The sequence below is a fragment of the Temnothorax longispinosus genome, chromosome 11 (assembly GCF_030848805.1).
Source record: "Temnothorax longispinosus isolate EJ_2023e chromosome 11, Tlon_JGU_v1, whole genome shotgun sequence".
Lineage (NCBI taxonomy): Eukaryota > Metazoa > Arthropoda > Insecta > Hymenoptera > Formicidae > Temnothorax > Temnothorax longispinosus.
The window spans coordinates 6215236-6345648 of record NC_092368.1 but is presented as its reverse complement, the minus strand read 5'-3'; the positions used below and the strand labels follow the sequence as shown (position 1 = coordinate 6345648).

Below are 130413 nucleotides of genomic sequence, written 5' to 3'. Positions count from 1 at the left end.
ATAGATATATAAATATAAATAAAATTTATATAATTTTATCTATATATATAAGTACCGTCGTCTGTATGTATGTATGAAAGAGATGGAGAGATGGAAAGAATTTAAGAGACATATCTTTTTTCTTTGTCTATCTCTCTCTCTCTCTTTCTCTCTCTCTCTCTCTCTCTCTCTCTTTCTTATAATGTTCTCTTTTTGTCTTTTCCTTGCGATTTGTCTTTGATCGATTGCATAAAAAACTGTATCTTTTCTGTATGCTAACTCTTGATACACAAAATATAATCTATTTAATTTATTTAAAAATTTTTAAATATATATTTTATTAACATTTTAATCATTATATTATTTATACAATTTTATAATTTTTTAATTTATAAAATTTCTCTGTATATTACATTTTTTGTAAAACATTTTTTACTTCCTTCTATTAGATGTCCTTGATTGCTTAATTCATCAATCTTAATTTTTACACTTTCCTTTTTGGTTGCTCTAGAAAATGCCACATAAAGTTGACCATGAGCAAATACAGGATGTGGTAAATAAATCCCAATTTTTTCTAAACTTTGTCCTTGTGATTTATTGATTGTCATAGCAAATGACACTCGAATAGGAAACTGTCTTTGTTTAAACTTAAATGGCAGTTCCAAATTACTTGTAATTAAATCTATCCTTGGAATAAAGACAATCTGTCTTCGGGCAGGACCAGTTAGAACCTCTGCATAAATTAGATTATTTTTCAAATTAGTAACAATAAATCTTGTGCCATTACAGAGTCCTTTTTTAGTATTTAAATTTCTTAATAGGATTATTGTAGCACTGACTTTTATTTTAAGTCGATGAACTGGCATTCCAGAAGGTGTCAGAGAGTTTAAAAACTCAGTTGGAAAATTCAATTGCTCTTGTGGATCATCACTTACAATAGAGTCAATTGAGAGATACTCTTTTTCTTTTCCTTCCATTAGACAAAGAATTTTGTCATTAATTTTGAATGTATCCTCATTCTTAGGACAAAGAATCGTTCGATCTGGATTTTCTTTAATCTGTTCCATGGTGATTCTATCACCAAAAATTTCAGTAATAAAAGATTTTTTTGATATAAAATTTTGGGGAATTTCAATTGTATCGAGATGTAGTCCATCCGTATTTGATAATTTACCATCTCCGAGTTGCATTAGCCAATTTGCAAATTCTTTTTCTTCCCCAGTTCTCATATTTTGCTTTAGTTTAACCTGAGTTACATTCCTCCATATAGAACTGTATTTTACAATTGACTCAATTATGGCTGCTTTCTGTGCATGTGGCACTACGGGAAGATTTTGTCTAAAATCTCCTGCAAATAAAATTACTTTTCCTCCAAATGGTCGAGGATTCTTCATTAAATCTCTTAAAAGTTTATCAACTGCTGTTAAAGCATGTCCAACAGTCATGCTCACCTCATCCCATATGATTAGTTTGGCAATGATCAGTTCTCGTGCAGCTTGAGAATTTCCTCTGATATTGGATTTAACACTATCATCAATTGGAGTTGAAAGCTTGAATAGGGAGTGATAAGTTCTTCCTCCTTTCAGAAGTGTTGCTGCAATTCCAGTCGAGGCACATGGAAGAACTATCTCGTTTCTTCTTCGAATAACACTTAGAAATGTGTTAAATGAATAGGTTTTACCACTTCCTGCAAACCCGTCAATAAAAAATAACCGATGAAGTTCATTTTGATTTTCAATTGCTCGCATGACAATATCGTATACGTGCTTTTGCTCAGCATTTAATGTCGATAATAAATAATCACCACGTATTCTTTCTTCATCCACATTATACTCTGTTATGTAAATATTTACTGGAGTTGGATTTGGTAATTGAAAATTCTCACAGTTACTTCCATTATTTATTAAAATTTCTTGTATATGATTTAAAGCCATATTTTCAGGATTAACAACATTCTTATGTACAAAGTCCTCAATCAAGAAATCTTTGTATTTATTCCAAATAGCTAATACATCTATTTGAGTTCCAAATATGCAAATGTAGGAAAATAATTCTTTAAGTTGTACAGGCATTTTGGATTCTATTGCCTCCTCTAGCGTTTTTCCCCAAAGATCATCAGTTTCCACCAAATTTTTTGCAATTGCTACATCCTTAAATGTCTCATAAACAACTCCATTAACAGTTTTCAAATCTTTAAAACATTTAGCTCCAGTCACATGTAATAGAAGAAGACGTAGATAAAATCTCTCAATATCTTTTATGCTTACTGTATAGAGTCTTGAAATTATCTTGTCACCACCTTTTTTGCGTGTCTTCCACTTAGTTTCTTTTTTATCGTAGATAATGATAAGGAATATCTGTGTAAAGAAACTGCACTGCATTTTCATCAGATTGATTTAATTTTAACCATGCAGTCAGCGTAGTATTTCGATTAAGCTCTCTTTGAGCAGCTTGCTCTTCATTTCCCGCTCGAAAATAAACCATTTGGCGATTAGGCAAATGAACTGCCAGTCTTATGACTGTGTGAGACTTCACGAACAGATCATATCCGTTCAGTCTCCACATTGCTTCTGGAGCACTGACATATCTTGCATTCAGGAATGAGTTAACTTCATCTATTCTAATGAATCTTGTGCCATCTCGTGCTTGTACTTCAATTGCAGCACAGTCAAATTTTTTATGAATATATTTGTATAAATATTTTACACTCTTCACTGATGAACATATTTCCAAATTTATATGTCGATTATATTTCATTATTAAATATGGTGAATATGGGACCACCCATCGATTGTCAATTTTTTTGCCTCTGACGATGTATTTTTTCTCAAAATTTCTACGTTGATACATAGGATATCCATTCACATTAGCATTAGTTTCTTCAAGAAATTCTTTTGGAAAACCTTTTAAACATTTTCCATCTTCCCCAGTGCAAGGATATCTCATTGAGGGATCTCCACATGGACCGTGAATCATATGTTTCAAAACTTTTTCATTAAGTTCTGGATATCTTTCTTCGTTAGGGATTTCAGCCCATACCATCATGTCAATGACTTCTTGAAGTCGTGGCTTATCTTCATCACTTAACATTGCAAGTAAATGCAAATGTGGAAGCCCTCTTTTTTGAAACTCAATCACGCCTGCATAAGCTATAATATTTCCAAAAATTTTATTTTGGATTAAATCCTTTAAAACTTCTTTAACATCCAAGTTAAATGTTTTAGCAACTAAATCAGGTCGAAACTCTATTAGACATCCATCAAGGTTATTCTTAATTTCTGGACATTGAGGATTGCAAGTCATGGTAAGAAAAATGTCTGGTTTACCAAACTTTCTGACCAAAGACATAGCATCTTGGTATCTTTCTTGCATGTTCCTTGGACTGCCCATAAATGAAGATGGTAATATTACAGGTATACCAACTGTAATTCCTTCATTTTGTGCTCGATTATCAAGATGATCCATTAATCCGGAATAAAGTTCAGCTCTTAATTGAGGTTGATTCAATTTAATATAATTAAGTCTATTGGCTTCAGTTTTCATATATGCATCAAGTATAAATTGACATCTCAATTTTCCTGCCCTTTTAAATTGGCTAAATTCGACTCTTGGTGCCAGCAGATGAGCATAATAATCCATTTGACTTATCTTAAATCCTGGATATTTAGGATTATTTGATTTAAGTTCTGAATGCCATCCATCGTTACCATATGGATATAACAATGGATAACACATTGGATCACATCTTTTGTCCAAAATTGATATTTGTTGTACATCGTTCGAATTTTTATTATAAATCCTAATGTCTCTTTCAAATGGAGGTTCACCGTCTACATTCTGAAAGACCACAGCTATTTCATTAGCTTGTGGAGCATTGTATCTTCTTTGATCATGTTGAGGATCTTTTCTAAATGACAACATTAAATTTATTGTTTTATTGCCTATTGGATTCAGATCTTTTTCAACTTGACGCATCATCTTAAAAGTTTTTGCAAATTCATTACATTGAACCATAAAACATGACAAATCTTTCATTATTTCTGGATCACATTCTTGATTAGCTTTGTTATTCATTCTATGATTTACAGCTTCTTCTGTATCTAAAAAGTAAAGTTGTGCAAATCGCGGAGCTTGCCCATCCGCTGGGCGCATTGCCGTCGAGGTCAAATGATGATATTGCCCACGAATTTTTAAACAATAAGGAGCATTGTTCACAACATCCAATGGATTTCTATTTCCCGGGGCACCCATGGAAGCCATAGCTAAAGCGCTGTTATATGAACGAATATTACTAAGGAAATTTTTTGATACATAATTATTTCCCATGTATAATTCTCTAATAAAATCAGGACAATTTATTGGTTTTAATTTAAGCTTGCCCTTTTGGCAACAATATGTAAATTTTCCATCTTTAGATTTTTCACATGCAAAGTTTAACGATTTGCAAAATTGACATTCTACATTCATGTGGCCAAGTGTATAAACTGGCACATTTATTTCATGTCCCTTGGAAATTAGCGCAATGTGATGATTTAATTGTCTAGCTTGGTGCCTTCCCTGAGCATGTCTCTGGACATCAGCTTTGAGTCGTTGAGTCCTTGCGTCATCATTTTCATTGACCCTCTGCTGAGCATGTCTCTGAGCATCAGCTTCGAGTCGTTGAGTCTTTGCGTCATCATTTTCATTGATTCTCTGCTGAGCATGTTTCTGAGCATCAGCTTCGAGTCGTTGAGTCCTTGCGTCATCATTTTCATTGACCCTCTGTTGAGCATGTCTCTGAGCATCAGCTTCGAGTCGTTGAGTCCTTGCGTCATCATTTTCATTGACCCTCTGCTGAGCATGTCTCTGAGCATCAGCTTCGAGTCGTTGAGTTCTTGCGTCATCATTTTCATTGACCCTCTGCTGAGCATGTTTCTGAGCATCAGCTTCGAGTCGTTGAGTCCTTGCGTCGTTATTTTCATTCCCCCTATGCTGAGAATTTCTTTGAGCATTAGCTTCGAGTCGTTGAGACCTTTCCTCCGAACTTTCAATTTTGCGCATTTGTCGTAAGCGCTTACTTTCGCGACTCACTTTAGTCAAATTCCCGTATTTTCTCTTTTGAGGCATAATTATTTACGTCGTACCGTATACATAGTATTTATACGAAATGTTATATAATACGTAAATAAATAACAATACAATTATTTTTCAAATATAATAGTTTTCAAATATATAATAATTATTTTTTATATATAGATTAGATATTTAAAAAAAAAATTATTTTATTTTAAAACAATAATATTGCTCAAAGAGCAATCAGAATAAATACATCAGAATAAATAATTATCTATAGATATAATCTATATATCTAAGTACCGTTTGTTAGTCTGTCTGACCGCGAACTACTTATTTACATTAATAGATCGATTTTCTTAATAGATCTTTTCTTTCTCTCGCTTATTCTGTTTTATTAATTTTTTATATAGGCGCACAGCAGCCTTTTTTACAGGCGCACAGCAGCCCTTTTTTATAGGCGCACAGCAGCTCTGTATCGGCGGATAGTAGCCATTTTTTTACAGGCGCACAGCAGCTCTGTATCGGCGAATAGTAGCCGTTTTTTTACAGGCGCACAGCAGCTCTTTGTCGGCGCACAGCAGCCGTTTTTTAAAGGCGCACAGCACCCTTTTTTATACAGGCGCACAGCTGCTCTGTATCAGCGCACAACAGCCTTTTTATATAATGTATTTTTTATATAATATATCTCTCAAATATCTAAAAAATATTTTTTTATATATAAGAAAAATGTAATAAGAATTTATTTATTAATGTAAAAATATCTATTACAAATATTTAAACACATTTATTACATTTAATAAATATTTAAATACATTTATTCCATCACCATGGTAACTTTTTATCCCCAATATTCATATTATACGCGTACTACATCTTCAATTGTTTTTGGAGCTGTCCTGCATATTTCTTCTAATATAATAGTAAATAGTGTATACGATATCGTTTAAAATGCCTACAGAGGTCGAAAGAAACAGCGAAAATGCATGCACTTCACAGGAGCATAATGTAAGTAAATTTGAATTTTATAGAAAGAGAATGAGAGAGAGAAAGAAAGAGAGAAATGACAGAATAAAAAATAGAGAATGATATTAAAAAAGAGAGAAAATGAGAGAGAGAGAGAGAGAGAGAGAGAGAGAGAGAGAGAGAGAGAAAGAGAGAGAAAGTTAAGAGAAAAAAGAAAAATAAGAGAGTTGTGTGTATATGTATGTGTGTGAGTGACAGAGAAAATAAGATTAAGAGATAGAAGGAAAAAAATAGATTTGTGTGTATATATGTGTATGTATGTGAATAAGAGAGAGAGAGAGAGAGAGAGAGAGAGAAATTGTGGTTATTATTATATACAGATATATATCTATCTATATATATATATATCTATATATCTTTTTTTAGAATAGCGGTATCATTACGGCGGAAGAATTAAAAAATCTATTTTCAAAAAGGAAATTGCAGAAGCCTGCAAAGATCAATAAAGAGAGAAACAGCGAAAATGCATGCACTTCACAGGAGCATAATGTAAGTAAATTTGAATTTTATAGAAAGAGAATGAAAGAAAAAGAAAGAGAAAAATAATATAATGTAAGATAGAGAATGATATTTAAAAAAAGAGAAAGAGAAAGTAAGAGAGAGAGAGAGAGAGAAAATGAGGTTAAGAAAGAGATAAAGAGAAAGCATAATGTAAGTAAATTTGAATTTTATAGAAAGAAAATGAGAGAAAAAGAGAAAGAGAAATAACAGAATGAAAGATAGAGATTGATATTAAAAGATAATCACGGTAAAATATGGTAAAATAAAATAAATAAATGGTCAAATATGGCGAAATAAAATCAAATACAGTAAATAACGTTGAAATAAAGTCAAATCTGCACATACACACATACATACATACAGACATGCGATTTTAATGCAATATTTCGACATTTTAGAACACTCTGAATATATTAACTTCCGCAAATTTGGAGATATCGATCTATTTCCAATTTTATTATATTTTTCAGTTTTTTCTACCCCTATTTCATATATAATTCTTTTAAATTCGGTTGATTAGACTTAGCTTTATATGCGATCAAAATTGGATCTTTGATGTATGTGCAGCAGGCTGTGGTGACTGCTGACAATTTGCAACCTGCAGTGGTGGCTGCTGACAATCTACAGCCTGCAGTGATGGCTGCTGAGATTCCACCAATATCACCAGAAATTGAAAATGATACATTGCATCGTAAGTATAAAATAATAAATAATACTAAATAAAAATAAATAGTAGTACCATAAGTAAATATATAATTTTATATTTTTTTACAGCAATAAATAAACCTCCTCGATGGGCCAGAGGAGGAAGAGGCCGAGGACGTGGACGCGGACAGGAACGTGGCCGTGGATACAAACGTGGCCGTGGATATAAACGTGGCCACGGAAATAAAACAATTATAATTAATAATTATTAATTATAAAAATAATATATAAACATATAATAATTTGTTATGTTATAATATTATAAATATTACACGTATTAATATTATGTTATTTATTATTAATGTTATAAATTCTACTATTAGAATTATAAATTCTACTGTTATAAATTCTACTATAAATTCTACTATTTTGTATTTAATAAATTATATTTATTTCATTCTGAACAATTCTATTCTTATTTAATTAGAAATATTTGATGAAAGAAAAAGAGAAAGAAACAGAGAGAGAGAGAGAGAGAGAGAAAGAGAGAGGGAGCAAATAAAATTAAGAGAGAGAGAGAGAGAGAGAGAAAATTGAAGTTATAAAATTTAAAAAAATTTTAGAACCAGTTTCCAAAAAGATCGGTAACGGTCGGTAACTGGTTTCCAGAAAATCGGTAACAAAAAACTATACACTTTATGGCACTCCCCGGGAAATTCTACCCCTACTTCATATATTTTCGTAACCGGTTTCCAAAAAAATTGGTAACGAAAAATAATACATTTTATAGCATTCCCCAGAAAATTCTACCTCTACTTCATATACAATTGTTTAAGATTCAGTCAATTAATTTCCGAAAAATTGGAAAATTTTCTGATACCGATTTCCCCAAAGATCGATAACGAAAAATTATACACTTTATAGCAATCCCCGGGAAATTTTATCCCTACTTCATATAATTCTTTAAGATTCGGTCAATTAATTTCCGAAAAATTGGAAAAATTTTATAACCGGCTTCCAAAAAGATCGGTAACGAAAAATTATACACTTTATAGCACTCCCCGAAAAATTCTACTCCTTTTTCATATATAATTTTTTTTAATTCGGTCAATTTAATTCTTTAAGATTTGGTCAATTAATTTCCGAAAAATTGAAAAAATTTTGTAACCGGCTTCCAAAAAGATCAGTAACGAAAAATTATACACTTTATAGCACTCCCCGGAAAATTCTACCCCTTTTTCATATATAATTCTTTTAAATTCGGTCAATTATTTCCCGAAAAATTTGAAAAAATTTCAGAACCGGTTTCCAGAAAATCGGTAGCAAAGAATTGGCCGCGACATTTTCATCTCCGGGAAATTCTACCCCTGTTTCATATACTTTTAGTAAAAATTCGGTCCACTAACGAATGAGTAGTTCGCGTACATACAGACAGACAGACAGACAGACGTGACTTATATATATAGATATATACCTAAAAAAAACCAAGTGGTAGTATCATTAATTTTAAATTAAAAAATAAACGAAATCTATGCTAATCTAGGTGGCAGTAGCTTTAACTTTTTTTAACAAAATTATTATATTACAAAATTGTTACTTTATTCAATCCAAGTGATATCTACCTCAAAAAAACTTAAATAACAAGTGGTATCTATTTAAAAAAATATGTGAAATCTTTTAATGCTGCGCCAATTACAAAGAGAGAATATATAGGTATATAATATATATACATATATACCTTAACAAAATTATTATTATATCACAAAATTGCGTTACCAAACTCAATCCAAGTGATACGTACCAACCTAAGTGATAGTAGTCTTATTTCTCCTTAACAAAATTATATCACAAAATTGCGTTACCTAACTCAACCTAAGTGATATGTTATTTCAAAAAAATATATGAAATTTTTAAATTACGCCAACTACAAAGAGAATATATATATTGCTTTGAAAAATAATTGTAGTGCAACTACTCTTAAAATATAAAACAAAATTGTGTTATTTAACTTAACCCAAATGGTATGTATCTTTGTATTCCTAAGGGTCTTTCTATCAACCCAAGTGGTAGTAGTTTCAATTCTCCTTGATAAAATTATAATATTACAAAGAATCATTTTAATCACAAAAAATTAAAGAGGTAACATTATAGAATAAAAATATTTAATTAAAATAAAATAAATAAATTTTTCTTGTAAAAAACTTGGCGCTGCTTTTTTAAAGTCAATCCAGACAAATTTGCATAGCGCATAAACATAAGCGTAAGAAATTGATTGGTTCATATATATGTGCAAAAGGAAATAGACCAATCCATCTCTTTATGCATATGCTTATGCACCTATGCAAGTTTGTCTGGATACACCTTATACAACACAAGCTATATATACTAAAGAATTAATTAATTTGATCTGAAAGAGAGATTCCTTTCTCTGCATTATATCTCCAGCATTTAAAATGGGACAAAAAGTCGCTAAATCGGAAATAGATAATTAAAGCTAGAGTGCTAGAGTAATGCGACAATTAACCATGCCAAAAAAGAGAAACGACTACGGAGGAAAGTTGTTGTTTTCTTTTTTTTCGCCCACCCCCGTGATATCGCCTCGGCATACTGTAGCCACGCACAGTATGTCGGTGTGCAATTACACGCGTCACTCGTGCACGCACGTAACATATGTCACGTTGCGCCAAGAGTCGCAACGGGGGTGAATCGGACACAGTCAGATTTTCCGCCCTTTCTAAAAACGCGCAGACCGCGCCGAACGAAAGGGAGATTGCGAAGTCACGAAAAGGTTTAGAGTACTTTTTTTTTAGTAATTTTGATACCATGAAAATAGCTTATTATACTTTAAAGAAAATTTAAAAACCTTTATTTCAATATTGACATTTTAAATCTTCTACATACAAATGTCATATTTTATTTCATAACTTTCATCTCTCGACAATTAAGCATGAATTAAAAATCTCGCCGAGAGTTCTTTTGGAAAATAATAATACCTAAATAAATACATACGTAGCTTCTTGAATACAAAAAATGAAAGACATCTCACTCTTCTATTTAATTCGAAAAGACAATAACAAGAATTTTGCTTCAACAAAATTTTAAACTCTTAGAATTGCAAGTGTCACAGAAATACTTGAGGAAACTTCAACCGAATGTTAAAAAGCCGTGATGAAAGAACATTTTCTCGTATGTATCAACGGTGTGTTGCACCCGGGGAGACAATTTAGCGCACGCCCATCGATCACGCAAAGTTCGACAAGCGCGGCGCAGTTTGCGCTTGCAAACACTCGTCTAATGTCGATCCGATGACTTTTCGATAGTTCTCGACGGCGCGACGCGCTGCAAGGTGTCGACGGCATGCAAATTTTTTTCCGCGTCACGTCACATGCGTTCTTTCGCATAAAAAATGCTGATCGATCGCCAACCGCGCAATCTGTAGCGAAAATAGTCTCGTGTCATTTTTCGGCGCAGCTGCGAACGATACTCGTAAAATAGCTTCATACATTGAGTTGCGATTTAAATAATGTGATAAATCTCTAAAACAATTAGAATGAATAATAATTTTTACGAAATAATGGAAGATAATAATATATCTGATAATAATAATCTAAAATAAATAAAATAATTAATTATTTTTACGAATTTATTGCGTCTGTAAATAATAATTTAATAAGAAGCTTCTTGATATTTTATTTCAGCAATTCGTCATGTTATTCAAATCCATCAAGAATTTTTTTGATGTACAAAAAAGATGCCCAGAGATACGTAATACTCGCCATTGATGTAATAATGAAGTAATAATGAAGTTATATACAGTATATACCTCAAAGGGTTTAGTTTCTACCCGAGATCTGCAACTCGCGAACACGTACACGATGGAAATATCTTTCCTCTTTTTTCCATATATTATTCTTTAATATACCGAAGCTATATTTAACATCGCGTGCACGTAAGTACGGACGGATAAGAATTTTCGTCTTTACTTTAACTCTTTATTTGTCATAAGTTTCCGCCGAGAAATCAGAATTAACTGGTGTCGCTCCCCTCGATTAACTTACTAATTTGATTAGCTCCGTTACGAATGCACGTCACGTTATTCACGTATATTATCGGAACAAAGAGGGTTCATTGAAAAAAAAAGCACGTGCCCATACAGCATAAAATATTCCATGAATGTTCTATAAATATTCTTTAGAATATTCATGAATGATCTATAAATGTGCAAAGAACGTGTAATGTCCCGCTTTGAATGTCCTTAGAAATTTCTGCAAATATTCTCGAATAATCTACAAATGTTTTATAAATTTTTCCGCATAATCCATAATTTTTTTATATATGCAAAATATATTTATAGAACATTAATAGATTATTTTAGGAACATTAAAAATGGGATATCGCATATTCTGTATACATTTAATATTCACCCGACATAAAAAAAATTATTTATTTCGAAATTTTATTACTTTTTTTTAACTAAATTTGTTTCTTAAGATGCAGTCTATGATTATAAATATTTTCTCGTATTTGAAAAACACACTTACCTTGGTGGGATTCGAACTCGGAACCTCTGGATCGTGAGCCAACTGCCTTACGTGGTAGACTACTTCTTAATTTGATGTAAGCGTCATATATAGTCTACATATGTCATAACCAGCGCAAATATATAATTTTTCAAAAATCATTTTAAGAAACAAATTCAGTTTAAAAAGAGTAATAAAATTTAAATTAGATATATGATATAATATTTCTCAATGTCGGGTGAATGTCAGAAACCAGTGCCGGCTCATTATGAAATTTTTTTATAAAATTATATATTTTTAATTATTTTTTTTAAAAGAAAATTGTAAATCTAATAATAATGATAAAGAATAAGGATTGGCTATTAAGCTTTGGCCCAATATTGGGCGGCACTTGCTTGCCAAGCCTCGGCTACCCAAATTCGGGTAATAGTTGGGCCAGGCTTGGGCATTAAACGTCGGCAAGCCAACACTCGTGCCAGTCTTGGCCCGTTTCTCGAGTATCGGCGTTTCCTACCTGGGGACTCTCTCGCGGTCTCGTTACGCTTCCCTTTCGTTAGCTCGCAAGGGTCTCGGATTTCTAAAAAGTTTTTATTAATGCTTTCCAAAATATTTATATAATGTTCCAAAATATTCTTTAAATATTCCTATAATAATTAGAATGTTTTCAATATTTTTCCTAAAATGTTTATAGATTATTTTAAAAATATTCTACTAATATGTAAAAAATATTCTATTAATATTCTGAATATTTCATGTTCATTGCAATGTTCACAGATTATTATTGAAATATTCATAACAATTCTAGAAAAGTTTTTCAGAATATTCATAGCACATGCTATAAATGTTTAAGAATATTAACAAAATGTTCCGTAAATATTCCAAATATTCTATATTTGTCAAAATATTTATAGAACATTCTATGCATTTTTTAAATGTACTATATTTATTAGACATTTGTAGAATATTCTATGCATATTCCGAATGGACAAAATTTCATGGAATATTTATAGAACTTTGTGACGTTGCACGATGTGCACGTCACGGTCTTCGCCACTCAAACCTTTTGCGCGCGTACTAGTTTGTAGTTTTCAGGAAGAAGAGACCGGGAGACCCGTTTTGGGCAGCGTGGCGCCATCCGCCGGTGCGGCGAAGCGCCCCGATCTAGGGGGCCGCAAGTCGAAGCCGCGGAAATGATCCCGGCACTGTGGGGCCAAGAGCGAGCGAGCGTGGACATCCGGCGAGGACGAATAGCGAGCGAGAGCGGATGTCCGGCGAGGACTTGCGAGCGAGAGCGGCGGTCCGGCGAGGACCCAGGGCGGATTGTTAGCGAGGGCGGCGGCCCTACACGCCCTGGCGAGGCGAAAGGACTGAGGATTGGCGAGACGTGGGCGGCCAGCAATCCCGACGAGGTAACAGGTGGCAGCAAGGGCGGAGGGTCGCGTACCGAGTAATTGTGAGAGAGGAGCGTATGATCCGATGGTGGTCTACGCGTCCTTGCCGTGAATCCTTCGGGATTGTTGTCGTGAATCCTTCGGGATTGTTGTCGTGGATCCTTCGGGATTGGTAAAAGTCGGGTCTGACATACCCCGCCCGTCGCTGCCCGTAGAAACGTGGGACTTCTTTCCTTCACGACTCAACCGTAGTATAAGTACGGGCGATCGGAGGGACAATTACTTGTCGCGGATTACGGTAGCTCTTTTGCGCGTCCGATTATCGATAGATCGGCCAGGCCCCACAGTCACCCCGTTAACTTGCGTGTTAGATTTGGCGGTAATTATAGCGGCATACCGCGGCCCCCGCGTGTTAATTGTACGCCCGGCCACGCCCGCGGGAGGCTTCCCGATCACGTGCCGAGGACGTGAGACCCGCGTGGTGCTTAGATGTGCGGTGCTGTTTGCGTTTCTATTTGGTAAATACAATTTCTAGCTGGCGAATAATATCTTACTTTGCGGATCATATTTCTATTTTGCGGATATCCTATTTAGAGTTTTGCGTTTCTATTAATGTTTCTATTTTGCGGATTATATTGCTATTTTGCGAATAATAGTTTCTCCTTTGCGGATCATAGTTCTGTGCGGATCATATTTCTATTTTGCGGCTATCCTATTTAGAGTTTTGCGTTTCTATTAATGTTTCTATTTTGCGGATTATATTGCTATTTTGCGAATAATAGTTTCTACGTTGCGGATCATAGTTCTTTGCGGATCATATTTCTTTGCGGCTATCCGATCTAACGTTTTGAGTTTTTATTTTGCGAATCCGATTCCTCTTTTGCTAATCCTAATTCTATGTTGCGAATAATAATTTTACTTTGCGGATAATATTTCCATTTTGCGGCGATCCTATTTAGAGTTTTGCGTTCCAAATTGGCGGATAATGTTTCGACTTTACGAATAATAGATTATTGAGAGTTTGCGTGTCTATTTCGCGGATAATAATTCTAGGTCATATTCCGTTTTCGGGTAATATTTCTATCTTTCGGACCCTATCTAGAGATCGGCGTTTCTCGATCGCGGGGAATAGTTAGCGCGATGCGTGTATTTGTTGAAGACCCCTTGAAGAGTCGTCGCGTGTATCTTTCGTGAAAAGTAATGGGAATCTATCCCGTCATGTTGTGCAAATACAATTTCTGATATCTATTTTCCGCAGATTCTTTTTTTGTTTCGCCTAACCTCTGTCAACGTCTCCTCGAGTTACCCGGTCATTGAACTACGACCCTCTGCCGTTGATGGAGCAGCCGCCGCGAGCGGTCAGAGCTGTGTTATTCGGTTTGGAGCCTTACGAGGATAGAGAGAATCGTTAGCGTAGATTATCTAGGATCATTCGGAGTCACTTCGCGCGTTTCGAGTTATTTGGAGCAAAAGGTGGTATGGCCTTCTCCACACCTGGCGCCCAACACATTTCGCGTTCGTATCCGGCTCTGACACCCGCTCTACATCATTGTGACGCTGGGCTGTGTACCGTGGTGTATAACCGCCACGCGGTAGTATAAAATAGCGTCGCAACTTCTACAGAATATTCTGAATGACCCGTGGAATATTAAAATATTTATAGATTGTTTATAGCACATTTCTTGCATATTCCATGCTGTATGGGTGGTGTCAGGAGTCCTCCGTTCCGCCACCGTGACGCGTATCGCGAGATTGCTAAGTAAGTTCCACCTTTCAGACAGTGAAAGATTTTTAATTAGCGCCCAATCCCTATTTATTTCTCATCAGAGTGATAGCATTCTCATTTAGCACCTCTACGATTTATTTCCCATATTAGAACCACAAGTCTAGACTTTAATTCAATTATTACACATTCGCGTAATTGTGAAGAGAAGTTCTATACAATCTTTGAAAAGTTATATAACTTGCGGTTCATACGTGTACATTGTCGAACATCGCACGGATCTTGGCTTGAACCGGCTGTTCAAGGTTTTCCCTTTTTCGTACGCCCACGAGAACTACGGCGATTAATTTTTGATGATTCGCTTCTACGTAAGCATGGTCGTTACGTCGAGTCACCTGACCTGACTTTGTTGTACCTGAAGGTCGCAGTACAATTAACGATACGTGAGTAATAATTGATCCTACAGAAGAATGGCATATGTGGCATAATAAATCGTAACAGATAAACCTCCCATTAGAGATAATTAATTATAATAAGTAGCAAGTATCGATGAAATGTAAGCGGATCGTGTAAATGTCTGCACTGAAATTATGTTGAAAACGAGATGTGTAATTAAAAGTTTTTTATAAAGATACAATACCAGATTGTTTCGTTCTTATTTATCTAAATTTAAACAAAATAATAGAAAATTAATCTCGTTATATACAATACAATGTAAGGAGATTGATGGATCAACAATTAAATACGAGCAAAAAAGGTGTTATATTAATTTATAATTTATTCTCAACTATATTATAAAGGTTTGAAGTTGCGATGTTTAAATAAGATGTTGGAAAGTTTGTAAAGTATACTTATATGTTAAGTATATGTTAAGTATACTTTACAAATTTTCTAACACTTTATTTAAATCACAACATCGAACCTTTCTAACATGGTTTATTATTTGAAATAGATTATATTTATCCTTTTGGCATGTATTTTGTTTTATGCGAAGTAAAATATTTAATATAATATAATAAATAATTTAAAAAGCTTCGTTCTTTCTATTGCACTCAAAAAGTTTCCTTTTATAACATTCTCTATGACTTTTGCTTAAGTTAAATGTATAGCAAAATGCATCGTTATCCAATTATTTATAACACTTAGCGTATATCGACAAGCACGCCGTTTCGAATAACATCGTCCGAATTTACGAAATGTTTGGACAGTCGAGTACCGGAACCACCAGGTTTCCGGCGATTACCGAAGTTAATGACGGGAGCTGCGTGCCTTTTTTTTTACCCAATCCTAATTTTCGATTAGCCGCGGCACGATCGGTTCCAGCCACGCGCACGTGCACGCTTCGCACGGCTTGACAGTGATTGCGTGACACGCTCGACTACATTGTACACGACACCCGCGTCGTGGCTGTCCAGTAATGGCAGATCTATAAGGGATCGTGATACAATTTCTTTTTTAAAAAATTTCGTAGAGAGAAATTAATTCGCCTTTTTGTCTCCGCTGATATTTAAAGTTAAAAAATCGATGGAAAAGAATAACAGCATCTAGAACGTTGCATCTGCTTGCAGTTACGAAACAATCGTGCGAAGCAACGCAATGTACGGGCTTAGAGGGGGTGTATACTATTCATATTATATTTTAATAAAGCATATGCGTACAAAGTATGTACCTGTGAAGCCAACAATGAAACGCACCCATTCGCGACGACATATACAGCCGCGTTGAAAGAAATAACGTGTGAAATAATATCGCGTGCGGAATCGATATGTATTTATTACATATATCAATAACATTCACGCGCACGGCTCTGCTCCCGGATACGTGTATTAAATAAAAACTCCAACAATTTGCGCGTATAACGGACACGGGAAGGTGTGAAATGATATCGCGTGCGAGACCGGTACATGTTTTATGTAACAGTTTATTAACGGTATCCGTGCGCTATACCGCATCCAGATATCGAAGACCGGACGAGAGTTCTGCCTCTTTTTCTCTTCTCCTCGCGTATTAACGTTTGCCTTCTCTTGACATATGCGTCGGCCTCGACGTAATGACGGGCATTGCGACACGATAATTGCACGCGCGACCACCGGAAAAGCGGGTTTACAGGTGCGAGTACTCACGGGTGACCGGCGGTAAGCGACGTGCCACGTGTCGCCCGTTAATCGCACCGCCGGCGCCGACGAGAACGCGCTGATTCCGACGAGGGAGTCCAAGGGAGCTCGATGACGATTAAATCAGCGATGTTCGCGCGGACCAGTTATTTCGTCACGTTTCTTCCTTTCTTTCTTTCTGTTTTCCTTTCACGCGTGTTTTCCTTCTTCGAAGCGAGAAGTCCGTGTATAAAAGCACCCTTATAGTCATGACCATAGCGCTTGTTTTTAACTCGACTTTAAGCATGCTGCATGCATGATACTCGCGCATTTATACATCAAAGAAATAAAATAAAATCGGTAAATGTAATACTTAAGGAGGTTCGATGGCTACAACAAAATGCAGAGAGTTTCATAAAATTTTAATATGTTGTTCTGGAATGCAAAATAGAATTATGTGAATTTATTAGGAATTTTTCACCGTCCCGTTTTGAAAAAAATCTACTCCAAAAATTTAAAAAGTACAATTTTTGGATTAGATTTTTTTCAAAACGGGACGGTGAAAAATTCCCCAAAAATTCACATAATTCTATTTTGCATTCCAGAACAACATATTAAAATTTCATGAAACTGGCTGCATTTGTAACATAGGTTTTTATGGGAAATGACATATCGCATATACCTTCAGAATGAAATAAGTGCAAGAAAAAATGCAAATGATAAAGAAAAAGAAATTTGCACATGTAACTTAATAATTTACAAATAAATGAGCGAAAGAAAGGGGAAGGTTACCGCACATTTCGTAGAAAAATTAATTATTAAAGCATAAATTGCTTGATTTTTCGTCTGCATAGACTGTCATGGTCGTGAACGACGTGAACAGCAGCACGCATTATACACGCGGCGACCAATCAGAGCAATCCCCTTCATTCCCACTACTTCAAACGCTAGTGCGCTGTTTCCAGAACCCCCGCGTCCCTCCGATGAAGCCATCGAACCTCCTTAACAATAATCTGCAGAAAATTGTATAGCCATTATAGGCTGCGGTCCACTTGATGCTACAAATGCTTCGAAGCATTCTTCTTCTTCTTTCTTTCAATGAAGAAAGAAGGAGAAGAAGAACGCTTCAAAGCATTTGTAGCGTCAAGTGGACCGCAGCCATAGTGTAGTGAAGATAAAAGCAATTACAAATTTTGAGATTTTTATCTTAGAAGAGATGGGTATCTCGATAAGTGCTGGTCTACACCTTGCTTTAAAGAATATTTAAGCTCTAAGCCGTAAGAAATTGACCAATCACAATCGAGTATTCTCTTCACATTCCATTGTGATTGGTCAATTTCTTACGGCTTAAAGCTTAAATATCCTTTAAAACAAGGTTGTAGACCAGCACTAACAGAGCTAATAATGCTAATAAATGTTATAAATATATAATAAATGTTTTAAAATTGTATGTTTAAGAATAATACCGTTCGCGAAAGAACTTGGGTAACGTAGAACGAAATTTTAAAAAGTATCGAATTTTGTACAAAATAACAAACAACACAAATAAATAAAGAAAATAATGTATAATTGAGAACAAACAATATGCTCCATTTTGATGAGTTTCCAATGTTATGCAAATCGCGAATTTACTGACTTTCTGAGCTGAATTTGCAAAGACAAAGATCTTTGGTTTAATGCCAGTCAATCACGAATAGAATTTGACAAATAGAAAAAAGGCGGTATTATTATACATATCCATGACTTGAATAGTATGTCGCAATGCAAAAGAACACATCGCATTATATTGTTGTATTAGGTATAGTGCGTATTGTTAGCGAGAAATACTATTTTCTTATGTATTATCTTACATGTATTATCAATAACATTATTATCAAAGTAATTACTTACTTGTATTAGATCCCTGCAAGTTCTGCAACAAACTCTCTCCGTTTCCTCTCTATTCACTGCGATCTGTTAAATCTTCAGCCGAATTTGGCGATCGTCGCGAATGATACATAGATATTCTAAAGCCCAAATTTAGATTAGTATATCGTATACTTATCCAGTTTTTTAGTTTGTTTCATATGTGACATTTCGTAAGGTTAGCAGTAAGATATCTCGAAAAATTCGCGTCAAACTTCATTAACGTGTTCTTCAGAAAATACAAAGTATCTCTTATTTTATATAATATATTTAATTCTATTTTAATATTTAAAAAATGATTTTTTAAATACTTTTAATTTTTAAAAATCCCTTACCGAAGTAGTTTTTAGAATACTTGAAAGTTTCCAGCGATCTCTCTCTCTATCTCTTAGGATCAATCGCCTTAGAACTCTCTATTATCTAAATCAGAGTTTGCACCGGCACGTGGTCAGAGACTGATCGCGCCATGATAACAGCAGATATCCCCCAGAATTCGCGTAACAATTCACAAGACGCGGAATAAAGCCGCGCACAATACAGCCGCGAGATGTACCCCTCCGAATTCCATGTCGATTGTTGCCGACTGTCCCGATCAGAGAATCGTGGAAAACCTCTCGATCTCTCTTCGCGATGATCGCTTCTTGTCGGCAAGTAAAACGCGTTGAACTCGCGTACGCACGTGCGATTTGTATAAATTTTTGCCCGTCGCGATCTGGCCGCGGCTCGCGGCGGTGGCGCAGAGAAGGGTGTCAGCCAGCGTGAATTATCATCCCCCGGGGGCTCGCGCGGCTGGGCGGACGAGCTGTCCGTCGACGCGAGAACACGTGCGCGAGACGTCGACCGGCGACGACGATTGGTCGACAGGCGGAGTCCCAGATCTCGCGATCCTCGTAGGGGTTGAACGAGCACAACCCTTCGACTAAGCAGCGAGAAATATCCTCTCTTCCACCCTGTTGTGAACGGCGTTGAGTGAGTCGAAGCGCGAAAGTCAATTCGCTCGCGCGGCTCTTACCGCCTCTCCCTCCGGCTGATCGCGAAGAACCACCGGCGGCGTTATCGAGCGAACCGCGAGAGGGGTGTGAGGGTGTGAGGGTGTGAGGGGAAAGCGAGAGAGGGGGGGGGGATTGTGTGGAAAGGAAATTTATTTTATACTTGGTCGAACCCGTTTCAGCATTCAATAATAACACGTAATGAAAAAGAGGGGAAAAAAGCAAAAATGAGTGAGAATGTAAGGAAGACTAAAGCATGTGTAAACTTAATATTGATAAATTAATGAACAATTGTGTTGTACAATATTATATAAACGAATTAAAGATTTGAAGATTTTCTGTTAATAAAATATTGAATTGTAGATCCAAGATTTAAAAAATTTTGTGAATTAAGGGGGTCATCCCGTGTGACGGCTTCAAAAAAACGATTTTTTTTTTTTTGCATAAATCTAATCTAAAGCATGCATAGAATATACTGGCAAAGTAATTTTCCGAAATTTGAAAACTATATGTGTCAATTTTTAGTGTGTAAATATAGCGTCGATGGCGAGTTACATCACTGGAATGGCACCCATGTAAAAAAAAGCAGACAAACGGTGCCCACGATTCCGGCAGACTGGTTTATCTGAAATCAAAAAATCAAATTGCATTTTAATCTATAGGTGAATGGCTATCGTGGGAACTAGAATTTTTAAAAAATATTGAACCGTTTTCTGTCCTCATAAAAAAATAGTCGCAAAAAATCATGCTATTTTGAGTTATAATTTTTAAAAGCATGCGAAAAATTGAATTTTTAATATTTTCAAAAAATCCTAGTTCCCACGATAACCATTCACCTATAGATTAAAATGCAATTTGATTTTTTGATTTCAGATAAACCAGTCTGCCGGAATCGTGGGCACCGTTTTTTTTTACATGGGTGCCATTCCAGTGATGTAACTCGCCATCGACGCTATATTTTTAAATAAAAAAATTTACACATATAGTTTAAGATGTAATAAATATATAGTAAAAATTTGAAAACTCTGTATTTTTTCATTTCGCCGCAAAAAAATGCAAAAAAACCTTAAAAAAAACGGTCGTTACACGGGATGACCCCCTTAAACTCTAGAAATAAAATTTAGAACAGTAAATTTTATTTTTATAGAATTTTTAAGTATAACAAATAAATCTATTTTTGTGAATTATAAAAATATTTAAAATTGAACATTAAAAAATAAAATTAAATTTTCGTTAAGAAAGCATCACCTTCGAATGACAATCCTGAAGCATTCTGCATATTTTTAAATAGATTTTCATTTCAAACATTATTCGAATCTTACCTTATGATCACGCTGCGTAGTTTCTAGATCACTTTACATAGATACACTGTTGGAAAATTTGTGTTAAATATAACATAAATCACGTGTCCAAAACGGTCCACTCAAATTTTTGTGTTAATTTAACATAATATGGATGTGTTAAGTGGTAACACTGCATGATATTATGTTAAAATATTTCAACAGAAAGGAAATGTAATTCTGATCGTAATTTGAAGTTAATTATGTGTACAATTAACATAACTTTTATGTTGAAGTTGAGATTGTAAGATAAAATCAACACTCTATTTTTGTAAATTTGTATTCCTACTTTTTTTGTAGAGTAAAATCAACATTCTTTTTCTGTAAATTTTAACACATTTAATAAATACGTTCAAATTGTGTTACTTTAACATATTTTTTAAGTTATTTTAATTATTTTACACTTTGAATTTGTAAAATTCAATTAACATAGCAGGCATATGTTAAATCTACACACGTATGTGTTGATTATTTTACACAAAAATTTTAACAAGGACTTTTTTTAACACACAGGACCTCTGTTCAACAGTGTAGACTTTGGCAATGATTGATCTTTAAATAAAGATCTGACAGGCCTTGTTGGAATACATTCCTGTTACCGTACTCTGGGAGTGACTGTGACATCTGGTAGTTTCTCACGGCGTTGCGACGTTACGGTTACGCAAGACAAGCGCAATGGCATACAGTATTATGAATATTTCATTTATTATTTCCCTGGAAATCAATGATCGCCATCTCGAGAATATACGTGTATACGATCAGGCCACCGTTTTATCCATTAGATATTTTATGCACGACGTATGGAACTCGCGAGGTTGATCAGCACAGAAGTAAGCTTGAAGAAAAAAAAGTTTGTTCGTTAAAAAATATTTTTAAAGATTAACAAGAGAGACAGGAATTTATTTTGAAATATATAACATATATAAATTAAAATTTGATATCTTGACAAACTTGAAATTTATTTCTTCTAGAAAAAAACATTCCTAAAATCTATATAATTTTTTAAAAATTTTAATGCGAGAAATTTAATGATTGACAGGATTGCGCCTTAATTTTTTTATAAGCCATTCATCATCTCCAGACGCCTCCTAAAAACGTAAAATAAATAAAGAAACGAAGGAAAGGCATCATGATCACTTTGACGGAAATTAAAGGTCGAGTTAACGGCGACAGTCTCGAGGGTACCGAGCCACCGAGCTCTCCCGTTAATTTCAACATATCGAAGTTATCCTTGGAGGGTGGAGAAAGGCAGCTCTGCGTTTGATCCGCAAGATCCTCGAGTGCCTCCTCGACGCGATAGCGGGAGCAGAAAATCGCGCTGAAGTGGTAACGGTCGGGCTAATTTGTTAAACAAGGAAACCTTTTATCCCTCCTACCGCGCTTCGCTGAAAAAGACGCTCGACGCCTGCAGGGACGCCGTCTCCTACAATAGGACTATCACCGCTGTTTTATCGTGACAATTCGTTGACTCATTGTATTTACTACGAACAGAATACTTTAAAAATATTTTCGAGATAGCAAACCAACAATATTTAGACACTTTACAATGTATTTCCAAAGAATTATATTAGAAGAGAAGGAAAATTTTTGAACTTGCTTGTCGATTCTAAGATCTACAGATCTTCGTTAATTAATCATATGTTTTTACGATATATTTTCATGCTTTTACAAGTAATATATATTTGCTATGATACATCTCAATATATGTATTTTTTTAAATATATAAAATTCTTCTCTATTGTTTATTCCCTTACAATACGATTTAAAGTTCGCTTCCTTAACTTCGCTAGATTTAGCACGACTGAGTGCTTTCCACTTTCTCAATTCCACGCTGAAAGCGGCCCTGCACCGTTACTTCGGTTGTCTTGTCACCAGAAAAAGAACGAAAGAAACCGAAGTGTGAACCGTCGCGGCGTCGACCGCCATGACAATGTGTCACCTGCGGTTTCTCACGGTTCGTCCACGCATATCTCGCCATTCTCGCGGATTCCTTTCGATCCACCCTATCTCTCACTCGAATCTTTTCATACTTTCGCCCCCTCGCCCGGGAGTCGATAAGTGTGATGTCGGCTAGCAGCACTCGATGAAACGCTCGACAGTTTTCTCGCAGATAAGTTTAGCTTCATTCACTTCCTAGAGACTAATTACTCAAAGAAATTGCCGAATTGATTTCTTCTTATTTTCCTGGTTGAACTCAGTTCCACAGATGTATGCTTGAAATATAGTAAATATAGAGTAAATGTATTAATAAATGCTCAGTCCTCGACGAATGTGACAATTATTTCTGCAATCTAGTCTATTATTTTGACAATCACAATTATTAAATAATATAAGATACCGTTGGAATATATCACCAAACACTTCGTAATACATTTTATGCTTTGATAGAAGAAAATTATGAAAAAATGTAATATCTCAATTTTTTTCTATCAATATCTGTAACACTATGCAGTTGTAAAAGTGAATTGTACATTCTCTCTCTCATTCCTTGTTTTATCATTTATAAAAATATTAAATGGCATGCTTTCTTGAATATTTCATACCAAAGTGACAAAAGTATAGGAAAAAAAAGTGGTTCCGGCCGGGATCGAACTGGCGACCTTCTGCGTGTAAACCAGACGTGATAACCGCTACACCACGGAACCTGACGGCAATACCTTTCTTAAATAAAACTATTCATTATGTCATGTACAAAATATTAATATACTGTCACGTTCTGACTGTTATTGTTCGTCCGTTTTTTGGTCAATGCATTTAAGCAATTTACCAGAGATTTGGACAAGTCATGTGAAGGATATTATTATTATATATTTATTATTCGGGACCGAAAAGATATATCTGAGTTTATACGTTTTGGTAACGAGTATCAGTTTTATCTATTTGATTATAATTGGGATAATCAACGTCGAAATCGACAGGAATAGGTTTAAATGGAGGTGCGTTTTCTAGTTGTTGCAATTGTTGGAGGAAGGGGAGAGGATCTTGATTAGAAATGACTGCTTGTTTGATCTGGAATCTGATACGTTTAATTCGAACGCGCCTACCTCCTTTCTTCGTCATTCAGCCGCGTTCACGAAAATGAATTTTAACCCTAGAAAGGTAATGTGGGGTAATACGTTGCCCTACGCGAAATTCAAATTACGCCCCTGACTTAGCAAGGTTAGTTTTCATACTGAGACCCTAACCATAATTTAGTTTAGCCATCCGACAGTCGACCTCCGTCATTAAGCGAGTGCGTTAGATCCGTGCAGCAGCTGTGACCAAAGAAGAAAATCGTTTGGGGTAACGTATAGTACCCCTACTTAACCGTTTACGTTCGACTTTTATCACTGTAAAATATATTTCAGATTTTTTGTGAAAATCGGTAACAAAAAATTATACATTTTATAGCACTCCCTGGAAAATTTTACCCCTGTTTCATATATAATTCTTTAAGATTTGGTCAATTATTTCATTTTTGCTGTTCTTGCACAGCAACTGATTAAAACTTTGTAAAGTTTTTGTGGAGTTAATTTTACTGTTTCCATATACTTTTATAACTTTTGACTACCTTTCAAATAAATAATAATCGACAGAATCTGTTTTACTTTCCATTTTTTGCGATTTTTCCCATCCGACACAGTTTTTCGTCATTTCCTCTACTTCAGACGTTCAAAGAAATATGTTTTTTTTTTTAAGAAACGAAAAAGTCGCTTACATGCCCTTGAAGGTTGTCTATTCGTCTTTCAAAATCCGTTGGACTTTTTAAAATCGGTGAATTTTATGAAAAACTACAACATTTTTTATTAAAAAAGTCATTTCAGCCGAATTTTTGGTTCTTTGTTTTGTTTTTCGAGTTTTTTTTACTGTTTTTTTTTACTACCGCAAATTGATGACTACTATCGTCTTCCCTATTAAAGAACAAACAAAATTATCTATTAAAAAGTTATCTACCCAGATAGCACAGCTGATCTTTATGAATTCAAAAAGATCTGAATCTGATCTTTATGAATTCATAAAGATCAACTGTGCTATCTGGGTAACAACAAATAAAAACATTATACACGCGGTACAAGTTTGGGGTAATTTATTACCCCGCTTGGCCTTTCACGTATGAGAAAATTTATATTACCTCTGTTGCGTATAGCGCTTCATATTAATTAATCGTGCTCTTTGACAAATAAAAGTTGTTTACATAGCGTCCTTTCGGCGGTCTCAGCCGCGACGGAAACAATTATCTTCGCGATTCGCGGCCCTCCTTTGATCCCTGCGATCTGTTTTTCTCGACGTTTTCGACGCAGATGCGCGGTTTATTTGATCTGCAGATGGCCGGCAACAACAAATTTCGATTCCGGGATATATAAGGAAGCGTCGACTCGCCCGGGAGTCAGTTTTGCATTAGTCGATCGAAGAGCACGGTTATAGCGAAGCACGATAGCTCAATTCATATACCGAACATTATACGAAACGTTGTCGCGACCCGAGTCGGCTCCGAGGCGTCATCGCGATCCGAGCATAACCTCGAGACGTTATCGTGATCCCGAGTCGACATCGAGGCATTGTCGCGACGTGTGCGTGTGTCTTACGCGTCATTATATACAGCAATCGGCTCGACCTGGGGCACATCCTCAAGACGTTGTCGTGACCAAGTACGCGAACATACTATATCCGAATAATAAACGCGAGCGCATTACTGTGCATCTTACCAGTAAACGGACTTTGTAAAAATAATACGAATACAATAAACAGACATTCGAAACCACAGTGTGAATATGAAATAGTGTTGACGCTGATTACAATCCAACCTCTCTAGAGTTAAGCTCGCCACACTCTTCGGCAGCGCTCTAAAACCAATCCGCCACACCCTCTGCTCGCCACACTCTTTGTCAGCGCTCAGATCGTCAGCGTAGAGGTCAAATTCACTTTCGGGAATTTATCGAGATTATTGTCTTTTCTGGAAACCAACCCCGTAATCGCCACGCTTTCGGCAGCGAAAGTACCGGATCGCCACACTCTTCAGCGCTCCAGCACAGATTGCCACGCTTTGTCAGCGGAAACTGCGAATCGGAATGCCAGAAGTGACAGTGATTATTACGACTCCCAAGAATCAACCCCGTAATCGCCACGGTTTCGGCAGCGAAAGTACCGGATCGCCACACTCTTCGTCAGCGCCCCAGCACAGATCGCCACGCTTTGTCAGCGACAACCGCGAGTCGAATCTTAGAAGTGATCGATTATATTGATTAAGAATACGAGATGAGATTCCAGATTTTCAAACTTGTTCCTTTTCAAACTTATCCCAGTGAACACAATGCAACATGTAACGTACAGGTTAATTGTAATTTCCTACTCAACAATATAAATGCAATGTAACACGTGTGTTATATTGCATTTATATTGTTGAGTAGGAAATTACAACTAACCTGTACGTTACATGTTGCATTGTGTTCACTGGGATCTTACCTTTATTCTAAAAGTTTCAGTACAACTTGTGCGTGAAGCGCGGTCTTATAAGGTATGAGAGTACAGAGGGACTATAAGTCCCAAGATCGAGCGCGAATGCTCGGATTTAGAAGTACAGTCGAATATAGGATTTAGGAATGGCTGAGCAATTGAAGTGCTAGAGCCGAAGGAATGGCTAAGCAATTGGAATGCTAGAGCCGAAGAAATATGTGTAAGGAATCGAGGCCCCGCGAAAAACGATTGTATTAAAACCGTATTAAAAGCTTATATGAATTTATTAAGAATCTTATTAGAATCGAATATGCAAATCAATTATAATTTAAATATGTCATATTTAAATCAAATTAAAATACCCCATCTTATTTAATCTATATATGGATTAAACTGGACCTTGCTTTGTTAAAATATGCAAAATCAGCCGCACAGACCTAAGGAAATGCAGAGTTAATATGGTTTTAATTTGCCAAATGTGGATTAAATATGGTAATAAATTCAAAATTAATTTGTTAAATATAAATCAAATAAGTCAAATATAATCATATAAGTCAAATATAATCATATAAGTCAAATCTGTCAAATTTGTCATATATAAATGTTATTTGATCTTATTAGAATTTTATATAATTTTGTTTTAAATTTAAATTTATACCAATTTAAATTTAAACAAGATTATATAAAATTTTATTTTTTAAGCGTGCTTTATTATAAGAGTGGACTTTACGATATAACTGATACAAAAATTGTGTCGTTCCGAGACAGCATCGCGCGAGAATAACGCGAGACAGTGTCGTGTCTTCTTGATACCGTTATCTTATAACACTCTTTGTCAAATTTTAATTACGAGAAACAGATCACATCGAATGTTATCTATCGGATACTTTGAGATGCAATATTCTGATCTGATCATATATAATCTTATATGACTATATTATTTTTTTTTTAATTTGAATCAAATATTTTACATGTTTAAGTTCGACAAATAAAGAAACAAATTTTACCGCAAATATTATTTAAACATTATTTAAACAAAAATACGTTTTAATAAGAATCAAATTAAAACCAAATTTGGGTTAAAGCCGCAATTGAATCGAGTAAAAGTCGCATACAGAACACATTAACTTTTTATTAAAGTCTTATATATAAATATTCTGCATCATGTATGGTTCTTTATCATATATAATCCACATAAGTTATCTTATTAAATACAAATTAAAACCATATTTGATTCGAAGTGTTATATGATCCACATAAGTGATCTAATTAAATTTTAATTAAAGCCCTATTTTATTGTGGATCATATTTAATCTACATAACTGATTTTAATAAGTGCAAATTAAAACTGTATTTAAACAAATATAATTTTAATATAAAATCTGGATTTAATTTGAATTTTACCCAAATTAAATATGATTTAATATGATTTTAGTTAGATTCATATCGCTCGGAACTATCTGCCTCTTCGCGCCCTTCGTGGCGTTTTTCCGCCCTATTTATACCCGAAAAAGACCGGAATCTCTCGCGCGAGATTTCCGTCTTTTTCCTACGCGTCTTAAGGGGGGGGGGGTATTCTAGAAGCTTCTATAACATTCTAGAAGCGTAGTTTTGGGCCCTATCTGGCCCGCAGCCCTCCGAGGTTAGCGTGCGTCGTCTAAGCGTTCGAATTTCCAACGTGTCGTCCGAAATTTAGTATAAAATTTCCGTACGTAACAATACATTAAAGATAAATAATAAAATAATGAGTTAATAATTTATAGCATTATTTATGTGGTACTTAGAGAAAAGCAAAAATCCGTACATATTAATAAATAATTAACTACATAATAATTGAAAATTAAAATGTAAAATCTACTTTAGCATAATCCGAATTTAATTAATTTTAACAATCAATGATATTAATTAGTATACGTTTAAAATAATTAATTAAGAATTATTAACAGCTGAAACATGTGTTTAAGAGTAAATTGAGAGACAGTCAATAATTAACAGGCCGTTTTATTTATAGACATATTAAGCGTATTATTTATCTAAATTATCATATCTATAAACATACTTTAAAATATCGGCCTGTACTGTACGTACAAAAAAAAGTTAAAACATGTTACATATAAAGTTCATAATTATGCTATAAATACATGATAATCTCTCGTTTCCTGAATTATGCGTAAATCGAACTTTGCCTTAAACTGCACCTCTCGTATAATACGTAATCACGTAAAAATTGCATAAAGATAATAATCGCGAGAGAACAGTGAGATCAGTTCACTGACCTATTTGAAGCAAACCGGGCCGACGTCGAAGCCGAAAGCTTGCTGCGGCGATCCGTAATCGACCGGGTAAAAATCGACCAGCGGGAGCTGCTGCAGCTTCCTGGTGCGAATTAAGAACACGGTCTCCTCCTTGCCACTCCGGCTCTTGCACCCGTCCGCGATGACATGAGGCATAATACCGTTAAACGAGAATTCATCCTCGTTGTCGCCGAGTAATCGCACCGAGAGATTGTAATCCCGATCTTCACCGTCATACCAGGCGACGCTGTTCATGCACGTGTACGTAAAGTTCTGGTAAGCTTCTTGACTGAGCAGACGCAGGAAGTTCATCTGCACTACTCCGATCGTCTCGTAACTTATCTGGAAAACATAATTGATTCTATAAGGTTTGATTCGATAAGATTTATACCTCTAGACTTCGTAATTTTATTCATTTATTTATTTGTTTAGCAAACAGTCTTTTGATAATGTTGCAAGAAAAGTATCAGACCTGATATTTTTAATTAGCATTAATATAATGATGATAATAACGTTAATTACAAGAATAATTAAGCGTACTAAAATGAAAATTTCATTAATCTTACTCTAAATCCTCCACGTAAATGTGAGTACCAGTCGGTTTTATTGTCTTCTTTCCTCCACGGTATGTTCGGCATGAGACTACTGTGGATATCCGGAAAGACGCAAGTCTCGCCCATGTTCGTGATGTTGCAGAACACGCTGATAGCGTCGTCAGACATGCCCAGGTTTGGATCGATCCAATACCAACCTGTTTGACAAAGCGTAATAAAATCTTCTAACTCTCAGTGGAGACATACTCAGTTTTTTTATTATATTCTACCGTAAAAAATGTCATCAATAAAAGAACCGAGCTTTACACAAAGTGATAGAATAAAGCCTTAGAAAAAGTTTTAAGCAAAATTATCAAAATATAAATATCAAAAATTTATCAAAATGTATGATATCTATTAAAAGTATTTAATATCAACAATGAGAACTTTCTTTCAAGAAGAGAGTTATTAATATTTTTTTGTTTGCAAAATATTAAAGTTTACTTATAAAAATTTAATGCAACATTGATTGAAAACTGTAGCAGAAGAGTAGTAACTTTACCATCCTTCAAATCGGGGTGTCCGTAAAACAGATCTCTGCACGTTCTCGCCGGAATTTCTCTGGTACCAATTGGCTTACGCATTAAATGCAATTGTTGTTGTATGTTTAAAAAAGACTTGTTTATATCTAAGAGCTTCTTGTCAAATATCTCATCTTCCTCGCTAAATACATCAAGAAAATTAATCTCTCTACAATTCTAAAATTCAAATCCACTAAACAAAAGCTTACAATTTAATCAAATACTTAAAACAGAGTAAAGAATGTTATAAAAGCGATATTACTTTTGATTTAATATTTGCGAATTTTCTTTCTAGATCGAATCATAGAAAGATTCTTACATATTTTCGGAAGCGTCGCGTTTTCTTTTGGCCGATTGATCACGAAATATCGTCGGCGGTATTATCCCCTCGAAATCGAATTGTCCCGTTGATAGACCAGGCGGTCCTGGTGGTCCTGGCGGACCCGGCGGACCTGCGTCACCTCGCATCCCGTCATTCCCAGCATAACCTTTCGGCCCGGATGGTCCTGGTGGTCCAGGTAAACCGACAAATCCTAGTTCTCCTCTGGGTCCATCGTGACCTGCGCGTCCAGGATTTCCTTTGGGCCCTTCCATCCCAGGCAATCCGCGATCACCTTTTTCTCCCCGCTTTCCGTAGTCGCCTTTGATTCCAACGAGTCCCGGTTCGCCTCGATGTCCTTTAATACCTCTGCGACCTTTCTCACCTTTCTGGCCTTTCGGACCGATCGGCCCGATAATCCCAGGAGCGCCAGTGGCTCCCGGCATGCCTAAGAGACCGTTTTCCCCGGCAGCGCCCGGCAAACCTCTTTCTCCTGGAAAACCAGGCAAACCAGGAGGACCTTGAGGTCCGATAGGCCCTTCAAGACCCGGCTCTCCAGGAAGACCAATGTCTCCTTTCTCTCCTGGCAAACCTGTATTACCTTGCTGACCCGCCGGCCCTTCTGGACCCTAGAAATTAACAATATTTATATAATAAAATTTTTTAATGTTTTATATATTTGAGAATTCTCTAATGGTGCGTCTCCACCTGCGAGTAAGAACTCTGAGAGAAAAAAGAAAGAGAGAGAGAGAGAGAGATACTCTCGAGAGTCTCTCTCTCTTTCTCTCTTTTTGCTCTCGAGAGTTCTTACTCGCAAGTGGACACGCACCATTATATATATTTAACAGTACATTTTAAAATAACTAATTACTTATTTAATTCATTATTATCATTTTTAAGAGTGGATAGCATTCTCTTTTAATAAATAAATTGAAATTTTCATACCGGTTTCCCGGGAGGACCCGGTAATCCTTCCTTGCCAGGTAACCCAGCTTCGCCTGGTACGCCAGGATCGCCTGCGCGTCCATCCTCGCCGTCCTTTCCAGTCTCGCCTTTCGCGCCTATAAGACCAGGTTCTCCGGATGGACCAGGAAGACCAGGTAATCCAACGTCACCTTTTGGTCCCTCGGGACCGGTTAATCCTCGTAGTCCAGGAAGTCCAAGAAATCCTATCTTGCCTTCTTCCCCTTTCGTTCCAGGTGGACCTCTTTCTCCCTTAAGTACATTAGTAGATAAATAACAACGTGTGACACTGTAACAAAATTTCGAGAATATGTATATCTTACCTGTTTGCCCTCCACTCCTGGTTTTCCGGGAGGTCCTGGCGTTCCACTGTCTCCTTTTTCGCCTTGACGGCCCTCTGGACCCGGCAGGCCTTCTGCACCCTTAAGGCCCTTTGACCCTCTCGGACCTCGTTCTCCGGGAGTTCCCGGTAGCCCTACAGGACCAATCGCTCCAGGATCTCCGACTTCGCCTTTTGGCCCTGGTTGACCCGGTAAACCATTCGGTCCTACAGGCCCAGCTGGCCCAGTTGCTCCGACCGGACCAACCTCGCCTTTTGACCCTCGCGGTCCAATCTCTCCTGGTAGTCCTTTCTCTCCAGGAAGACCTACCGCACCAGGTTCACCACGTGGTCCTTGTACTCCTTGTGGGCCCGGAAGGCCCTGTATATTATGATATCAAGATTAAAATAATTATATATTGCTTAAACTTATCTTATTTATATCAATCAATCAAATATACATACTATATTCCCCTGAGATCCTTTAAATCCTTTTTCGCCGGGTGGACCTACATTTCCTTTATCGCCGTCTTCGCCCGGGGAACCAACTGGTCCAGGTGACCCAGGTAAACCTCGTTGTCCTGGTAAACCATCACGACCTATAGGTCCAGCTGATCCAGGATCGCCCTGTTAAATAAAAATATTAAATAAAAAATATTTTAATCATATATTGTTTAATTGCATTGTTATTGAACATTATACTTTTTATTCTTGTGATCATAAGTATATATCGCACGTCTAAAAAAATATTAAAGACATCAAAGAACTTTAAACAGAATTTAAATTATATAATTCTCTCTGCTTATAGTTACTTTTTCGCCTTTGAGTCCGGTAGAACCCTTGTATCCTTTGTGTCCTTGCTTCCCTTCTGGGCCTGGTGGTCCATCTTTACCGGGATCACCTTGAGCACCCTTATCGCCAGGCGGTCCCTGAGCTCCGACAGGTCCCATCTCACCTTTCAAGCCAGGCAATCCCTAGAATTTACAATTGAAATTAAACATTCAACTTTTTATAATTATAATAAATTAAATTTAAATATTAAAAATTATTAAGTTTACATCTTATAAGCCTTATTCTGAATATAACTAACCGGCAGACCGCTCAGACCTCTTTCACCTGGAAATCCTGGTAATCCGCCAGGACCCGGCAATCCTTTGATTCCCATCAGGCCGACTAGACCCGGCGGTCCTTCTTTCCCTTGTTCACCCGGTAGACCAATCTCACCCGGAGCTCCCGGATTGCCAGGTGCTCCAAGTTCGCCTGGTTGACCAGGTTCTCCAGGTGGTCCTGGAGGACCAATAACACCGGGAATTCCCGGAGGTCCTGTAGGTCCCGATTCGCCAGCTGGACCACGCTCGCCGGGCGGACCTGGTATACCGTCCTTTCCATCGAGACCTGGTGGACCCGATGGTCCCACGAATCCACGTGAACCTTCAACACCGGGAAGACCAACATCGCCTGATGATCCAGGGGGTCCTGGCTGACCAGTGTCGCCTTTTGGTCCTGGTAATCCTTCCGCTCCTCTTCTACCACGAGTTCCTCTAAAGCCCTATATGATATTTGTAGTAAATTATTTAACTGACTAAAATTGTCGTTTGATATATTTATTTTACATTATTTAATATTTTACATTACTTAATTAATAAAATAATTTTATACGCATTTATTTGCGTGTGAGAAGTCTATAATTGTGAAACGTTATATACAATAAAAATTTACCCGTGGGCCTGTTGTACCACGTTCTCCTTGTAATCCGCTGTTTCCCTAAAAGAAAAAAAAGAAAAAACAAACGATATTTTTTACAAGACGTTAAAATCATTATTTAAAACTTTGCATAAGATTTATCAACATTACTCTTTCTCCTTTATCGCCGCTTGGCCCTTGAATTCCTAGTTGCCCTTTGTCCCCCTTTTCTCCAGAATTTCCGGGATAGCCAGCATATCCCGGTATGCCTATCTTTCCTTTTTCTCCGGGCGAGCCTGCGGACCCAGTTTCACCACGAGGTCCCTCGAAACCTTTCGGCCCTTCCAAACCTTCGAGGCCAGGAATTCCCTGCGGGCCTGTCGCTCCGGGCTCTCCCTTCATTCCTGCGTCGCCTTTTTCACCCTCCAAACCTCTCTCCCCTTTTTCGCCGCGTTCACCCAGTGGACCACGTTGCCCTTCGTCACCCTTCACACCTCGGACACCCGGAAATCCCACCGGTCCCTGTGAGCCCGGTGGGCCTTGCTCGCCCTTCATTCCTGGAATTCCAGGATTCCCCGGAAGTCCAGGAGATCCGTCAGCACCCGAAAGACCGGGAATTCCGGGCTTTCCTTGTGGACCCTTTTAATGAAATTGAATTATATTAAATGTAGCCAAAATCATGGCACAACCAAAAAAAAATCGTATCCATAACTTACAACTAAGCCGATCGGCCCTGGTAGACCTTGAGGTCCTGGCGATCCTATTGAGCCTGCAGGTCCTGATTGTCCCGGTGCCCCAGGTGGACCGAGTGGACCAGCATTACCTTTAATACCGGGTGGCCCTTCACTTCCAGGAATACCAGGATTACCCGGTAATCCGGGGAAACCTCTTGATCCAATAAAACCTCTCGGACCCTACGTAGTAAATCGCATCCAAATTTTACTTTCCATTCTTCAGATTCATTTACAAAAAATTATCACATTGCAACATATATTTTTTTAACATATCTTTTTTTCTTAATTTAATATTTTAACTCTAAACAAATAAATCTTAAAAATATGTATTATTTAATATATTATACTTTTTTAGAAAAACTTATTTTGTATTTTTCGTCATTTAATATTCTTTTTTAGAAATAAAATCGTAATAACATTTTTACCAATTCACCAGGTAGGCCTGGTAACCCCGGAGGGCCGTCTTCACCCTGCATTCCTTCGTGGCCTGGTAAACCTAGTTCTCCAGATTTTCCTGAGGGTCCCCGTTCACCTTTATCACCCGGTAGACCTGGTAATCCTATTGGCCCTTGTTCGCCTTTTATCCCTGGTGGTCCACTGAGGCCGCGTTCACCGTCTCTGCCGGGATGACCTCTTCTACCCTCCCTACCAGGATTTCCGGGACTTCCTGTAAAAAATCTGCTTTCTTTAATTCCTGTGAGAAGCGGATTTATAGAAATTATAAGAAAATCATTCCACAAAATTCGAATTTTAATCTTAAGAAACAGGAATTTAAGTAAACTAAAAGCATATAATACAAAAGAATTTTTAAAAATCTTTTAATTAATCTCTTAATACATAAAAAAATTAAGAATCGATAACTTTACAAAACAAATCGTCATTATGATCTTTTACAAGTTCCAAAAGTTGTTGTTCTATACCTTGGTCCCCTCTAGGTCCAGGTTCGCCAATTTCTCCAGGTTCTCCTTTCTGACCCTGAGGTCCAGGCGGACCATCTGGACCCGGAACGCCCGTAAGACCCATCGGGCCTTCTACGCCTCTTATCGCATGCATATGTTGAGATATCAACTGTCGCAACATTTCCGCTTGAGAATCCGGCCCCTTTTCGTTATCCTGTTGATTCACTGTAGGTATCACGAAGACGTTGCCTGGTGGACCCGATACACCTGGCAATCCAGACAGTCCATCTCGACCGGGTTCGCCTTTCTTGCCGGAAGAACCGGGTACTCCTGGCGGCCCGGGAAATCCACGGGGTCCAGGTGGACCTCGGGTATTATAACGCTTTACATATTCTCCATCATAAGGATTATTTGCTAATTCCCCGTAATTTTGCTGATAATTTGATTCCGTATTGTACACATTTGCAGTCGTCGTCGTCATCGTCGTTTCCATTTCGTAAAATATCTGAAATAATTGAACATCAATCTATAAGATTAAAGTTCTATCAAGAATCTTATAGATATGTATAATTTTTGTAATAATATATAATATTACAATGTGATTTAATCTTAAATAATAAGATAATTTAGCTTCATCAAGTTTACTTTATCTTTAACATTGTGCATTCATTCCTAGATCAATTTAATTAAAAAGCAATTTTATAGTTATAAATTAATATAAATTAATATGTACATTACAGAAAAATAACAATTTAAATGTTTGTAAGATATAATTTCTATCTATTAGTCTTTTTTAATGTTAATTTACTTCACATTCATTTAATTTCATTCATTCTTACAGGATTCTCTGTTGATCGAAATACATTAATTGTATTGATCGTCTCATGAAGTGGAAAGTCTCCGTTATCATCTTCATCCGAATCTTTCTCAGTCTCCTCTTTGTAATCATCTTCGTTAAAAGATGAATTATAATTCAATGTACTTGATTGGTGCTCGCAATCTGGGGCAAACAGTGTGCAGATTTCGTAAGCAGCGTCCGGATTTACAGAAATCTTCAACATCTCAAGACTTCCCTGGATAAATATAAACCAATCTTGTTTTAAGATTTTACAAATGTAAATTTAACTTTTCACATTTAATTATAAAGATGATATAATCTCTTCACGACCATTTAAATTCTCTATCAACTCTTATTTAACTCTTTTATGTTATTATTATTTTTCTGAATTTTTCGCCCACCAGATATAAATCGCCCTTAAGTTGCTGTCCAATCATGACGATGCCGGCGATCGGTTTCTCGAGGTTCCTCCGCAACTTTTTCGTGATGTGCCTGTCACAATCGAGAATAATCGTAACAGCATCGCCCTTGATGCTAACTCCCAATCGATGCCACCGCCCGTCAGAAACATCGACACCAAAGGAAATCGGTTCACTCCTATCGTCCGAATTTGTGTTATAGAAGAGTTTAATGTCGCGTCCCAACGAAAGAATCAACTGTTCCTCGCCTCTGTCACCATAGATAGTGAAAAGTACTGACGTGGAGTAATCTACAGCCGAATATCAATTAAACAAAGACTTTAGTTTGTAAGATGAAAGTGATAACTTTTTTGCAATTTTCAAGTTAATAAAATTCGAGATTTAAATAACTTCGAGATTTAAAAAATTGTGCAAAATGAACAAAGAAATTTATCACTTAACAGAATTTTTAAGTATCAAAGATCGCTTTTAAAGTTTTCAAATTATTTTGTATTATCTTTTATAAAATTAAGAGCCTCGATTTTTTATTAAATGTCATTATAGACGCTTTAATGGATATACAAATGTAAGCGCGTCTAATTATAGCAAACAATTATACCTGCAAACAATTATAAATTACCTTTAGTCGTTGACTCGTTAGCTTGCATCGGCTTTGCAACAACTAAGATAGAGAAATCCTGTGGTACACCGGTCGAAAATAGCGTATTGGTAGGAGTCATCAGGATCGCGGCTTCCATGATGTCATACGCAACCGTGCCATCTCTGCAGCGACTTTCCGTCCTTCTCACTCCAAAGAGTTGCTCTTGCATCCCCGTGGCTTCAATTAGATCAGTCACGTTCTTCGCTAAAATTAAAAAAAAATTGCAGCTAAGCTAAAGAAGCAGCATCGCATTAAGAGTAACGTGGATATAATGTAGCAGTTGTTAAAAAAGAAAAAATAAGAGAAAAATATAAAATAAAAGAAAAAAAGGAAAGAGCTTAGCTTCTCTTATTCTTCATTTAAGACACGTATTATTGTTTTTCTAATTGCAAGAGAAATCATATTTAGTTTTCGTTTTTAATAGAGCGATTACGTAACATGGCTAAAATGGGAAGACGAGGCTAAAAATGGGAATGCACAGATACAATAGGCACAACGAACGACTAGAAACCCAGTAACCCGTGAACCTGCAAGTCATAATTCAAGTCGTTGGAACGTATGTCTGGACCAATTTAAGAGGATGCCGCTGTGACACGCAACTTTGCATGCAATACATACGCGTGTCAATTAGCGCAATAGAGATCAGTTAGAAACGCATCTATCGACAATATAGCTCATACCAGAAAAAACGAGCTTTCTTCTCAATTTCTCTCTCTTTAAATATAGCAACCGGTTCAGTAATAGACCTTTATGAGTTATGGGCACAAGAAAAGAATTTTTACTTCGAAAACTTATCGAAATGATTATCGTTCAACTTGTTTCTTATTATTTAAACACGCGAATTTATTGTAACTATAAAGACCACATATATTGTTCATATTTCCTCAATAAAATTTATTTCTAAATTTTTTTTTTGGCCAAAAATCTCTACAACTGTCTAATAATAATCGTAAATAATTTAACGCTATTATATCTAAAAACAAAGTAAATTTCAATATACGTTTACAGAGCTTCTTATTTTGGGAGTCTTTCTATATGCTCCAAAATTTAAAATTACAAACATTCTGAATAATTTCGATGGCAATGGAGATATTTTTAACTACACATTAAAATAACGCCTATAAAAAAAAAGATAACCATTTAAAAGCGAATTTAAAAGCTAAATACCATTGCGTTGAAATTTTTGAAACTTACCTGCGTCTTGCAGCGCGGCATCCGCTGCATTTGACTGCAAACCGGATGCGATGAGTACCGGCAGAAGCAGCGAACGCGCGAGGAGCACAATCCACGTGGATCGCAGCGTTCTCCATTGCCCCCTGGCGTGGTCCTGTGGCCGCATCTTCTCTCGTCGTCAAAACATGCTTCCGCCAATTTTCCGGTACTCGTACAGGACACCCCACGTAGGCTTAGACCCGCCAAAGATACGGTACGCCGAGTCCACGATTACAGGATCTTCGTGACGACGTATTTCCGGTCATTGGGATCATCGGCCCCTCTCTACGTACTTCTTTCCTCCTTTCTCAATATTTTTATTTCTCTTTCTTCAATACTCAACATCCCTCATCCTCCAGATTAACATAACACGTTAACAAATGTAATAGAATGTGTACTATCTCCTCTTTTCCCTTTGCTGGACTATCCCTTTATTCGAACTGCATTCCTCTTTCGGCCTGGTTTTCCTCTGCGATGCATGCGTGCAACTGTCGTCTAGATGACTACTTGCGCATTCCATGCACACATGTGCTTTTTAGTTATGGTTCCACGTCTCCTCTATTAACGCTGATTCGCATAAGACATGGCAGATAGATCGCAGGATGCAGTGTCACCGGGTTAGTCCCTCCTTCCCTTTACAACCATGATATAATCGGGAACGTCACTGGGCTGCAAAATAAATTAGAGGGAATCGATAGAAATTCATCTCATAAAACTACGGATTTCTAATCTTTAACATAAGAATTTAATTTAACAGCTCTCAAATAGTTTTCTATTTGTTTTTCTTTTTCCGTTTTAAACACAGCTAAAATAACTTTATTCTTTTAGAAATTCTTACATAATACATCTCACATTGCTTCTTTGAAGCGTGACTTCATTGCACTTAATCTACAAAAGAGGCATTAAGAAACATTACCTAATTACTTTTATGAAAAATATATAAAATAATTCCAACATGTTGGAAACACAAGAGTGGAAAAAAAAGACATTTCAAACGCCTTTCAAATTACTTACGATTTCAAACGTAAAAATTAAAAATTTAAATTTTACGCGAAACATATTTTGTTTCAATTTTCTTTATTTATATATTTTACATTATATATTCTAAATTCTAAACGTATAAAATTGTGTACGAATGTTTAGAAAGGAACACTCGGTATACCAAGAAGCATAGTGGTCAGTGACCGAAGCACTATAGTTATTATGAACTTTGACATCTCATATCCTCATTGATTGCGTGTGCGTTCTGATTAACATCCTCGACAGCTTTCTTTCTCTCAAGCACGATATAAAAGTCTGACGTAAAATTCTTTTAATCGAAATCAACTATAATTAGAATTTTAATTTAGGTTAGAAATTAATGTCTTTCCATGTCTCTTCCAATAGTAAATTTTTTTTTGTTAATAGAAAATTTATTTTATTTTTAAAGGATCGAAAGTTTCTATCTATTTTTAATTAAATAATTAGCGTAAAAATATTCTTCTATAAATGTATTATATCCGGTATATTAAATCTCGGTATCGCAATTCTTCGATCATTAACTCTTGGAACTTTAGACAACGCGACTTCGTCTTATTTAATTCCGTTCCCCTCTGATATATATTTCATCAGTTTTCGTTTCTTTTTCTGATAATTCGATAAGTTGTTTTCCAAAGTTTTAAGATATTTCTTTGACGATTTTAAAATTTTAAGTTGTCTAGATAAATTCATATTGTAGATAAAATAAAATACCATTCGTAAAGAAGGAAGGTCCCGCAGGCTGATGACAGAGAACGAGACGTTAGGCTATTGTATGTACTACAGTCTTGTACGACTTACGTTTTTCTCTGCCTTGCTTTACGACTATTACGGCTGCGGTCCACTTGACGCTACAAATATTCGAAGCATTCCTCTTCTCCTTTCTTTCAATGAAGAAGGAAGGAGAGGAAGAACGCCTCAAAGCATTTGTAGCGTCAAATCGACCGCAGCTGACCGCACAGCCCACGACAGACGTTTCTGCAAGGCCGGTTTTCGGTCCTTTCTGAACTCTGAACGTCGGTAATTACAGCCGGGGTTCCCGAGCAGAAATTCGGTCAGGCATACCTGATGCACGATCAGGGCCTTATCATCCCTAACGGAAAAAATTTCTATGAATAACTACAAAATTTAACTAGAAATAGAAATTTGTACATTTTTGTTGAAATATTTAATTTTTTGTAGAAATAGTTATTTTTTGTAGAAATATCTACGAAATAGTACCACAAATTACAATGTTCTCAAATCAAGAAATTATTGCAAGTAGTATTTGTTACATATCTATCAACTTTATACTAATTTTATACTAAATTACTGTTACAGTGATACATGCAAACAATGATGTATTAAAGCCGTACAATACTTCAACAAATCGTCTTCATGCATAGTGTACCAGCTTTATACATACGTTATCATTTACATATTTCGCCAAATTTTGAGGTTATTTTATAGAAAGTTTACACTCTTTAGTACCATTGACGAACCTTGATGATATTTTTAATGTCCAAGGACAAATCTATTATAGAACGTAAAAAAATTAATTGATATTTCCTCTCTTTTGTAAATCTCTCTTGTAAATCAGAAAATGAATCCTACATCACCATCAGCTACTATTCATAGCACAAATAATTATAGCACGTATGGTTAATTGAATTCTTATCATTAATATACAACTTTTAGAATCTAATAGTTACTTATTACTTATATATAAATATGCTGTAAATAAAGAGCACTCCGCAGTCCGCACTTCTCGATTGACACACGTGCATACGTACTCATGCATCGTATGTAGGATAATCATGTACATCATGGCAGTCGCGATAAGCGTTGCGCACAATATAAAACGATAACATTATAACAACAGAAAATTAATATACTACCAACGTTATTTCTGAGTCCAAATTACAAGGAATTTTGAACTGTTGCATTGATCTCAAATAAATGTCAGAGTAACATTTGAAAAATATTTTCTGTAACGTTTTCAAAATATTTTAACAACATTCAGAAAAATATTACAAAATAATTTTCAAATATGTGTATAATATTATTAAAAAACGTTTAAAAAATACACATAAAGTCAATATTTCTAAACGTTAATTTAATATTTCTTGCTTACTGGGTGATTTCTGACATTCACCCGACATTAAGAAAAAATTATATTCGTATATCCGATTCAAAATTTTATTACTCTTTTTAAACAGAATTTGTTTCTTAAAATTTTTAAAAAATTATATATTTGCGCTGGTTATGACACATGTAGACTATATATAACACTTACATCAAATTAAGAAGTAGTCTACCACGTATAAGACGGTTGGCTCACGATCCAGAAGTCCCGAGGTCTCGAGTTCGAATCCCATCAAGGTAAGTGTGTTTTTCAAGTACGAGAAAATATTTATAATATCATAGGTTGCACTTTAAGAAACAAATTTAGTTAGAAAGTAGTAATAAAATTTCAAAATAAATATAATTTTTTTATGTCGGGTGAATTTCCTCATTAGAGAATGTTTTAATTCTAGTATTTCCTTGTTGTCTACTGTACTCAAATAGATATAGAAATAAAGATATAGAAGATATAGAATATCAGTATTAGTTGTAGTTTGGCGTAGTTTTACCGAAAAATTTATAGATCAAGATGCACTAAAAACATACAAAAATTTACAAAAGTGTTCCAATTCTAGCATTTTCATGTAGGATTTTGTAGTACTTCTTAAATTCATGTAGAATTTAATAGATTCTGGCAATTATATTTTATAGTTTTTTGTAGTACACTTTTTTTTTTTTTAATTTTGTAGAAATATTTCCGCCAGGGTCATTTCTCGCTGGGAACGATAACGTTAAAAAAACAATGTTAGAGCTATTAGAACACTACAGCTTCGAGGATTGCAAAAATATCAACAAAGAGACAAGCATTAATTATATGATGCATCATGTTTGCTGTAAATATTATATCAATGGATGCTAATTTATCATATTTTATTGTCTTATATTACATTCCAAACATTTCGATCCTAACATTCCCAGTAAGCAAGGAACATTAAATTTACGTTTAGAAATATTGACTTTATGTGTATTTTTTAAACGTTTTTTAATAATATTATACACATATTTGAAAAATATTATTTCGTAATATAATTTTTCTGAATGTTGTTAAAGTATTTTAAAAACGTTACAGAAAATATTTTTCAAATGTTACTCTGACATTTATTTGAGATCAATGCAACAGTTCAAAATTCCTTGTAATTTGGACTTGGAATAAATAACGTTGGTAGTATATTAATTTTCTGTTGTTAGAATGCTATTGTTTCATATTGTGCGCAACGCTCATCGCGACAGACAACAGCCATGATGCGTACATTATATCCTACGTACGATGCGTGAGTGCGTATACACGCGTGTGGATCGAGCAGTGCGGAGTGCTCTTTATTTACAGTATATTTATATATAAGTAAGTAACTATTATATTCTAAAAGTTGTATATTAATAATAAGAACTCAATTAACCATACGTGCTATGAATAGTAGCTGATATGATGATCTATAACCTATAATTTAGGTTAACTACAAATGACGTTCTTTGGGTAGAAGCTATATAGTGGAATTATTTGCTATTTTCTTGCAATTTACTGCCGATTATTTTCAGCTGTTTGAGCGCGTCGAGATCATGAGCAGACGCACGCTTGTCGCAACAGCCAATCGGAAGCAGTAAAGGTGCCTTTTCATGCGGCGAATTTTTCGCTGCGAATGATTTTTAGCGAATAGCGAATAATTCGTTGTGAAGTAGCAAATAATTCGCCGCGAGTTGTTTGTAAGCGTCGCATCTGTGTAGTTGCGTGTCAACAGTACTAGAATATGCTAAAATATTTTTTAGACATACATGGTTTTGGGCTTTGAAGTGCTTTTAAATATATTGTAGATTAAATCATTAATTAATAACAAAATTTTTTAAAATCCTTTTTAATGGAGGACGACTCAGTTATAAACTGGATTACTTGGTATAACCAACAAATGCAGTGGTTATTTAATTATGTGCAAGTAAATCATTACTATCAAATGAATATACGAAAAAGGAAAGTTGCTGCAGTTACAGCTTTACTTTTACATATGAAAAGAAAAAGATATACTAAAAAGAAACATTGGGTAGCACCTATTTTTCAAGAAAGAAAAGTACATGGATTCTTTCATGCTGTGCTACCTAAACTTATTCTAGAAGATTTGAGGTTTCATAATTACATACGAATGTCTGCAACTCAATTTGAAAATTTGACACTTTTAATTGGAGCAGATATATTTAAGCAACATCACATTAGGGAACCTATAGATGTTGCTGAGCGTTTATTAATGACATTAAGGTAAGCATGCTTACAAATGCAAATTTATTTGAAAATTCTTATCATTTAATAATTTTTTATTGTAAAGTATTGTGCATTTTAAAATATAAACCTGGTTTAGGTATCTTGCTTCTGGCGATTCTATTTCTTCGATATGTTACCAGTATTTAGTTGGTCTGACTACTGCTGCAAACATTATCTCAGAAACATGTCAAGCTTTATGGAACAATTTATCATCTATAGTATTACCTGCAGATTTGAGTGAAGACAAATGGCTAACAGTAGCAAATAATTTCGCGGATAAATGGAACTTTCCACACTGTATAGGTGCCATCGACGGTAAACATATAATTATTCAAGTAAGATAAATTATTTATTCACGATATAGAATAATATTTATACATATAAATTTTTACAAATTCTGAAAGTATTTTATTCCTTTTAAGTGTCCAGCCAAAGCAGGATCGTCTTACTACAATTATAAAGGAAGTCATAGTGTGGTTCTTCTGGCTATATGTGATGCCAATTATATTTTTCAATTTGTTGATATTGGAGCTTATGGGCGAAGGAGCGATGGAGGAATCTTTAAGGAAAGCGTATTTGGTCAGAAATTTGAAAATAATGAGATGAAGCTACCAAAGCCTGCACCAATTTCTGAAAATGGAGACAATCTGCCATATTGTTTAGTGGGAGATGAAGCTTTCCCACTAAAAACGTATTTATTAAGACCGTACCCGGGCAAACAAAATACTGAATACGAAAAAACGCGTATTCAATTATCGATTATCAAGGGCTAGAAGAACAATTGAAAATAGTTTTGGTATTCTAGCAAATAGGTGGCGGATTTTTAGAAAACCTATTATTCTAAGTGTTGATAATACAATGAAAATTGTGCAAGCAACCGTATGCCTCCACAATTGGTTACGCATGGCAGACCTTAATGAAGAAGAAAATATTCAATATGTAACACCAGAATTAATTGACAGACAGAACGAAAACGGTTTCGTACCAGGAAGTTGGAGAGCAGATATGGAGACCTTAAGTGGCATGGCAGATATAACTCGCTCAGGAAACAACTCCAGTACTCGACAAGCAGCAGAAGTCCGAGAAAAATTTCTTTATTATTTTAACAACGATGGAGCTGTAGATTGGCAATATGCTTACATGTAACTAGATTAAAAAGCGATCATACTGTAAAAATATACAATATACTGAAATGTTCAATTATAAAAAATTTAAAATAAAAATATATACTGACATGTGTAAATAAATTAAAAAGCAGTCATGTAATTGTAAAATTGAATTTTTTTATTATAAATTATATAAAAAATATTTTGCTTATGAGTAAATAAATTGTAGTACAAGGTTTTGAGAACGGGTATATATTTCTAAAGATATATATTTCTAAATTTTACACGTATGAGTTTTTCCTATAAGTGTTGTTATATATAGATAAACTTAAAAAAACCAATTGTTTGCTTACATAAAATTATCTTCATTTTCAATTTTAAAAAGAAGTTCATACATTTTAAACATTGCCATATTTACTTTTTTCAGAGGTAACTTTCGCAATTTTCTATCCATTGTTAAACAAAAACTACAAATTTCATCCTTCTCTTTTATTTCAGGCATGGGTAAGAGCGGTTGTTGTAAGATTTGAGGAGGAGGAATAGGTTTATTCAACGCTTTTGCAATTCTTTCAATTGGATCATCGGCTTTCCGTTTCTTGTTGCCTAAAAAAAAGTTATTGTTATATAAGTCAATTTTATAGATGCATTTATTTTAATTATTTGTTTATAATTAATTGAAATTTTTCAATATTTTTATAACAAAATATACAAACCTTTATTTAATTCATTATCCTCAGAAAAATTAGAGAGGTTACCGAGTTCAGAATGTAGATCATCGTTGAAGGAAGTGTCTTCTGGTGTAGGTGTAGGTAGCGTTAAATTACTGACTGTGCTACATTGCAAAATATAATAGTTGTATATATTGTTAGAACTGCTTTTTTATTTTCAAACTATTAATTATTTACTTACTTTTAATTCCAAGATCAAAAGTATCTTTTAAAAAGCTCATTTGCTCCATAAATCGCCATGGTTTGCTTTTTTTTGCAGCTTGTCCACTTTTGCCTTTTTCTTTCATTAGATATGTTCGATACGTATCGTATAAGTTCTTCCATTTTGATTTTAATGCTGCGATAGTGTATTGCTCTAAAACAAAGTTCACAATTAATTTTTTTTAATAATAAACTAACAAGGGAACCTCGCGAAGTGGAAAATTCTGATTTTAATATAACTTTCCACACATGTAGGGGGAGTAAAAAGATGAATTTAGATATTTTTTGTAGCGGCCCAAAAACGGTTTTAAGGGGTGAAACCACCTCGCTCTCATATGTAGAGCGGTTTTTTGCTTTTCTCGATATACTTCGAAAAGTATTCGAGATATAAAAAAATGTTTTAAATAAAAGTTTTATGGTAAAAACATCTCTATTTAACCACATTAAAAAAATTAAAAAAAAAAATTTTTGTTTAAAAAATTATTTTTAAAAAATATTATATTAATGTTGTTGAATAGAGGAGATTTTACCATAAAACTTTTATTTGAAACATTTTTTTATATCTCGAATACTTTTCGAAGTATATCGAGAAAAGCAAAAAAAACCGCTCTACATATGAGAGGTGGTTTCACCCCTTAAAACCGTTTTTAGGCCGCTACAAAAAATATCTAAATTCATCTTTTTACTTCCCCTACATGTGTGAAAAGTTATATTAAAGTCAGAATTTTCCACTTCGCGAGGTTCCCTTGTAAGTATAGGCTCTCCTGAATAAATCAAATAGGAAATAGTGAGAGAGCCACATGCGGTAATTATTGCGCAATTAATATATAGTTAATAAGATAAAATATATAGTGAATATACTTTTTTCTTTGTTAGTATTGAGAAGATCCTCAATTTCTTGCCACAGTTTGTCTTTAATTGCTTTTGTGCGTTGTGACGCTGAAAAATCTTTATAATTCCATAAGGGAGGACGTTCTTGCACAGCAGCTATTAACATTTCCTCTATTGATGCAATTGTGACAGCACTGTTATCATTACCCGTGTCAATATTTTGTACTTTCCATAATACTTGGAACACAACTCTGACCTTTTTCTATAACCTCACCATCAGCTTTATCAAATAAATGTACAAGATTAAAATAATACTAATTAGAATAATATTCATAACAAAATATATTAAATTATTAATACTTTATTTTCTTAGCTGTCTGAGGGTAAAAATAATTAGATTCGGTTATAATAATATTTTCATATCCTACAACGCACGGATGAGTGTTGATGGTATCTATTTGACATTGTAGTTCGCATATGCCGCATGCATATATTATAAAATTCTGAAAATATATTTAAAACCATGTAAAAACTATTTATTTCTCGATATTTTATTTCAGTTGACTGTGTTTGCATTTTATAGGTTTGCATAACATTTATAGGTTATAATTTTATGCAATCCGAACACATGCGAAGTATTTAAATTAAATATATAAAATCTTTATTCTTTAATTACCTCTGTTGATTCCATTTTATAACAACTGATGTTTCTTTACACATTTGTATCTTGCTGACCTTCACCTTGCTGAGGGCGAATATTCGTTAAAAGCTGAAAAAATCCAGCGAATAGCGATTACTCGCTAGCGAACAGCGAATGACCACGTGACCTCCAATCGCGGCGATTTTTTCGCTGCGTGAATAGGCACCTTAATAGTTCTGGAGACTGTAGTCGCATTATCTTACATATACGTATGATGCGTGAGTGTGTCATATATACGTATTCGTTTGTGCTTGTGCTGTCGAGCACTTTTAATTGTATACAACATTTTATATGGGTAATTATTATTTCTAAAACTTGCATATTAATGATAAGAACTCAATTATCTATATGTGCTGTAAATAGGTAGCTGGTGATTCAAGATCTATTTTTCGACCTATATATAAGAGAGAGATTTGCAGAAGAAAAGAAATATACCAAAGTATTAAGGATCGAACATATTTTTGATGTACTCGGACCGCGAGGCTGAACAATATTCTGAGGAAAGTATTATACAAGATACAAAGATTGGACAATATCTCCCCTTATCTTCCATTGACAATTTGAAGATATGCTAAAAACTGATCCAGAAGCTTTCATGCAAGTTGTAAGTAAAGCTGCTTATCACAATTATAATTAATTCTATAAACATTTACAAATAACATTTCGGGTTAGTAGTTACATAATCGTAGTAGATATAAATTTACACAATAAAATCAGACTTTAAAAATTTAAGAATTAAGAAAAGACTGTAAGAGATATCTCCTCTCCCTTTCCCTCTCTCTCCCTCTTTCTCCCTTTCTCTCCAAGAGTAGTAAATATAATATTTGCAATTTAGAGTCGACAAAGAGATCACCAGGACTTGTAATTTTTACCGATTTTTTGGTATTATTTTAAATGTAGTGCCTATAGCAAAGATAGTAATTGCGCATTATCTGTATCTACTATGTTTATAGTGATTTTGATTGTGGCGTAACATATGCATATATTTTTTGTTTATGACACAATTTATTAGATGAAAAAATAGATGAAAACTCTAAAAGTGTCAGTAACATACAGACAAAATCATCCAAACGTCATATCAAATAAGTACTAACGCATTCACACTACATTGTTCAAGTCTTTTATGCATATAGATATTCTATATATAGGTTGTGTGTTGCTTTGTTTTACCATATTTAGCAGAAAGATTAAGGAGGTTCGATGGCTTCATCGGGGGGAGTAGTGGGACGCGGGGGTTCTGGAAACAGCGCACTAGCGTTTGAAGTAGTGGGAATGAAGGGGATTGCTCTGATTGGTCGCCGCGTGTATAATGCGTGCTGCTGTTCACGTCGTTCACGACCATGACAGTCTATGCAGACGAAAAATCAAGCAATTTATGCTTTAATAATTAATTTTTCTATGAAATGTGCGGTAACCTTCCCCTTTCTTTCGCTCATTTATTTGTAAATTATTAAGTTACATGTTCAAATTTCTTTTTCTTTATCATTTGCATTTTTTCTTGCACTTATTTAATTCTGAAGGTATATGCAATATGTCATTTCCCATAAAAACCATAAGAACCTATGTTAAAAATGCAGCCAGTTTCATGCAATTTTAATATGTTGTTCTGGAATGCAAAATAGAATTATGTGAATTTTTTGGGAATTTTTTACCGTCCCGTTTTGAAATAAATCTACTCCTAAAATTGTACTTTTTAGGTTTTTGGAGTAGATTTTTTTCAAAATTTTTTGGAGTAGATTTTTTTCAAACGGGACGGTGAAAAATTCCCAAAAAATTCACATAATTCTATTTTGCATTGCAGAACAACATATTAAAATTTCATGAAATTCTCTGAATTTTGTTGTAGCCATCGAACCACCTTAAGTATTTATATATAAAAATCTTCTTGCAAACTTTTCGTATATTTTTAAGCTTTTAAATTTAATGGAAATGGTACAGTAATATTTTTTTACAATTTTCTTTAACGGACCAAACATACTGATAATATATAAAAGTTGTACAATTTTTGTAACAGATAAATATTTACATTGACAGCTCGAGATCTTTACTTTGAAATTTTTTAATCATTTTTGTGATATATTGAGCAAATGCTCTAATTGATTTACACCTATTTTTATTATGTAAAAGCATTTGTAATTCTATGCAACCAATGCGATATATGTAAATTTTCTAAAAGAAGGTAGAATTTTGTCGGTAAAGTTTTCAAATATGGTGTCCTTCAAAAATCAAAATGTATTTGTATTAATCTCTATAATGTATTCAACTGTATGTTTTATGTATAAAACGATCAAATGGAATTTTGAAGAGGAGCACCCAATGGGTCTAAAACCAAAAATGGTTACTCTGACTCTTTTTACAAACTTATATCTATAATATATGTCCTTTAATGTGTTCTATAATATCCCATAATATGTACGTTATTATATTTTAAAAGTCTTCTGAATTATTTTCCTTGCAATTTATAATAATAAACTGCATTATATAGAATTACAAGTATAAATTTTTCAGGTGAACAAGATTATGTTAATTGGAGGGAAACATGAAAAGGATTTTATTAGAAGAAGTTTGAGTGCTACATTTTCTGATGACTTAGCCTCCATGTGTTTATGGACTGGCCAAAAAAATAATTATAAAATTGGAAATACGCAATTCTGAGCATTAAAAGTAAGTAATTTTTTAAGAGATGTATATATTACTTGCAGTATTAAATGCTATGTTTTATGTCTCAGAATTTATTAAAATTGTCTCCTATTTTTTTGTGGCAATCATCGTTAAAAAGCAGGACACACATACACGTTAAAAATTCTTACAAAATAAAAGAAAAATATATATATCCATAAACTAATACTTTTGATCGATTTAGTATATATAAATCTAAACTATTCCGGAAACTTTTGTGTTATTTCAATAATTATCATAAGTTTTAATTGCCGTTAAATTAACATTATTTATTTCTTTCATCTAACAATAAACTGTATTGAATTTTTCTTATTCCAGAAGCTTTTAGAGCAATTATTCCCTCGGAATACAGAAAAAGATTTTGAACACTTTGTAATGGAGTGGTTCAGATTCGCAAACGTCCGTAAGGAAAGAAAAAAACATTAAAAAGGTAATGTAATGTATTTTGGTATATACTCTCTATAAAATAAAATTATTATAGTTTGCCGCGTTATAATTTATAAGTAGCTTTTTCACTAATTTAATTCTACTTTTATTTTTCAGGAAGTGATAAATATATTATCTTACTTGCGTGGCTCCGCGCGAGTGATTATTATAGTAACAAAAGGGTCTTAGGTTTGATCTCGACTCAGTCTGCATCCCGCATACACAGTCCTCGTTTAACTTGTTTCCCTGTAAGGGGTTGATTAAGAGGAAGTAAATGGTTTAAGGATTGAAAGACCTGTATGTAGTTTAATAATCCGTTTTAGAAAGTTTGTAGAATGAAAAAAAATACATAGGTCTAGGCAATAGTAAAAAGAAAATTTTTATACATTAGAAATAGTGATTTGTGCTATATGATCTAAAAGGATAAGGTCGAAGGCACTAACACCCTCATTCGAGGGGACACATTTCAAATAAAAAAGGAAGATTTTGATAAAATTATTTGGTTTGACATTTTTTCTCAATATTACGTTTAGTTTATATTCAAGGATCAACGACGAAGATGTGGAACCACATCTGATCTTGCCTTAAAATGCATTTTTTCCTGGATTTGAGACAGAAATCTGATTTTTTTATTTGAAAGATGAATTTTATCCCAAAACCTTCCGCTAGGATCAGTGATCTTCACCAAAGATATTATAATTGTGATAAACTGAAAACTGTAATATATGGTATATATTATTTTTATATAAATAAAACTTTTTTTATGATAATTAGTGAATTATTCCCTAATACAGATTAGTATATAACAGGCCTGGGCAACTTCGAACTCCGGAGTCACGACACTCCCCTACTTTCCGTAGATAGAAAAGAAGTGTCGTGGTTCTGGAGCTCAAAGTTGTCCCAGCCTGGTCTATAAAAGCAATCTAAATATTAATTAGACAATAAATATTGAGATATTTTATTACTATTGCATATTTATTGAAAACATGTTGCCTGTAATAGAAATAAAACATCAATAAGAACTTTAAATAAATGTTAGAATTAATATTACGGTAATCTTAATATAATATTGTAATAAAGTTGATAGTACGTTTAAATTTTTATGTCAAAAACATTACAGGAATGATAGAAAAACCTTAGCGCAATGTTATTTGCAACGTTATGGCACTCCCATTTCAACATTACTGAAATTTCGGAATCGTGGTCAAAGTATGTTCATAATGATGTTCTATACAACATTAAGAACTACATATTTAACAACATTACAAGTTATAGAATATCGTTGCAATAACATTGTAATAATGATTTTTTGCTTACTGGGTTGGTTCCCCTTCAGTGTTACAGCAAGTCAGTATTCGCCGTTAATTTCCATCAATAGTATTTGAGATGTATGTCGTATTTCAACTAGTGTCGTCTCGTGTCGATTTGAGATGTTTTATACCGCGTACATACATGTATTACAAAAAAAGATGTGAAATCTTTAAATTGCGTTAATTACAAAGAGAATATATCCCACGTAGAACGTACACGTTTCAGAAATGTTTTATAAGCGTTTTTCCGAAACGTTTTATTACCGATTTCTAGAAACGTTTCTCATGAGTAAAAATGTCCATTCGAAAAACGTTCGATGAAACGTTTCTTTTCCGATAAAATAACGTTTAAAAAACTATATAGAAACGTTTTGTTTTAATGTTAAAGACATTAAAGACATTTAAAATTCTACTTTTTACGTCTTTTGAACGTGTTTATGACGTCTTTGAAACATGCGTGAGAATTTAATGTTCTAGAAGCTATGCATATACTATCTATGACGTCTATTCTTTTTCAAAGAAATTCCTGAACTGGTGCACATTCGTGCAATAAGTTAATAATGCTTTGAAAAATAATTGTTGTGCAACTACTTTTAAAAAATAAAACTCAAGTGATATGTATCTTTGTATTTCCATTCAAGGATCCTTCCATCCCAAGCTTTAATTCGCCTTATGAAAATTATAATACAAATAAAAAATTACAAAAAATCATTTTAATCGCAAAGATGTTTTTACCACATCAGAGTGCTCCGAAAGTCGACTGTCACGACGAAGTTGCGTGTTGTTTTTAAGGGGGAATATACACCTAAAAACGAAAAAAAAGGTAATTTTCAGGAATTTTTTTCAGGGGAACTATTGGAATTCTTAGGTCGGGGTTTTTTGTAATTAAAAATATACACTTTTAAGAATGTTTTCAATTTTTTTATTAAAAAATGTTGCAAATTCACAGAGTATACTGGAGTCGTCTACGGAGTGCCGTAAAAAAACGGTACCCAACGGCGATTCGTTAAAAATCATCTAAAACAAAAAAATCAAACAAGAAATGAAAATAGATACTATTATCTGCGATTAATTGGTGGCGGGATGTTGGCGAGAATATCGTTAGATTTATTTGTGTATAAGCCCGCCGGTTGACAAGTATATTAGGGGTATTCAAATAAGTTAAAGTTTAACGGTTTGATAGGTTATGTCGGGTTAAAGTCGAGTAAAAAGTTAATTAATTAACTTTGGGCGCGCTACTCTTTAAGGTTATGCAAAATACATAAGTGACTCATTAACCTATCACATTAATTTTTGGTTTAAAAGTTTAAAAATTAACTTTTTACCCGACTTTAACCCGACCTGTCAAACGGTTATAGCGTTTTTCTTTGGCAGAACTGGTGCGCACTCAGTGCACATTAAAGCCGTTGTACACAAATCAACGTAATGTGTATGTTTAATATAAACGGGTTAAATCATGAAATCCTCAATATTCTTTATTGCACTATTTGGTAAAATATGTACTGGGTATTTTATCAGTCGAAATATTTGCATTTTACTTTAAATATTAGAGATTAAATCAGTGTACAACGGCTTTAATGTGCACTGAGTGCGCACCAGTTCTGCCAATGAAAAACGCTATAAAACTCTAACTTATTTGAATACCCCTATGAATTACTTCTATGACCTATCAAATTTGAACTGTATCGGTTAAACGATATGTACCTCAGACAGTTGTCAGCCTCCGACGTGACAAGACTGACAAGACGGCCGAAATTCGAGAGCGTATCTTGTAGCATATCAGACTTAAATTATTTGAGTACATTTGAAACGAGTTCTTACATCAATTCCGTACACTATTTTTCTCTCCGACATTTAGTTTTAATAGTTTTCATACATATTCCAAACATGAGAGTTGCGAATTTTCCAGCATTTACTTAAAAAGAGTGAATCACTTTTATGTACTTGTTATGTTTTTTGTTCAAGATTAAAATACAATTTAATTTTTCTACATACATGTTCGTTTATTGTTTAACGGTCGACAGGAGTAACACTACCGACCTCTGTCGGGTTGCTTAGCTGCGAGTCCGTATTTTATTTATTATAAATTTTTTAAGAGCCAAAATGGAAAATCCGGCTATGTACCGGCTTGCGGCTGATCTTACTGATTAAAACGAGCATAAGTTTAATGAGATTCGTTAATTAATTTGGCTAAAATTTGGGAAAAACCGTCCCTAAGCAGCTTTGCAGCTCTAAGCAAGCCTGAAAAGCTGCTTAGAATAAGTTTTTCCCAAATTTTAGCCAAATTAATTAACGAATCTCATTAAACTTATGCTCGTTTTAATCAGTAAGATCAGCCGCAACCCGATGCATGGCCGGATTTTCCATTTTGGCTCTTACATTTATAATAAATAAAATACGGACTCGTAGTAATTTTTATAACTCTGTGACTACTGCCGATCCTTAGTGGAAACTATGTCTATTTGGTAATTCTTCAGTTTAGCTACAGCAGCACAAAAAACGATGAATTTAGGCTCATTCGACGCGTTTTTGCACGAAACGACCGAATCTGGCAGAAAAAAGTGTCGCTCTGCCCCGCGACGCGAGATATTAAACGTTAAAGTTGACAGGAATCAGGTTATGATTCCTGTCATACCGACGAAATGCAGCGACTACGACCATGCCCTGCGGTCACATGCGCATGCTCAGTGGTCGCACGCGCATGCAAAGTGCGCCAATTTGAAACTAGTGTGCAAAATAACAAGTAGAATTAAACAAATGAAACGCGCTAAAGTCATATGTAAAGTCGCAGACACGTGCAATAATGTTGGGCTTGTTAGAGTTCTCCCATTTAACATATAGCCAAAGCGAATTAATAGATTTTTTAATTCAGCATGGCGTAATAGCAAATACAATTAAGTGTAGTCAGTGTGGTAATTATATAAATATTAACAAAAATACATTAACATATCGATGTGGAAGACGATATTATGTAAAAGATGTACATAAAAAACGTGTCTGCAAAACGTGCGATTGTTACAAAAGTGCGAAAACCGGTACTTGGTTCCATAAAAGTCATTTAGACATCGCTACTATTTGCAAAATAGTAGCATGTTTTTTGATGCTTCGACATCCGCGTCACAATGACACAATGGATGAGACTGGCGTGGCGTCAGCCACGATTACAGATTGGTTAAATTTTTGCCGAGAGGTAATTATATCTTAATTTATGTTAATAATAATTGTACTGTATAGTAAAGAAAAATGTATAATAATTAATGTCGAAAAATAATTTTAATATTATTTTTTTACTTGCAGGTCTGTGTGTTCTGGGCAGATAAGTATAGTACAAAGCTTGGTGGCCCAGGACACACAGTTGAAATAGATGAGGCGAAAATTGGACATCGCAAGTACAATCGTGGCCGACTTCTAAAGGGTAATTGGATTTTTGGAGGGTACGAGCGAGATTCAAAAAAGGTCTTCATCGTTCCAGTCGAGGATCGGACAGAAAAGACACTCCTGGCATGCATCAAGGAATGGATTCTGCCAGGAACCACGATCGTGTCAGATTGTTGGAAGTCTTACAATTGCTTAAACAATGAAGACTTCCAACATCTGACAGTGAACCATTCCTACAATTTTGTCGATCCTGAGTGATAAAAAATGTTAAATATATATATATATAGCTAATTATATTATTAATGTTGTACCGTATTCCAATACATTTTTTCAATTTACAGGTGCACACACTCAACATATAGAGCGCGTTTGGAGAGAGGTTCGGGCAAATATTCCAAGATACGGAACTAAATCCGAGCACCTTCTTGGACATTTGTCCGAATATCTGTTCAAACGCGCCTATACTGGAACGTATCGAAGCCTTTTTCGAGATCATCGCGGAGATGTATCCTCCAATGTCCATTACCGAGGACCAGCCAGTCTCATCCGAGGAGCCGGGACCAAGTACTGCACGTTAAAAACATGTTATATCGCACATTTTGGAGACACGTTCTTTATGTATATTTTTTATGTAATATCGTTTTCCACATCAATATTTTAATGTATTTTTATTAATGTTTATATTGTTATCGCACTGACTACACTTAATTGTATTTGCTAATACTCCATGCTGAATTAAAAAATCTATTAATTCTATTTTATTAGAATAATAAATCACTTACATATCACTTACAATTAGCTTTTAATGATGAACATAAGTTAGATGACGCGCTTTAAAAGTATTTAAGTGTTTAAAGCGCGTCATCTAACCTATGTAGATTAAATGACGCTTTTTTTAACGAAAATTACAACTTCTATAAAGCAGGACATACACACGTGTGTGTGTGCCCTGCTTTAACGAAAATCATTAAACAGTTAAATCGTGCAGAATAACCAAGCATCTCGATTCAAGCAGTTAAGTCTCACGCTGGGAGTTTCTTTAATTTAATTATGCGGGGGAAGCACACACACACACACACGGGGGGGTGCGAGAGGGGGTCCCCCCCTCTCCCGCACCCGACCCCGCCGGTAGGCAGCGTGGACCTCGCTTTACAACATAAAGTACATGCTAAGTTGTAAACGAAATTATAAAGCACATGCATGGAGGGGTGCAAGCTGGCTTACATGCGTGAGCGCACGTGAACAGGAAGGCTTTTCTCCTCTGCACCCCCCCCCCATGCATGTACTGTATAATTTCGCTTTACAACTTAGCATGTACTTTATGTTGTAAAGCGAGGTCCACACGCTGCCTACCAGCGGGGTGGGTGCGGGGAAAGGGGGGGCCGAAGGCCCCCCTCGCACCCCCCCGTGTGTGTGTGTGTGTGTGTGTGTGCTTCCCCCGCATAATTAAATTAAAGAAACTCCCAGCGTGAGACCTAACTGCTTGAATCGAGATGCTTGGTTATTCTGCACGATTGATTCATTTAAAATTGGCGCAGTTTTACATGCGCGTGCGACCACTGAGCATGCGCATGTGGCCGCAGGGCACGTTCAGTGTTGCTACATGTCGTCGGTATGACAGAAATCATAACCTGATTCCTGTCAACTTTAACGATTAATATCTCGCGTCGCGGGGCAGAGCGACACTTTTTTCTGCCAGATTCGGTCGTTTCGTGCAAAAACGCGTCGAATGAGCCTAAATTCATCGTTTTTTGTGCTGCTGTAGCTAAACTGAAGAATTATATTAAAAATAATACGAGTAAGATATTTTTCCATTTTTATATATTTTGCAATTTCAGTTAAATGACATTTCCGTATCCCTACATTACATTTCTAGCGTTTTTGTTCTGTGAAAAATTTATTTCGCAAGTTTCGATGGAGAGAGTTATTTTTTTCATGACAGCTATTTTTCACATTAACTTTTATTCATAACAGCTTTTTTGACAACAGACTTTTATTACGACAACTCTTATTCACGACAGCTTTTATCCGCGACAGCTTTTATATTCAAGACGGTAGGTTTCTTTTTCACGATAGCTTTTATTCAAGACAACTTTTTTTCACGATAGCTTTCTTTAACAGTTTTTGTTTAGCAACAGCTTTCTTTAGCGATAACTTTTTTCGCGACAGCTTTCTTTAACAGTTTTTTTTAACAGCTTTTTTTCACGATAGTTTTATTCACGACAGCTTTTATTCGCGACAGCTTTTTTCACGATAGCTTTATTCGCGACAGCTTTTTTTCACGATAGCTTTATTCGCGACAGCTTTTATTCACAGCTTTTTTCACGATAGCTTTATTCGCAACAGCTGTTTTTCACGATAGCTTTATTCGCGACAGCTTTTATTCACAGCTTTTTTCACGATAGCTTTATTCGCAACAGCTGTTTTTCACGACAGCTTTTTTCACGATAGCTTTATTCGCGACAGCTTTTTTCACGATAGCTTTATTTGCGACAACTTTTTTTCATGATAGCTTTATTCGCGACAGCTTTTATTCGCGACAGCTTTTTTCACGATAGCTTTATTCGCGACAGCTTTTTTCACGATAGCTTTATTCGCGACAGCTTTTATTCACGACAGCTTTTTTCACGATAGCTTTATTCGCGACAGCTTTTTTCCCCTACAGGTTGTGTACATGTGTTGTACATGGGTGGGTGGGTGGGTGTGTGTGTGTGTGTGTGTGTGTGTGTGTGTGTGTGTGTGTGTGTGTGTGTGTGTGCGCGTGTGTGTATGTGTAGGTATGACTGTTTGTTTATGTCCGCAGTGTTTTGAACTCGGGATGCCGTAGGTACGTTAGGCCCAAGAAACTGCGCGGATCACTTTCCCCTGCGGCCGCTTTTATTCACGACAGATTTCTTTTTCACGACTTTTTGACGAGTTTTATCACAACTTTTATTCACGACAGGTTTCTTTTTTATGACAGCTTTTATCCACAACTTTTTCACAACTTTATTCACTACAGCTTTATTCAGGACAGCTTTTATTCACGACAGCTTTTATCCACTTTTTTTCACGATAGCTAAAAAGCTTTTCAAGTTTCAACTAATTTTATTTTTTCTACATTTTTTTGTTGCATGTCAATGTCTGAGTAGCTAAATAATTTTACTACATATCTTCTTTTTTTATAAGTTTCAATAATTAATTTTTTAATTTCTATAAAAAACTTGAAAAAAATAACTCTCCTATATCTCTTTTCTTTTTTAATTCGGCAGTTCTTTATTTTTATATCTTCCTTTTTTATAAATCCCGGCAATTAATTTATTGTTCACATATCCCCTTTCTCTTACATATTTTAGTAGCTAATTTTCCTGCAAATTTCAGTAGCTGATTTCTTTCTCGCGATATCTTTCTCTTGTTTGTAAATTTCGGCAAATCATTTAATTTTACTTGTAAATTTCAACATTTTTCTTAAGGCGTCTTCCTCCATTGAAAAAAAAACTCACTGGTACTCACAATCAGTGCCTCAGTTTTCAATTTTTTTAAAAACATGCTCACTAATTCTACCAATGAAATGCGCTTCAAGTATACTCAGTGCTGCCAGTGCCAGTGAGTTTTTCCCAATAGAAAACGCTATTAATTTTTTAATAACTTTCAGTTTTAGGTTAAGACTACTTTTTGACAATAGGTTCCTATTTTTAATCAATTATGCAGCCTTCTAATTCTGATAAGAGTTGTCTGTTTTTCGCACTACATTTTATTACAATGTTTTCCATATCTGGATAATTTCAATACGAGTTATTTTAGTAACTCATATCTTCTTACCTCATCTCAATTTTATATTTCAAAAATTTTGATCAAGTTTGACAACTGTTTATTTACTCCTTACAAATGTCTGACGTTTTCTTTTTTCAAATCTTATGGTGCGTGTCCACTTGCGAGTAAGAACTCTCGAGAGCAAAAAAACAGAAAGAGAGAGAGACTCTCGAGAGTATCTCTCTCTCTCTCTCTCTCTCTCTCTCTCTCTTTCTTTTTGCTCTCGAGAGTTCTTACTGGCAGGTGGAGACGCACCATTAGCCTTGCTCAAACAATTCGGTCCGCTTGCGTGCTGGCAGTAGGTTTGGGAAGACTCTCCAAGGAAATGCTTATAGAGAAATGGTATCCTCTGAGAAACCTAGCCTCCGTTACAGATTCTTATTCGTAGATCCATTTTTCAGATGCGTGCGTCCAGTCGATCACTTCCTTCTCGCCAAACCACAGGCTAATCTCCTTTTTAGCTGACTCAACAGAATCGGAGCCGTGGATAATATTGCGTCCGACTTGTATGCAAAAATCACCACGAATTGTGCCTGGTGCAGAATCCTTAGGATTTGTCTCGCCCAACATCACGCGGCCGGTCTTAACGGCATTCAAGCCTTCCCAGACCTGAAACAGCAATTTCATAAATATATTAATATATATTACTACAGTTCAGTTAATTGATATTATTGATGCGGCTTAAAATTTATTATTGTATGAATAATATTTAATTATAATTATTTTTGTAAAAAACTCACCATCGGTACAACTGCTCCAGAGCTCATATATTTGACCAAACCTGGGAAGAAGGGTCTTGATGCCAGATCGGCGTAGTGCTTCTTCAAGAGCTCTTCACTAGGCTATAACAAAAATATAGTACATAAATTGAATAAATAGATGCGTTTTAGACAAGGATATTAAAAATTCAGTAAAAAATTATTAAAAATTATATTCCCTTATATAAGTATCTCATATTTAAATCTTCACATTTAAATATTTGTTATACCGACACATGTTTCATTGTACAAGATTCCTCATTTTTAAGGCCATATTGTATTCTCTCAATCAGTTACAAGCTTCAGTAATAATCATAGATTTTATGAGAAATGAAATTAGTCACTTTAATACCGAATCCAAAATAGTCAATATATCTGTAAGAGACAAAAAAATCTCGAAGAGCCACGTGGCGTATTTGCGGGTTTTTTTTTTTTTTTTTAATTCCGTGAAGTTGGGACGCGGGTATACTTATAATGTAATTACGCGCGAGCTACCACTTACCCACAGCATCTTCATAGCCACTAGTTTGAAACCCTTCTCTTCGAACCGTTGAATAATCTTGCCGACCAAACCGCGCTGCACACCATCCGGCTTAACCATGATAAAGGTACGCTCCTTGTTCTCCGCCATAATTAATTTGCAGATAATCTGTAGTAGAGTCGAGACGGAACACAAGACCATGCGGTGCCAACGAGCCGCGAAAAAGTGAGGACGAGAATGGACGAAAAGACGCGAGCAAGACGCGAGACGCGAGCCGTGGCAATCTCTTCAGTGGGGGAGCGCCGGGAGCGGAAGCGTGTCGTGACTCGTGACGTCGCAATACTCGCAATGTACCGGTTCGATGCCGGTTGATGTTGATTGACGGCGGTTGATAATTGTTAACGATGGTTTACCGGCGATTTGTCGGTGATTGATCGAATTTTAAGATTTGCCGAAACCACAGTTTTCTGAATAGAATACCTCTTTGACTATAAAAGTATGGACTACCAATATCCCATTCCTCCCATTCATCTGTGCTGAAAAATATATCACAAAATGTATCATCGGACATCTTCGATTTTCGATACCTTTCGAGATTTAAACCTCGCCCCATCGACCAAAGAGCGGGAAATATAAACATATTTTAAGATGTACCAATTAGGGCCACTTCGACCAACGCCGATTAATATACTAATATATTAATATATCATATCATGTTAAAGTTTTTCTTTGATATTGCAAATCTTCTTTTAAAATGATCATCATCAAAAATTTCTAAATAATTTATACGTGGCCTGATTATACGTGGTTTTTATCGATTCCTTCTTATTGGAAGATCACAACCCTCGTATTCATCAAATAATAAAAAATTAATAATTCTATCCATATGTTACATAAACACGTTTTTCGTAGATATTTTAAATAAAAATCGAAACACCTTTATTCAAATTAAAGAGAAATAGTATAATATTTAAAAAGATTGGTTAAGAACGACATACACAACGACAAATATCTTATTGTTGTTGGCGACACTGCTGATTGAGTTAATCGTCGATTAAAGTCGACGATTAAGGGCCAATTTCACCAACCACAGTTAGCTTAACCGATGGTTAAAGTTAGCAGAATTGACCAATAGAAATGAATCCACCCATTCCACCCTGCTTTCTATTGGTCAATCCTGCTAACTTTAACCGTCGGTTAAGCTAACTGTGGTTGGTGAAATTGGCCCTAAATCGGCGTTGGTCGAAATGGCTCGCCCGGTTTCACCAACGTGATTTATAGCATATTCGATTTGCTGACTCGACCCGACTCCGAGTCGAAAAAGTACGATTTGAAACACGATGTTTGCAAAAATCGTACTTTTGATCGTACTTTTTCGACTCGGAGTCGGGTCGAGTTAGCAAATCGAATACGCTATATTAATCTAATCAGTCGATTAAACTCACTCTTCGTCTCTAACTGTCCCCCTAGAAAGAGACGAAGAGTTTAATCGACCGATTAGATTAAATCACGTTGGTGAAACCGGGCCTTATAATAATAAATATATTTTGCATTTTGTGTATAATAATATATGTAATATAAATAAAAATTTTAGTTACTTAAGTTGATTTTATTAGTTTAAGGTAATAATAAATTATAAAATAATTATAATAATGTATACGTAAAAAGAAAAATTTGAAGTCAATAAATGAAACTTATTATATATATATATATATATATATGTAGGTCTAGAGGTATGTTCCGGGACTGTTTACGTTTTTTGAAATGTACAGTCCTGGAATATAACGCATATATATGTAATCAGATTCAAAAAATTGTCCCGAAACGTGCCGTAGGACATGAATTTTTTCCAGGACAGTCCTGGAAACTGCCAAATGTCCTGGAATATACCGATGTAAAAAATAAAAGTCCCGGAACATACTTCCGGACCTACATATATATATATATATATAATACAAGGTATATAAATATAAGAAAAAAAAACCTCAAATTAGATTGTGATTGGTCCATTTCCTACGACTCACGACCCACGACTCACCCACGACTCGCATTGTAAACCCCGCATAAAACTTTGTTACGTGCAATGGCCTTTACCATTATTGGTCAATCCGCCAACATCAACTGTTGTTGACCAATTAAGCCTCTTGCACAATGGCCAGGCAACAGGCAATAGGAACAGGGAATAGAAATCAGAAATCATGTATAAATGCAGAATAAACAGTGACACAGGCAATAGACACAGAGTTTCCGTCACGTTGGAAATTCTGTGCCTATTGCCTATTGCCAACCAATCATAGCATTTGAATTTTTTAGGTTGTAATTAACGATTTTTTGGTTATTTCCTGTTCCTATTGCCTGTTGCCTGGCATTGTGCAAGGGGCTTTACCTGGCAACCTGCTTTACTCTGATTGGTCAATCCGCAAACATCAACTGGTAATCCCAATCGCAACCGGCAAAGGGAGCGTTTGACCACGTTGCGATTGACCACAGCCACTCACAGCCCCTGGTGCCTGGAGTTTTTTCTCTGAACCAGCCAATCAGATATTTTTATTTTAAATCAGCCAATTGACGATGTGGTTCCACTAGAAACCCTCTAATAAGAGACAGGACATAAAAGGGCCACTTTTGATTGGTCCTGCATTTTTCGTTTTTACATTACGACCTTTTGGGGATCCTGCAGTGACTGGCGAACTTCCTCGATGTCGATAATGTCAACCTTTCTAATTTTGTTTTCCCTATATCTGTCTTTGTCTAACGAAATGACATCTGTCCTTTTTTCGATTGCTCGCCATCTCTCGCAAGATCCGGCAACTACTGTTGCTGCTCTTCTTGTCATTTGCATCCGTATTTGCATTACTAAAATAATTTTTCGATGGATCTTTTTTTGTACGCATTGAATCTTACTTCTACTTGCACGATATTATTCCTACATGTTTTCCCAAGGGCAGATGATAAAAATTATGTATGTATAAACTGCAGAATTTTTGTTTTAAGCAAATATTGTCGTCAGGTGACAGCTGCGTATGTGCCCAAATAAGTAATATTTTTAATTTTTTGGTGTTTTTGATATAAAATCGCGTTTTCTACCCTAGATTTTTGTGCGTACTTTAATTCTAGACCAAAAACTTGCAATTCTGTAAAGCCAATTAAAAGATCCATCGAAAAACGATAATGTCGGTAAATCATACGGCTGCAGGATCCCCTTAAGGTCTATCCAGACAAACTTGCATCGGTGCATAACCATATGCATCAAGAAACGGATTGGTCTATTTCCTTATATGCACATGCATATGGACCAATCAATTCTCTTAGCTTATGTTTATGGGCTTATGCAAGTTTGTGTGGATATAGCTTTATATTCCTTGACATTCCTTCCTTCTAGTTATCTTCTTTTTTTATGGTTAATGGAGAGTGAGTACTGAGTTGTGCGCGATCCATGCAATTTTTGTGTTCTTATGGTAACTTACTTTTGAATTGAACGAGCGAATTATATTTTGATAAACTCGTAATTATATATTTTGTTATATAAATATAAATCATGGCTACTTCGGTTAGCACGAATCCATCTACGTTGTTGCCTTTAGGTAAGTGAGTTCAGTCATTCTAAATTTATGCCAATAATGTTTTGCTGGATTTGCACACAATCTATTGCTAATAAACTATATTATTATTTGTAGAACTTGTTGACAAATGTATCGGTTCTCGGATACACATCATTATGAAAAATGATAAGGAGATTGTTGGAACTTTGCAAGGTTTTGATGATTTCGTTAACATGTTACTGGAGGATGTGACAGAAAGTGAAGCAACGCCGGAAGGTCGCAGAGTTACAAAATTGGATCAGATTCTTCTTAACGGCAGCAATATTACAATGGTTATTATCAACAATATCAATAATACTTGATAATTCTGAGATTCGACATTTCTAATAGAGCATAGTTTCTGACACGATCAAGAAGAAAAGCAAGGCATACATTTTTATAATTGATTTATTCTGCTACAGTTGGTGCCTGGTGGTGAGATGCCGGATACGTAAAACTGACTTTTCAGTCGTCATCCTAAGCGCATTAGATTTACTCCTAACAAGATTAAGATACACTAACCAAGCTACTTATTGCAAGTAAGATTCCTTATAAGCTTAAGCTAAATTTTGACTAAATAAATATTAATTATTGATTACAAGAGATCAAGTCTACTGATTATTTCACCAAGTGAAGGTCTGTCTGTGACATTTTGTAACCACGCTGCTCTGAACAGTGCCTTGTATCTTCCTGCAAATTCGTCATCGAGAGCTTCATCTTTAGGACGCGTTCCTTTTACAGAGATATATATGATAGTATGGTTATGTAATCCATGGAAGGGTACTTCTCGAGACAGCATTTGCCAGGCTACGATTCCTAGTGAATAAATATCGGCAGCGAACGTAGGTACGTCTCCTCGAAGCACTTCTGGTGCTGCGTAACCTGGTGTGCCCTGATGAGATATTAGTTTTTATGAGAAGAAATTAAGTAAAAATCTTATCTATAAACGTGTTTTCATAATTAAGTGTATATACAGGGTGAATCTAAAGTTTTTGAGTAAAGATTCAACGAGTATATATTATACATGCGTGCGTACTCGCGGCCTGATTGAAACATGCGGTTCATCGACCAATATCGAACTCCCAAAATCGGTGAGCTTAGCTTGACCATCAGCTGCCATTAGAATATTAGTTGCTTTGACGTCTGCGTGTATCACGCCGGAATTGTGGCAGAATTGGAGCGCGCTAGCGATGTCTCTCCAAATGGAAACACGCTTTTCTTTCGACAGAGCCGATTCCTGCAGCCTGTCCTGCAACGACGTACCGCACAGTTCCATCGTTATCAGCGATAAGCTACTGCCCTGTTCTATGCTCAATATTTTCACGATGTTGGCGTGTCGCAGATTAGCCGCGTGTCTCTCCGAGTTTATTACTTCATCGTCGTTTTGTTTACGTGGAATTACCTTTGCTGCTACTTGATCTCCTAAGAAACGGTATAAACAGTATTTATAAGTCTCTATCGCTTCTGTCGCGATTAGAGCCTTTTAATACATTTAATAGCAAAATTTATTAAGAAAAATTATGGTAAGGCACCTTTGTAAAACACCTTGTAGACGGTACCGAAAGCACCAGCTCCGAGCACAGAGTGATGTTTCCTCGGTAGACCGTCTTTGAGCAATTTGACCCTATTAGGAGTATCGATATTGAACGGTGACAACAGCTTTTCGTCTACCGCCTTTTTCTGGCGAATATTATCCGGAGTTTTAGGACTTCGAGATGTTCTAATAAATTATTATTCTGGTTACGAATTTTGATTTACATAAATAAAAAAGATTCTCTTGTTATTCTCACCTAACGTTCGATATAGCACTTTCTAGTGGCCGAGGTGACAGGTGCTTTAGTGTGGACACTAATCTTCGCGGTGAAGCCATTTAGGTGGTGATTACGATACGAATAATGATTTCTACATGTAGAAAGGAAGAATGTAGAATTTTTCTAATACCATTTGCATGGAAAACGCCGAAATTTCCAATATATCGCGTATATAAGAAATCGCGTAGGACTTTCATTAAAATTCCGTTCTCTGTATACAAACACATCGAGGACAATGAGGAAGCGGAATAGATACGTATGGATTGTCTAGTACGGAACCCTCTCTCAACTTTGAGCACACGAGATTTACATTCCTTTTACATATCGAGATTTTAATTCCAAAGTAACAAAAAAACGGAGAATAAATGGGACAAGTATCAAATACAAGTACAATTAAAATATGTTTTATTTCTTCGATCACTAATTTAAGGCGCAAATCAACTACTATGCCTATTGCCTATTGCTAATTATTATTATTTTTTTTTAATACTGTATATTAACTAGACTATGTACAACCGTACTATCGCTTCGTAACAATTCGCCTCGATAATCTTTTGTTACAATATAATATCAACGACGATAGGAACGCATATAGGTGAATATGTACGCGCGTACGTGTGCATCGATAATGTTCTATGGATCGATTAAACATCTAATTAGAGGATTTGCATTATAAACTTTTCGCTAACGTTAAGTGCTTAGTTGTACCATCTTTTTGTATTCGAGCAATTCTGCTTGCTATCACAATGGATTAAGTATATCGCTTCCACTCTCTCTATTATCGATTTCTCGATCTAGATTTCTCTCTATTATCGATTAACAATTGATGTGTTATAATAAGCGGAAACGACTTTACGGAAGTTTTAGTAAAATACTCTAATACGAATAAAAATACAATGTATCTTTTCTATCTATCTATATATATGTGTATGTGTGTATATATATATATATATATATATATATATATATATAAAATATACTAAGTGTATATATATATATATATATATATATATATATATATATATTCTCTATTTGTTCGAAAATAGTTCATTTAGTTAAATATAACTCTTTCTTTTTCTTTCACCAGCCTTTATTCCTTACGATAATTCCGAACCGCTCTAATTACAGCGTCATCGATCGCTTCATCTTGCTCGAAACGCGCGCGCGAATATCTTCTCTTAGATTTCATGTCGTAAGAATGAATTAAAATCATAGTGTTTTACGAGCAAATACACGAATGCTTATCTAGTAGGATTTGCAGAACGTTATACTGAGCAAGTTAATAAAGAAAATAAAACATCGCAGTTTCGATTTTGCGGGACTCAAGTATCCATCAAAGGATCTGTGAAATGGAAGGAATTATCCGTCTACGGAATCCAAGGATAAGAAATGAATCCTAATGAAATTTAAAATCTAGGGATCTGGTTTGTGTAGATATAAAAATATGTAAGAATTATCCCATTTTTAAGTGCAATCGCGTGAATAAGCACCTGTGCAAATAAGGGAGACACAAGAGTTGTGTCTTTTTAAGTATCCTTTATATAGTGCGCAAGTTTTGTAAGTACTTGTGACTATGAAGATGTGTATATATGTATGTAAATACGAATCACAAGAAATTGACGAATTTAACAATATGTAGCAATGGTAAAATTTATAAAAGCAAAGATTATCGGGGGCTTAAAGTCTAATTGTAAGATTAAAATCGATAATCGATATGGAATTCCTAAAATCAAGAATCTGAGGAAGTGAAGATATTTGACATTTTATACATTCGCGCCTCAATATATGATCCGCGTACGTAAGCACCTATAAATTTAAAGATTTACACGTGTAGAGAGAGGCACAATTGTGAAGAAGAAGAGGAAAAAGAAGTAAAACGTTGAAACTTAGATATCGCGTAAGATCTACAAATTTGGAATATATAAAGATTCATAAACTCTGTCACGTGCACATCTTTGAAGAATTTAAAGATCAAGGCAACAATATGTTCCCTTGTATATGTGTGTGTTTATATATATTTATATGTATATCCATGAAAAAAAAAAGAGAAAAAGGAAGGATTTGCGAAAACGTTATCTCTCTAAAATCATCACTAGTCGAGCATTGTCCTCATAACATTTTGATTTGGCACTATCCTCATGTGTGCCATTACGTAAACTTCTCCTGAGCATTACATCGCAAAGCGCAAATATCAGGCATTCAGAGGCACCGGTTTTCCACTTAATTTCAAGAACGCAAACGCATCATATCGTCCATTAAGCGTGTATGAGTAACTCAATCATTTCAAAATGTACGGTCAGGCTATTTATATAATTTCATGACAAAAAACGGTCAAAATATATAAGCAGATGCAATCTTAGTAATTATCAATGAAAATAAATATTCGTGCGCGTTCCAAGATTCATGGAAAATTGTGGAATGAAAACTCTACAAAACACAAAAGAATAAAAAATTTGTGCAAAACGAGATCCGACAGTCTAATGACTGTTGATAATCCTTTCTGCATTATATATGTCGTACATTTATATTTGAATTCTACCGTTTATCAGCTCCTTATCAATGGACCCTATTAATGGACGTTATATACATATATGCATATACATAATCTAGTGAAAATAGAACTCTGTACTTGCGACCTCTGTATTGGCGCTAGATAAGGACTTTGAGACCCTGATATGAAATAGGTATATGAGTAGATAATTTCGAAAGATACATAGTGGATGAATTTAAAGAGAGAAAGAGAGAGGCGGAGAGAGATACGCCATGATATCATAGTCGATTAAGGCACAGTCTAACCAGGTAGAGGAGCCTCCTCGTAGAAATCCAGCTCGTCTTCGACTTCGTGCTCAGGTCCCTTACTGTCGAGGGCGCGTAGCTCCGCGGTGGTGAAGAAGTGGCTCATCTGAGCGCGCAATGGTATCATCAGGATAAGGAAGAAGGGCAGGGCCAGAGCGGCTCTAGTACTCTTGACAATCCACAATATGGCTAGGCACAAGATCTGTATGGAGGTGAAGATGTGCATCTTGGAGGTTTGTACGCGGCGCACGTAGTTTGCTGTACCGTGGTGTTTGACTGGCATGAAAAAGAGCTTGATGCGGTCAAACAACTGCACGCCGTTCGTCGATGAGATACCCATGTAGAGGAACACACCAAGAAGGACGGACATCGGTACCCGCCGCAACAACGGTGCCATCAGCATGCTCACGCCTATCAGTATCGCGACCAGAAGGGCGCTCACCCGTTGCTCTTTCACTTCAACGATGTGCGGCTTGTCGCCGGGTGCGTGGGTGCGTGACATCACGGTCACAGCGGATACGTGGGTGAGAGAGCGCACCGACGCGGCGGAACACCAAGGTGCACCCATCAGGCCACATCCCACGTTCATCAGGCAGACCACCACGATGTCCATGTGATAGCCATTACCCTTTCGCAGCTTACGCTCCTTTTTATCGATGATCAGTCTGCAAAGCGAACGATATGATTAATCCGAAACCGCGAGCCGTCTCGGACAGGCAAACGATTTAAATCTAACTTACTCCGATATTTGAGTCTCCATAAACACCAGGATGTAAACCAGCAAAGCTGGCACCACGCAAGCTAGAGCCATCCAAAGTGGTATGGGTTTCTCGTATCCAGCGGGAGACACGAACCAATTTCTATCGGGTATAGTTGGGGTGAGTCCTTCAGGAACCAGTAACTTCTCCGTTTTTACCATAAATAGATAGTCGATTAGAACGAAAACGACGATGCTAATAGGCACGCCGAAGTCTCCGAAGGCTCTTCGAGCACTACGACCCAGGTAATGGCTGTTGCGGAAGATTCTTAAGTAATAGGCGCCCAGAAAGGTGCCCAGACAAAGGATAGTACACATCAAAGCTGTGTTGGGTTGATTGATCAGCAACCCAGCTATGTCGTGACTCGGTACCAGAACTTTTTCCAAGCGCAGGATCTCTTCGGTTCCGTTCCATGGCGTGACCTTCATTTCGGTAACGTAGAGCGGATAGGTTGTGTCATTGATGTCCGGCCCAAAGCTGTACTCGTGAAGAAGAGGATTGCGCACAAAGTAGTTGTAAAGCTTGATGAACGTTTCAACGATGTAAAGGATAGAAATCAATCCGGTGAAGATTTCCTCGGTAAAGCGCGTGAAGAGTCGCACGAGGACCGAACCTTCGACGCAGGCAATCGCCAGGGCGATAATACCCATCCAGGCGCCAACATATACCCGTACAGTCAGAAATTCGAGCTCGTTAGCCAAGCAGAAGTTGTATAGACTTTCGTCGAAGAGCAATAAAGGACCAGTCGTGCCGATGATCACCAGCGGTTGAGTGGCAAATAGTGCCATTATCACGCCCGTCCACGAACCGGAGACCAGAGTTTCAGAGATGCCTATTACGTTTTGCGTCTTGTCGCTCATCAGACCACCGAAGGTGATGGCGCCGCATAGTGCGGCGAAATACATGAAGATAGCTGCCGCGAGACAGGACGAGCTCAAGCCATCCGTGAAATCAGATAAATAGAAGGGATAGCGACGCTTAATGTCGTTGATGAGGCCGCCAAATGGACGTTTGGTACGTCGCAAAGGATCATCGTCTTCTGGTGGCTTCTTCTCCTCCTCGCCGGCTAGAAGAGCTGTTATACATTACATTACAGGTAATAATTAATTAAGGACGAAGGAGCGAAAACGATAAATATTTAAGAATTGAATAACAAAGACGGTTAAAGTATTTGAAGAAATTACCTTTTTTCACGGCGGCCTCACTTTGTTCCGGTTTGTCCTTCTCCTCGAGCGCCTTTGCCTTTCGCTTCCTGATAGCCTCGCTCTTCGCCTTAAGTTCGTTGAACGGTAACAAGGCCTGTCTCTCCCAGTCGCCGGGTGGCAGTACAATCGAATCGTCTAGGAACTCGTTAATAGCCGAGAGCAGCTCTCGCCTCTCATTGGCCTTATAAGCGACCTTGTGGAACGACGTGTTCGCCATCAAGGTGGAGATTGACCGGCCAATCTCGTGATAATCCAGGTCGCCGTTTCTCGGTCCCAATAGGGTAAACATGAATCTGACCGGTATCGTCACCTCCGTGATGGACGGCATAAACACACCTTCGGCCAATCGTACGAAGGCTATCGTCGGCTGATCCAGAAAGTCGACGGCGCCGACGAGTACAACTGTCGCCTCAGCACCGGCTGGAATCCTCTTGAGGATGTAATCGTTGTGACTCTTCTTCAAGTCCTCGTTACTGCTCATGTACGTTAGTTCCTCCTTGATATCGACCACCGTGTGATTACTGTCGAGCGCCAGATTCGACGAGACGATCTTCGGTTTCGCATCGTGCAGATTCTGTCGAATGTTTCAAAATTTTTATAAAACAATCTGAGAATCTTTAAATTCCGCCGAAGAAAGACTACGTATTAGATCTTCGGTAAGAAAATTCAAAAAATCGGTTGTTTCTCAATATCTTGAAACTAGAACAATCTTATGTCATTGAACAATTAGAAGTGAACAAAAGACTAAATCAGGAGATAAATAGCCTGTTAATTACAAAGTTTATATAAACACTAAAAATAATAACTATTTGCGAAAATAACTTACATCTTATAAAAAATGTAAAAAATATACAGAATTGTTTTAACTTGTAAAATAAGACATATGTTTATCTAATTTCATGATATTGTTTAACTTACAAAGAAAATGTTTCAAATAATAATAGTAATAATGAATTTCCCAAAAAAGGCAAGCTGATTGATTATTTTCAGTTTATAAGAATTAAGCAGAATAAAAATATACAATAACAGAAGAGTGTGACATTATCAATGATCGTTTTTTTTCGTCTCAAGTCTTCATGATTATGAAAGATATTAATCGAGGGAAACATCTCGCGGTGAGAAAGTATTGTGATAGAAAAAATTGTAATTGTGTGTATAAAGTGAGAAAACCGTCATGTAGTGTACTCGTGAATGCACACAGGAATGCTTACAAAATAATGCACATAAAATAGTTCAGCCTCACATTGATGCGAAAAACACGTCATATCTTCGTGATTTGCTCCGCGATAACGAATGAACATTAGGCAAAAAAGAATAATAAACTATAATAAGAATGAAATTCTAATGAATAAAAGCGCGACATACGATCACAAGCGTTTGTAATCGCTATCGTTCGACAAACGGCACTAAACGAATATTTCTAGAATTAATTTAACCCAGGCGGGTCTAGGACTAGTCGTGCTAAAAAAGCACCCGTGGAGAAACGCAACACAATGGAAAAACTGCAAGCTGTAGGAAATCGCGCTGCGGTTGTCCTAATTTAAGCTACGGAGTAAAATTGTGTGGCATTTAAGTATCTATCATGAAAATAACTATGAAGGACATGAGGCAAAAAACTGACTCCACTTAAATAAACTTTTCACTAGTTTCAATGTCAAGACTAAAAAGATTATACATAAACTAAATTGTATAACTAGAATAAACCTTAAGCTACGACATTGTCAATGACTGTTCTATAATCAGTGTTCTGTATTACTATATGTCTACCTATCTACTACAATCATATAATAATTTAGAGATAGATGTTAATTTTGTATTAATGTTGTACTAAATGTTAGGCATATAAAATAGATAAAGTATTAAACCAGATTCGAAATATTGACCCAATAAATTGTTGTTTCATGTTTTAAGACCGATAATCAGTCCTTAAGTGAAGAATTTTATATAAAATCGACATTGTCCCGTAGATTCATGCCGGATTTACTTTAAAAAGTATATAAAAATTCGTATGAGGCGTGCGAGCGAACAGAGTGAAGGACTAGAGTAATAGAAGTAAAAAAACTGCGTTTGATTCGGGAAACGAGAGATTTACATGTTGGGTTACATGGTTCTCAGCGGCTTCCCGCGCAGCATCTTCTTCCTCCAGCCAGATGGACTGTGGAAATAATATTAGCACTGTCAGTTAAACCTATTCCCCGCTACCACCCGTTGCGACTACTCACTACTGATCGCGCTCGATACATCGCCCCCGCAGGTGATCTTCGACATTTCCATAAACTGCGACATTCATATAAAATTGACTTATTTTCAAGTCTCAACGCGAACACGATAAAGTACATCAGCATTCATTACAATCATCGCAATTATTTTCGATCACTAGAGATTCGAAAGTGCAAACTCAGGGTTACGTCAGTTCGTGGAGCTCAAATTGAGATGGAAATTCATCGAAATCTAATTTATATAGCAACCCTGAGGCTTGTGAACACGGTTATTACCTGTTGAGCAATAGATTATCACTTTCCACCTTTCATCGGTGCACTTATTTACTTTTCGATATAGGTAAACAACTCGAAGCGAATCTTGCGAGTCTTAATCAGGAGTTGGCCGTTTTCGTACGCACGATGCATGTTATGCAAACGATATCGTCATTATGGGCGAATTACCTGAAGGCTGGTGTAACTGGAATAGCTCCTCTTGCCGCCAAATCGGAACCCACGTTCGTGCTCGTGCACATGCCTATGCCTGAGCAGTAACGCTCTCATCACAACCGGTCTGTCCTGGGCCAGAATAAGCTCCTCTCTGACCATCTGCTCGACTACCCTGTAAGCCAACCCAGGTAGATCCTTTTCCTCCAGATCGAGGAGGACGACGCCGGTTTCCAGGCAACGACGAAGATTCAGCAGCGAATGGAAGCTAAGGGAGGCCACGTGTGGCCTGCCCCATCTGTCAGCACCCTCCTCAACGTCCTCCTCGTATTTAATCCACCTCGCGGTTTCTCGCCACTCGCGTTCCTCGCCCAAGCCGTGTAATTCGTCCAGCTGGACGAACACCTCGTGCGGCGAGTGATCGTACATTTTCTTGAAGGTGTCATGAGGGATACCGCCTTCCTTCCGTCGACCAATCTGCACCGTTAAGTGAGCAGCTTTGTGCCGCCGCATGCCACGCGGATCATCACTACGATGCGACTCCAGGTCGTCGATGTCGAGTTCCTGCAAGGTGCTCGCTTCTTCTGGCTGGACGCTGACACGTCGAGTCAGTAGGCTCGAATTGTCTGGAAGACCGGCCCCCGATCGCTTTCGCCATTGCGGATCCTCCTGCAGAGAGTATTTGCGAGATTTGTGATGGTGACGTCTGGAAGAGCAGTCGATAATGGGACAGTTAGTTAAGTCTTTTTGTAGGAATATATATTTAAATTTTTATAGAGAGAATAAAAAAGGTTTGCCTGATCATGATTTAATCGTGACATGAAGAAAAAGAAAATTCAATCAGGCCTATAGCCACCGAACTTAGGCGGACAGATTTACCAATCTTATTGAAATAATCATGATAAACATACGTACTTACTTCAAATTCTTATTAGCCCTAATCTTATATTATGATGAATACTTCAATCTGTCTCGTGTCATATACTTGAAGATAAATTTATAAGATTTATTCTTATTCTTATTTTTCTTATTTATATAAGACTTATTCTTATTTTTATTTTATAATTATTTATTTTTATTCAGGAAATTATTCTCCTTTTTGAAGAGAATTAAGGAATCTGGACGGTCTAAATAAAGCCAACGTTTAATTAAGTCGCTGATGTAAACATACATTTTTCAGCACACACCCCACCTCATAAATCTTGAACCAACTAGCCGACTTGGTACCGCGCCGTACCGGAATTGTCACGCTGCTGAATCTAGCCCATCGCTCGGGATGGTACGAAATAAAGGTCGATCGCTTCGTGCTCATAATTGCGCGGTTTATACAGTGCAAATATGAGTCCGCAAAATTGTGACATGAAATGCGACCGCCGGATTTAAACTTTCGCCTTTAAAATATCGAGGATCCGTGCACGTTATATATGCAGACACGATATTCATTCAAATTAGAGCTACTTTGACCCCGTATTCTCATCAAGATGTTATTTTACTAATCGGAAAAAATACGTTCCCGTTTTGACGGCTAAATGTGTTAATTAAAGATCGCGTGATCTTATCTCTGTCGCTCTTGACAAGCCGTCACGTAGATTTAACTTACTTATGTTCGTGCTTTTGATGCCGCCGGCGATTCCGATCTTCCTCCAGGCCACTCGGAGCGGTTGGCACTTCTGGTGTCTGCATGCTCAATACATCTTCTTCCTTGATCTTCTCAAATTGCACCCTCGGACTGCCGATGGTCGGGCTGTCGTTGAAACCGGAAGCCGCCCTCTCCGAGATCGGCGCCTCGCTCTCGCTGCTGCCTACATTTTCAGTTTCCTCCGCCGTTTCTTCGTCGACTTCGGGCTCGGCCTCGGCTGTGACGGTCGATTGCAGCCCGTTACGGTTCATCCCGTCGACCTCCTGGACCTCGTTACTCCTCGCTTGAACATTACCATGATCCTCTTCGGTGGACACTTCCGTTGCTGATCCTTCGCTAAGGATATCGAAGAAACGCAAGATGTACCTTTTCTGGCTTCAGTTTCCCAGCTAAAAGGTTCTCACACGCATTCAATTGAATGTTGCTCGCTCGAAACTCGAGAAATTTCGCAGTTATCTTTTACAATTAGAGCTATCAGAAGCTAAACGCTTATTAGTTTCAAGGTTCATCAGGAATATTAAATCAACCATATATGTGCTTTATACTCGCGTGCATAGAATCGATCGTAGGTACGTACAATTGTGATACGGAAAAGATATTGTACTCTCAAATGATGATTCGCACAAGAGATTTCAAGTATCGACAAAGTATCCGCCGAGAAAGCTACGAAATAGATTTTGCTGAATATCTGCTTTTATTGAGTAACTTACGGTGAAAGATGCCGTCGCATAGATCTGGAATGCAGGCTCTTCAGGGGCATGTGCGGATGTGGGTAGCTTCTTTTACGGTATTCTGAGGAGAAACGTCATTTTTATTATTTCCAATTCTCGAAGGTAAACGACACCTCGAAAGGAAACAACGTCGAAAAGCGACACTATAGCGACTTACGATTGAAATCGCGATCGCCGCCATATCGCGGGGGTGGCCCGCGGTCGCGATCTCGATCAGATCCAGTCGATTCCGAGGGCGATCCAAGCCGAGCTACGTCGAACTTCTCCGCAACGTCCATCGCAAAGACCTTCTCCATCTCCTCGTCGAGCTCCGGTCCCGTTTCCGCGGCATGCCCGTCGATCTGATATGACAAACAATCATGTTACATTAACGTTTGTCGCTGCTGCACATTAATCGCTGTAAATCAATTCAATTATGTCGCAGAAATTGCTGCAGAATATGGAGAGAGAGAGAGGGAGAGGGGGAGAGAGAGAGAGAGAGAGAGGGAGGGAAAGAGAGGAGGAGAGAGAGAGAGGGAGAGAGAGAGACTGTACGGTAGATTGGCGGCAGAAATGAAGCAGATCTGTCGAACGCATTGTGAATGCAAATTGACGGCAGAAACCGAACTAAACTGCCGCAATCATTTAAAGGGAAACGCTGACTTCAAATACGTGTTATATTTTCTTACTTAAAAATAGGAAAATGGGAAACTTAATTAAATAGGAGAATAAGAGAAAGGAGGAAGAGAAGGGAGAAAAAGAGAGGGGGGGGGCTATAAATATATATATATATATATATATATATATATATGGAGAATAATTGCTTCAATTTTCTTCCGAAACTTCCGCTTTGAAAAGTTGCCTGGAGAGAAGAATCGCGAAAGATCCTTTTTAGGGCATCCTATAGGTACGCAAGAGCTATATAAGTGCATTAATCGCCCTAGGCCACTCTACCTATGCAATTCAGGATACAGATATCGATTTCTACAGAGAGCAACATATCTTCACAAGTGCCAGTTACATTTAGAAGACCTATGTTCATTTTTATTAATGCAGATTAACTTTAATCTCCGTTTAACTTGCTTTTCACCTTTTTCTAGTTTTAAGAATTAGAAAAAGATAAACGGGTAAGTCAACCCAAGATTAAAGTTAATCTACTTTGGACTTAGAAATGGACATAAGATAATGCCAAAAGAATATTGGCGACAGACTAACGTTTTGATTATGCAATATACACTTCGATTTTTCACACCTCCTAATATATATCCATGTTAATGTGTGAGAGATGTGCAAAAGGATATTTTAGAATGGATTTCAAAAATTTCCGAAAAAGATCCTTAATATAGATTATAATTAATTAAAAGAAATATCATTTACTAATTTCGGATGCATCGCATTTTGTTTAAAAATAGTGTATTTCTAGAGAGTACTTTTTTAGCTCTGAAAAAAGATTACAACGTATCCAATTAATTACTGTGCATCAGCCGTGCACAATTTTATTTATCAACCTCGTTTCAAAATGGAAATTCGCTTTGAAGTTTATTCATCGAGTTTCACATTCTCATACAAGCTTAAAAATATGCTGCTAATATCTGTTCGTGTCAAACACACAACGGTTAGAATAAATAGTCAAAGAGTCGTTGAGAATCGATCCTGCACTTCGTAATACATTGTCGAAATCCTGCTTTGTATCGCGATGGATCTGTGACGCACGGAAATAAATACATTTTTTTCCCGATAAAGTTCGAGTTGTAGAACTTGTTTTTCATTGCGGGAGATTAAATTGGTGTTCGCGGCACGAATTTCAACTTCAAACGCGCCATAAAAGTATAACCGTTGGTTGGTTTTAGTATTAAGAAAAAGATGAAAAACATCGAAAACTTTTCCATTATCCGCCGCACTAACAAATCTTGAAACAACATCAAATTAATCTGGCACGTCATCTGGCACGATCATCAAAACGAACGTTGCGCAGTCATTCATGAAATTCTTTTCTACGAATTGTTCGTCCGAAGAACTTGGCGAAACTAAAAAAATCTAGCTGTTTCATTACGCGGTACAACCAGTGCTCCAGTGCTTGTGACAAGATTAAGTTGAAGAGTTTTACGAGTAGACTTTCTTTCCACACTATTTTCACATATCGATACAGATGTACAGAAAAATATATACTTTTCTTTAATAAATAAATAAAAATAAATGAGAATACTTTTTCAGTAAATATTGTTACATGTTCAATGTCCTTCTAAGTTAACATCTGCTAAGCTAATCTATGATCCCACTTACGATTTTAATAACGAGAAGTTATACGAGTGCAAAATGGAAAAAAATGGGGAAAAATGAAATAATATTGGAGATTATATCTCTTGTGGATTACAGGCATTATATAATATATTTTAAGTGATGTCTTATATATTTCTTTACTGTATTTTGCCCATAATAAAGTTACAGAAATGTTTGAGAGATATTTGAAGTATATCTCTCTTTTTTCAACAAGCATTTGAAGAGCATCTTGAAATATTTAATTTTAGCAAACTCCACTAAAATTTCATTAATTCTGGATTCCAATTTTCAACAGGAGAAATTGGAATGTCATACATAGATTTGAAGTTTATGAAATCTAACGGATTGCTGCCTCCGTTTTTCACAGCCCACATGACTAACGTCACAGAAACTTCAAACTTTCATGATATTTCATCGAACAGCGATCACAAAAGGCGCCAAGGGATAATTTCGAGAACAGCTGGAGGAACACGGGAATCTTGCCTTCCCGAAGGACAGTTTATTCGGTCGCGCGAATCGCGGGCGCGAAAAGAATTAGGTGACCGGCTTTTTCGAGGGAACGGGACAGCTGGTGTTCACCTGGTGGGTCGTCCGCAGGGATCGTCGTAACCAGCGGAGAACTTTGCCCCGTGCCCGCTGCAGGAACGACTTCCCGGAGGAACCGGCAGTGGCCTCGGGCATGGCATTCCGGGCCGAGTGACAACCCGGCCGGTCGGCGCTGAGAGCTGGAGGAATCCGAACTGAGGGCGGAGGGTGGCGCCCGCCGGACCGGGAAGACCGAAAGAGGGGAAGGCTCTGGGTGGGGAAACGCGCGACAATCCGTGGTAGGGGGTGAATCGATATCAACCCCATACGCTCAATCGAGGAGCAATCCCTTCATTCTTCTTTTTCCTCCCCTCCGTCTCCATCCCCCCCCCCGCCCCGTCCTTCCTCCTCTGCTCATTCGATTTATCAGGATCTCAATTCAGGATTTTCAATTTCCCCTCCTGTAAACTAATTTCCTACCTAATGGTCGTATACCTTTGAGTACTGCTCCTGATGACTCGAGTTAATCCTTTGATGCACAAAAAGACTATCTTCCGTAAAGATACAGAGTATCTTCCGTAAAGATTCTAGAGAAAGGAAATGTCGTGTCGAGTTTACCAATCTCCCAAACACTTTGCTAATAATATTATTAATTCTACTAATTCTATTTATTTATAATTTTATCGATGGGATGAGAATCAACCAGAGAATTGCAGCTAACTAATCAACGGTTGATAAATTCTGAGAAAAGAGGTACACCTGCCGATCTCTTGGCGCATTTGGAATCAGAAATCTCACGGGAAGAGTGCGCGGATGATTGACAAAGGCTAGCGGACGCAACAAGTGTCAATCGGCCGTGAAATCTGGGATACAAGGGCTCGAGTGGAACAGACCTCGAGAGCAAAAGAAAGAGAAAAAAACTGGCGTTAAGGGGAGGGATCTCCGCAGGTGGGAAAGCTCAGCTCAGCTGATGGTGTTGAATAAGGTGGCAGATGGTAGAAGCGATGGGAGAGGCCGAGAATTGCTGACCGACTCGACCTCAGCTAGGCCTAGGTCATATAGGTGTTATCGATCATTGTTAGCGGAGAAGCGTGCGAGAAAGAGAAGGAAGAGACATGACGGCTAATATAATATTGTCCGAAAAGCGTAAAGTATAGTTTCCTCCTGGACATTACACGCACAATTATCTTGTATTTTCCATTCCGACTGATAAAGATTGCAAAAGAAAATAATCTATTATCCGTACTGGTGATCGATACTCGTTATTCCTCGGAAACCACCGATTCCGTGGAATGGATCGTCAATGTTTCAACGTTTCATCATCGCCACCTACGCCGCGGCTGCGATCGCGTGAGAAGTATTAGAGACGAGTGAGAAACAAGCTTTTCCATCATCGACCGTGTTTTCCCATTTCTCCGCTTGACGTGCGCTCCTCGCTTCCTGCTCCGACTGACCTTGAACCTGAACCGCAGCAGCCCCCCCAGTTTATTCCACCAGCAATGACCTTTCCTCCCAAATGCCGACAGGGGAAATCGATGGAGAGCTTAGTATTTAACGAACAAGTGGTTTCGTTTCCTGCCAATAATTGTTTCTTGCTGTTGATCATTTCTAGTAGGATATAGGCACGCGATTAAATTCTGGACGAGAGAAAGGTAGATGCCCGAGATGTTCTTCAGCTTCCACAGAAAAAGCTGCCAATACTTTCAACTTTCCTTCATGATATTTTCGCAAACGTTTTGTCACACTTTCAAATGAATTTTTTGTCCAATTTCTGTAACGTGAACGCACTAACTTATTCGTCAATTAGCAAGGAGTGCACTCATTAAAAATTGAAGAAATTTACTATTTACATTATATATTTAAAAGATTTATCGACTTGACTTCTAATTGACGTCCGTTAAAGTTAATCCTCTCTTTATCACATTAAATTGTCGGGCATCAAATTACGCGATTGGTTTTCTGCAATTTCAAGACGCACGCGATTCCGCAGCCTTCCGCACCCGTGAGCACGTCCGAGGCCGGGGCGGCGCGGCGCAGCGCGGCCAACCCTGCGCGGCGAGTTAAATGAACATCCAACCTTAAACTTGACTAGGAAACGAAGGGCGACTGACCGCGAGGGAATACGCGAGAGATAAAGATGAAGGAGGAGTCGAATCTTAGATCGTTCGTAAATTTGTCTTCTCTCCAAAAGATCTCCCATCTTATATTCTTCTATCTTCTATTCCTATCTCTATTATATTCTTCACGTTTTAAACGCTGGTGCTTTAAAGCAATTACGTTGCATATAATCGCAGAAACAGCGCAGCGGCAACTGCATATTCCTGCATCTATATGCAAATGGATCATTTTTTTATGTTCTACCGCATAATACCTATAATACCGCATTTAATGACAAGGGCTCAACAATTTTAGCTAAAGAAATTGCCGGTGGTAAAAGTGCCACAAGACGCTTCAAGCTACACTTGGATAGTTCGAGTTTCGAAATTGTTCGACTTGTAAAATAGATCGGCAAATGAGACTTGGTGCAAATTTGGTTGCGTAATAAGCCGGATGATCTTTCTTGGCGCGCCGGATGGATAGAATCGAGTGGGTGGCGAGCGTCTTCTGGCCACGACATGTTATTACGGAAAGTGGTCCCCTACCTTCGGGTTTGTTGCAAACATAGAAGGAATCTCTTTCTCTCTCTCTTACGGATCAACGCGCCCCCGACATAAACGGGCCACCTGTACACTGACAATGCCAGCGACGTTCGAGCTGTCTGATAGCGAGGATACGATTGACACCGCTCTTGATAATCAAATTTGCGGCTTCCGACCTTGCGTAAGCGCTTGAATGGCATGTCGAACGGCGAACTCGTTAACGTCTTAAACCCCGCGCCCGATGCAAGACGAGACGAGACGCGCTGTAAACGGAGAAGTAACGAGCGAGGCAAATCTATTCCCGGAATTTGTCCTTCCGTCATTCACTCTCGGATTACAGTTAAAACATCTGAAAAGAGAAGAGACGGAGAAAAGGGGACACGTCGAATCGAATTTCCGGACATTTCCGTCCAATTTGCGTTTCTATTAGGCGACTTCCTTGCGCTAAGGGCAAAAGGGGGGCGAGACACTTCGCTGTTCGATCGCTCGATCCAGGTCAGCGGGACGAAACTAATCGCGGCCTTTCACGAATCGAAAAACTAGCATCGCGCTGGAGCCCACGCTGGGATCTCATTAGAAACGCAAAGCAGGAATCAATGATCGATAAAGTTCAGAAGTTTGCGACCAATTTGCGACGGTCGTTAACGATGATCGCATTCGCAGGGATAAGCTCGCATCTGGACTCGATTCCTCAAGCTTACGCAACTGTAACGCGTTACGTTGACGATCTCCGGTCCGCGGTCTTCGCCACGAAGAGGACAGCGGAATTTACCAGGTCTCCAACATCAGTAAAGACCTGCGAGGATAGCGGTTTAGCGTGGAAGTCTCGGCAACTTTCCTTCCGATCGAAGTCACGTGCCATCGCGCCGCGCCGTTTCGCGTTTCTAGCGGCCGGCCGTGTCGTGCGATCCGCGCGCGGTGCGCCGCGCACACGGTGTCAAATGGTTATTGACCCGTGACCGTCAATAATCAGGCCAATCAGTCCTGCCTCGAGGTCGTCCTGCTTTTACGAATCCATGTCGGAGTCGGGAGACAACCGCGATGAAACGCGATGATAGTTCGCACGCTATTTCGCGCGGACCGGGTCTCTGCTCCTTCGTACACACACGCACACACACAACGCGCAGCTCATTTCGCATACACGAATGTGTGACACGGATCGTTGTGACTCACTCGGGAACCCCATTACATCTGCTTACGTTCGATTCGAACGATAACACGTGCCGGGAACGCGATCGAATTTGTCCATTTAGTCTTGTCGCCATTATCTTTTACGGCCACAATACATAAAAGACAAAATGCATCGCAAACGCCGATGAAATGCCGATCGTTATGCACCGCAATTGCTGTATAATTTCTCGTTAGAGCCATTTATTAATCCGTTTGTTCCGTCGGATCGGGGAAAGCTCGCCTGATGGAAAAATTAAAGGCGAGAGAGCGGCGATAAGCGTTTCTCAGTTCTCTATTTAAAAAAAAAATTATCTGAGATAAAAGGATGAGATAAAGGGACAGGCGCGCAAGAAATCTGTGACGTGAAAATTTTTCGCTAATCGATATGAAATATTTTTAGACACGGGAATTCGCGATACGAGGAACGCGATAGCTGTGTGATGGTGGCCGCACGTCCGTAGATGTAGAAGATATTATGCCATTGAAGTAACGCGATATGCATTTTATCGCGGCAGAGTCCAAGTGCATACCAATCCCGATATGGAATATTGTTTGCCGAAGTATAGCTATTAGATCATCCGATACGCTTGAGCATACAAGTCTGATAAGTTTCCCTTCGATTTAGCCCCGGCGCGTCTTTTATTCGCTCGCGCTAATATATTAATTATTAGTCCGTAATCGACACCATGGACACTTACCGATACCCGCTTGCCGAAGCCGAGGAAGGAGAGCTTCCTTCTGGATCCATCGGTGTTCTCCATCCTTCACCGGCCGCGGCAGCTGACGATGCAGGCTTAAGGCTGTGTCTTTTTCCTAGGTGCCCGGCCGATCCTGAGTCGCGACGGCGATGTCCACATGTGGAGTAATCGCTGTGATGGCAGCTCCGTTCTGTTGGCTGTTGGAAACACCACATCGTGTCATTATTACGATTACGATCGGGGGCGACGGAACGGAATGGCTTTGGCACTGACAAATTCATTCGGAAACATTACAACATCTAGAACGTCTAGATTTTATTTAATGGGAAAAGACACCTGTGCGCCTGCTTGGCAAAGTAAAAAAAAAATTATAATATATCGCTTATAAGCTACGACAGTTACCAACGAAGTTATTCAAAGTTCAAGTACTAATGTAACGTGGATCCGACGGGAGGATCTTTTGGTAGAGATGAGGAGATTTTCGAACACATAAACCGGGGAGAAACGATCAGGATATAGTGATCTCGCGAGCACTCGTTCGCGGACTAACGATCGCGAGGGGCTCTCGAGCGGCACGGCCGCAGCCGGCGTCAAGAATGAGATATACCTCGTCGCGAGTGACCGATGACTACCGGTTGTTCCAATACCCATCTTTGTATTTACGAATATCTTAGACATCACAATAGTACCGTCTCGATGTCTCAATATGTTCGTATAATTCGGAATGTCGGTGTTACGATTTGTAAGTCATGCTTTATCAGAGCTTGTCTCAGAGCTACGTTTATCCGAATATACGCATATATCGTTCGACATGTTTCTTCTCTTAAAAAATCCCAAAAACCTTCGTATTGTCGACGAACGATCATCCTACATGTCTCCTTAACTTACCTCCTCATATATAAATATATAATTAATTGCTTATCAAAATTTATCACAATGCGTTGGGAATCGCGCCTCGAAGCGCAGTCAACCGATCTTCTTGTCCACCTCCGGTTACGCGTTGCAATGTGATGATGTAATCGACACACCCGACACTTTTCCCTCCGTTTCTTGACACGCTCGTATCGGCAATCAACATAATTTAGTCTGTCGCGTCAGTTGACACGTAATTTTCATCTTTGTTTTACCGCAATTATGTAACGACGATTGCGTCAACGCAATGATTCGGTTAAATTAAATAATCGCTCTTTTCGTGCATCTCGTAATAACGTGTCGTGTGAAAAAAAATCACGCGTACTTATACATATATTATATATCCATGATTAATTATACGCACATCGCCGATGTTGCTCAATCTTAACAATCTCCCGTTCTGACAAAACTCGCGAGCCGTTCATTAATGCATTGCGACTGACTAGCAATACCTTTCGTTCTATTTCCGTATTCCGCCGTGTAAAATTCTTGGCTGCTCCTTATACTTCTCGGACCTTGTAACAATGGCCCTAGAAACTTGACGATCGGCTTTTATTGTTGAACAACAGACTGCACAGACATGCGGTATGTGCGAATATATATAGACGTATGGATCTAAAGATCGTTTCACAACGACGATACCATTCTCTACTCTATTTCGTGTCAATCGAAAATAATTACGTTACATATAGATATGCAGTATTTTTGCGTGTATTATAGTCCTCATGTTATTTTATATTCTTTCGAGTTATACTCAATTGTGTGCTCTACAGTTACTTATTGCATTGTTATCTTTCAAACCTCATGGCACGAGCGTATTATTTATTCGACCTGGATATCTACAAACGTTCATTCAACCTTTCTGCATGAAGTCCTTAAAAAGATACTGTTTACACTGACTTTATATACAGCCCGGATTCCCGTCAGCGTGAGGACACCTTAAACCTCCGTTCCGGCATTATAATGAGAAGATCTGGTGGCGAGAGAACCGGCTGGCTCTGCGTGCATTTGTCGTCGTTTGTTTGGCGAAAAGAAGACGAAGATCCTTTGTAAATGCAACATCTGCTACGATGACGTTACGTCAAGTTTTCTTGTTTTTGCGGCGCCTATTTTTTTTCTACGCTTTTTTATCCCGCATCAGGTTTTTTATCCGCGGATAAAATTCTCTCGTGGAAGCGCGCAATGCGGATCGTGCGAGCGATCCTAGTGCAGTAAGTTAGAGTGAAACAAAATATACTTGTCCCATTCTAACTTACTGCACCAGGGTGCACTAGTTCAGCAGTGCAGCGACAGAAAACAGACCTTAGATTATCCTCGGTGGAATCTCGATTTTCTTTTTATTCGTAATGAGGAATGTGCATGGTACATACCAGAGTCAGTCGACAATTTTCTCGTACTTTGTACCGCGCTCACGTGGCTTATAAAAGAGGCGGATATATTCTGAGTCCGCGACGTCCAAAACGCAAATGCGCGGACATTCTTGGCAGAGCCCGTTAAATTTTCAACAACGCTGAACCTACAATTATCGAGCGAATGCAAGAATAATATGTCTGGCGGTTGTTAAGCAATCGATCGAATTTTCCATTAGATAAGTATGAAAAGCGCCTTATCCCCAGTCTAAGCCCCAATGCAAAACGACGAAGCAATAACAATTTTTGCCGCGAGTCTATCATGAATTAATTTTTATTATCGAATAGATATACTATTTACATCAACCAACTTATATATGTAAATATATAATTTAAAGATGACAATGCAGGAAGGACCTTTATAAATTAGAAATCATTTTTTTTTGTAAAATGATCAATCGATATAACGTGACATTATATTTTCATCAAACAGTCACAGACAATTTAGTACTGTCGAGTGAGCCAGTATTTGACCTAGTAAAAAAAAACGATAAATAACTGAATTGTACATTACGTATGTACGTTTCACGCGAGCAGTCAAGGTTTACGACCGAGCTTTCGTATTATTAAATTATTCGAATGTTTTAGAAGCTGAAATATATACCGGGTATCCAGACATCGTGGATGCCAATTACTGAGAGGCATTGTTAGTGTTGTATGTTATAAATATATGCAAATATAAATATTGCACGTTTATATAATAACAACATTTCTGACATACTTTAGATATCACGCGTAAGATATAGCACAGTATTGACTTTCTGTCGACAATAATATCTTCTAACCGATTATATTCCTCGAAGGATTATCTTTCGCCGTAACTTCCCTTTAATCTGCCTTTAAGTATCCACCTACGACCTACGACATTCGAGGAATATATTCCCGCGCGAATATTGCTGGCTGGACAATGCTAGGCAAAGCGGGAGGATCTTTTGAGAGATGAAGAGATCCCGCACACGTGTGCAAGCGGACGAGATACACAAAACGATTCCTTACGAGAGAAAGGAGCGTCTATGTTTCCCCTCTCGCATCACTTTTGTAGGACAAGGTTACATAAGCGTGGAGGGCTATACGGCGCGGAGGTTTTTGACCTGGTTTCACGGAACCCTGATTTATATCTGCGATATACTTTGTTCCCATATACGCGAATATATACAGCGAAGCCTATTAATGGTAGCGACTGATAGAAATGTATTGTAAACCCCCCACAATAGCTCTATCTAAAATTTGAATAAAATAAATTATTTTTTATTTTTTAATATATATTTGAGAGAAAGAGAAAAAAAAAGAATAATAAATGCAATCGAACTTTCCCATTTTTTGTACGTCGAAAAAACATGGATTAATCTCAAATGTCAAATAATTTGAAGCTAATACAATCTGAGAATGTCAAATAATTTGAAGCTAATACAATCTGAGAACGTCAAATAATTTAAAGCTAATACAATCTGAGAAAAAATAATCAGTAAAAATTTCTTTGAAAAATGAGTAGGGGAGACTGGGGCTGGTTGTTACAGGGGTAGATTGTTACTGTGCCAATGGTAGCTAAACCGGAAACGCTATAGTAACGTTAGAAAGAGATAAATGATCACGCCAGTGTCGGCTGACATACCGCGCGAGTTAGTGGCGCTGGCGTTCTTGTGAGAGGAGCCCGGACAAGCAGCCGTAAAAAACGCAGGTTTGTAACATTTTCATTTTTTAGTATTATTGGTCTAGCACTTGTTATCTAAATAAGCAGAAATGTGTATGTGTGATATATACTCTCTAATTCCTTCTGTTTACAATAAACCTTACTTTTATAAGCTTTACAAATATTTGTGTTTTAATATTTAATCTTAAGAGGTTAGTTTTGGTGTTGGGGCTAAAAGTGACATTTTCTCGGGGCAGGTTGTGACAAACCACAATTAATTTATGATAGATAATTTATGATGAATAGAGCTTATAACTTTTGTTTAGATTAAAAGTTACTTATATTTTTGTTTTAAAGAATTTTTATTTAAATAAGAACATATAATTTTACTTAATTTTTATTTTTTTATTTTTATTTTGTTGTGATAAAGCAAAGAGGCCAAAAGAAAATTGTATGCCTAAGTTTTTGTTTAAAATAACACTATAATTTTATTTAAAGTTAAAAAGTACTATATTATTACTTGGACTTACTTGGAAGTTAAACTTTTTTTGTAATTTGTTATAAACAATAATATTTCATTTTTGTTCGAATTAAGAAGACAAACCATGATTATTCTTAATAAAAAGTTTGAGATTACATTTGTTTTTTTGTTGTAACAATTTACCCCGTGTGGTGTAACAACCAGCCCCTGGTGTGGGGTAAAAAGTTACATGTCTCTTTTTTCAGAATTTTTTAATTTATATAATTTCTAATGAGCGGTTAGATAAAATTATGATTAAATTTAAATCCCGATTAGTTACTGAATCTAGCAAGCCTAGATTCATTTATAAAAACAACATAATCAAAGAGTTGAGACACTTTATAGAAAAAATGTCACAACCAGCCCCGGTCTCCCCTACAGCTAGAGAAATTTCAAATGTCAATTATTATTAACGCGGTAATATTACGCACTAAGAGTGCTTCCATGTATTTAAAAAGATCTTTTGTTTTGTTGTAAAATTTGCAATTTCTTATAAAGATATATAATCCAGTCTGCTTATATTTTGAATAATATATTAGTCGCAACTTGAGATATACGGTGTAAAGATAAGCGTATAATCCTTTTCCATTTGCGAGTGTTAGTAAAAAAATTTGAAAAAATTCACATTTCTCTTAAGGATATGCAGAAGGGAACTGCTGTTGCACTACAATACACTCTGTTGCGTGTATGCGCGCGCTCGCGCACGTGTTGTGTCCCTCATGTATGCATGCACGTGGTGCGACGACTGTGACGCAGTCTGCTCCGGGCGACATTTCGCTTCTTGGACAGAAAGAAACAGGCCTCGCGTTCCTTTTGTAACCGCCGACAGAGATCATAAAACCTCGTGGAAAATTCCACGAGCAAAAGCAGAACGAAAAAGAACCTCCCAGGGCCTTTCCTCTCTCCCGACCTCCTCTCTCTCTCTCTCTCTCTTTTTCTCTCTCTGTTTCTCTCGCAGCATCTGTAACCGTCCGATATTTTTCATCAGGAGAAATCAGTTCTTCGAATCGATACGAGAGTATTATACATGGCAAAAACCTAGAACAATTTGATCCATCATTCTGGCCGTATTATTAGTATATAATCATCATTCCTTGTTGTGTTCTTCTGCTAATTTCTTTGACAGATAGAAAGTAAATTATTTCTGAGAAATTAACTGGTAGAAAGACAATGCTAATTCCATTTTATTAATTTTGATGGAACGTTATGTTCCATCAACACTCTTGCAGGCCATACATATACCTATATACTTTCTCTTTCTCTCTTTCTTTCTCTTCATAATAATATCGCATCGACGATGATCTGTTATAGCGACAGCACTTAATTGATGCAATTAACATGGTGTCCGCACTCAAATAATCGTCACAATTATTACGCACGCAGCATCATGTCGAGTTATCTCGGTGCGCCTTTCTTTTTAATCGTCCATGCTTCAATTCCTCTTAATCGTCCTCGTACAATTGTTATAAATACTACATCACAGTACGTCTTTTGATATCTGCACAGAGTTTAACATTTATTTATGTAAGAGAGGTTTGCGTTCTATATTTACTACCCTTATTTCCAAAAATTTTGTTTATGGATAGTACTAGTTTCGCATTTCACGATAAAGTGCACGCGATGCACAGTCCCTTTCACGAGGGTTCGCTCTGTCTTTGGGATCGTGCAATTAAATTGGCAATCGAAATTTCATATATGGGGAACAAGGACATAGTATCACCGTGGTGCTCAAACGCCACACCAAGACGATGACGATGATTCATCGTCACGAGACGTCGCGTGCACGATTAAGCTCATTGAAAGCGAGATTGCCTCGTGACTTCGATGAACGGACGACGCGCGAACGATCAAACGCGAGGCGATGATGATGACGACGGCGCGGCGGGCGAGTCCTGCGAGAGGTTTATCCAAACTGGAACTTTGACGGATTTTATTTATGAATCGCGGACCCAGCTGGAAGTCATAACTGGGAGTCGTCGAAATTACGGCTAAGCGAGCTTTAAATATCGCGAACATGCACGCCTGTGACTTACGCGTTGTGGTGACTGTTTATCGTCAACTCTCATGATGAATCATTTTTATCGTAAGTAAAACGTAAGGTGGAACGTGCACTAGCATAAACATCTCACATTAAGAATCCGTATAGTAAAAGCCCTGCCAACGATTATTATCAACGTGCGGCGAGTATAAAAGAGACCGGCCATTATATAGCGACGACATCAAACTTGTTTCATGGACCTCTCACAAAAATTATTTGGCTAGGATAATTTGTGGATGAGAGACAGAAACTCCTTCGCGTGTAATAAAATTTATGAATTTGCTTCTCTGTACCTTTTTTTGTGGTGATTTACGATCTTCAAAAATAATTACCACGTAATTATTTTTTTAAAGATTCTTTGAGTTATTTAGATGTTATATTTGTCAAAACCTAATATAGATAAATAATATTGTATTAATATTTATTCCGATAATATGTATAAATAAATTTATCCTGATTTGTTTTTCTGTACCTTTTTTGCGATTTACGACTTAAAATAATTTAAAAATAATTACCACATAATTATTTTTTTAAAGATTGCAAACTTCAAGTTATTTAAATGTTATTTGCCAGAGCCTGATGTAAATAAATAATATTGCAACTCCTGTATTGTAGTCTTAAAAAAATTTAAGATTAAGATCTAATTAGCAGTTGTATAAATTATTGATAAAACGTATGACGCACTCTGCTTGCAACTATTTTTCTTCCTGTATCCTTCTTGGAGTTTGCAATCTTTAAAAATAATTACTACAATTATTTCTTTCAAGATCGTAAACTCCAACTTATTTAAATATTGTTTTTAAAAATAACAGGTTCTCCAATCTTATAAGAAATAATAATAACTAAACGGCCTTGCAACAATAATAAATTTAATGACTCGTATCCAACGACTAAACTGGTTTATGTATAGAAAAATTTGATTCGATTGTCTGGCGCTATAAATACCAAGACTAACGCGTAACTTTTGTCGAGTCAATTCCTCCGGAACGGGACAAGCTTCGACATAGTTGTCGATATTCCGGATTTTACGAGCCGTTTGTATTAAAGACGAAAAATACAAAAGCTAAAATACACTCAAATATTCAATGAATTTAAAATCGCGTCTTGCCAGCGACAGGAGAGTGACACGTGCCTCTCGTCTCGTCCTCTCGTCTCGCCTAATCACATCCGCGTTATTATGCCGTTCCGGCGCAGGGCGTAAGCCAACGTAGGAGCGCGGATTGCTCCATCAGTCATAACCATAACTGTCCCAGGACAAAGTAACAACGGCGGGCAAAAGCCTGCATGCATACGGAAAGAGTTGTATAAGTAATGTACGGATCCCAGCCTAGAAAAGACGCGGCGAGAGCCCACTCTCTCATCAATCTGGGTCGAAAATAGAAGGGACCCCTCGTTCTCCCGTCCCTGCTCTCGCCCTCTGATCCCGGCGACCGCGGGCTGTTTCTATTCCATTATAATTAAACTGCATCTTGAGTTTTTAAGACTACAATAATACAGGAGTTGAATATTACTTATTTATATATCAGGCTCTGGCAAATAACATCTAAGTAACTTGAAATTTGCGATCTTTAAAAAAATAATTATGCGGAATTATTTTTAAAGATCTCAATAGGTTTCTCTCTTTTACTTTGTACTTTCTCACCTCGCTTTCTTCCCGTTCGATATAAAGAAGCCGAGTTTGTCGTACGTCCTTCTATCTTTGCAATTCAACTATTAAATATCCTAAAAATCCTTTTTAATCGTAACTCGCTATTCAGTTAAAACAGACTAATCGGTCTTCGTTTCTTTTGTCTTTTTCGAGTATTTATAAATTTTCATGAAGAGAAAAAATTGCCATCGCTACTATTAGTTTTATTATCTTCTCCATTTCCGCTTTATCTATTCGCATTTATCGTGCCGGCTGCAAAAATTGCCTCGCGCACATTCCAGAATGCCGATGCAGGGCGTCGAATAGCGAATATCCCGCTCTCTCGCCGATCCCCGCGCAAACAACCGCGTGTAATTTTTTTTCACGCCACAACAATGTGACAGAAAAAAAAGTTTCTTTCGCTCGACGATTTTATTGCGTAACGCAAAAATTGGTGTTTAACGATTGCGTTGCCAGCACGGCAAACATACCGCTTACGAACAATAAACAGCCCGGCGCGGGCGCGGCGCGTTTAGCAATAAGTCACAAGGTGACGTCACAAAAAGTGAAAAAAAGTGTGATTTTTATTCTACGATAAATTATCTCGTCATACGTATATGACTTGCTTTTTATCTCAAAAGGACGACCGCTATTATAAATCGATTCCCGCTGGTTTAAAAATTCATACTTGATCAATATTAATGAGGAAGGTAAAAAGTTTTTATTTCGCGAAGAGATCTTTCGTTTAATAATTTCTCCTCTCGGGATTTGGATAGGAATAAAGAAGAACTGTTGGAAAGAGTGTGGAATGATGAATTGGATAATGTAAAAGAAGATGTGTTGAGGAAAAGAGAGAGAGAGAGAGAGAATATTAGTGTTAAATTTGTAGTATGAAATTATACTCAATTTGAGTCATTTTTAACCATTCCTATAAGTCGCTACTGATCCTACTCAAATGTCGTTGATTTAACTAAAACAATATTTAATTTAACTAAACCAACGAAGAGTTAAAATAACACTTTTGTGTTAACCCTAGAGAGCACTTCTGGGATAATACGTTACCCCACGCAAAATTCAAATTACGCCCCTGACTTAGGAAGGTTAGTTTTCATACCGAGACCCTAACCATAATTCAGTTTAGTCAACCGGCATGCAGTCGACCTCCATCATTCAGCGAGTGAGTTAGATCCGTGCAGCAGCTGAAAACCGAAAAAGAAAATCGTTTGGGGTAACGTATTACCCCCTTTGGCCGTTTACACTCGACATTTACCACAGTAAAGTATATTTCAGATTTTTTGAAAATCGGTAACGAAAAATTATACACTTTATAGCACTCCCCGGAAAATTCTACCCCTGTTTCATATATAATTGTTTAAGATTCGGTCAATTATATCATTTTTGCTGTTCTTGCACAGCAACTGATTAAAACTTTGTAAAGTTTTTGTGGAGTTAATTTTACTGTTTCCATATACTTTTATGACTTTTGACTACCTTTCAAATAAATAATAATCGACAGAATCTGTTTTACTTTCCATTTTTTGCGATTTTTCCCATCCGACAGTTTTTCATCATTTCCTCTACTTCAGACGTTCAAAGAAGAAAAATGTTTTTTTTAAGAAACGAAAAAATCGCTTACATGCCCTTGAAGGTTGTCTATTCGTCTTTCAAAATTCGTTGGAAATTTTAAAATCGGTGAATTTTATGAAAAACTACAGCATTTTTTATAAAAATAGTCATTTCAGCCCAATTTTTGGTTCTTTTTTTTGTTTTTCGAAATTTTTTAACTGTTTTCTTTTTACTACCGCAAATTGATGACTACTATCGTCTTCCCTATTAAAAAAACAAACAAAATTATCTATTAGAAAGTTGTCTAACAACAAATAGAAACATTATACACGCGGTACAAGTTTGGGGTAATTTATTACCCCGTTTGGCCTTTCACGTATGAGAAAATTAAGGGATGCTCTCTAGGGTTAAAATAATAAATTTCGATACACACGGTAGTTAAAAGTAACAAAATGGTATTTAACTTAAGGTATCGGTTTAAAAAATTTAAATTTTATCCTTAAAAATTTAACAATGTAGAATAAAGAGGTCGTAATAAGCATAAAAATATGAATGGTACGAGTGTGTTAAGAAAAAATTGTAAACCCCAAGTCGAGTTCTTAGCGATATAAGCTGAAGTAAATAAATTGTAGATTGAATAATTTCTTCTTCTCTCCTCCTCGTGTGAGAATAACGAGTTTCCTTCGGAAACACGCGAGCGCGGTATGCGCCATGCGGACTGTGTTGTCAATTCATCCGAAATTCCGACGTAGACCACGCGGGTACCGGTTCTCCTATTCTCCTCGTCGTTCGTCCTCGCTGTCGCGAGGCTCGACGGGTGCGATGTGCCGCGAGTCAGGCGCGCACGATCTACATACCTAGGTAGCGAATCGATCGTTCGATGCGCACCAGTTGCGCGGACAGCAGCGTGGCCGCAGTGCAAAGTGCACGAGCCGCGACCGGACTCACGTCTCACAGTTCGCTCCTCGATTCCCGACTCCTCTCCGCCGCCGCGCCGCGTTTATTCCGGCGGTCTTCCACGGAGGACGAGGAAGACACGGATGACACGCGCCCCCGGGGTATTTACGGACTTTACGGTTATTCCGTGTTAACACGTTTATTACGCTCGCGCGCGTCGACGAAATCGCGATGCGCGGCGGTGGTGCGCGCGAGAGCAACGCCGTTGACAAACTGACGGGCCAGTCGGTCGGTCGGTCGGTACGCGATCCGGAACGGGCGTCCCTAGGGAAACGCGGCGACGGTCTCCGGTCTCCTCTGCGTCTCGCTCGCCCGTTCGCTCGCTCGCCGGACGCCGCCGCCGCGCCGACAGCGGCACGCGTTTGCCGCGCTCCAACTGGAGAAACGGAGTAACGGAGAGAGAGAAAGAGAAAGAGAGAGAGAGAGAGAGAGAGAGAGAGACGAGAGAAAGGAGCAGCGGGAATTGAATTTTTGTGACCGGCCGGCCGGCCGGCCGACCGGCCAATCGCGTCGGTCCGACCGGGTCGCCTCGAAGCGGGTTCACTCGCTTGCGCGCCGGCGCCGTCGACGTTTTCCCAATCGTCTTCTTCGCTCTTCTATGGCCGGTATTCATAATCAGATCTTATTTCAAGACCGTCTTAAGTAAGATCTTAAGATGCTAATACGGCTCTGTGATTGGTTAATGACATCTTTTAAGATTGTACTTAAAATGGTCTTAAATACCGGCCTATGTATATTTTTACTCATATTTTCTCAGAAATTTTCTAAGAACTTCTCACATTTTAGAATTTAGATTTATGGAAGTTTTGAAAAAATAGTCTTTTCTCAGATACTTTCAGAATTAATTGAATGAGGATTTTCGGAATATTTTAGTATCTATATGTATGAAAATTTATATTCCTTTTTTTTCACCTTATACCTTTCTTCTCCTATGTACGTTAGCTTCCATTTTCTCTGCATACATAAAAAAATTTTGTCTTTATTTAAAAATATCTTTAGTTTTTGAATGTGAAAATTTTGAAATCAGATTATATTCAGTTAAACGAAGAAAACTTACTTGAGCGAAGTAATTTTATGTAGTTAAAAAAAAAAAATATTGAAATTCTTATAAGAAGATTATAGATTGTTGATGTATATATACGAAACAATATGAATAGTTAATTTGAGTATATAAATTTTAATTTGACACTTTTCTGTGTATCCATTCAACTGTGTATCTTTCCGTTGATTTTACGTCGTCTTATCATCTTTTTTCTTAAGCTTCCATTCTTTCATGCGGAAGAATGTGCATATATCCCTAGAATAAAATAAAATGTTGCTATTATACACTGCTATTCATTCAATGTTCAACAGTCGCAATGTGGATATGCGTCGTAATAAAATAAGCAGGGGACACATCCGAGGATACGTTCGAAAGTTTCATTCGCACCCTGATAAAAAAATTACTTATTTTTGCTCAGAAAGGACCCCGCACAAAACCAATGGAAAAGTGGCCCCAGTCAAATTGGCTGAAGTTTTGAAATAAAAAATCCCCATTTTCAAAGCTTTGCAACACGTCTGAAGGTTCTTCTGATACCTATGTACCTATCAGTTTTAGGATGTTTGAAAATATACGTGCATTTATTCGGCTTTTCCATTCATAAACCATTATCGTCGATTTTAACACTTTGAGACCAAAAGAGAGAGAGAGAGAGAGAGAGAGAGAGAGAGAGAGAGAGAGAGAGAATCTCGGAAACTGTTCATTTTCTGAACTTGCAGCCATTGAGACTTTTGATCAGGACAGTCTGAATTTCATCATACTAAAACTTTAGCCAATTTGACTGAGGCCACTTTTCCATTAGTTTTGTGCGGGGTCCTTTTTCTAAGAATTTCTTTCATATTTTAGATTTATAAATGTGTGAGAAAGCGCGCGAGTCGCAATTGTCTCGAGATGTCAATTGCACTCGCCAGACGATTCGCCGGAACGGCCCAGCGCTGAGCCCGGAGTGCGCGTGACGCGACTATGAGAATCGCTAGAGGATCGGAGTAGGCACTCACAAATAAAGTCAGGATTAGACAAACTTGTCAAACAGCACAATTTATTATTCTCAAAAATAAGTCTCTCTCGCATGAGAGTTTAGACAGTCTCGAGTCGAACGAGCGGTCACCTTAGCGCGTGACGTCATTCGCGGCGTGGAGTCACACTTGACTCGCGGGCAAGCCGTCGGGTACTCCGAATAACTTTATTCGTTTTTCTGCAGGAGCAATAGCGGTGATTGAGTCCCGTGTGTCTCGATGCAACACTGACGGAGATGTAGGATCGTGTTATAACTTGCTTATAATGCACGCCGGAGAAACACCGCGCGATCACCAAATTTTTCGGGATTCGCGGAGACGACGAGCTTGCCCGATGATTTCGATACGCCGACTGACTACGCGTCGCGTTGCTCCGAACGGTAACGCGCTCGCCTGATCGTCGCTGGTTGTACGAAAAACAAGTAAAGGACCGCCCATCACGGCAACCGAAGAATAGGGCCATGCGATGATCACGCGAGAAGCACGCTTCTCGAAGCTTCGTTTGCGCGACGAAACGAAAAACAAATAGACGATCGAACTCGTTCTCGAACAATAAAGAATTCTGAAAAAAAAGTAAAATTTTGACTGTTTTTCCGAAAACGCACGTGCTCCGATTTAAATTGAAGTTTGTAAATAGGTTCCTTTTAAATGAAAAAGAAGTATACTAAAAGGATTGTTGCGATTCAAATGTTAAACAACTTTTTCAATATTTTTCTACATTTTTTTTTATGTCTTACGTCTCTTTCATATTTAATTTTTTTTATATCTCGCACACCATTTTTCATTTATAACGGAACGTTTCATTACGTTAAAATAATTTCACTTGGATTTTTAACTTTTTACGTGAAGCGAGGTTCACCTCACACCGCCCAATGCTTTTATACGTCTTTTGTATCTATAAAAAGAACCTTACAAATTTTGACCTAAATCGAAACATGGCATTTTCCGAAGTTTCGCTAAGATACTTTTAGAAATAATTAAATGAGGATTTTCGGAATATTTCAATATCCATATGTATAAGAATTTCTGATAATATGCACGAATTTTCTCATATTTATTCAGATTCCTACAAAGATGTGTTGGCAGGAAAAATCTGAAATATTTCATTATTATTTCGTCTGAATTTTTCTGAAAAATGTTCCAATTTATATTTAAAAAAATCTGAAAAAGTCTGAAAATTTTCATAAAAATCCTAACTAATAGTATAAAAAATTCTGAGACATTTTTCCCGGGCAATATATTCGCGGATGAAGATTTGTGAAAATCTGAATCACTGTAGATTCTTTTGGGTGTCACACCCCGCGTGCCGTCGAAAACAAGGGAACACGCTACCTGCTACTCCTGATATGCTAGCCCCGCGCGGAATATTTTTCTACGTGGAATGAAGAGAGGATATTTTTTGTCGTCGAACCGTTTTATTGTCGTATCGTTTAGCGCGCTTCGAAACTAGCTCGCGTTTACGTTCTGACGGCGTTCGTGACACGGCGCGATCACATTTCCACGCTATTTCAATAACTTTCCAGTGTGCAAATATACGTGTGTACCGATTTCTTCGGTGGCGGACAGGCGAATTGGGTCGGTCTCGCGGAAGAGCCGCGAAGTCGAATTCTCCTCACGCGGGCTTTTTAATGAATATACATCGCACGCGCGGATCCGCTCGTCCCATTTTTTTCACTCGTCATCTTGCCACTATCAGCCGGTATATGTAGATTACCGGACGACGTATGCCACCAATCGCGTATGCATGCATTTGCAACAAGTATTCCGAGTGCCCTCCGCTTTGCTAAGCTGCATATGCATTTATGCAAACCTCGGGATCAACGTAACGACGTGGCTTATACGTCGCGCGACGTTTTATATCGCCCGGGGAAACAACCCTGATTACATTTTTGCACGATATCTCAAAAAATTTGCCGTAGATTTTATTTTAGACTGGACGCCGCCACGTGTCGCAACTGCTAAAATTTCTTAGATTATTAAAATTCTCGAAAGAACTTGACCCATTAGCCAAAACACCCGCCGGTCAATGTTAGAACTTCATCAATGTTGGTGTATTCATTTTGTTGTCTATCTATGCTTACACGATGTTTTCACGCTTGCTGTCAATTGATGATTTTATGTCTTATAGTTGAACATGACTCCCAGAATTCTTGTTTTTGTTTTCAGTCTCTCCTAAAGTTTTCTTTTTGCGTTTCCAAGACATATAGAAACCGGTATGTCGTACATTAGACCTATTTTTGCCGTCAATAAGACGTCAGAAAATGACGTCGTCACGAGACCTATTTAGGACGTCTGATTGGTCATTTTGTGACCAAAATTTACCATCATTATGACGTCATTTTGCTACTTGGGATCTTCGTGGTGACGGCGGTAACAAACAAATATTGAATATTTTTCGGTATATTGTGCCCATGTCGATCATACCTTGGTATGCTAAATCACTAGGAAAAATCTGAAATGCTAAATACCTTTCTGATAACATACAAATACCCTTCTGAGCATAGTAACGACGTATTTGTCATCTTGGACAACTCTGATGATGAGCCATAGAGAATAAAATGACATCAATAGGAAATAGGAGGTCAAAACTGCTTCCAACAGGGAGAACCTAAAACAGCTATTTTTTCTTTGATACTACCATTATGATCTACAAAATAATATATGATTGATAACTAGGCCTGGATTAGCCAAAAATGGGCAAAGTTCTTTCTCCGAGATTATTCCCTAACAAACAACATGCGCCTTGTAGTATCATATCCTTGATACAGTATCTTATCTCAAACCTTTTGTCATCCGTGTTACCTTGAAGATATAGGAAAGTTTCTAAAAAATTCTTCCAAAAGTCGTCCGATAGGACTTACTGTATCTGTCTCGTATTTCTGAATCGCTGAATTCATATCCTCTTGCCGTGAATTTTTTCGGAATGGCTCACGTTCCGAGATGAGTATGACGTCAGACTGAGAGAACGCACGGATCGTGGAAGGATTGAGGACCGAGCGCCGTGGATATGGTACGAACAAGCGAGTATTAATACGTCAGTTTAATGTGATACATGAGGCATGATGATAGTATCGGCTTGGTAAAGACAGTGACCGTTATATTATTCGTGATGATAATAATAATAATAATAATAATAATATATATAATATAATATATAATATATATATATATATATATATATATATATATATATATATATATATATATAGCTCAACGTACAAACTATACCTTAATAAATTCTAACGCGGGGGCGTTATTTTATATACACAGCCTTAGACCACGCGCTGGTCCAGGTTTCGATTCTGCAGATCGCGGCTCCAGATTCGGATTTCTAGGATTGGAGCATTGGGGATCGACGGATCCTGCGTCCTACACGCTAGCTGCAGATCCTCTCCTCGACTCTCTCGTCCTTCTCAACCGCGCGACACGTTCCGACACGCTATGCTACATTCCTATTAACTAATTATCGACATTTATACATAGTACAACCAGGTTTCTCACGCACGCATGTACACCGACCTGCGCTGGGAGGACTACGCGAGGACCCTTTTTAAACAGGGAGTTTCTCTAGCTCGTTCTGGTGCATCGGTCATGCTACCGTCCGATGTAGGATAAAAACATAACGATTACGTATAAAATCAACCAAAATTGTTATTGGTATTATATAGTGGCACGTAACATTTTAATATAAAACTCCTTTCCAAGTTGCATAGTGATTGTATAGTGATTAATTGCGGTTCGATTATCTGTATGCATCGTAGTAAATGGTTATTTATATATCGCATCGTGTATACTTTATCTTGACCAGGTTCGAAATCGCTTCTTTTACTTTTGAGCGCGACTAAAGATGTTTCTTCCCTAAAATTAAATGCACTTGATAGAAATAACATTTCCAATCTTATATAAATCGTAAGATTAATCAATCCGTTAACGCCCAGTGGTATTCGTATAACGATAAATACTCCTCGTTTCTCAATCCTTCTCTTCTACTTCTAGTACGATATCTCATCTTTTGGATCAAATTACTAATTATTACAAAATTTTAGGTGAAAAAGATTTTGGGCGCTAATGGATTAATCACACATACAGATATACTTCATAGAATGCTTCCAGATATGAGAATAGCTCGAGGAGACTCTGCGAGAATCCTTAACCCTTTCGCCTTCTAATAGCCTACGATTGTATTTACGATCTATGGTTCTTTAAAATGCCTGCTTGCAAAGTTCTTATAAAACATTCCTTTATATAATCGCACGCGCGCAAAAGGGTTAAATGTGATTATACCTATATAACCACAAATCCATGAAGTTGCGGACCGAAGGACCCAAGTAGATCTGTAGATCCAACTCTGCATGTCGTTACAATCGACATTATTACAATTATAACAGCCGCCTGTCGTTCAATGTAAAAATCGTTCATTGCACATTTCTACTTTCCTCGGGGGAGGTAATCTGCGTATTATATAATTTCTTCCACGCACGGAGAAAGAAATCGATTGACATTATTACAAGCTCGATAAAAATACCTCAAAATCCAGATCTTCGCTAAAGAATCATCGGATGCTCTAGAAAATATCATAGTATTAGTCTTTGGACTCTTCTAATTCCATGAATAATACTTCATAATTGTATCCTCGCATATAAATCCCTTTTTGAAAAAAATGTTCCTCGTTTGGAAAAATAAAAAGTTGATTACTGAATTTCGAGGTAACGCCATAACGCATCTGCATTATAAAATTCGAAATGTATGGTCGAATTAAAATTTTATAGAAAGGAGAAAATTCTATAAAACTTTTTTGTGCTATAGTAAGTGAAGAACGAAGTTTATGGTTGTTTATTTCACATTTAATGTGATCTGATAAAAAATTCGTATTGTTATTTAAATGTCAATTGTACCGATACACGTCAATTGACCACACATGGCTAATTTATGCTTTTAAAAAATTCGCTAAGAATATCTATAAATTTCTAATAGGATCGGAGAGGAGAATCATCTGTACACCGGGTGTGTGAGAAATCGTGATGCATTCAAGGGCAAGATGAGATCAATTATAATTAAATAGTTGACTAAGATAAGATAACGATGTGCTATTAAGTTGTATTTTGTCTTCGTTTACATTATGATCATAGTGATAACATGTAATTATAATAAATTAGGACTTAATAGAAAAAAAGAAACGATACAAAACTCTAATGACAGTCAATTAATGGAGTTATTAGTGCAATCGAGCCTGTGCAAATGCAGCTATTTACGGTCATGCATTTTTCCGTGCGCAAAAGTGCGGAAGTAACGCAAGGTAACATGGCACGATGGCTTAACAACGAAAAGACAGGAAAGAGAGGAAAACAATTAACGAGAAAGGAAAAGTGAAATGAGTGGCTCGCGAAATAGGGAAGCATGCGGGTAGAGAGAGAGAGAGAGAGAGAGAGAGAGAGAGAGAGAGAGAGAGAGAGAGAGAGAGAGAGAGAGAGAGAGAGAGAGAGAGAGAGAGAGAGAGAGAGAGAGAGAGAGAGAGACGCCTCTTTCTCAAATTACGTATTTACAAAAAAAGCCGCCTGTGTACAGCCATCGAGAGTTCGGTACGATTAGTTATCATATTCCGCAAGCGCTTATAAATCACTATGCCATGTGTGTATATTGCACTGACGAAATTGCCGATAAACACTTGCAATTGTTCGCGGACGCTCAATCGCATGTTTTCACGTAAACGTCGTAAAATAGCTCACAGACAACGGATGTCAAATTTTCTTAAATATATGTTGACGCTGCATTGATGCAGAATTCATATTTCTTTCCCCGAATCTTATTTCCTTCGTGTGAATTAAATTCGGTCGAGTTAAAAATTGACAAAAAAGAAACGGACAACACAATTATTAGTGGAAAAACAGAAACATTTATAAACAATTGATATCGGTATTGAAAAATAATGTTTCTCCAAGAAGGTAATATTCGCAACAATTAATGCCAGTCTTCCAAGCGCGACAAATACACATGTGATTATTGTAATCGCGATGTCTCGTAATAGTCAGAACAATACGTGTTATATACCGCATATCAAATATATATCGTCATATGTTTTAAAAAATATTAAATTAAAGAGCTATCAACAACTGTACAGATTCGTAAAAAAGATCCACGAGAGAAGAAAGTCGTAAGAGAAATTAATCGCGATCGACTTCCGGGCTTGATGTCTCACTTTTATAGACGTTTAATATTAAAAAAAAGGACAGAGAGAGAGAGAGAAATATCTCTTACACTAGTCTTGCTTTACCGCAAGAGTTTAATCAGTCTGTGTATAAAATTGTTCAAATGTTTTTTTTTGTACAAAGTGTTAACACATCGAGTTTTCCCTGGGTTAAATTTTCCATTAATTTTTATTCTTTTTACTAAAATCATCTGTAATTTTATCTTTATGTCTTAGTAGTAGGCCATGCTGTCTGATTAACATTTCCAATTTTCTGATAAATAATAAAAATTCAAAAAACATGACAGCCCTAAAGTCGATATTACGCAGAATATCTACATCCTTGTACGCGAGCTTGAGCTAGTTCGAGTAATTATATTCGTTTGTGCGGGTAAAATTGGGAGAATTTGGGAGAATCAAAATCCCGACCAAGATTCCGAATAATTATTAAATTCGACTGCTACTCAATAATAAAAATACGTATGACTAACAATCATAAAAGATGATTGTAAACGAACAATATTGTCAAATTGCCTTCGCGACGAAATCTTTCGTTGTTTCCGTCAACGAGAGGGGCTGTTTCGCGCGGCGAAATTGTAACTAATGTAAAAGTACATCAGTATGTTACGCGCGTGTTACGATATAACGTACAAAGACTTTGGCTTGAATTGTATAAAACTGTGATTTTTTTGTGCGTGTCGCCTAATACTGCCGAAATTTGCATCCTTCATTTTTACAAGTACAAGGATTGAATGGAGCGAAGTTAAATACAATCGTTGTGCAGTTTCAACATTGTAGAAATAGATCACAAAACTGTCGACAATTGAAAGATGCATAAATATTTCGCGACAAAATTTCGCCGGATATCGATTAGCCGGAGCGATTAGTGAGCTGCGAATTTATGTTTACCGATTTATATTCACGATTTATCGTCGATTGTATGATTTGTCATCGATTTTTATTGTATATAATATACGTATGTAATACTGATTTTTCGATTTAATCAGTTCCAAGGATTTGTGGCAGTTTAAAAGTGTTTCAACTTTGTACATACATACCTTTTGCCAGTAATATTTGCTGGAGTGCATTAACGTTTTTTAATACATACAGTAGAACTTCATTTATCACGCTATTTTTGTTCATTTGCTTTTTACTTCAATCTTTCAATCCAAAATAACAAATCTTGTGCGCAGAGACTGATTAACTCTCCATTGCCCTCGTTCATCAAACGAACGTTAGTGCTCTCGTATGAGCGCCGCGCCGCACCTGTATGTGTCACTGTATATTAGTACGGCATTACCATATAGTTTTCTCAGATTAACACAGTCTTATAAGAACAAGAGGATGAGATATCAATCTACCACAGTAAAGCTTAGGTTTGACAATAATGTCGACTGTACGTATTTACTCTCGCCATGAGCGCCGTGCTCAGATATATCACACCTAACACTTTCAAAATCTAATCTAAAAAAATTGTACTAACAAAATATTAGAAAATAGCTATACAAATATAATCTAGAAGGTTGTAAATAAAAAGTTTGAAAGTTTTAGAATCAACTTTTATGTCATCCATGCAATTAAAAAAATAAAATGTAAACTGAGCATTCACTTCATAAGAGGGCAATGGAGGATTACAACGGATGCTGGTAAGTACGTATTCCACAGGATAAGGATCTATGAAAAGAGATCTATAAAAATAAAAGTTCACGAAATTATCAATCTAACAATCAAATCCACAGATTCCGGATTTTAGAGTAGTGTTTATGGCTCGGTAAAACTCTCGTAAGAAATCAAATAAAACAGATGAAAGTTAGAACTCTTGCTAAAGTTACTTGCTTCATCATTATATTTGGCGCAAATTGTCCTCGCGAATGAAGTTCCACTGCAGCCTCGATATATCGGATAATAAGAACTGTAGGCGAGGGGGAGGGCGGAATACGGAGAGGGTGAGAACTTTTTTCTCGCACACTCGTTCACATATTGTACGCCACGTAGATAGGATCGAGCTGGTCCGCGAGAAAGCCGTCGCGCAAGTGCATCCGTTGCTTCTCACCGCGCGAATTAATGGGTACCACACCGGGGTCCACTACAACTACCACGCCAACCACCAAATGGTGTTCCTCGAGCACGGCGCTCGTCACCAAAGCCACGAGATCGAGGGCCTCGCTTTCGCTACCGTCCAATTCTACCACTACCACTAGAAGGTTGGTCCATGTGAACACAGCGCTGGAAAAAAATACAATAACAACATTCGATTATCAATAGCTAATCGCCAATACAAAGAATAAAAATAAGATAAAAAAGAATAAGTAAAGGTTTCCAATTGAATAGCTAATATTGTGGATTATCAAAAAATTAAGAAAATATTTAAATTAGATTAAAATTTAAAAGGACTTACCATTCTGCGATTTTCTTGTGACACCGCATGACACTGTTCTCGATGTCTATCGGATGGTAGCGCATACCTCGTAGTAGGATGGCCTCGTCGAGAGCACCAACGACGAATACGGCATCATGAAGTTCTGGATCGCTTGGTACGAGATCAGCCTCGGGCACATTGTTAGTATCACCGGGTACGTCGCTAATCACCGACTGTTGAACGCTCTCGGTCCTTCTCAGGAAACCAAGGTAACCGGTCCTCGCGTAGACCTCGCTCGTATTGCCAGTAACCAGTCGCGCATTGAAGTGATCAGCGTAATCACTCTCATCGCCATAGATCGTGAAATAACCGCTCGCGTTGTGCGACGACTGTACCCAGATCTCGCCTAGATGCGAGTCGCCGCATTGACCCTTGGTTTCGGGATTCGCAATGATTACTTTCACGCCGGGCAGCAATTTGCCCGATTCCATCAAGCACAGAGAATGCGGACTGCCTCGTTCCACCAGGGATACTCGGTCGTTACGTAATGCACGAAGGTCCACATAAACTGTCGAAGGCTCTGGACTGGATGCTCCCTATGGAACAAAATCAAGAAAATAATGATAGATAAGAATAGATCTCCGGGAACCATCGAAACGATTAATCCAAGCAATCAATTTTACCTGTAAGCAAATGGCAGTGTTTACTCTGCAACCGAATGAGGTGGAGACCGCGCGCGGGCTCAGACCGAGTGCGGAGAACAGCTTACTAAAACTCGTCGTTAACGCTATCCGTGGCCTTTCCTCGGCGACGACAACACACGTTCTCACGCACGCCAGGCTGACGCCTCGTGCCTTGAGCGCGTGAACCGAGGAGCCGAGTCCCTTAGTGCACAGCTCCATAACGCCGTACGAGCAAAACGTGTCTCTTACTCTGGATTGGCTGACCGCCGACAACCAGAGTGCAGGATTAGCTTCCACCTGGTAACGGTAACAAAATCGATCAAATTAAATCTCTTTTCACCGAGCACAAAAATTGCGATACTTACCTCGGATGGTGGTATCAGTATAGAATGATGTCCACTATATATACTGCTGAGACACCATAAGGCAAAACCGAGGCCCGAGTACGGATCCAGGCAGAGAGCGATATGTCTGGAGGGGTAGAGCTCGCACGCCAATTTCATGGCACGGCATAACGAAGTGACCGCCGCGTGAGACATCTTGATGCCGGCGAGCATGCCCGTTGTCGAAACACTGAAGTCCAGATAGGCCAGCATCTCCGCGGTGGGCGCCCGATACATCACCGGTAGCTTCTTCTTTGGCATGTCGTCCATATCTAGGATCATCGGCCAACTCTTCACGTCGACCACGTTGTTCGCTTCCTATGCGAAACAATACCGGTCAATAATAATGTACACCTTTATCGCCTTCTAATATCGACACGATCAACATTTTCAATTACCTTTGTCTTCAACAACTTGAGGAGGTTCTGGTTAGTCAACACGAGGACGGATTTGCTGACGTCCACAATCATGCGAACAGTCGGCAAGGTCGTTTGGAGATTTTGCGGATGAGGTGGCCTGATGGTTACCGGCACAGCGCCAACATACAAACAACCGTAAAACGCGCATATCAGATCGGTACCAGGTGGGAAAATTAGCGCTACATGGTCCCCGGTATTGACCCTTCCTCGATCCAAGAGTAGATTCCCGATTCTCTCGGCCTTCTTGTGCAACTGCGAGCAGGACAATGAGGTAGCGACGGTGCCCTTCGCGTTTAACGACGTAAATATCACATGGTCCGAAGTACTAACAGCGCGCCACCGTAGAATTTCAGAGATAAATTGGTACTGAAAGATGAATAATAATGTAATATAAAAATAAAAATTGAAAAGTCGCTCTTCCTTTCTCTCTCCTTCTCATTGAGTTTCAATGAACTTACGAACCTTTTTGGCATTATCACTATCCTCGTCTAGGATACCCATATCTCGTCCCTGCGCAGAGGCTAATCGGTTACCCTGGACTATGTTCCCTACCATAACACTGGCTGGACCGACATCTGCAACAGAATCCCCCGCTACACGCCCCCGCACCATTCCGTTAGTAAACCAACACAAACACTCAACCCAATAATGAGTAGCTCACACACTCTCTCCTGACTGAGGCCGGAAAAATCAAAGCTAGAGCAATCTGGTTTTCGCCATCGTAGCCAACAATACAAGCGTTCATGGGTCTTCCGCTCCACAGGTCTACGCTTTAACGCGCATTCACGAATCTTTGTTGATCCATGGATGCTTGAATTTCCAAACATCTTTTTTTCAATTAATTGTACAGTCCAGACTAATTGTACAGATCCCAAATTGATTACGTTGTACATTAGAATATTGACGTTAAAAAAAGAAAGTACAGAAAAGCACTAAATACAGGAAGCTAAAAAAATATGGAAAATTTTTTCCAGCGAGAAAGTAATTCAGTAAAAGGTAAAACCTCTTTCTAATTACTGAAATTAATTATATTTGCATTTAATTAGGGTACTACAGGATATTCGGAACTCAGCCAAAAGAAAGAAGGATAACTAAATGGAACGACATGCTAAGCATGTATAATTAACTGTGTAAGGATTGTTAATAAAATAAAAGATGCGCGATAACTTTGTGTTCTAATCTAATCTCAGTATTTTGCAACGAATGTGAATCCCGAGTATTTCCCAAGTAGATATAACACAATGTTACCACGCATTCCGTAGTGTTTCAAAAAAATGCTTTTTTTGTATTTAATCATTAAAAAATCCGCTCTTGTGAGAAATTTAACCAATATTTAAATTTATTTAACTAATACTTCAAATACTCATTTAATTACAGAAATATTATAAGTAGACAAATAAATTCTATCGTGACATCTACTTTGAAACACCGGTATATGTATATGAAGACATTACACCATGCAAGTGTGTGCCAGATTTCTGAAGCCTACCAAAAATTTTATATAGATGTATGAAATTTCTCGATGTGTAAATAGAATTCTAGAAAGAGTAAAATTTGTAATTATCATTTTTCTTCGATTTCTTGCTACTCCACTCCCTTCACTTTCACATACACACATACATTCATACACACATCTTCTTTCTTATTTATCTTTCCCTTCGCTTATCACCCTCGATTACGATTCACATACACAATACAATTAAAAAAAATTATCAAACTACTCATAACTCATATCCACGTCAAATGTTTGACGTGGATACGAGTAATGCTAAATATGTTCATCTGATCGTTTGATTTTTAAATTAAATATAATTTTTGTATTAAATCTAATCTTTTCCTATATATCTTATATCAATATTACAGTCCTTAAGTTCTATTTTGTAAATATAGAATGTACAAAAAAAAATCACTGGCATTTTTTAAAAAAATGCTTACTGGCGTTTGCACAATTTTCATTATTTAGGTTTACATCGATACCTGTCAGTCACAGAAAGATATCGACGCGATTCCTGCCGTTAGACTTTGCTTCATTTACCTGAATGAATTTCGCGCGGTTTTGGCAAATTGGTGACACATGTGTGAGGACAGAGGAGCACATTAGCCGGATGGAGGGCACCCTCGAGGAAGCGGCGTTTCGTTTCCGAAAGGTGAATACCACCCAGTGGCGTTTTGGGCAAATAGTTTGGAGGTACCAAGGCAAGACAATATATCCCTACTGCATGGATTGAGTCGACTGCTTGCAGCACCCGAGACATCCACTGGAAGCTCTGTATAAAATGATGAGAAATACTTAAATATATTCAAATCGGCTTTCTAACAGATGTACTTTTTTTTCTTTAAGTAAAAGTTTCTTCACCTTTTTTTTTTAAATAACATTTAATTCTAAAACGCACCTCTTCCTCACTGCAATCAGGCCGTTGTTCGGCAACGACGCATATCCTTTCATCCCTAAGAACTCGCACGCTGAAAACGGCGATTCTACCACGATAGATAAATTTCATTGGTTCGACTGCCAAGACAGTGGCGATAATGTCGTCGGCATTGTGTTTCCTGCCAGTCACCGTCATGAGACCGTCCCGCGATCCGCAGACAAACACGAGTCCTCCAGGACCAAGAAAACCCAACAAGCCGGAACGCGTGTATTCTACTTCACCCAAGGCAGCACCGTCGACTTGTAAGGGCGATACCTTGAAGGTATTATTGGTAAGCCCTTGCAGGCCCCAATATTGGCTACCAGTAGCTGCACTGTGTACGCATATTTCACCCACTTCATCCGTCTTACAAATAAATGGCTGTCCTTCCATCTTAATGACGACTACTACACCTGTGAAAAATGCAAAGTTAAATCGTCATTAAAATGCGTTACAGTGCAAAAACAATCAATTTGCAAAAAGACTCACTTCCAGGCATGACTTGTCCGCAATCCTGCAGCGTCAATGACGTAAGGGAATTCTCCTGATCTACTCTGACAACTCCGTAACTCAGGCCGGACATGGAAAGAACTCCACGACCAGTCGCATTCACTCCTGCGCGTCCTGGCCTTCTCACAGAAACTGTGAGTGCCTCGCTCGAGGAAGCGCAAGGACAGACAGCGTCCGGCCTGAGTCCTTTAGACTGGAACACTGAGAGAAACTGATCGCAGGACGAAAGAGACCAAGGATTTGCGCCATCTGCCACGAGTAGTAACCTCAACGATGCCAGAGAGACGTCTTTATGATCCTTAGTTGCTAATAAACCCCAGTGAAGATCTCGTGATTTTACAACCGCGACGCTGGCACGATGTTTCGTGATCATCTGCATCCAACTAGCGGGATTAACCTTCATCAGAGCATAAGGGATGAAAATGACGTGCATGCCGTTTAGCACGCTAGTCAAAGTGCTGTGCCAGAGGCCGACTTCCCGTTTAAAGTCTAGCACGCAGACGGCATTCTCGCCTTCAGTGTAGCCGCAGGCCTGCGTGAGAGCGCGACAGTGGGACATCATAGCCGCCCTGGTAATGGTCACGCCCATCACAGAGCCATCCTTGTCGGTGGTGTATTCAATATACGCGGGGGTGTCATCGGTAAGCCGTGGTGGTGGCAGCCAATCCTTGGGCGTTTTGCCTAGATGCTCGGTAACGAACCAATGCAGTTTTGGCCAGCCCTTAAAAGCTACCACTTCGCCAGCCGCCGTCTTCGGCAGACCCTTCAGGCATGCTTCACTAATCAACGCCACCTGAAGATATCAAGATAAATAAATGTTGCTGATTCCCAAGGTCGAGTAAACGAGTCACGGTTACGTACATTAACACAAATTTGCAAATTGCAAGACTGCACGGCTAATTAAACATGCAAATATAGAAAAGAATGTTGTTTGTCGGATAAGGCAGGAGACCGTGCTCCGCTTACCTGGATTCCACAGCTTCCTAAGAGAAAACCGATCTGTTGAGAACCCGCGTCACGACGAGTCAGAGGTACTTCGATGGGCACTGGCACGATTCCGGCCTGAAGACAGCCATAAAAGGCGCACATAAAGCTGATCGGATCGTTGTTCGGATAAACCAGGGCGATCCTGTCGCCAGGTTTCAGGCAGCAATCCCCGCCGCGACTTAGAGCCTTATTCAGAAGGGTATAGGCAATCTTGTGAGAGCGACTGAGCAGTTTCCCATACGTGAGCGTTACGCAAAGCTTGCCATTAGGATCCAGGACGGTAGCCACAGGTGCTTTGTACGTCGCCGAGCCATACCTAAATGTAACAGATATATTCTTACATGAATCGTTGAATATATGAATCTCCGCTCGCAGTTTTGAATCGTTGGATCTATAGAACGCGGCATCCTTGACTCATCGATAACTCACCTCTGAATGGCGGCCTCGAGAGATCGTGGCAAACCCGATGGCACCGATAACGCCTCGCCTGTCGCCGACGTCATAGAACCGCCTTCGGGTTTGGGAGCATTTGGATCCTTCGGATTCGCCGCGATCTCCAGCTCGATGTCATCGTCCTCGTAAAACTCTGGTAGCGGTCGACGTTTCGGCCGTTTCAACGTGTTTAACAGTTGCTGGATCTTTGCGGAGACCTTCCAGCGACCGGTGGTGCCAGTACTGTTCTGATCTTCGACCACATGTGCATAACGATTGACCCGGTCGGCGCCAGGCCGCCGCGTCGCCGATTGTTGTTGTCCGACCGGAGTACTGCTCGTAACATGAGTAACGTCCGGTGGTTGGATATTGCAATAGGCGTGCGGCGTGTACTCGGCGATGTCGGTGATGTCCGCGCCAGGCGGCCTCCTGGCCGGCGGTCTGGGAGGCGGTGGAGTGTCGCGAGCGGAACCGGTACTGCTGGTGTCCGACAGACCAGTGCCTATCAAGGTCAACAATAACTTATAGCACACAATTATCGGACAGCTTATTTCGTGCGACCATCATGTGTCACACGCGCGCGGGTTTTTTCATGTTTCAGCTCGCGGTTCAACCACTTTTTTCCACTTGGATGCATGGAGGAAAAATAATGCGTATTGATTATTGGCGTGTCGTCCGGCGGAAACAGTCAAGGACGCGTGATGCCAGCATTTAGCGGAGTCACATGGCGCTTGAACTGTACACGACGCGTTTTCTTACATTCTTTTTTTTTCTTTCGACATATGCGGGTGCAGGAAAACAGATGGACAAAATTACATTTGCTGTATTATGCGGCGCACCGATCATCCACATCCACTCCATTCCATTTACTAGAGATGTGTGAACTATTTGAATACTCGAATCTCACTCGATTTTCGATTCGAATTCGAATTTCTATGTTTCCAATCTGACCCATATTATATATATTTTCAATTTTATAAAATTATATTTCCCGTTAATAAGCAAAACAATACGGTCATGTTAATAGGTGAGTACATTCAGTATTACAACCGCTGACTGAGCGGCTAAACGGTCAAAAAGTTTATTTCTAATTTTTGACATGTTCTGTGATTCTATCAAATTGTAAGTAAAAGTTTGAATGTATGTAAAAAAAATAGTAAGCTATGAGTATTGATAATAAAATAAACTATATTCTATTTTATTTTAATTTATATATATGTAATTAGACAATATGTTATTAAATATTACATTAGTATATTTTAATAATTTATCTATGATTTGTCGCCTAATTGTTTACTACGACATTAAATAAAGTATATTTATTAGTTTTATATTAAATATTAAATTTTTTTATCTCAAAAGAATTTATATTACATAGTTAATATTATTTTTCCACATCAAAATATTCTCTTATTATCTACGTGTTAAAATTCAATTTAATAATAGTTATACTATTGATTAAAAATTATTATATTTCAATAATTCAATTCGACATAAAAAAACCTTGATTCGCACATCTCTACCATTTACTAATCTTATGCAACAATTATTTATATAAATAAATCCCGATTTATTTATATTCATTTCATGTAATTCAATCCGTTATAAAAATTGACACACACGCAACAGGAACGTTGCTTCTGTTTTATTATTTCGTCATCATATATGACTGTAATGATAATTTTACCGGTTGGGCCACCCGCGCCCGGACTCTCCTCGGTGACGACACTGTCCTCGTCGCTGCTGGACTCGCCACTGTCGCGTCTCTCCCGATCGGGGCTTCTGGCCATCACGGAGGTTCTCTTGGACGGCATTGGCAAGGATGGCTTCGGTCGTCCCTGCATCGCCGCCAAGGCTTGCTGCACCGCCTCCTGGCGCACCTCTAAACGTAAGAATTGATTACTTAAACGGACAACGAGAACGGATGACACGTGCGGACACTTGATGGTCTTACTTCCGCATCGTCATCCGTTCATCATCTCCCGACACTATTTATACATACGTATTCATGCGTATTGCGCATCGTACATTTTTTGTCTCGTTGACGATTTAACGTAATGCTCTCGAGAGTGTGTGTGTTGTGTGTGTGTATATATATATATATGTATGGAAGGATTTGCGAGATAAGGTGCTTAGGCTCGGGAAGATTGAACAGTTAAATTAAAGTTATTGAGTAGACACCATAGCAGGACGATACTATGCACATGTATTTTTTTTCTAGCGGTACAACACACACGAGATAAATGAATCTTTCGCATGCTGCCACTTGCAAGATGTGTGCAGACTCTATTTGTTCCATCTTAATTCCGTTCCGAGCACCATTTATCGATTGACACAAAGAACTATAATTGATACTATAATTGCCTTTGTCCGCAACGATTAATTTTGATGAAAAGGTCGCGAAAGATATAAAGATCTGTTCGTCATCGAGGCCGGCTCAAATCGCAGATAAAACTAGTCCGAATATTTTTTAAATGGACAACACCGTGTAAACTTTTTTTTGTGAAATGACACATAACACTATTTTTACAGTCAAATACAAATACTAAAAAATCAAACGTTTTACCTTTAATTTGAAGTAAAATAGTTCTTATTTCTCAGTAGAATTGAACTGATCTTCAAGCAACTTGAATTTCTCGCATTTACAGCCTTTTTTGCGCCAAGACTCGCGATTAAAATGGAATTACGTTTCCCGATTGTGATAGATGCGTCCAATGCGGCCGATGCCGCTGCGCGTAAACTGCAATATAATGCAGGTAACGTTCGGTCACTGAGTTGTTCTATATTTCCGGGTGAAGCATACCCATATCGTTATTACGACATCATGCAACACTGGGGGACGCGGCTCGTTACAAGTTGTATTCGCATCATGTACGTCGACGCATACAGGGTGTCCCACACATAATTACTTTCTTAGTGTTTATCGTTAATCATACAATTAAATTCGACAAGAATTTTATCTGGTTAAATTGTGCAAAATTTCAATGTAAATATATAAAAAAAAAACACACAAGTTAAAATTGATATTTACGTTGTTAACAGAGTAAAAAATGTTATTATTTAATAATCACTACCTACACGTTTTTTAATTTTATTTCCACGTGGGCGTGGATGACATTTCTCGTATGTTTTCTTGGGACGCCTTGTATATGTGTACGTCTCTATCGACGCGAGTTCCTGGATTGGCTTATCTTCTACAAGATACAACACTCCGTCGACATCCGACTGGTAACGGTGCACCAGGTGGAAGATTACCTGCACTCTGCGTTAAGATAAATGAACCTTTCTATCAGCGCTTTTGAACGAAGCGAGTTTTTCTCCAGGTCACGCTTAATGACATTTCATTCGGGGAGGGAGCGTAGGAAGTAAATGCGGAGCAAGGCGTCAAGCTTCATGAATTTTATTTAAAGAACTAGAGTAGCTAAAAAAATGAAATCGTACCAAACTGTATAAGATTGATAAATAATGCTCACGTTTACGCAAGTTATTGCACGCAGAGTAACACGCAGACTTTTGGTTGGGTATTATCGGGCATAAAAAGATTGATAAAAGCCTGATGGATCACAGTTTTTCATGCAACATTGTTAACCCTTAAAGATGATCCATATATGGATCTAGAGTCTATTTCAACGCTCATTCATGTTGCGTGCACGTCTTCAAAAATTAATATTTTTGGACAATTTGGACGATTAATATCAATTATTAGCAATTTTTGTAATTCTATTATATTCTTCAGTCTTTTCTATCCCTATTTCACATATATAACTCATATATATATATATATATATATAACTTTTTAAAATTCGGTTTATCAGACCCAGAATTATACGCAATCAAAGTTGTGAGGCCCATATATGGATAGCGTAGTCTCAAGTGGTTGAGACTCGAAGTATAGCCTTTAAGGGTTGAACAAATTCTTACAGATATCGTTTCTTTCGATTCTCTCCATAACATTCATTGCAATTCCACGAAAAGGGATGTGTGTATTTGGTGTAACCGTTCGAACAATTAAAATGATTTTCGAACAGGACGGTGGAAAAGGAGTTGAACTAGCGATTACCCACTGTTGCTACCCGAATGGTCCCCCTGTATATCTAGTGCCAGAGGTGTACTCACCAGAATGGTAACGGCTCTCATTGCGTGTGAGTCTGCGATTACCGCGTCTAGCTGCCGCCGCCGCCGCCGCTGCCGCCGCTGCAGCAGCCGAGTTCGAGTTCCCAATGTTTCCTGTGGAGCCACCAGAACCCGGGGGACTGGCGATTCCTCCGGGCGCTAGTCGGCCGCCTGCATGCAACACAACAACAACAACGGCACATAGACAAAGAAGGGACGCTACGAGAGGTCGGCTCGGCTCGGCTTGGCGAGAGCTGTCGTCGTTCGCCTTCCCTCGGTCTCGTCGCACCCAAATAAACGAGCGCTCGAACTTGGAAACCCTTTGGAGTTAGTGCATTCTCTATATCTACTTCGCTATCGTTAATCGCGCGAGTCAGTCCCAGCGGAAAGCGTTGGAAGAAACAAATCCAACCATTTTTACGTTAACAAGGATCCTTGGGGTCTTCGCGACTCTAGGGAATAGGGTTCCAAGCGGTTAAGCGCCGATCCTCGCCAAAGGCCCAGATTTTCCACGATTTACATGCCGTGGTAGTGCGTTATTTATCCGGATGTGAGGGGGTAATAATCTTGCGGTTTAATTGCGCCATTGACGGTTGGTCATTCCACCATCGGATGCTGCATCTCGTAAATGTGACTCGTATCGATCGTCCGTGGCGCGACGCACAGGAAGGTCGGAGGAGGAGGAGGGCCGGTCTCGGTGGCGTGATTCAGTTGGAATAATCGCCGGGTAATTTCAGAAGAGTCGTACGGATCATCCTGTTATGTGAATTTACCACGCACTACATATCGAACGGCGATATCGAATTCGGTCGCGCGTTTCGCGCAGAAAAAAAAATAAAAAAAGGATTTTTTTTTTCGAAAGTCATAAGAAAGTGTCTGACGATCAACATCGAGAGTCTCTCGGTCTACCGCGAGGTGCCGCGACGATGAAGATCCCTGTCGCGTCGCGAAATGCATGATGTAGGATGTAGATCCGCGGCACGCGATCTCCGCGATCTATGCGAAGGAATCTCTATCGACGAGGATGCGATGGAAAAATGGAAATGTTGCACGCTCGCGGATAACACGACGCAGTCGGCTGAATAGGGAGAATGCCGATGGATGGCAGGCAGGCCGGCTGGCTGGCTGCAATCTTGAGTCACCCGAAGGTGGAACAACCGGTCTCGGCTACCGCCTGGCTATGTCAAATTACAAAGGTATCTAAAGGTGCAAAAGCGTCTCGAGGCAACACACGCGAGAGAAATACAGGGAGTAAAGCAGGCAAGCTACACGGAGGAGAAAGATATATAAGTGCAAGCGGCACGACGGACGAAACTCGTTTTGCTTTTAACAATTTTCCATGGTGCGCAGAGAGAAAAAATGGGGAGTGTAACCATTCCGAGGGGATTCACATCTACTTTTGTAAAAAAAAAAAATTTGGATGCGGAAACGGCACAGATAGAACACAATGAGATTGAGGCGAAAGGAAACGTATCGTCATCTCAGGATTTCTCATCGAGAACAACAATTTCGACGGGGGGGGGGGGGAGGAAACTCGCATCGTTCTTGTAGCTAAAATCGTGTCATTCGTGTCATGTGTGTACACGTGTGTGTGCGTGCATACAAAGAGAAAGTACGAAACGCACAGTGATTAAAGAACACTTTGCAAATTACCGAACTCTACTGTGTTCTAATCTAATCGGAAAGAAAAAAAAATACTCTATGAAACAAATTCTCTATGACTCATCGAAAGGGCAAAAAAGCTAAAAAGCTGAAATTAAAGCAGAATTGCGACACACAATCAATAACGCGTATATATGCGCGCGTTAACGTCCGCTAACTCGCCGCGACTCGGAGATACGCTCGTTCGTGGAGCCTACATAGTGCGTGGCGCTACCTGAGTGATAGCGCTTCTCGTTGTGCGTGACGCGCCGTTGCGTGCGTCGTGCACGTGGCTGCGGTCGACCGCCACCACCATAGCCTCCTTCTCCTCCTCCTCCTCCTCTTTCACCGCCACCGTCACCTCCTCCGCTTCCGTAACCCGTTCTCTCCAGCCCTCTACCAACGACGCCTCCGCCGCCGTCGCTGCCGCCACCACCACCAATACCACCATTTCCAGCCCCTACGATCCACATAAGCGCGTATGCACGGTGTGCTTCGATTCTTAAACACCCGTATTTCTATACTTTCTCATCGTTTTATCTCGCGCGGCTCATTACTTAAAACTGATAATTTTTCATACTGATAATGCACATTTGAAAGAATGGCAAGTATTGCTATCGCGAAAATGATGCGGTTACAAAGATACAAAAGGTGCAACACCAAGTAGTATCAAATGTAATTTTTTTTCAATTTTTTAAATTTTTAGTCTTAAATTTACCATTCCGCACATTATTTCTGTACTTTAAACATGTAAATGGGTTTTCAATTCTGTAAAGCCAATTCGAAGGAAATTGGAACCTGTAAATGTCGGTAATTGCTGTCACTCCATCAGGATCACCTTAAACGACTTTTAGACGGATACGGATACGCAGTCGACTTCCTCTCGCGACGCATCATTTGGCGGTGTGCAATGCTGTCACAATGATTCGCCTTATCTTAAAAATTAATCATATAGAGACTACGTTTCGCCTGAATCGCACGATGGATTTATATGTAAAAGAACTTCCCGTTATTCGACTTGGCCATACCGTGCTAGAAAACTGTCGCTAGTTCGACTCGCGCGTCCACGACAATGGCATATGCACGTAGCATATAACGAGCGGATAACGCGGAAGCGCTTCTTCCGCGTGCAGGTACAGTTAAACTGCAAGCCGATTGCAGCGGTTCTACCGATCGCAGCTGCGGGCGCAAAGGTGCGTCCGTCTAACTATACGGGGTGCCTCCATGGAAATGTACAAGATTTTCAAATACATTGCCTATCATCAATTCCAATTGAAGATTTTACTTTAACGTAGGCAGATTTCCAGAGCAATGAGCAACGATAGCAAAGTTTATATTCAGATTTGTAGATATATTTAAGAGACTTTTAGAAATTTCAAAAAATCGAAAACTCATTTTTTACTTTCCACTAGTTTGATGCTATAAAAATGCTATTTAAAAATACTGTATTTTTCGGTTCGCTACACTCCTATAACACCTTAATCCTATTAGAACACACAGCATGGGTCTCCCAGACGAAACTTCGCTTACTCGGAATTCTCTATTTTCAATATTTAGTTTTAACTTCATAACTGATAAAATAAAACTCTTTTTAATACTAAAACCTATTCAGGTATATTCCCAATCTCAGAGCTTAAAAATAAAAAAAATAAAAAAAACGAGTCCAAAAATATTAATCTAAACCAGAATTACAGCCAGCCTATCAAAGTTACATAGGTCTTCGAAGCCCATGTGGGTTTTCGGGATGCTCTGCAAGCTGTGTGTTCTAGGATTAATGAGATATCTTTTCTCTGTTGTAGATCTTCAACTTCTACAATTAATTTAATCTTTTTCATTCTTTTATTCGATGAAAAGAACATCTTTCATTTAGACAAAAAACTATTGATTCATTCTTATCACGAAAGTTCTTCTAACAAATGATCAAGAATGAAAACAACTTAAGCTAGCAGAAATATTTCATCGCAATTGTGCTAAACGGTTAAAAATGAGAAATATCTAACCGTGAAAGGGTTAAATCGACAGGCAGCGGGGCGCATCAACGAGAGATGCGTCCGCGGAATGCAGCCTGCACGAACCAGCAAATGACGCGTGGTAACGTCCGGACAATTCCGTGTCCGGTAACTCTCGCGACGATAAGACCAAGTCTCGCTGCAGCCGCGACAGTTGCGGTACCGGTTGGCGAACTCGGAAACGATTCGCGTTACACTTTGCGTTCCGCGATGCGGAAACGCGTCGATCAACGCGCCGTAATTCGTTCTCGTATGGATTTTCGTAGAGCACGAAATAATCCCATTTGAAGCGGCGAATGTAAAATAAACAGAGGTAAAATCGCACGCGCGCGCGCGGAATCGCGCATCCTTCCTGTTACATCGCAATTTTCTCTCGATTTTCTCCCGACCTGCCTGCGTTCCGCGTTTCGCGTGGCGCAAGACCGGCAGCGGTAGTGCGTTGCAGGTTGCAAGGTGCCGAGTGTTGAAGTGACGCGTGCCGCCGCGAGGATTGCGTCTCCGTCCCCTTCCTTTTATACAGAGAATTGCATTTGCCATTGTGCGCACAATGAGGCGCGTGTCTCCTGAGAATCGGAACGCGATTGATATTGCGAGCTTGTTGCGTCCCGATGGCACAACATTGCACACACACACACCAAGATGCGACGAGAGATAAGACTCGAGAATTAGAAACTGCCGGTTGGTTTTCCGTTTGAAAAAGCATCACCTATAACTGTAGAACGAATAAATTTACTTTTTTTTTTCGTATAGACTAAATACTATGAGATATAATTTAGTGCAAGCTTTACCGAGAAAATTAAAAAAGAAGTCTCATTTCTGTCGAAATGTTGAGTCTTTTCTAAAAATGTTTGATACCGTATGATCGACGTACGGACTCTATGCGGGATCGATCGATCGAATATGCGACTAAACATGTGGGGCGATAATATTTTCACATCGCTGACTTTTCGTCCGTTCCGTATCGCACATCGCGAATATAACGCGCGATGATATCTCCCGCTGCCTCTACTTGCGGGAGTCTTAATGAATTTCTAGAAAAGCGAAACACTCACCTATCTGCTTCGAGGCGTATTGCTGAAGTAGACGGGTCCGTTTCTTTTCATAACCCTTCTGCGTAATATCTCCTGCAACAGCGGAAAACGGCTTAATTAATCATGCAATCCAGGAAATAATTTAAACAGTTTAATACTACGTCTCGCGAGATCGTCTCTTAATATCTCGAGTATAAGTGTCAAAATCGTTGTTACATTTTATAACATATTACATTAAACTTGGCGAATTGCTCTCGAGAAACACATGTTCTCTTCTGTCTCCGTTATTATATCCGTAATATTCACGGTACAATAACGAAACATTTAAATAAAGATATTTAATGGTATTTAATGGTATCTATAATACTTAAACTAAGATGAAGATACAAATAAAACTAGAGAAGATAGGATAATAAATAAAACAGTACAGATATATGTTCATAAAGATCTGTTGAAGATCGCTGAAAATAAGTCGCGGAGATCGGACGTACGTTTTCAGGATTGAATTTTAGATCGATGCACGCTCGGCTGCCGGCGGCCGGTGCTGATGCAGCTCGCCCATGTGCCGAGTACGATGTAAAACTGGTTAGCGTACTCGCCTTTCGTCACGCCTCGTAACTCGAGAAAACGCCGAAGAATCGATCCTAACGGCCGAGACATGATTTTTCTACGTTCGCGAAACGAAACCGGGCCATCGCGATTATGCTAATCAGCGCATTCGAGTGATTCTTGATATCGTCGATGCGACAAACTTGTTCGTATTCGTCGTCTCTATGTGACAATTTCTCGGAAAAAGCGGCATGATGTACGAGTCTGCCCACGGGAAAAATCACACACTCGCTTGTACTTTAGATATATATTTTATACTTGAATTTTATGGATGTTTATATATTCAGATAATGAAGGTGGATAAACCTGTATCAAACATGTAACAAAGTGTACAATTAAACAATTTATTTCCAATACATTTCTTTACATTAAGACTCGAATGTTAAAGAAATACGCAAGAAATAAGCAAGGAATTTCCACGCGTTATAAGTAATTCAGCCTTCGAAGCAGCGAAAACCGTGCAGTAAGAACTACGTTGAGTCGTGATCGCGATACGCGTGCAGGCTCGCGTTCGAGCAAGAAGCTCATCGAAACCGATCGCGGGAAAATATGTTGCGCAATTAATGCCGTCGGACGCCGATGGAGGTAACGGTCGGGCAAAGGATAAATAGATTCAACACGGTCGTAATCGCTGCGATTCAATTGCGTCGCCTGTTATTCAATAAGTATCAAATATAACCAAGATTATACGTAGATTATTAAGCGGCATGACAAGTTTATGCGCGTTTTTCCAATAATACATTACTATTCTTTTCCTTAGACTTCTATAAGTGTAATCTATTTGTACTAAAGAGTTGTTATTCCCTTAGAATTGTTATTCCATTAAAAAGAAATTAATTTTGCTATTATTTCTGCTACTATCGCTCTTTCCTGAACGACCTATAGAATTATAATTCAGATCTTACTAGGACGTTTCCTCAAGGATGAGCATTTGCGCACGAGGAATACCGGTTGACCGGACGCTCTTCTCAACTGCGATTTTCGGCGCAAGGGTCTCCTCCTAAGTCCCGATTTTTGCCTCTTTAAATACTGCCGTTGCTGCGGAAAATTTTTCCTGCGCTCGTTGAAGCCATCAGCGTCATCGTCCTCACTGTCGGTCGACGAGAGATATCTGTAGCCCGTGTTAGAGCTCTCGTTTTTCGACCTTTCTTTGATAACGTCCTTGGCTAGAAAGGTGAGAAACTGACTACTGGCAAAATAATTTCCAGAAATGACGGTTCTCGTCGGCGCCGCAGTTGATATCATCGTCGTTGCCGTTGTCGCTGTCGTCGTCGTTGTCGCCGAAAGTTTCCAAGTGGTCCCGCGCACCAGAAGACCGTTGGTTCTTAGCTCCTCGGAGAACAGCTTATCCTCGTTAAAATCGCTAATTTTTGGCGCCGGACAAGCCGACGATGAGGACGACGTCGCCGAGAAAGAGCCCAAGGACGATGAAACGATCGAGTTCAAGGCGTCATCTTCTCGACGCTCATTGAAATCACCTGACAGCAACAGCTTCTGATCGTCAAACTGATCGTCTGACACATTCGACGACCAGTCGTTAATCCTTTCCAGGATTGGACCCTCGTCATCGGGGAAGTATCTGATCTCCCGCCAAACTCGTCGTTGACGTCTCGAGCGACGTCTCTCGGGCGGGACGAACCATACCGGACTGCTGGTGCGAGCTGGAGGTTGCTGACTCTTCTTGCTAGCGCGTTGAGAAGTCCTCTTACCACTTCGGCGACGAGAGTTGGAATGTCTAGACGCGCTCGTTCGTTTGAAGTAGCCCTCAGTGCTCACGCTTGGCGATGGCTTTGGTGTCTTCCGACGAAAGAGACCGTTTCGCGTCACCCTGAAGCCAAGCAGTGTCGATTGCAATCGAATGCTCCTTGAACAGCGCAATATTCGACTCAATCGATCAGTGAAAATATACGAGCGATATGAAGATATTTATTTTGCCACAAACACGTTCAACCAAAAAAAATTTCATTAATGTAATTATATTGATTATAATTTCTTTTTATCCTCTTTCATAAATTCAGATCAAATACAGATTATATTCGCACTTTCTTTAGCTGTATAAAACAACAGATAATCAAAATTCCTCAAGTTTTGAATATTGTAATATTATTTAAAGACTACCAAACAAAAACCAAAGATTTTAGCAGAAACAAATGGCTCAAGGAAAGACATTCTATCATTTCCTCATTTTCACTGATCGATCCTTAACGGACAAGCTAGTCACCCCGGTCTGAAATCAGCGAATCTAGCGATCCTAAGAGAGAAGCCAAAAGACGACGACGACGAGGTCTCCTTGCTGACGGGCTTCTCTGGCGCCGAAACCGTTCTCGCGACAGTCGGCTGCGGTTTCTTCTCCTTTAGAGCGCTGTCGAGAGAATGATGAACTGAAGAATTCGAAACAGAAGAATACGAAGGAGCCGATGATATTGGAACCGAGGCCGGAACCGGTACCGCATCCCTCCATATCCTACCGAGACTAATGCTGACACTGAGTGATCCTTCTGCAGAGGACTCTTGGGTCCAAAGAGTGTCGTGCGAATTCGTCGTCTCGTCTCGACTTAGCTCCGCAACGATTCCGAAGGATTTAGATTTGGGTGTCAAAATAGGCGAGGCATCGAGCTCGAGAATTTTCAGATCCTCGGCAACCGAATCCGTGTCGGTATGCTTGGCAAGTTTTGTGGCTTTGGTTTTAGGATGCTGAAGGGACTCGAGATGATCTTCGTGAAGCTTCTCGCGGGAAGAGGAACTGACTCCTTGAAGCCACTCGTCGTAGGTAATGGAATCGCGATTGAGGGAATGCTCTTGATCCTTTTTTAATTCTTGCTCCTTGATTTGTTGTGAAACAATTTTATCATTCGTCGTTGGTTGCGGAGGAGAATTCACGACAGGCTCCAGATTCTTCTGGAGACGATTCCGCCGTTTACCCCGGTCCAGATAACTCTTCCTAATAGAAATCCTCTTGAAGGACTCGCTGCGCTTGAAGGAGGGCTCGTTGCGGTCCTTCTTGCGGCTCACGAGCCTTCTCAGGTTCTCGAAGGTGAGGGGCCTCATGAGGCAGCGCGACCAACCTCGACTCGCGGAAGTAGAATCGCTGCAGATTTATACTATCTCTAAGTGGTATCGAATACACATTTGTGTGGCAAAGATTAATGAATGCATTCGCGGATCACAAAGGTTTATATAAGAGGTATAAAGAAGTTATAAGTGTAAAAGTATCCTGCGTCTACGATCGAGAATTTACGGAGAAGTTTGCAAAGTCAATAAGAATCTCGGTAATCCTGGTTTTGCGAAAGAGATCATTTTGTGGAAACAAAAGTGAATTTATGGATTCCTTTCTCCTCCTTCGTTGCTTCCTTTCTCTGCTTCTTCTTCTCAGTCCCTTTACTCTTTGTTTCTCTTTTTTTCTTGCCCTCCTTGCCCTTTCGCTATCCGTATCCTCCTCTTCGCTCTTCCTCTCCCTTTCTCTCTTTCGTCCCTCTTTCTCCGTTGCGCTAAGGTCCGCTAAGGTGCAACGCCGAGGTCTTCCAGTCGTGGATGATCAGCGTGGCTTTCCTTTTTCGACGCCGTGCTGCTGCGCCGCCACCACCGCCGCTCCTTCTCCCTCTTCCTCATTGCCCTCCTCTTCCCTTTTCTTCCGTGCCCTCGGTTCGAACGGAATGATCATTCTATACGAAAAGATTCAGCGCGAATTGCACGAGCGTCTTTGAAGTCAATGCACTCGGTATCGAGAAAGTGATTTATTCTCACAGACAAATAAGACTTGTCCGACAATCACTATTTTTGCTTATTATAATTATTGTGTTGGATTTAAATAATTCTCTCGAGCTGATGCTAACTCCAGATTGTTAAGGCGACATTCGATATTTTTTGCAATTGACATATCTATCTATACTCGCGTCCCACTCATAACATCGATGTTATCATCGATGATCATTTATCGGCAAACTACTTAAACATTTTTCCTCTTAGATCACACTATTACTTCGTCGTTAATCGATTCTTATCTCATCAACTGGTTTCCTTCGAATATCTCGCTCACTGATTTAACTGCCACGAAAGCACCTTGAAACTTCGTCAGATACTTTCTCCGCCCTCGGACGATTACGGCGTTTGTCTCTCACCTCTTTCCTCTCCTCCTCTGCCGTTCTCCACGCGATCTCTCGATAATCTGAGTGCGATTCTCTACATGGAATCCATGTTTTGTGTAAGGAAGCTTTTATTAAATTTAATTTTATTTTCTGCTTAGTCAGGAAAAGATATATTAAAAGAGTCACGTCCAATAGACGAATTAAATTTATATTTGGCAATACGTATTAGGAAAATACACTGTTTTTCACTGCTTAAATATGTGTGATTCGTTGTTTACACACTAAAGATACACTTAACACCACAAGATTCCCGTAAAATTCTGACAAATATTTACTGAAATGGTTAACACTTGCCGGGAATGGAACATTCCGTTCAGACACTCATAAATCTCTGGCGGTCGTTTACAATCACTATCCTTACCCCGCCGTGGACCAACTCGCGGACACATACACCTCTCTACTCGCTTTCAATCGGCAAGCGAAAACCTCTTACTCGTGCCGCAAGCACGCGAAATAATTTACTCGCGCGTAAACCAACTTGACGCGTTGCATCCACGCGATCGCTTCGCCGAAATGAAATTCTTTCTTCAAAAGAATCTCGGAAAGAACTCAAGCACAAACCGAGCACGCTTCGGAATCGCGTGGCGGCTCGACGCGCGTCCGCGCGTTCGAATTCGCGCGGCGTCCGCTTCGTCTCGCCGTCGAGGCGCGTACTCCAAGTCGCGTCGAATCACTGGCATTTCGCGCACTCTCCACGACTCACGGCGATTCTCTTGCACGCGGGGAGAGCTTAGAGAGAAGGAGACAGGGAAGAGAGAGAAAAAGAGAGAGAGAGAGAGATAGAAACCCTACGGGTGGGAAGCCGGCTCGCGCGTGTAAAAGTCGCTAGACGGAAGAGTAGGTGAGAGGATTGAGCGAGCGCGAGGTACGAGCGAACGAAGAAGAGGTGAGAGGGAGGGAGAGAGAGAAGCGTATGGGAGTGGTGGTGGCATGCCGTCCGTCCACTCTCGCCTGCCTTCTTCGCTCGCAGCATCCCACTCTCCCTCGCCCCATCTCACTCGGCACCCTTCGCCGCACTGACGCGACTTCTCGCTCTCGCTTGCGCGCTGCCCGAGAGCACCACCGGCACTCGGAGATCTCGACTCCGCCGCCTCTCCCTCTTCCCTGCCTCCTTCCACGAGAGATTCTTAAGGTGGGATTACGAGGGTCGACCGGAGTTTCGGCCCCTCGCGGAATTGTTACAGTCCGTGGTGTTAAAAGCCGCACGATATAGCGCGCGAAAATATTGATAAATAATTATCGATAAATTGCAATTTTTTTCTCTTATTTCATTCGCGAGCTATCGATCCCACGAATCTTCGCTTCCGTCTCATTTTCACAGACCTGGTTACGTACAAAGAAACTTGCGCATTTCGTGCCGGCTGTAACCACCTGACGGGTTTCGCAGATCCTGATCACGAAGAATGCATCTGGAGTCATTTCGTGCGAATTAGCATTAGCTAAAGCGTTGTTTAGCAGTAAATACTTTCTTTTTATGAATACTCACAAGTGCAAACGTATGATAAAATCGAGAACGAAGAGGATTGCGATGAAAATGATAATCCCATCGCGGATGATGTGGAAGAAATTTCGGTCTGTGACGTTTCGATCAGTACTACTGCTCTTCAATTCTTGAGTACCAACGTACGCCGGCAATGGTGGCTCTTTTTACGAATAAGATTCGAGACACGCCTACGCTCAATCGTCTTGTGAAGTCAAATGCTTCGGCTTCGCTTGCGATTACGAACGAGTGGGCGGTACGGAATGGTTGCACGGTCATACTTTTCAAACTTTCTCGTCTTATCTATCCTCCAGAACCGTAGATTCCACATTTTACAATAACATCTATGTATTACGGAAAGAGTGTGATCAATTATATATTTTATAAATAATAAGTTAATCGAGCAGTAATATTGTGATTAAAGCCGTCATTAAAATTGAGATCGCAAGTATAAAACGTTCTGTACACAGAAAAAATGTCAAATTAAATTTAATAACTTATACTCGTGTATACGCAACAATCTATAATTTTCTTACATTTTGTGAGATAAAAAATTGTTAATCCCAAGAAATATTTAGTCCGATACGTTCAACTAAACATTTTAGTTAGTTAACTAAATATTAGTTGTTTCAACAATTTATTTAGTTTCTTTAATCAAGAATTAATTAATTCAACTAATATTTAGTTAACTAACTAAAATGTTTAGTTGAACGTATTGGATTAAATATTTCTTGGGATTAACAAATTTTTTTTCTCAGTGTATAGGTATACATATAAGAACTTTAACTTTTCATTTCAACTTTTTTTTCTTGGTTGAACTACTTTTAAAACTTCGTTTAACCATATAAATGACTTCATTCTTCATTTCAAGCAAGTTTTCTTCGTTTAATGCAATATAATCTCATTTCAAGATTATGTTGCGTATATACGAGTATCTATACATATAAGTGTTGATTTAACACTTATTTTTTTCTGTGTACACTGTTAAATTCGTAGTGTCAAATTATACTTAATTTGACTCATTTTTAACTATTCCTATAAGTCGCCAGTGCTCCTACTCAATATGTCGTTAATTTAACTAAATGTTAATTTAACTAAACTAATGGCGTTAAAATAATACTGTTTTGTGTTAAAATAATAAATTTCGACACACACGGTAGTTAAAAATAATAAAATGTTCCGATAAAAAATTATACAATAATGCGTGTGCTGCAGCTCTAATTTTTATTTATTGATGTAATTTGTTTAATTTATTGCACACTGAGAATGGCCTAATGTCAGGCCGAAACATTTAAGTTGTCAATTTGACCTAATTAAATATTACGACACTAACATCTTGTTATGGCTCTGTGCCCTTTTCATTTATTTAATAAAAAAAATGTTATTCAACCTAAAGTATTGGTTTACATTTCATCCATTAATATTTAACAGTGTATAATTAAACGGTCAACATTTGCACATTGATTAAGAAAGACCTGAGTATCATTCGAAGCTAATTGACCGTCATTTACTTTGAATCAATGCTCTATGTGTGAATGCTATAAACATTGAAGACTATGCTATACTTTGAATCGTTTGATTGACATTGCACGAAGATATCTGCGCTCACCAACTTGTATATCTTCGCTAAACTTCGCTTACATAAAGAGTTTTACGAGATGCTTCTCTATCGATATATGATACGTGTCTCTCTCGACAATCAGAATTCTAAGCACCACGAATCCTCCGTGGAGGGTCATAATTTCACGTACCGAGGACATTTGATATCACCTATTCTAGGTGGCACAGCGTGGATCATTAAACCATATATAGGTATATTGTCAGAATGGTGCGGAGGAGGGACACTATAATAGCCGATAAGCGCCGAGGAGTGTCTACGGGGCACACTGGCTCTCAAGGCGACTCGAGGACGTTTACCCACGAAACCGGCGACCTTGATCTTACAAAGATTGTTGTTCTCCACGAAGAGGCGTCCGGTGTGATGCTGCTGCTGCTGCACCTGCGTCGCGTGCGACAAAGTTGCGGCTAATCAACCCTGTTCTCCTTCCATTCCTATACTGTCCACCGGGGTAGCAAAACGTTCGGCAAAAAATATCGCAAAGATTAATCGAGTGTTCATTACGATTTCGTTCCGTCGCACATTCCAGAGTCTCGTGCTGATTTTCGGAGTAAAACTGACGCTTTAAACAGTATCAAGGCAGAAAAAAAACGAGAGATAAGTTTTATATACGTTGATATATTTGCACACTACCGTGAGGTCACGAATGTGAAGTGGCGGTAGAGCAAGAGAAGTGGTGAAGAATAGAGAAGAAGGAACAATAAAAAAATGCCAGAGCTCGATCGTAAAAGAATTATAAGATACGCTTTCTATCGGTTTCAATAGATGTGTTTGTACAAAATTAACGATAATCTTTGGGATTAAGCAACATTGCGATGCGCAAGATCGCCGAGATGAATACGCGTCGTTTCTAATTGGTCTAATAACACGGCAATTATGAGATTGTGAGTTAAGATCGCTTTCTATTATTTTACTAGGTGAACCGTGCGCTCGTGTTTCTGCTTCGAGAACCAGTGACTTAATAACACGTCGCAGCGATAAATCCAGTTAAAGAAATATATCACGACAGAAACGACGCTTGTTAAACCGCTCCGCTTGACCTAATTCATCGGTATTCGTCGGAGAACCCGAAAAAGGACATTTATTTTCAGAAATACATTTCAATAATAGAGAAAAATATTCGTCAAAATATAGAGAGAATAATACAATCATTTGTTTTGGAAAGAATACGAGCAAAGATCTAATCTCATTACTTAATTTTAAAATAAATATGTTACGTCACGTTTATTCTAAATTAAACTGCGACATTTAATGCAGAAGTGTTTAATGTCGTTTTTAATGCTATTTATAAAATAATAAATCGAATTATCTGCAAGAGTGTCCGCCTTTCGCTTTCACGCTTGTTTTATCAAGAATGCAAGGCGTGCATTCTTATGTTTCGTTTCATTGTATATTATTTGTGGGTTATATACTTTCGAAACGAATTAGTCATTTTCTTGGAATAGAGAATATAAAGACCCGGATTCCACGATACTTTTTATACGCGCCACGAGTACTTATACTTATTCATCAATAAAAAGCTGCGATCTCGAAAACTAACAAGTTACAATTATTTTTCCTTTATTATTATTACGTCTGAGACATTGTGTAATTGGTACGTGTCTTTTTTTGTTAAAAGAGCAGTCTCATTGATAGATAAATATACAAACACATAACATATTGCAGAATAAGAAGCACGCGCAAAATGCTATAATGAAGAGCATAGCGAAGTTGAGTCTGGTAACGCGCACGATGGAGTCGTTTCTTCTTTATTAATGCAGATGCACGACGCCACGCTGATGTAGACTTTTAAGTCTTATTTACAGCTGGACAACGTAAGCCGCTTACGTTACACCCGTGACACGTGCTAGCTTGGTCAAGCAGTTGCGCATTTATTCAACCGTATACCTGTGATTTATGTATAGATAAAGCCCGATTCTCACTATTGGTCAAGTCACAGTCCGGTCAAAAATTGTTGCCATTAAATTCAATGCTTTTTCGAGTTTTCATTCACACTGCCGACCGACGATCGACCGTGACCGGCAGTGTGAATGCAAACTCGAAAAAGCATTGAATTTAATGACAACGATTTTTTTACTGGACCGTGATCGGACCGTGACCGGACCGTGACTTGACCGATAGTGAAAATCGGGCTTAATCTATAAATATACTATATGATGAAAATAACCATAATTGAAAGATCTATGCATATAAGGTTATATTTACTAATATTATTGTAATAATAATTATAAAAATAAGAATTCCAACCATAATTATATATTGCTATAAATTATAGTCGCCAAATACCACTTTTCTCTCATTGTGTCAGTGAAGAAGAAAAGAACATTCTTGATTTGAAAATATCTTTAGTTTCAACGTGGAAATCTTGAAATGAGATTATATTGTGTATTAAACGAAGAAACTTGCTTGAAAAAAGTCATTTTACATAGTGAAACTAAAAAAAAGTTGAAATAAAAAGTTAAAATTCTTATAAGAAAATTATAGATTGTTGCGTATATACGAAACAAAACAATGAGCACGTTAACTTGAGTATACAAGTTTCAATTTGTCACTTTTTTTTCTATGCGAATAAAACGTCGAATCTCTCGACTCGGGCGTTTAATATTTTTCTAACCGTTACAAGTTTCTATAAAGAGAGGGTGAGAAAAGAGAGTATAAGTATGTCTAATTAGTTAATTGCCAAACTGGCGCTCTGCTAATAATCCCAAGTTCCTACAGATCTAATCTAATTAATTTGCGCATAATTGATATACATAATGAGACCTACAAGACTACAGGACACCCGACATTTTCTTACTAATACACGACTGGCTCCTCCAATTATTCGTTACGTCATCAAATTGACGTAATCTGCAAACAACAAAATTTTCCGAGGGACACCTGCCATTTAGAGGGGGACGCGACGGAGGAAGAAACCGGTCGCTTCCTCCTTACAACAGTTCTAACTACGAATGCAAATAGCCGCATTCTCGAGAGTGAGTTACAGCTCGCTTACTTACGGGAAGAAAAGCCTCGGACACCTGCAACATTGGGGCCGCGGTGTAATTTTGTAACGCAATGTGGGGACCAACGCAATTATTTTGCGACATGACGCGACGGAACGTTCATACGCAGACAGCACCATGTCCGAAATCAAGACATAAGACGTCTTAAAGATGTTCTAAAGATGTCTTTAAGACGTCTTATATCCCCGATTTTAGACGTGCTGTCTGGGTATCGATGCGAGTTAAAATTGTCAAATGAAGAAATCGTACATAGACATATGACATTTATCGAACAAAAATGCAAAAATACTTATTCGCGATCGAAGAATCCGCACGAGTCCGAGAAATTGCCTTTAATTCCTTTGGAATGAAAATTTTATCGAGCGTTAAATAGTAGCGGACAAAAATTTTGCTCCGTCATCCGACTTCATATCCTTCGTATCCAAAAATGAATCGTTCGATAATCTTGATCGGCACCGCTTTAATTTGGAAGAGCCAAGCCAAGTGATAATACGTAACGTTGTCGATGCGTGCTGCGAGACAATGCCCGCGAATAAAGTGAGCGACTAAAATCAGAGTGCCGAACGTGCATGACGAAGGGTAAAGGGATTTCTCTGTTAATTGAGAGGGATGGACGGCCATTGTGATTTTTAGAAGTGGGAAAACGTGGAACGTAAATGAGAGTACTCCGTTTCGCGTAACAGATTATACTACTCATCGGCGCACTGTTTGTCACAATAGACAAACTTTAAAATTTTACTCCCTTAGCCCCTCACCTCTCATTTTCGGCGGCCTGTTCTCGGCATTAGTTATTTAACAAATTTAAATAATACTTGTCTATTATTCGATTTAAGAAATCGACATCGCGAATTGCGGAGTATACCTGGAAAAAAAACAGCAAGGGTTTCGGACTCCTTGCAGAGGGAACGGAGACGGCAACGGCCGTAAGGTGTTATCGATTTTATCAACAAACGGGGGCTTCTAGGGGATTCTATCTCGGTGTAGCACGGGGTGAGTCAGAAAGAGCGAGAGAGAGACACGAAAAGAGCGAACGCGACAGCGAGAGAGAGAGAGAAAGAGAAAGAGAGAGACCGAGACGGGGAGAACGAAGTTCGCCGCGAGGGGCGGCGGACGATCGGCACTGCGTTCGACGAAGTCGAAAGAAAAAACGGTCACCCACCTTCAGACAGCTCGAGGTCTAACTCGGCGAGTTTCTCCCGCACGTCCTCCGGCAGCTTGCCGATGTCGATGTTGTACTCGGCCATCGCTAGGCCATCCGCGCTGCGCCGTGATCGCGAATCCACCAGCGGTGCATACCACGACCCGTCACCACCGTTCGGCCATCTTGCCTGCCACTGAAGTGCGCCGTCGCGCCACCGGCGGCGCCACCGAACGCGCGTGCCTGCACTGCAACCCGCGCCCGCGCGGCGCGTCCCAACCCCCAACAGGTGATCC

At 38.2% G+C, this 130413-nt stretch overlaps 8 protein-coding genes, 3 long non-coding RNA genes and 1 other non-coding gene across 27 annotated transcripts; 3 read left to right on the top strand and 9 right to left on the bottom strand.

Moving 5' to 3' along the window:
• Nucleotides 1-2310: 2310 nt before the first annotated feature.
• On the bottom strand, nucleotides 2311-4239 carry LOC139822274 (uncharacterized). Its single transcript, XM_071793891.1, has one exon. It carries the CDS (start codon nucleotides 4237-4239, stop codon nucleotides 2311-2313), a length of 1929 nt encoding a protein of 642 aa, XP_071649992.1.
• Nucleotides 4240-22268: 18029 nt separating this feature from the next.
• Nucleotides 22269-40803, bottom strand: LOC139822064 (uncharacterized). The gene is made up of 21 exons (XM_071793586.1): nucleotides 40530-40803; nucleotides 39850-40141; nucleotides 38014-38700; nucleotides 36799-37023; nucleotides 36162-36469; nucleotides 35762-35995; nucleotides 34944-35427; nucleotides 34449-34690; nucleotides 34006-34203; nucleotides 33461-33928; nucleotides 33326-33370; nucleotides 32697-33155; nucleotides 32419-32580; nucleotides 32072-32233; nucleotides 31611-31988; nucleotides 31270-31539; nucleotides 30325-30953; nucleotides 29987-30147; nucleotides 29458-29642; nucleotides 28874-29233; nucleotides 22269-23808 (listed from the first exon to the last, which is right to left on the bottom strand). Exons 3-20 carry the CDS (start codon nucleotides 38156-38158, stop codon nucleotides 28874-28876), a joined length of 5115 nt encoding a protein of 1704 aa, XP_071649687.1. The 5' UTR covers nucleotides 38159-38700; nucleotides 39850-40141; nucleotides 40530-40803; the 3' UTR covers nucleotides 22269-23808.
• On the bottom strand, nucleotides 23737-23809 carry Trnav-uac (transfer RNA valine (anticodon UAC)). Its single transcript has one exon. It is a non-coding gene; the product is annotated as a tRNA-Val (tRNA).
• Nucleotides 40804-42359: 1556 nt separating the features above from the next.
• On the top strand, nucleotides 42360-44316 carry LOC139821523 (uncharacterized). The gene is made up of 4 exons (XM_071792610.1): nucleotides 42360-42493; nucleotides 42688-43396; nucleotides 43497-43734; nucleotides 43822-44316. Exons 2-4 carry the CDS (start codon nucleotides 43005-43007, stop codon nucleotides 44170-44172), a joined length of 981 nt encoding a protein of 326 aa, XP_071648711.1. The 5' UTR covers nucleotides 42360-42493; nucleotides 42688-43004; the 3' UTR covers nucleotides 44173-44316.
• A 425-nt stretch (nucleotides 44317-44741) lies between these two features.
• Nucleotides 44742-45342, bottom strand: LOC139821525 (uncharacterized). Its single transcript, XR_011734274.1, has 2 exons — nucleotides 45219-45342; nucleotides 44742-45108 (listed from the first exon to the last, which is right to left on the bottom strand). It is a non-coding gene; the product is annotated as an uncharacterized lncRNA (long non-coding RNA).
• A 72-nt stretch (nucleotides 45343-45414) lies between these two features.
• On the bottom strand, nucleotides 45415-47248 carry LOC139821527 (uncharacterized). Its single transcript, XR_011734276.1, has 4 exons — nucleotides 46942-47248; nucleotides 46626-46768; nucleotides 46296-46545; nucleotides 45415-45588 (listed from the first exon to the last, which is right to left on the bottom strand). It is a non-coding gene; the product is annotated as an uncharacterized lncRNA (long non-coding RNA).
• Nucleotides 47249-47280: 32 nt separating this feature from the next.
• LOC139821526 (uncharacterized) lies at nucleotides 47281-51089 on the top strand. The gene is made up of 4 exons (XR_011734275.1): nucleotides 47281-47569; nucleotides 49474-49629; nucleotides 49963-50074; nucleotides 50188-51089. It is a non-coding gene; the product is annotated as an uncharacterized lncRNA (long non-coding RNA).
• Nucleotides 51090-56562: 5473 nt separating this feature from the next.
• Awd (nucleoside diphosphate kinase) lies at nucleotides 56563-60093 on the bottom strand. The gene is made up of 3 exons (XM_071792611.1): nucleotides 59811-60093; nucleotides 59291-59392; nucleotides 56563-59159 (listed from the first exon to the last, which is right to left on the bottom strand). The coding sequence occupies exons 1-3, from the start codon at nucleotides 59988-59990 to the stop codon at nucleotides 58929-58931; spliced, it is 513 nt and encodes a 170-aa protein (XP_071648712.1). The 5' UTR covers nucleotides 59991-60093; the 3' UTR covers nucleotides 56563-58928.
• Nucleotides 60094-63177: 3084 nt separating this feature from the next.
• On the top strand, nucleotides 63178-63973 carry LOC139821933 (U6 snRNA-associated Sm-like protein LSm5). Its single transcript, XM_071793379.1, has 3 exons — nucleotides 63178-63373; nucleotides 63467-63663; nucleotides 63793-63973. The coding sequence occupies exons 1-3, from the start codon at nucleotides 63328-63330 to the stop codon at nucleotides 63823-63825; spliced, it is 276 nt and encodes a 91-aa protein (XP_071649480.1). The 5' UTR covers nucleotides 63178-63327; the 3' UTR covers nucleotides 63826-63973.
• Nucleotides 63966-65429, bottom strand: C-mos (mos protein). The gene is made up of 4 exons (XM_071793377.1): nucleotides 65161-65429; nucleotides 64903-65090; nucleotides 64407-64792; nucleotides 63966-64262 (listed from the first exon to the last, which is right to left on the bottom strand). Exons 1-4 carry the CDS (start codon nucleotides 65238-65240, stop codon nucleotides 63966-63968), a joined length of 951 nt encoding a protein of 316 aa, XP_071649478.1. The 5' UTR covers nucleotides 65241-65429.
• A 140-nt stretch (nucleotides 65430-65569) lies between these two features.
• Ae2 (Anion exchanger 2) lies at nucleotides 65570-93153 on the bottom strand. 10 transcript variants are annotated; one of them, XM_071793362.1, is made up of 10 exons: nucleotides 92806-93153; nucleotides 82247-82443; nucleotides 75113-75296; nucleotides 74935-75016; nucleotides 74186-74560; nucleotides 72604-73291; nucleotides 72033-72095; nucleotides 69920-70514; nucleotides 68718-69810; nucleotides 65570-68642 (listed from the first exon to the last, which is right to left on the bottom strand). In XM_071793362.1, the coding sequence occupies exons 2-10, from the start codon at nucleotides 82307-82309 to the stop codon at nucleotides 67973-67975; spliced, it is 3813 nt and encodes a 1270-aa protein (XP_071649463.1). In that variant the 5' UTR covers nucleotides 82310-82443; nucleotides 92806-93153; the 3' UTR covers nucleotides 65570-67972. The 10 variants fall into 10 exon arrangements, with proteins under 10 accessions (XP_071649463.1, XP_071649466.1, XP_071649464.1 ...); XM_071793365.1 differs by lacking the exon at nucleotides 92806-93153 and adding an exon at nucleotides 84529-84860; XM_071793363.1 differs by lacking the exon at nucleotides 92806-93153 and adding an exon at nucleotides 83611-84063.
• Nucleotides 93154-100032: 6879 nt separating this feature from the next.
• Nucleotides 100033-130324, bottom strand: Dip2 (disco-interacting protein 2). Of its 7 annotated transcripts, none has more exons than XM_071793347.1 (17): nucleotides 120953-123539; nucleotides 119637-120559; nucleotides 118144-118215; nucleotides 115318-115542; nucleotides 113445-113612; nucleotides 111016-111210; nucleotides 109326-109830; nucleotides 108876-109212; nucleotides 107889-108702; nucleotides 107382-107812; nucleotides 107024-107255; nucleotides 105451-105581; nucleotides 104968-105354; nucleotides 104552-104887; nucleotides 104187-104483; nucleotides 103543-104099; nucleotides 100033-103370 (listed from the first exon to the last, which is right to left on the bottom strand). In XM_071793347.1, exons 1-17 carry the CDS (start codon nucleotides 121777-121779, stop codon nucleotides 103118-103120), a joined length of 6690 nt encoding a protein of 2229 aa, XP_071649448.1. In that variant the 5' UTR covers nucleotides 121780-123539; the 3' UTR covers nucleotides 100033-103117. The 7 variants fall into 7 exon arrangements, with proteins under 7 accessions (XP_071649448.1, XP_071649450.1, XP_071649451.1 ...); XM_071793349.1 differs by having other exon boundaries at nucleotides 105451-105563; XM_071793350.1 differs by lacking the exon at nucleotides 113445-113612.
• Between the last annotated feature and the right edge of the window lie 89 nt (nucleotides 130325-130413).

Bases quoted from the DNA above. Each gene is read 5' to 3' on its own strand.
- C-mos (XM_071793377.1), bottom strand. From the start codon at position 65,240: ATGGCTTCACCGCGAAGATTAGTGTCCACACTAAAGCACCTGTCACCT. The intron at 65,091-65,160 runs GTGAGAATAACA...ATAATTTATTAG, and splicing joins AGTGCTATATCGAACGTTAG to AACATCTCGAAGTCCTAAAA. The intron at 64,793-64,902 runs GTGCCTTACCAT...ACCGTTTCTTAG, and splicing joins CTACAAGGTGTTTTACAAAG to GAGATCAAGTAGCAGCAAAG.
- Ae2 (XM_071793359.1), bottom strand. From the start codon at position 77,895: ATGCCCGAGGCCACTGCCGGTTCCTCCGGGAAGTCGTTCCTGCAGCGG. The intron at 75,297-77,793 runs GTGAACACCAGC...TTGTCATATCAG, and splicing joins CCCTGCGGACGACCCACCAG to ATCGACGGGCATGCCGCGGA. The intron at 75,017-75,112 runs GTAAGTCGCTAT...GTTTCTCCTCAG, and splicing joins CGGCGATCGCGATTTCAATC to AATACCGTAAAAGAAGCTAC.
- LOC139821933 (XM_071793379.1), top strand. From the start codon at position 63,328: ATGGCTACTTCGGTTAGCACGAATCCATCTACGTTGTTGCCTTTAG. The intron at 63,374-63,466 runs GTAAGTGAGTTC...TATTATTTGTAG, and splicing joins ATCTACGTTGTTGCCTTTAG to AACTTGTTGACAAATGTATC. The intron at 63,664-63,792 runs GTTATTATCAAC...ATTCTGCTACAG, and splicing joins ACGGCAGCAATATTACAATG to TTGGTGCCTGGTGGTGAGAT.
- LOC139822064 (XM_071793586.1), bottom strand. From the start codon at position 38,158: ATGCGGCCACAGGACCACGCCAGGGGGCAATGGAGAACGCTGCGATCC. The intron at 34,204-34,448 runs GTAAAAATGTTA...TTTACTACGTAG, and splicing joins CAGGCCTACCTGGTGAATTG to GGTCCGAGAGGTTTTATTGG. The intron at 32,581-32,696 runs GTTAGTTATATT...TGTAAATTCTAG, and splicing joins GAGGTCTGAGCGGTCTGCCG to GGATTGCCTGGCTTGAAAGG.
- LOC139821523 (XM_071792610.1), top strand. From the start codon at position 43,005: ATGGAGGACGACTCAGTTATAAACTGGATTACTTGGTATAACCAACAA. The intron at 43,397-43,496 runs GTAAGCATGCTT...AACCTGGTTTAG, and splicing joins CGTTTATTAATGACATTAAG to GTATCTTGCTTCTGGCGATT. The intron at 43,735-43,821 runs GTAAGATAAATT...ATTCCTTTTAAG, and splicing joins GTAAACATATAATTATTCAA to TGTCCAGCCAAAGCAGGATC.
- LOC139822274 (XM_071793891.1), bottom strand. From the start codon at position 4,239: ATGGCTTCCATGGGTGCCCCGGGAAATAGAAATCCATTGGATGTTGTG.
- Dip2 (XM_071793347.1), bottom strand. From the start codon at position 121,779: ATGAGGCCCCTCACCTTCGAGAACCTGAGAAGGCTCGTGAGCCGCAAG. The intron at 107,256-107,381 runs GTGCGTTTTAGA...CATTTTATACAG, and splicing joins CTGATTGCAGTGAGGAAGAG to AGCTTCCAGTGGATGTCTCG. The intron at 104,484-104,551 runs GTAAGTATCGCA...TACCGTTACCAG, and splicing joins TACTGATACCACCATCCGAG to GTGGAAGCTAATCCTGCACT.
- Awd (XM_071792611.1), bottom strand. From the start codon at position 59,990: ATGGTCTTGTGTTCCGTCTCGACTCTACTACAGATTATCTGCAAATTA. The intron at 59,393-59,810 runs GTAAGTGGTAGC...TTTTTGTTATAG, and splicing joins TGGCTATGAAGATGCTGTGG to CCTAGTGAAGAGCTCTTGAA. The intron at 59,160-59,290 runs GTGAGTTTTTTA...TTGCTGTTTCAG, and splicing joins CTGGAGCAGTTGTACCGATG to GTCTGGGAAGGCTTGAATGC.